This window comes from Sceloporus occidentalis, unplaced genomic scaffold (genome assembly GCF_023333645.1).
Source record: "Sceloporus occidentalis isolate IW3139 unplaced genomic scaffold, rSceOcc1.0.p SCAF_7, whole genome shotgun sequence".
Taxonomy (NCBI): domain Eukaryota; kingdom Metazoa; phylum Chordata; class Lepidosauria; order Squamata; family Phrynosomatidae; genus Sceloporus; species Sceloporus occidentalis.
Genome location: NW_028316987.1, coordinates 95,956,179 through 96,059,147, shown reverse-complemented (window position 1 = coordinate 96,059,147; position 102,969 = coordinate 95,956,179). Strand labels below are relative to the sequence as shown.

At 44.7% G+C, this 102,969-nt stretch overlaps 3 protein-coding genes across 8 annotated transcripts; 1 reads left to right on the top strand and 2 right to left on the bottom strand.

Annotated features, from left to right (window-relative positions):
• Positions 1 to 1,516: 1,516 nt before the first annotated feature.
• Positions 1,517 to 4,755, top strand: LOC149310168 (disintegrin and metalloproteinase domain-containing protein 20-like). The gene has a single exon (XM_089533839.1). The coding sequence runs from the start codon at positions 2,503 to 2,505 to the stop codon at positions 4,597 to 4,599; it is 2,097 nt and encodes a 698-aa protein (XP_089389965.1). The 5' UTR covers positions 1,517 to 2,502; the 3' UTR covers positions 4,600 to 4,755.
• A 6,006-nt stretch (positions 4,756 to 10,761) lies between these two features.
• Positions 10,762 to 79,071, bottom strand: SCAP (SREBF chaperone). 5 transcript variants are annotated; one of them, XM_089533834.1, is made up of 24 exons: positions 78,988 to 79,071; positions 74,945 to 75,056; positions 55,238 to 55,467; positions 47,171 to 47,300; positions 45,940 to 46,097; positions 44,270 to 44,490; positions 43,598 to 43,703; positions 42,020 to 42,192; positions 41,482 to 41,608; positions 40,063 to 40,175; positions 38,065 to 38,159; positions 33,591 to 33,689; positions 32,692 to 32,910; positions 30,506 to 30,933; positions 28,398 to 28,595; positions 26,504 to 26,705; positions 25,222 to 25,337; positions 22,436 to 23,003; positions 20,872 to 20,957; positions 17,641 to 17,723; positions 16,042 to 16,208; positions 14,990 to 15,070; positions 13,523 to 13,729; positions 10,762 to 12,595 (listed from the first exon to the last, which is right to left on the bottom strand). In XM_089533834.1, the coding sequence occupies exons 3-24, from the start codon at positions 55,357 to 55,359 to the stop codon at positions 12,350 to 12,352; spliced, it is 3,945 nt and encodes a 1,314-aa protein (XP_089389960.1). In that variant the 5' UTR covers positions 55,360 to 55,467; positions 74,945 to 75,056; positions 78,988 to 79,071; the 3' UTR covers positions 10,762 to 12,349. The 5 variants fall into 5 exon arrangements, with proteins under 5 accessions (XP_089389960.1, XP_089389964.1, XP_089389962.1 ...); XM_089533838.1 differs by having other exon boundaries at positions 45,940 to 46,064; XM_089533836.1 differs by lacking the exon at positions 74,945 to 75,056 and having other exon boundaries at positions 78,988 to 79,029.
• A 4,493-nt stretch (positions 79,072 to 83,564) lies between these two features.
• ELP6 (elongator acetyltransferase complex subunit 6) lies at positions 83,565 to 95,984 on the bottom strand. 2 transcript variants are annotated; one of them, XM_089533831.1, is made up of 7 exons: positions 95,834 to 95,982; positions 94,560 to 94,638; positions 92,992 to 93,062; positions 89,439 to 89,566; positions 88,365 to 88,569; positions 85,010 to 85,156; positions 83,565 to 83,976 (listed from the first exon to the last, which is right to left on the bottom strand). In XM_089533831.1, exons 1-7 carry the CDS (start codon positions 95,885 to 95,887, stop codon positions 83,848 to 83,850), a joined length of 813 nt encoding a protein of 270 aa, XP_089389957.1. In that variant the 5' UTR covers positions 95,888 to 95,982; the 3' UTR covers positions 83,565 to 83,847. The 2 variants fall into 2 exon arrangements, with proteins under 2 accessions (XP_089389957.1, XP_089389958.1); XM_089533832.1 differs by lacking the exon at positions 85,010 to 85,156 and having other exon boundaries at positions 95,834 to 95,984.
• Positions 95,985 to 102,969: the final 6,985 nt, after the last annotated feature.

Genomic DNA, 102,969 nt, shown 5'->3' with positions numbered 1-102,969 from the left:
TTTCAGTACATACTGTATCAGTAAGAGTTCTGAGCATGCGGGAAATGTTTTTAAGTCAGCTATTGTTGTATCGGGCCTCTGGCCAGAGGTTTTACAAGAGCAGCTGGGGGAACATGTAAGTCTTAAAAGAAGAATGGGATCCTGTTGGGACTGGGCCTATGAGTCTAGAAGGAAAGTCCTTCACAACATTCCAGTCAGAATGCTGCACTGTGCCAGCAAAAAGCATACTCAGAACAAATGATGCAGGTCACCACAAACTGGTTTCTTTCGGTACACCTGGCATCGCTGTTGGTAACACTCATACAGCACAAAAACGAATCTGCCCCTGGCGTAGCTGGCTGTGGGTTTTCTTCATAGAAGAGACCTCAAGGAACATCCAGTTCAACGTCATTCTGCTATGCAGGGACTCTCAATTGAAGCCTGGGACAGATGGCCACCCAGCCTCAGTTTAAAAACCTCCAAAGGCGGAAACTCTGCCACCCTCCACAGAGGCAGCAGCATCTTTTGCTGTGTAACAGCTCTTTCTGTCAGGAAGTTCCTCCTAATGTTGAGGTGGAATCTCTTTTCCTGGAGTGCGCATCCGTTGTTCCAGGTCCTGTTCTCTGGAGCAGCAGAAAAAAAGCTTGCTCTCTCAAGGACATCCATTCAAATACTTAAACAGGGCTATCATATCACCTCTTAACTATCTCTTCTCCAGGCTAAACATCCCCAGCTCCCTCAGTCGCTCTCCTCTGGACACAGTCCAGATTGCCCACATCAGGGGTAGGCAATCTTTTTGAGCCGGGGGCCAGGTTGCTGTCCCTCAGACAACTGGGGGGGGGGGGCCGAAGCCAAAAAATAAATTATATATATATATATATATATATATATATATATATATATATACCAGGACAAATGTAGGACAAAATTTTCAAATGGAAGACACTTTTTTAAAAAAAAAAATGGAGGACACGTGAAAAAATTTGCTGATTTTTTTTAAAAAAATGTTAATATAAATGCATGTTTCTGAGGCTTCTATAGACAATTGCCCCCCAAAGGCCCCAGAGGCAATCGGTGGCAGGAACAGTCTGGAGCCGGTCCCAAGGCCTCGCCGGGCCGCATCCGGCCCACGGGCCGCAGGTTGCCTACCCCTGGCCCACATCCTTATTTAATTGTGGAGCCCACAACTGGACTCTGTACCATTTTTTGGTTTCTTTGAACCAGAGCAAGTTGATGTGTTCTCCCCCATCCTCACCCCCAAAAGACACCCAAGAGCCGTTAAGTTAGTTCTGTTTAATGTGTCTGTACCTGTACACATTATTAAACACAATCTGGTATAAAAGCAGCTTCCGCTGTACAGTCCAAAAGGGCACAGCAGAGCTAAGGCCACCTGAGGCATGGTGTGGACACTGACGACAAGCCAAAGGGGATCAGCAGGAGCCGGGAGGGGAAGGGGAAAGTGGGGGAAGGGGCTCCCAGGCCCAGGTGGGCCTCCACTGGCCAGCATCCAACAGTAGTCCCCCCCCCCCCCCAAAAAAAAAAAAAACAACAGGCAGCTGCTCCCCAGCTGGGGAAATGGGGCAGACAAAATACAGCAGGCTACATCCCAAAGCATCAGTGCTCCCTACAGTAAAAGATCCTAAATTAAAACAAAACAACACAAACTAGTCAATTAACTGCTTATTTTAGATATAAAAAATAAAGCCTCTCCATTCTCTGAAGATGCCACAGATGCTGACAAAACATCAGGAATAAACTCTTCTAGAACATGGCCACAGAGCCTGAAAAGCCCAGAAAAAACTATGGATGCTGTCCATGAACGTCTTCGACTTCACAAAGCCTCTCCACTTGTCCATCTGTTCTTTCCTGGTTCTTCCTTTCCTTTCTTCCCCCCGAATGCCCTACAGCCAGGTAGCTCTAAGAAAGAAGCAACATCATCCACCGCACGCACTCCATAGCCATGCAAGCGTCTCTACAATATGACAGTGTATGGTTTTCTGTTTGCTGAAGGTGTGCAAAACAAAAATGTGTTGGGCAGACTCTGGCTCATCAACTGTCAGAACCAGTGAAGATCAAGTACAATATTAGACATATCCAGTTATTTAATATTCACTTCATGTATTCAGCTCATATATAATCATTGTTGTATGTTTAATATATATATTGATCTCGATAGTTCTGTGTGTTGAGACACTGCATAGTGTTGGGGGCTGGGAAAGTAAGGTGGAATATTAAGGGTGAGGTTTGGCTTGTGGATGGGGCCCTGCTCAGGGGTTTGGAATGTGGGATAGAAGGTAACGGTTCTTCAACTGTAAGGGGGCTGGTTGCCATGGTGATGGAGTCCTGGGTGGGGTTTTAAAGGGGGATCTGTCCCTGTGCCTTCAGATTCTGCAAAGACGTGCTTGCGGGTACGTCTGCTGTGCATCTTACAATAAACTTTCTTGTTTTACAATAAATTGGTTGTGGATCATTAGCCTGAGGTTCCCAAATCTCACAGTTTTGAGGAGGCCCCCAAGGGGAGCCATGGGCCTGGGGGGCCCCGGGGGCGCCCTCCTCGTCCTCCTGCTGCTGGCGGCCTCCGGGGCCTTGTGCCTGAAGGCCTGGGCCTCCCCTGAGGTGGTGATCCCGAGGTGGATGGCGCCCCGTGGAGGTGGAGGCGAGGAGCTGGCCTTGCTGCTGGAAGTGGCGGGACGAGGCCTGGTGCTGCGGCTGAGGCGGAAGGAGAGGGGCTTCCTCCACAGGCCCTTCCCAGTCCTCAGCCAGGGTGCCGATGGGGAGCCGCAGGTGGACTACCCGCCATCCCTCCGGGAGGAGTGCTTCTTCCAGGGCCGGGCCGACGGCCACCCCGCCTCCCTGGCCGCCCTCAGCACCTGCACCGAAGGCGGGGGCCTCCAGGGCCTGCTCCAGGTCGCCGCAGGGGAGGCCTACGAGATCCGGCCCCTCCAGGGCTCCCCCACCTTCCAGCACCTGCTCTTCCATCTAGAGGGCCAGGGCGGCAGAGAAGGGACCAGCAGCTGTGGGCTGGACTCTGGCCAGGAGCAGGAGGGCCACCCTGGAAGTGAGCCTGTGGACCAAACCACAAAGAACACAGCACATGAGGATGCTCCGTGGAGGGAGCCCACCAGGTACATCAAGGTGGCCATTGTGATGGAGCACCAGCTCTTCCTCCAGTTCGGGGGGAATGCCACGCTGGCGGCCAGGCAAGTGCTGGAGGCCATTCATATTGCAGACTCCTTCTACAGGCCCCTCGGGATCCGCCTGCACCTTGTTGGGCTGGAGATATGGTCCCAGAGGAACCTCATTGCCCTTCCAGAGAGCCTGAGCAAGCTACTCGATGCTTTCAACACATGGAGGAGGACGGTGCTCACTCAGCGGCTGAGGCACGACGTCGGCCACTTCTTCGTCTACAAGCGTTTCGGGGCAAAGCTCGGGACATCATTCGTAGGAGCGGCATGTGATCCCGACTGGGCATCCTCCGTCGAGGCGTTTGTTACTTCCAGTTTGTTCTCTTTCGCCATCACTTTTGCTCATCAGTTGGGACACAGCCTCGGCATGCGAGACGACGAGAAGGGCTGCGTTTGCAACCAGCATTCTTGCATCATGGCTCCCATACAAAGCTACACAAGTAGCTTCAGCAACTGCAGCTACGAGAGCTATTTCCACCTAATCAGCAGCAGAAGTAAACAATGTCTCTTGGTCCCTCCGGAACACGAGAAATTATACGAACGTGAAAACTGTGGGAATAAAGTGGTAGAAAGTGGAGAACAGTGTGACTGCGGTTCACAATTTCATTGCAAATCCGACACTTGTTGCCAAGCAAATTGTATGTTGCGGTCAGGGGCCACGTGTGCTTTTGGAAAGTGTTGTGCCAACTGCCAGTTTCTTCCGGCTGGAACAGTTTGTAGGGAAAGAACTAACATCTGTGATCTTCCTGAGTACTGCACTGGGGTTACAGAATGGTGTCCCGAAGATGTTTATGTACAAGATGGAGCCCCATGCCATGATGGTGCCTACTGCTATCATGGAAAATGCTCTACTCACAATGAACAATGCCAAATGATCTTTGGTAAACGAGCAGCAGTTGCCCCACTAATTTGCTTCAAAGAAATAAATACTCAAGGTGACCGTTTTGGGAATTGTGGCATTGCTGGTAACATTTATAAGAAATGTGACAAAAGTGGTGTGTTATGTGGGAAGATCCAGTGCATAAACATTGATGAAGTGCCTCATTTTGATGAGGGAAGCACCATAATTCAGACTTCTGTTGATAACAACTTGTGCTGGGGTGCAAATGACCCAAATGATACTGGAGAGGTAAAAGACGGCACCCAGTGTGGCCATGGCATGATATGCATTAATAGGGATTGTATCAAAGTGTCTCTCTTGAACTATGATTGTAATCAGACAAAGTGCCACAACAGAGGAGTATGCAATTCTCATAAAAATTGTCATTGTAATTATGGCTGGGCCCCACCAAATTGTCTCAAAGAAGGCTATGGTGGCAGCATTGATAGTGGACCCCCTCCACCCAACAGTGGCCATGTTGGGATGACTAGAAGCACTGTAATAGTTGTTTTTGCTGCTTCTGCTCTTCTTATTGCTGGAGTTGGCATTTTGTAAGAAATGTACTGATGGGATTATTGGAATTTCTATAGTTCACTCAGACGTCTTAGATGACAAACTCCAGTAAGTTCTCATTTGAGGACAACCCCCGAAGTGCCTAATCTGAAATTGCAAATACTTATAAAATAATGAGCATATGCAAATTGTACTGTACTATAGTGTAAATAATGCGTTTTGTAAATAAAAGTGGCTGCTTAATCATTTTTTTAAAAAAAAAGTTCCCAATTGACCTGGCTGAGTGGCTAAATGGCAAAGATGTGAGTGCTGACAAGTTGACCCAAGACAAGCCAAAGGGGGAGAAATAGAGCTTTAGGGGGGCAGACTGTCAGAACCAGTGAAGATCAAGTATAATATTAGACATATCCAATTATTTAATATTCACTTCATGTATTCAGCTCATATATAATCATTGTTGTATGTTTAATATGGACAGGTTGCTCACCTGTAACTGTGTTTCTTCGAGTAGTCATCTGCGAATTCACACAAATGGGTTATTTCTGTGCATGCACAGCAAACTCGGAAACTTCTAGAATCTCTGGGCAGAAAGTCATGTAACTTTCTGCAGTCTCTTTGCAACTTTTTGGCGGTAGCCCCGCCCATCCCGTATATAAGGCCCCTGGTGGTCCGCCCTTCTTCAGTTCCGAATGAGCCGCAAACAGCGCGGCAACAAGCGTTGTCAAATGAGCAGACACTGAGGGGATGGATGGGTGGGTTTGTGTGAATTCGCAGATGACCACTCGAAGAAACACAGTTACAGGTGAGCAACCTGTCCTTCTTCGTGGTCTCTGCGAATCACACAAATGGGTTTAGACTAGCAAGCTGTAGTCTATGGAGGAGGGAGTATCAATTACCATAAATCAAGTAACCAATAAAGTATGTAAACCAAACACCTGTGTTATTTATTGACATTGCCACAGGTTAATGCATGGCAGAAAGTAACACTGCCCTCCCAAAGGCTGCATCCTGTCTGGCCCTGGCGTCCAGCCTGTAATGTCTGATGAATGTCAATGGTTGGGACCAGACAGCAGCCTTACAAACATCCTCAAGGGGAATCCCCGTCAAAAAGGCTGAGGATGCTGCTACCGCCCTAGTTGTATGGGCTCTAACCCGACCTGGTAAGGGCTTGTCAGCCAGTTCGTAGCAGAGGCGGATGGTGTTGGCCACCCACTTGGAGAACCTCTGCAGTGAAACCGGCAGCCCTTTCTTGGCTTCAGAGTAACACACAAATAGTCTCTCCGAACGCCTGGAACCAGCTGTCCTGTCCAAATAAAACGCCAGTGCCCTCCTAACATCTAGAGCGTGGAGCTGGCGCTCAGAGTCTGTGGTCGAATTAGGAGCCAGAGTCGGTAAAACAATGTCCTGGTTGATGTGAAAAGCAGAAACTACCTTTGGCAAAAAGGTAATATCTGTACGGAGGACCACTTTGTCCTTGTGAAAACGGAGAAAGGGTTGATCCATCCTAAGGGCACACAGTTCACCAGCCCGGCGGGCTGACGTGATAGCTACCAGAAAGGCTGTCTTCCAAGTTAGGAGTCTCAAGTCCGTGGTAGCTAATGGTTCAAAGGGCTTAGAGACTAGATAAGCCAGAACAGTGTCCACACTCCACTGCGGTGGAGGGTCCACAACCGGTGGGTGCAAGTTGCTAAATCCCTTAAGGAACCTCTTTATGAGAGGGTCCCTAAACAAAGAAGGTTTGTCTTGAAAGAAATAGTGTGAAGACATGGCAGACAGGTAGCACTTGATAGAACTCAAGGAGAGACCTGCCTCTGTCAATGTCATAAGAAAGTCCAGGACTACGGGGATGGAAACACGGGATGGTGGAACTTCCCTGGTTCGTAGAAAGGCAAGGAATCTGTCCCATTTGTAGGTGTAGGATCTCTGGGTAGATGGTCTTTGAGCTGCCTTGATCATATTTTGTACACCGGATGGTAGCGATCTTAGGATCGAATCTTCCATGCCACCAATGGGAGAGATTGCATCTCGGGGTGGTGGACTTGCCTGTCGTGAAGCGAAAGCAAGTCAGGCCGGTGTTTCAAGCGAAGATGCTCTTGGGCTCATTGTAACAGAGGAGCAAACCACGGTTGCCTGGGCCACCACGGGGTGATCAAGATCGCATCCGTGGAGTCCGTCCACATCTTTGTCAATACTCTGGTGATTAACGGAAACGGGGGGAACGCATAAAGGAGACCGTTCGTCCATTGAAACTGGAAGGCATTTCCCACCGTGAACAGTACTTGTTTAGTTGGGCATTGCTGGGGGAGGCGAATAGATCCACCATAGGCGTGCCCCATCGTTGAAAAAGGTGGGAGACTACTTCTGGGTGTAGCTTCCATTCGTGACACGTTGTTTGGGATCTGCTGAGTTGATCCGCCAGTTCGTTTTCGTTCCCTGGGAGGTGGATGCACTGAAGCAGAATGCTGTGTTGTATGCACCAGTCCCAGATCGGGAGTGTGATGGCTAGGAGAGTCCTTGATCTTGTACCTCCCTGCTTGTTGAGGTAGTACATGGTAGTGGTGTTGTCTGTTAGGAGGAGTACCACCTTGTTGGAGAGTAAACCTTGAAAGGCCCTGAGCGCTTTCTCCACCGCCAACATCTCCAATGCGTTGATGTGGAGGCTCGACTCCGTTCGTGCCCATCTGTCCTTGACGGTAAGGCCTAATGTATGGGCCCCCCATCCCTGTAGGGATGCGTCCGTTGTCAGAGTTATCTCTGGCGAAGGTGGGGTAAATGGCATGCCGGAGCAGACGTTGTCTGGTTGGAGCCACCATCTCAGCGAGGTTTGGACCTTTCTTGGAATGGTGAGAATCTTGTCCGGATGGTCCCTCACCGGATCGAAGGCGGACAGGAACCAAGACTGTACGGGCCTGAGGTGCAGTCTTGCCCAGAGAGTAACGAAGGTTGTGGAGGCCAAATGTCCCATTGCAACCTGCACCACACGGGCTGGTAGATGTCTGCACCGTAGGCAGGCTCGTATGGCGAGCGTCAGGGTTTGGAATCTGGACCATGGAAGGTAGGCTTTGGCTGATTCTGAATCTATTAGTGTGCCTATAAAATTGATCTGTCTGGACGGAGTTAAATGGGACTTTTCGAGGTTGACACGAAGTCCCAATGATGCCAGTAGGTCTTGGGCAAAGTCCATCTGGTGCTGGAGGGCCTCTCTGGACGGTGCCATGAATAGCCAATTGTCCAGGTAGGGGAAGACTACGATTCCTTGTTGACGAAGGTAAGCTATGACAGGAGCCATACACTTCGTGAAGACCCTTGGTGCTGAAGACAGACCGAATGGAAGGACCTTGTATTGAAAGAAATCTGGTCCAACGGTGAAGGCAAGGAATCTGCGATGATCGTTCCGTATCGCAATGTGAAAATAGGCATCCTTCAGGTCCAGCGTGGCGAACCAAGCGTCCTTCTGCAAGAGTGGCAGAATAGAAGCAAGAGTTACCATCCTGAAGCGTCTGTAAGCTTTGAAGGAGTTTAGGGCACGCAGGTCCAAAATCGGCCTAAGGCCTTCAGGTTTTTTAGGGACAATAAAGTATTTAGAAAAGAAGCAGTATTGGGCCTGGGAAGGTTGTACAGGCTCGATAGCGCCCTTGTCCAAGAGGGAGCGCACTTCATTGAGAAGGGTGTCCAAAGGGACGGTGGTAATGATAGCTCCGGTGGTGGGGAGCTCAGAGAACTCCAGGGCATAACCCCTTCGAACTATGTTTAGGACCCAGGAGTCTGTTGTGATGGATGCCCAGGTGTTATAAAAGGGCTGTAAGCCATCTGTCTGGGAGATGACAAAGTGCGCTGGGGGGCTTCAAAATCTCTTTTTGCCCCTAGAATCCTTCTTCTTATAACCTGATTGGTAGCGGTTCTGAGGTGGTTGGCGATGGTCTTGTTGGGAGGGAGACCTGGAATGCCCGCCCTGGCGTGTAGAATCTTGGGGCTGGAACTGTCGTTCAGGATGGTGGAAGCGCTGCTGGCCGTGATGGAACCAGTTTCATTGGCCACTGTACCGTTGTTTGGTCAGTCTGGAGGAGGAAGCTGACATGCCGTGTTTCTTGGCAACTGTCTTCAATAGGTAACGAAAACTTAGTTTCTCGTCTGTCTCCTTATTAAACAGGCCGGAATTATCAAATGGCATGTCTTCTATGGCCGCCTTGGCCTGGGGGGTCAAATCTGAGGAACGGAGCCAGGCATAGCGGCGAAGAGCTACCGATCCAGAGAGGATTTTGGAAGAGCAGTCAGTTGAGTGTCTAGCTGATATTATCTGCTGACCTCCCACAGAATGGACCTCATTCCAGATGGCGGACATAATCCTCTTCTTATCATCAGGGAGCTCACTGATGATAGGGTCCATCTTTTCCATAAGGAGTTGGACACATGCCCCCATGCACGCTGCGTAGTTGGCAATCTTTATGTCCAATGCAGCGGAGGCATAAAACTTCTTCGCCAAGCCATCGATTTTCCTACTCTCCTTATCCATGGGGGATGAGGAGGGACAAGCCGCAAAAGAGGTTTGGGAGCCTTCCACAATGGCCGAATTGGGTTTAGGATGATTAAACAGCCAAGACGGCCCTGAAGGGGTGACCCTATAGAGGTTCTCTATTTTTCTCAAAGTAGAGGAGATGGATGCCGGTGTATCCCATGACCTCTTGGCGATCTTCTCTAGGGATGGAAGAAAGGCCAGGGATGGTGGAGCAGGAGCACAGCCGTGAATCCGACGTTCCACCGGATCGAGGGCATCGTCTTCAGGGTGGGCGACCTCGAGTTTGAGAGCATCTGCCATTCTGATCACCTTATCAGCAAAAGAGCGGACATCGTCCGTTGGCGACGGGGCATCCGGTTCCCCAAAAGCTAGGGACTGCTCTGCGTATAGCTGGACAGATGGGGAGCCTGAACGAGAACGTGAAGCAGAAGAGGATCTACTGTCCCTGCGGCTTAACGGTGACGGGTCTCTCGTAACGGAGCGACGTGTGACTGTCTCTACCGTGTCACGGTGTTGAGGAGAGTGAGGCCTCACTCTTGTAGGACACGGGACGTTGCAGCGGAGGTGGTCTGCGTCTACCGGTAACAGGTATTGGCCGGTGTGGTAGTCATAGATCAAGTCCGGATAGGTGTCAAATAATGCCCTATCCGGTTGGTATTCCTCCACAGGGGGCTGCCATGACGATCCCTCTCCAGGGCTTCGTCAGCTTCCGTTCCCAGAGTGGCTCTATCTCTCGGCAGAGGTGGAAATCTATCCTGTCTGGAACGGGATGGTGAGGCTCTGTCCCGTCTAGAGCGGGATGGTGAGGTTCTGTCCCGCCTGGAACGGGATGGTGACCGGGAGCGTTTCTGCCTCTGTGGTGATAATTGAACGTCCAAATCCGGGATTTCTCCTTCAGATTCAGACGACTCGCCGAGATTGACTATTTCCAAGTCCTTGTCCTGGACAGAGAGATGTGATGAGATCAGAATTCTGGGCTCAAGTGGTGGAGCTGAAGACGAAGCAAGCTCTGGGATTGGAGTTGGCACCGGTCGCGGATCCGGTGGGGGCACTGACACAGTACTCGGGTGGCCCCTGCGCCTAGTCTTAGGCGGCGGAGACACTGACCTAGCCTTCCTTGGCTCGAGGCCATCTTTAGACGCCTTGGAGGACTTTGTTTTTCTCCATGAGGCCTTTTTGAAGCTTTGTCCGGCTTCGATTTAGATGCATCCGAAGTCTCTGGCTGGGCCTCGGGTAGAGCGGGGCGAAAGGCCTTCTCATACACAGACGCTTTGAGCTTCTGGTCTCTATTCTTTAGGGCTTGGGCCGTCATGGCCTTACAATGCCTGCAGGCTCCGGGGATGTGGCCCTCTCCCAAGCATAGGACACATTTATCATGCCCATCCGACATGGGTATTTTGACCCCGCAATTAGCGCATTGCTTGAAAGAAGCCATAGCGCTGAGAAACGTTACCGGTCCGGGTCAATCCGTGAGATGTCAGACAAGGTTGAAATCGGCAAGCAAAGAGTGGTCAGTCCGTTCCGTGGTCAAATGTCCGTTTTAAGGGCTTTGGTCAGAGATTCAGTACTGAACAACAGCAAGTTCCTCGAGCTGCTAACACGGCGGAATGAAGGAACTGAAGAAGGGCGGACCACCAGGGGCCTTATATACGGGATGGGCGGGGCTACCGCCAAAAAGTTGCAAAGAGACTGCAGAAAGTTACATGACTTTCTGCCCAGAGATTCTAGAAATTTCTGAGTTTGCTGCGCATGCGCAGAAATAACCCATTTGTGTGATTCGCAGAGACCACGAAGAAGAAATATATTGATCTCGATAGTTCTCTGTGTTGAGACATTGCATAGTGTTGGGGGCTGGGAAAGTAAGGTGGAATATTAAGGGTGAGGTTTGGCTTGTGGATGGGGCCCTGCTCAGGGGTTTGGGATGTGGGATAGAAGGTAACGGTTCTTCAACGGTAAGGGGGCTGGTTGCCGTGGTGATGGAGTCCTGGGTGGGGTTTTAAAGGGGGGATTTGTCCCTGTGCCTTCAGATTCTGCAAAGACGTGCTTGCGGGTACGTCTGCTGTGCATCTTACAATAAACTTTCTTGTTTTACAATAAGTTGGTTGTGGATATTAGCCTGAGGTTCCCAAATCTCACATCAACAGAACTGGAAGGTAGAGCCAATGGCTCTGAACGAAGGGGCCGTGCTGCACTTCCATGTTCCATACGGCCAAGGCAACCATTTTGGACCTCCAGCATGCTTGCTCTTCCTCTCTGGTAGCAGCAGAAGCTGACGGGTCAGAGCAAGTGGCAAGCAAGTACTGAAAGGCAACTGCAGCCGTCTGTGGGGCCCAAGAAAGGCACCAGGCCGATGGGATTCAACACACTTTGCCCAGGGCTTTTGTTCTGTGGGAGGAAGGAAACAATGACTTGCGGAGCCCTGGATGAACCAACATTAGGTGAAGTTTTCAGAATGCCCTGCTGACCTGTCCCTCAGCCGACAGCTTCTCTCCCTCTCTCTCTCCAAGCTTATATGCCAGAATAAATAACTATGTACAGGACATAAATAAATACGGCAGGTAGCCAGATATGCCCACCTTGGAAGGCAGGCAAGAAGGAGGCAGCAGGAAAGCAGCTGGGGGAGGGTGGGTGTGACTGGTGTAGCTCACTCCTCTTCCTCACCCCAGCCATGTTCCAAGGGCACGGGGCATCCCACCCACAAGCCCAAGGTTTATCGCTTAGCACTGTGTGGGGCTGCGGCTGCTGTGACCAGTGGGGAGAGGAGGGCAGAGCAGGAAGCAGGGCTGGTGATAGAGAAGAAGAAAGTGTTGAACATGGCAGCAACTGAGCCAGCAAAAACAGCCCTTCCTCTCCCAGAGGTGGGCAAGGCGCTCTTGTGGGTGTCTACCAACAGCGCTTCCATTTAGGGGGCAAGTGTGGACTCACTCCCCTTTCCTCTTGCCCACACTTTTTGTGCCCTGGAGAAAAGGTGGGCCTTCTGACCAGCATGGACAGCAGCCTCCAGACAGAAGGAGGGTCTTGCTCCCAGCACTTTCTCCCTCCCACCACCACAAGCTGGACCTCCCCCTTAACCTTAATCCTTTGTCTGTGCCCCTAATCTTTCTGTGACCCTAATGGCTGAAAGACGGGGAGAGCTGCTGGGAAGGAGCCTGTGTGGCCCTGCCAGGCCAGGCTGCCTGCATCCCTGTATGGCCCACTTAGGGGGGGAAAGCAACTCAGCAAGGGGAAGGGGGAGTCCTTGGCCCACTTGCCGCTGTACTAGCCACCAGTCCTGCTTTAGTCCCGCTTCTCGAGCACAGAGGGCACGTAGACCAGGCTGAGTTCGCTGCCGAAATTGCAGACGATGGCTGCATTCTCCAAGACCAGGATCTGCCGGGCCGGCTGGGCTTCGTTGCTCTTGCCCAGGTAAACTGTTTGCAGCAGGTCCCCGTAGCCAATGTCCCAGAAGGAAACGCAGCCCTGGCCGCCCGTCACCAGCAGGTTGTCAGAGATCACCCCCAGGCTGGCCCCGCAGCCCATGTCCTAAGAAAGGGGAGAGCAAAAGAGAAGGCCTCGGTGAGGGAGGACAGAAGAGAGGGGGGCTGAGCTCTATCGCCTGGTGGCTCAGATTCACAGCACAGGCACACACCACTGATCATCTGTATTGTTTCCCGAGATGTGCAAACTCCCCAAATGCTGGATTGTTAACACTCAGTAACCACGCTCTCCTTATCCACTGTCAAATTAAGCATGACTGAAGATTGTCTGAAGTTGTTATTGTGTGCCTTCAAGTAGTTTCCAACTTATGGTGACCTTATCATGGGGTTATCTTGGCAAGATCTGTTCGGAGGTTTGCCCTTGCCATCCTCTGAGACAGGGAGTGCGACCAACACAAGGTCACCCAGTGAGATTGCATGGCTGAGCCAGGATTCAAACCCGTCTCCAGAGTTGTAGTCTAATGCTGAAACCACTACATCATGCTGGCCTGAAGATTACATCTGTCTAAAAGGAGAGAGGTGCTAGCAAGTCCTTCCTCCTTGTCAGAAGGCTAAAAAGTAAATCCTATAAAACAGAGGGCTGCTCCTGAAAAGAGCTCCATCAGCCCCTGCAGTCAGCCCAATGTCTGACTAGTCTCTCCCATGCCAAGTTCCTCAGCCTTTGAGGCACAAAGAGGTCCAAGTAGGAGAAGAGGAATGGACAAATATTCCAGATCCAGGCCTTACAGAACCTTAGACAGATGCCTGGAAATTTGCCTCAACCGGGCCAAAAGTGGCATGGTAAATTTTCCAAGCAGCACCAACCTTATACTGATGTCACCGAAGTTACTAAGCAATTTTCAAGGGCAACTCCAGATAAAACTGGGGTGATTACTAGCCTGGGAAACCAATTTGTCCAGCCCAAAAGCCCCACCGCCCTGTTTGGCTCCCGCCAGAAGGACCCAGAGTTTTCCCCAATCCTACAGCGGGGCACCTGCTGAATGGAATAGTGCTTGATGCCAGAACTCCGGTCCCAGATGCTGATGACGTCGTCCAAGCCGCTGCTGATCACGCAGGAGGTAGTGCAGGTCAGGGAGGTGACGTCACCACGGTGGGCATACATGTGGCTCACCCGGCTCCCCGTCAGCACGTCCCACAGGCAGATGGCACCGTCCTGGCCCCCGCTTGCTAGCACCATGGTCTGAAAGGCAAAAGGCACCATTCTTAGATCACCCCACACTCTCCTCTCACTAATACCACCACTGAGGGCAGATGACGGAGCTGGGAAATAAGGCTGCAAGCTATTACTCCCCATAATGCCAACAGAGTACCATATATACTCAACTATAACTTGGGGGCAGGTTTTGGGGCCAAAATTATGGATTTTGATATGACCCATGGAGAAGCCAATGGTAAAACTTAGGGGCATGCAACAAAGAATCTAAATGATGAAGCCAAGGAAAACAATGCCAAAGAATCTGCAAAATTCTGGCAGGCATAACTGCTTGGGCTTACCCTTAAGGATGAGAGAGTAGAAGAGGGGCCAGTGCTTCCAGGACAGATTATGCTCCTGCCTTTCACCAGGGAATTTTTTTTTGTAAGAATTAAAGTACAGTGTTCACATTGACCCATGGATGAGTTGATCCAGGTTTTTGGGGTCAATTTTTTGACTAAAATTTCTAGACGTATACGTGACTACAGTAGTTTGTTAAAGATGGATGAAGATGAACCAAGGGAGACATGATTAAGGCACAAGGAAGAGATGGTGGCTGGGGGGGAGATCCCACTGTGTGGAAGGAAATGGGCTCACTTCTACTTACACACACACACACACACACACACACACCAGCTCCAAGTGTTTTCTCTCTCTTCCAAGATGGGATTGCTGGAAATGGAAAGCCACCCTAGTGCAAGAAGATTGGTTTTGTGCCCTCAAGTTCTTTCTGAATCATGGAGACCCTAAGCAGAACCTATCACAGGGTTTCTTAGCAAGATTTGTTCAAAAAAGATTTGCCACCACCTTCCTCTGAGGCTGAGAGAAAGTGGTTCACCTAAGGTGGCCAAGTGGGGATTTGAACTCTGCTCTCCCAGAGTCCTAATCCAACAGGGTTGTCCAAACAACTGGAGGATGAAATACACTGCATTTCAGGATGGCATTATTTCAGTATATAATGCGGATACCTTACTAAGACATAAAAGCAACTGGAGTTGACAGGGCTGAGCTAGCATCCATGTCAAAAGTCAGAATTTTCCTCAGACCCATTTAACCTTAGAAGCTGCATCAGCTGCACTGGTCCAAAACGTCACCCAAACTAAAATGGCCAGAGTGAAGAATCTCCCCTTCCCTGTACTGACTAAAATTAGTTCCAGGTTGTGTAAGTCCCTTCCTCTTCCGTATCCAGAAAGAGGCTTTAACTCTCAGCTGGCCTGTCAGAGCAAACAGCCGGCCAGTGCCTCCTACCTGGTCAATGTAGACGGCTGTGATGGCCCCCGAGTGGCCCTGCAGAGTGAAGAGGCAGCAGGAATCTTCCAGGCGATACACCTGGAGGGAGACAAGAGGCACATTCAAACATACAAATCAATGAAAAGGGGATGGGCGAGAACCTGGACATTCAGGACTGGCTCAGCACAACAGAAAAATAGATTTACTGATTGGTGCAGAAAATTGAATTTTCTGGCTGGAAAGCAAGTTTCCTGCACAGAAAACATGAAACAAAAATTCTACAGAGAAAACACTGCTCATTAAGCAAAACAAAACTCTCCTTGGCCTCTGAGGTTCCCGAGAAGCTTCTGCCTTGTACCTCAAGGGTGGGAATCCACATGCTGCTAGACTGCAAGTACCAGCAGCCCTAGTAAGCACAGCTAACAGTATAAAATGTTGGGAGTTGCAGTCAAGAAACATCTGGAAGGCACTGGTTGTTGTGTGAAAGCACCGAGTCACTCCGGCAAAGGCCTTCCAAGTTGTATGACTGGTTTCTGTGACCCAGACCCACAGGCAAGGCACTTTCCTTCCTCTGTGGGTCCTCTTGAACTACCCACACAGGGCAGTCTGCAGGCTGCTAGACTACAACTCTTACAATCCTTGACTAGCAGCTCGTTTTTAGAGTATTTTGTATAGTTTTTAATTGGTATGGGTAGTTTGTTTACACTGTTTGGGGATATATGTTGTTATAATTGTATCATTTTATGTTGTAAACCGCTATGATCTATGTAGGAATAGCGGTATATAAATACATTTTTATTATTATATATATTATTATTATTGGAAGCTTTACTGGAAGGTGTAGTACATTGACATATGGGGACCGAAAATCAGAAACCAATGCCTCAGCAACCCATTGTGGCCCTCAGCCATCGAATTAGGGCCAGACCCCAAGCAAGAGAGGGTCAATGCCCTACTTGGGAATGGTACCACAGTGTTGGTGTGCACCGGCTTGCCTCATTTCATCAGTGAAAGCAATACCCGCATGCACAGCCTGCCTCGCCTCCTATCTAGCCTTGTTCCTTACTCACTCTGAGGGTATGATCCTGGCTCCCCGTGACAAGCCGCCCTGCCGCAGCCTTCAGGGCCGTGATGGGCTTCTGGTGGGCGCAGGTGACGGTGTGGGTCAGCTGGCACGTCACAACATCATTGCTGCTGTACATGGGGGACGGGGGAAGGCTGTTCCTCCCTGGCGTTCCTGGGGAAAGCAGGAGAGAGGAAGCAGGTGAGAATCTTTCCCAGGTAACACTCTGGCAACTCAGGAGGGGGGGGGGGGTGCTCAGGCTGAACATTCAAATTTTGTCTGGGTTTCCATCTCTGCTTCCAAGACCCATTTCTCATGGACCTAGATTATCATCACTATTAGCAATACCAGCATCATCACCACCACCAAGGGCTGTTGGAGGGCAGAAGAAGAAATGGAGGGAAGAAAATCTGTATTGTTTAAAGATAGAAAGGCACAAGACCAGGGTGAGCAACTGTGACAAAACCAGATGCCAATTTGCTGCCCTGACACCTTCTGTGGATAGCAGAGAAAACCACCACTGACAAAACCTGAAGCTAGATAAGGGCCAGCATTCAGGAAACAACATAAACATGCAGAGTGGATGCCGAGTATGTGGTGCAAAAAATCACAGAACCAGAGAGTTGGAAGAGACCTCAAGGGCCATCCAGTCCAAACCCCTTCTACCATGCAGGAAGACATCATCAAAGTACTCAAGACTCCACCGAGGGAGCATATTCCACTGCCAAACAGCTCTTACTGTCAATAAGTGCTTCCTAACTTTTTCTGTAGTTTGCATCCATTGCTCCATGGTCCACATTCCAGAGCAGCAGAAAACAAGCTCATGATCTTCTTTCAAATATTTAAACAGGGCTATCATGTCACTTCTTAACCTTCTCTTCTCCAGAACTCAGCACTGCACAATGGATGGATTAAGCAGGCAACAGCAGAAGGAAAGAACCATGGATCACCACATTGGTCAACTAGCACATTCAGGACTCAACAACGGAAGTGCCGCTATGCAACTCAAGACACTGAGCAACAACTGCTTGTTCTCCTATCCTGTGCAGTTTCCCCTTTGCCTCCATAGCCATGTGCATTGCATATGGTGGTTCATTGTGCAACTCTAGTGTTTGTCTGGGTGCATTCTACTTGTCACAAAGGCTGCATAGTGCTGCAATGGCATATGTCCACATGTGGTTGTTTTTGCTTTGCTAAAAGCTTATTGAACTGAGGCCATAGCCAAAACCTCTTCTGCTTCTGAGGAATGGATGCTTTTGATGTTAATCGGGAGGCCTGTTACTTATTGAAAAAGGGAAATCATTGCTCTTGGAAGCTCCTTGATGAGACAATTCCCTTTCAGAAAATGAGCAGTCAGGGGGAAGCTGGAAGAATACTGGGGGAAGGGTACAAAACAGTGCCCCTATTCAAGGTGTTATATGATGCTAACAGGGAAAAGAGAAACACAGGGCTGGAGTCTCTCAGGGTAGATGAATCCCCAGACTGACTTCCAGCTCTTCCTGCTTTAGTCATCTGCAAAACAAGGCAGCTGAGCAGAGGACAGTCTGAGCCTGGAAGGCAAAGGTACTCCAGAGCCTTTTTCCAGTGGCATGGGCAGCCCTCTTACCTCGGAATTGGGAATGATCCACAGAGGTGTGCGTCCTTAAGGAATAGAAATCCAGGGAGCCATTCAGACGTGCAGCAACAATCCTGTTGTGAAGCAAAGACCAACATACATGTGCACTTACATTATTTAAACTATTCTGGAACCTACTTCTAAGGATAAAAGCCCTCCCAAAGTAGCCTTGATGTTCAACTGAAAACATCAACAATACCAAATAAATAAATAAATAAAAAAGGGAAGCCAAAAGCCAGGAACGATAGTAAAATATGCAATCTGGTGAAAGCTTAACCCCCAATACCTAAAACATTTCATTTATTTAAAGGACAAAATAAATAATAAATAATAAAACTTTTATTTGTATCCCGCTTTTCTGTAACTAGACAATCAAAGCAGCTCACAACATATTAAAATCCACATTTACAACATTATGTCCCAAATCTCCCCCTTAAAACAGGATTAAACACATTACAATTAAAATTGGAGATTAAAATATCTATTAAAAACACAATAAAAATATAACTAGGACAGAGTGGTGGGCTAATACACGATGTGGGGGACAGTCATTCTGTGGCCGGAAATTTATTCAGGAAAGGCCTGCCAGAAGAGATCCATCTTAACAGCTGGCAATTTGACAGATCTCATCCGTCCGGCTGTTCCATAGTTTGGGAGCAATTGCAGAGAAGGCCCTCTGGGAGGGAGCAGTTAGTCTGGTTTTTAAAGGCTGCAATTGATTCCTCCCAGAGGACCTGAGGGTGAGGCGGATTATATGGGAGGAGGCGATCCCTCAAATAGGTTGGACCCAAGCCATGTAGGGCTTTAAAGGTGATAACCAACACCTTGTACTGTGCTCGGAAACTAATAGGCAGCCAGTGAAGAGATTTTAGAATGGGTGTTATTCGGTCACGCCTAGTTTTTCCAGCAAGCAGCCTGGCTGCCATATTTTGCACTAGTTGAAGTTTCCGGACTAGGCATAAGGGTAGCCCCATGTACAGTGCATTACAGAAATCAAGTCGTGAAGTTACCAGTGAATGTACAACAGTTTCTAGGTCCTTTACTTGCAGGAGCCGGAGCAGATAACAGGCACTCCTGATCGTCGCATTCACTTGGTTTGTCATGTGAAGCGACAGATCTAGGAGCACCCCCAGACTGTGAACACAGTCCTTTGTGGAGAGCGTGACCCCATCTAGGACTGGAGGTTGCAACCCAATTCCTGGTTTGGGGGCCCCTACTGTAAGTACCTCCGTTTTGTCTGGATTCAGCCTGAGTTTGTTTTTGCTCATCCAGCCCATTATCGCTTCAAGACACTGATTGAGGGGAGAAATGCCATCTGTTGTCATAGCTGCTGATCGGGACATGGAGAAATATATTTGGGTGTCATCAGTGTACTGATAACACCGTGCCCCATGTCTGCGAATGATTTCCCCCAGCGGCTTCATATAAATATTGAATAGCATTGGGGACAGTATGGCACCTTGAGGGATGCCACATTTAAGCTCCGTTTTCGAGGAGCGACTGTCCCCAAGCATCTCCCTCTGGAATCTACCCGACAGGAAGGACCAGAACCACTGGAGTGCAGTGCCACCGATTCCTAACTCTCCCAGGCATTCCAAGAGGATGTCATGATCTACTGTATCGAAGGCCGCTGAAAGATCTAGAAGCACCAACAGGGTCATGCTTCCTCTGTCAATGCCTAGACAAAGATCGTCAGCCAGAGCAACCATGGCAGTCTCCACCCCATATCCTGTCCTGAAGCTGGTTTGAAATGGGTCTAGATAATCGGTTTCCTCCAAGATGACTTGGAGTTGAAGGGCGACAGCCCTCTCGATCACCTTGCTCAAAAATGGAAGATTGGATACAGGCCTGTAGTTCTTCATATCCAGGGGGTCCATGGAAGGTTTTTTCAGGAGAGCTCTAACCACCGCCTCCTTCCCTAAGGGATCCATTGATGACCTCTCTAAGAAATGCCATCAAGGAATCATCCTCCTGGACGGCCAGCCATGATGGGCAGGGATCGAGGGGACTTGTCGTCTTCTTCACATTTCCAAGGATCTTGTCCACGTCATCGGTATTCACAAGCTCAAACCGATCCAGTTTAACCTCAACAGCAGGTTCACTGGATACCTCATCAGTCGATTCTGCAGCAATCCCAGCATCCAGATTGACTCTTATCTGAGAGATTTTAGCTGCGAAGTAGTTGTTAAAAGCATCACAGCAGGCAAATAAACCATAAAGTTGGAAGGGGCCTCATGGGCCACTTATTTATTTTCTTCATTTACTTCACTGTGTCCAATCTGCTGCTCAATGCAGGATATCCAGCTAGAGCATCCTCAGCAGGCAGCTGTCCAGCCTCCATCCAGAGGAGGAGACCCCACCACCTCTCTAGGCAATCGGTTCCATTGCCAAGCCACTCTTACCATCAAGAAGTTCCTTCTAATGTCCAATTCATATCTACCTTCCTGTAACTTCAAACCATTAGACCCAGTCCTACCCTCTGAGGCAGCAGAGAACAAACCTGCCCTCTCTGTGACAGCTATTGAGATATTTCAAGAGGGCAACCATGTCCCCCTCAGCCCTCTCTTCATCAGCTGAACATGCCCAGCTCACCTATTTTGTTCTCCATACCTCTTCTTGTCTTCCTTGCCCTTCTCTGAAACTGTTCCAGCTTGTTTATATCCTTGTTACAAGTGAGGTGCCCAGGCCTTCCAGAGAAGATCTGACTCTTTGTCTTGGAGACTATGGTTCCATCAATACAGGCTACAATATTATTTGCCTTCTTTGCTGCAGCAGCATCACGCTACTGAGTCCCCTTCAACTTATGTTCCGCATGCGGCCCAGCCAGCATCATGCCCCCTCAACAAAGCAAAGAATAGAATCCAGCCCCCCCCCCCCCGGCCCAGTCCCTCTCTGTTGTGGAGAACCCACCACGCTATTAGCAAGTGGTGAATAGAGGGGGGGTCTGTGGAAACAGGGCAGGCCAAACAGCAAACGTAGAAGGAACAGCTCCCAGAGAATACACAGGCACATTGAGGTGGCAAGGCTGAGGGGTCACCAAGCAGAGCTGTAGAAGCCCTGGAGGAAAAGTGAGTCTCTTGCTTGCCCTCCTCTGAGGTTAGCAGCCAGAAGGAGCCTTTGGGAGCAGCAGGCAAGTTGGTTAGTCAGACCAGGCAGAGCCTCTCCCTAAAACTGCCACTGGTCTAGGCACTGACTCACTGCAAGAGGAAGCAGACTCCTTACCTGCTGTTCAGAAAGACCAGAGAGGTGATGCCGGACTGGCCTTCCTCATTACTGCAACGCAGCGTGCCCTCAATGGCATCCCACACCTGTAAGGCAAGAGAGGGGAGGATGCCGTGACATCTGACCCTTCAAAAACAAGGAGCTCCTACATCTCTCTCCTCCTCATCCTGCCTCCAGCTGAGACACAAATGGCCCCATGACCTTTCAGAGAGGTTTCTTCACCCTGCAGACACACATACAGAGTGCCTAGCTTCAAAACAGATGGCAGCAGAACCATTCTAGCCCAGAGAGAAGCAGCTTCCTACTGTATGTACAGCCAAACTACTGGCTCTGGGCAGCCAGCATGGGGTCACTCCTAAGGCCTCAAGTGGAAGGAGCTGACCATTCCTCACCTCGTCCCTTCAACACCTTTTCAATCACATACAACAGTGGTGGGAAACTGCCATGGGGGCTACATTTTCCCGCATGAGCTTGCCTGGGTCTTGAGATTTGGGGCAAGGCTCTCTCCCTGTTTCGCCACCCTCATGGCCACATCGGGTGGGAACACGAGGACAGGGCCTTCTCTGTGGCTGCTCCCATGCTCTGGAGCTCCCTTCCTAGAGAAATTGGGCTGGCACTCTTCTTGCTATCCTATCATAGGCAGCTAGAAATATTTTTGTTTCAGTAGGCCATTGAAAACCTACTGCCCATATTACATGATCATTTTTCTTTTTTAGAAGACAGATTTTTAACTCGTTTATTAATTCCATGGATAGTTTTATGTATTTAATTTTCGTACAAAGTACATTTCCCCCCAGCAGCATCTGTTTTTAACTTTTATAAGCTGCCTTGCATCCTGAATTGGGGAAAGAGCAGGAGGTAAACAAAAATAATGGAAACAATACTACTAATAAAATCCATCCTCATATTTTCTTTTTTTAAAAAAACTTCCTTAAAGAGGCCTTCCTACCCTTCATAGGAAAGATAAGGGCAATCTTTCCATGTTTTGGGGCTTCCTTCAGGACTAGAGCATACCTTATTTTATTTTAATTATTTTTTTGCACCAGGAAGCAACCAGAAGTCAATTTTTAGGTTATTTTCTGGTTTAAAAAGGGCCTCTCCTGTACTTAAAACATTTCTGGGAAGGGGGACTTTTCCCCCCTTCATTGGGGGGGAAATCAAATAATTTTTTTTTAATTCCAGGAGTGCTTTGGAGGGGCCAAACGTGTCCCTAAGGTTGCCCTTTGCCCACCCTTGACATGCCAGGACGGGGCTTGGGGCTAGTGACTGACCACAGATTGGGTCTTTTGCTTGTGCTCTCCCCCAGGAGGCAGATATGGAGTGTTTTGCAGAGGAGCTTCTTTTCAGGAGGGACTTATACCTTGGACGGCTTCTGGTTGGTGGGGGACAGGCACCTCAAGAACCTGAGCAGCCCTAGTTGTGGGATCCAAATTGCAAAAGAGCTTTCCTCAAACCTCAAGCACTCACTCAGGAGCAAAGAGCAGGAGGAAATGCTTCCATACCCCAAAAGGCCTCTCCCTCAAATCCATCCCTGGCCACCCTCCAGAGAGGTCCTTATCCTTACCTCTAGCTTCCCGTTGCTCCGGCCAGCCACAATGAGGTTCCCCTGCAGCTCCAGGCTCCAGATGGAGCTTTCAAAGTCCCCTCCCCAAGAAGGGAGGGACGGGGCCTTATCCATCCCCATGCAGGACTCTTCACCCAGGCTGCTCCGGCGGGCCCCACAGTCTCCCTCCTCACCCCTGCAGCCTGGGGTCCTGCCTCCACTGGCCTGGCTGAAGGCCACCTGCCCATGTGGAGCAGAGAAGCCCAAAAAGTTCACAGAGTTTGAGGTGCTCTGCTCCTCGTAGACCTTCTCCACCAGGCTGCAAAAGTCGTAGCCCGCCTCCTTCTGCCGGCCGCAGATGGCACGGTGGCGGGGCTCTGGGCTGATTGCCTTAGCCTGCTCCAAGAAGTTTGTATCAATGAGGGAGGTGAGGTCTGGCTGATCGATGAACAGAGGGGGTTGTGGGGGGCTCCGAGCCCTCTTGAAAGGGCGGCTGCCTTCAAAAGGGTCGTCCAGGCAGCCTTTGCCTTCGGGGCTGTGATCCCAACAGTCCTGGTAATCAAAGATGCCACTGTGGTCTCGGCGCAACCTGAAATGCAATGGCAGTCCACTTATGATCAGTTTCACAGTCTGCCAAGGGTTACTGACAGGAATATGGGACCATCAGTGATTAAACTGTTGTTCAAGAATCTAGGAATGTGAGGAATCTGTGAAGCAGTGTTGCTTTATATAACTGCACTTTTGTGACACTATTGATGGCAATTTCATTCAGATGTTTTGCCAGTCTGTTCGGAGTTGCTTCCAGAGTACCTATAAATGCTGAACCACACTGAGTTTCTTTTACAAACATCTCTGTTTGTAGGTTTCAGTACATCAAAATCTTATCACTCTCTTTGTCTTCAATAAGAAGCACTTGTGGTACAGTGGTTAAATGGGTGTACTGCAGCCACAGAGTTGTGAGTTCGATCCCAGGCAGGGCTCCAGGATCCACTCAAGCCTTGCATCCTTCAGAAAGTCGCTAAAATGAGTACCCAGCTTGCTGGGGGCAATTAGCTTGCACATTGTAAACCATTTAGGAAATGCTTGAGTGCACTGATGAGCAGTATAGAATTGTACTTGCTATTGCTACTTGCTATTCTGCATTCTCCCAGGCTTGCCACATGTATCCAGCAAGCTTTCTTTTCATCAGCTACATTTATAACTGCCTTATTACATTCTAATTGTCAGCCAGTTTGAATCTTAAAGTCCCATAGGAATTATCATCATCATTGTTGTCATCACTTCTGCCACCATCACCATCATTTATAACCTGCCGCCCCCCCAAAAAAAAACTGGGACTCAAAGTGGCTTACAAATTAAAATAAGCACAATGTAGAAAAAACAGGCAAAACAACCATTCACCATTAAAATGAATTAAGCGATTAACAACAATAAAAGCAGTTTAACATTTACAATCAAAAATGTTAAAAGGATGTTTTTTTTAAAAAACAGTATAGAATGTTCTAAAAAGCCTTTAAAACCTTCACTCCTCAAAAGTCTGTTGGAATAAAAATGTCTCTGCCTGCCGATTATAGGATAGCAAGGAGTGAGACACTGAAGAAGGGAGTTCCAGAGTCCAGGGGCAGCCACTGAGTTTGAGAGCTTCAGGGATCTGTGCCTAACAGGGCAGTGAGATCTAGCTGATCATTCTGGGACTTCCAGTATCCAGGGACACTAGGACAACATGGGGAATGGGTGAAGGTGGACTTCACTGTCAGAGCAAAGCACTTTTGGAAGGCATCCAGAGGACAACAATTAAGATGGCGAAGGATCTGGAAACTAAACCTCATGGGGGAGGGAGCATGAAGTAATTGGCTATGGAGTAAAGATGACTAAGGGAGAGATATAGACAGCCCAAAAAATATCTGGAGGTCTCTCATCACTTGGATGAGGGAGTGAACTTGTATTCCGTTGCTCCAAAGGGTAGGACCATGAACCAAAAGGCCAGAAAAAAATATGCCACCTGGACGTTAGAAAAATATTTCTGATACTAAGACTAGTCGAGCAGCAGAATGTGTCCCTTCAGAAGTTGATGGACTCTCTTTTGTCAGAGCACCTTTAAACAGAGTATTGATTATAATTTCTCAGGGATGGATTACTACACTGGCAGGAGATTGGATCATATGTCTCTTAGTGTCCCTTCCAACTCTATACTTCCATGATTCTGTTGAGTGGGAAGGCAGGTGTGCATAGAATCACAGAATCATAGAGACCACAGGGCCATCCAGTCCAACCCCCCTGCCATGCAGGAACTCTCAATCAAAGCATACCCAACAGATGGCCATCCAGCCTCTGTTTAAAGACTTCCAAGGACGCATGTGAATATGTAGGGTGTCTCTTGAGAAAATTATTTAGTTCTTCTGCAAATATGTAATTGCACACAGAATACCAGAAGGGAACAAGAAAGAAATAAAACCACTCTTTGCAGGGGCATTTTCTCAAAGGGATGTCACATTTCTTCAGGGAATTATCAGGCAGGATTTTCTATACCATCATTTCTAGAACATATTCTAGAAAACAATCTGTTTGTCAGTGGATTATTAACACCAACCCAACTTTTATAGACAGCACATCTGAGGCTGGGAGCCCTTGTTGGCCCAGGAATGAGAACAAGGCCCCATATTGAGCAATGCAAAGTGTTGCCCCTGGAATTGTGTTCAGACATGCGAGCTGGAAACAACATGGCCTGGAAGTGGAGAATCTCCAAAGTCAACAGCAATCAGGAACAAGACTAGCACCTCTCTGAGGGGTTTCCTGAAGAGACCTACCCTTGCTTTGGAATGACTGTGAGGCAGTCACCAGTCTGAGCGTCCCACACACGGATCTGGCCCACCAAGCAGCAGCTGACAAGCAACATGCCATCACTAGCCAGGCATTCGATGTCCTGGGGAAAAAAAGACAAGAAAAGCAGGTCAAGTGCTTGAGCAACAGAGAAGGGGAGGGATTGGCCTTCCTTTCTCTACAGTGGAAACTCGCAGGAAAGTTTACAGAGAAAGAGCAAATCTGTCACCATCTTGGTTCTTTTTACTGTGACCTTCACTGTCATTTTATTAACCCCATTTTTCAAATTTTAACAGGGAGATCTGTTGTTTTACATTGATTACTTTCTGGCTAACCAGTTTCCTGAGATTATAGCAGAAATCAATACAAAAAAAAAGAGAAGACCAGACTGTCCAGGGAAATAAAGACAAGGGAGTTCCACCACTGAAAAGCTATCAGAGAAGCTGGATCTCCAAATCCAGCCAGTTTTGTGTGAAAAGTGAGCATTTGGTTTAAAATGCTGCTTTTGCCCCCCCACCCCACCCCCAGTAGCCCCATCAGAAAGACCAGAAAATAGCAGAAGGAAAGAGGCAGTGTTTAAAAAAAAAACAGTAGAGGAAGGTCAAGGAATAAATTGTTAAATAGAAAAGAAGTTCAAGTTAAAATAATCTCTTAAGTGAAGGTAACCTCATAATTGGGGGAGAGACAGTGGGTTGCCCAGGATCACCTAGACAGCTTCCAGGACAGATCAGGGGTTTAAATTCTTGTCACCTAGACTTTTATCCCATCACTGAAATCACTACACCATGTTAGTTCTCCTACACCTAAATTTCAGCTGATGGCAACCCCATCCTAGGGCTTTCTTGGCAAGATTTATTCAGAGGAAGTTTGCCACTCTCTTCCTCTGAGGCTGAGAGAGAGCAATCTGCCCAAGGTCACCAAGTGTGCTTCCATGGCCAAGAAGGGATTTAAACCCTGGTCTCTTAGAGTTCTCATCCAGCACACTACCCACTACACCACACTGGCTTGTCTATCCCAGGCTACAACTATCCTATTACTCCAATCCCAGTTCCAAACCAATGGTATGAAAAGGTAGGCCTTCAAAACAAACCATGACAAAGTGCAATAACCAGCTATGTCTGCTCCATGTTGGGTCTTCTGAACTAAATTTCTGAATGGGAAAGATGGGGCAGAGAATTCACACACCCAAGCCTAGAATAAGGATTCCTGAGCATCCATCCCCATGTAATGCTCCAGCCTGCCTGTTTGGCTCCCTCCCAAGCAGCTTACCATCAGGTGACCCCTAAGTACCAAGGGAATGATCTCCGTCTCTGGAGGAGAGTATCCATAGTCATCACAAGGCAGGTCTCCTCTCCTCCTCCGGCTGTGGGAGAGTCCGTTTTGCCCATAGTTTTTGGGGCACAGAACTTTGTACAGGCAGAAAAGCAGCAGGACTAAAAGGATGCCAGATGCCAGGCCCAAAGCAGCAACCCTGGAAGGGAAACAGGAGAAATGAGTCAAGGCTGAAACTCCCAGAAGCTCCAGCCTTCCAAGGGCAATGGGTCCAAAAAGAAACTGCTGAACTGGGCCTGAAACCAATTCTATAGAGAGTGGATGCCAAAGCCTAAGAGCTGTACATTAAATCTCCACTTTGGGAAACAATGTGACATGGAACATCATTCACCTCCACACAAGGACTCTTTCCACATGGGTTGTCACAGCCATGTAAAAAACCAGCTGCTAAAAAATATTACAGCAGAGATGTGAAGGTGCAACTCTCCAGATGTTGCTGGACTGCTATCACCTCTGACCACCATCTTTGTTGGGTAGGGCTGCAGAGAGGTATAGCCCAACACTATGTAGCTGCCAAAGAAGCCAATGCAATTTTAGGCTGCATCAAGAGGAGTATAAGGTCCAGATCAAGGTAAGTTGTAGTCACGTTCTGTCCTTCATCAGCAATACTGCAGCCAGCTCTGGGCACCTCAGTTCAAGGATATGAATGACCTGGATAATGATGATATTTATTTATATCCACCTTTTCCCCAAAACTGGGACTCAGGGAAGCTCACAACATTAAAAACAGTACAATTAAAAAAATTAAAATTGAAACAAACCCTATGAGGAATGGCCAAGGTAGGTGGATATGCACAGTTTGAAGGAGAGAAGACAGAAAGGTGATGGCCAACATTAAATATCTGAAGTGAGATGGAGCAAGCTTGATTTTTGATTCTCCAGAGATGAGAAAAACAAACCAAATTAAAAAATTAAAAAAAGAAGATTCAAACTAAACTTTAGGAAGAACTGATATAAGAGCTGTTCAACAATGCAATAGACTCTCTCAAAGGGTGAAAGACTCTTTTCACTGAATCATAGTTGGAAGAGATCTCAAGGGCCATCGAGTCCAAGCCTATTCTGTCATGCAGGAATTCACAATCAAAGCACCCAAGAGATGGCCATCCAAACTGAAATACATGCAAAGAAGGAGACTTCATCACACTCCAAGCATGTTCCACTGTTGAACAGCTTGTACTGTCAAGAAGGTCTTCCTAATGTTGAGATGGAATCTCTTTTCCTATAGCTTGCATCCATTGCTCCATGTCCTAATCTCTGGAGTAGCAGAAAACAAGCTTGCTCCATCCTCAATAGTCACTCTTCAAATATTTAAACAGGGCTATCATTATCACCTCTGAACCTTCTCTTTTCCAGGCTAAACACACCAAGCTCATAGGGTTTTCCAGACCCTTCACCATTTTGGCCACTCTCCTTTGGACACGCTCCAGTTTCTCAACATCCTTTTCGAATTGTGGTGTCCAGAACTGGACACAGGATTCCAGGTGAGGTCTGACCAAGCAGAATAGAATGGTACTATTACTCCCCTTGATCTAGATACTGTACTTCTATTGGAAATTTTTAAACGGAGGCTGGATGGCCATCATTTGGGAGTGCAGCAGTGCATTCCTACATGGCAGAGGACTGGATTACATACTTATGAGGTTCCTTCCAACTCCATGATTCTATAAACATCAAAGGGCCATATATGATCTAAATAGAGAGCTCCAAACATGCTAACAAAAGCCCAGAAACCACCATGGGTGTTCCAGGAGCCTGGCCAGCTTGGTGTTTCTCTCCCACCCTCGGGGCTTTTAATTCCCGGTGCCTCCCAGCCATCTCTCAGCTCTCTCACTTGTATAACGTGACATCCCGATGATGCCCTTGCACTTTGGGCATGCCTTCAGCAAGGGGGTCTCCCTTCTCAGATTTCCCGCTGCTTAGTGAGAAAAAAGTCTGGTAGCGATTTGCCTCGTGAGGATGGCGTGCCTCTAAGGCCTCTTGTGGATTCAGGTAGAGTGTTACTGGGATCACAGGTAGGATGCTGATGTAGCTGTATTAAAAACAAAGGAAAAATAGAAGTTGTAGTCTAAGGCTGAAAAAAGCAGGAACAAGAGGTAGAAATGCTTCACTGGACCATTTCAGAGGACCACAACTGAAGGAGGAAGGGATGGCAAGGGAGGCCAAGCTGAAGCCCATTAATATAATAATTAATAATAATTTGTTTTATTTATATACCGCTATTCCAAAGATCATAGCAGTGAACAGCAAGTAAGCTAATTAGCAAGTAAGCTAATTTGCCCCCAACAGTCTGGGTACTCATTTTAGCTCCCTCCTCGGAAGGATGCAAGCCTGAGTCGAGCTTGGGCCCTTTTGCTGGTCTTGAACTCGCAACCTTGTGGTTTTGAGTGAGTGGCTGCAGTACAGGCATTTAACCACTGCGCCACCAGAGTCTCTCCTTGCAGGGAGTTGGTCACGCTAGCAGTGGTGAGGAAGAAAGACCCAACAAGTTTTCCCATGTCTTTCAGCCTCTGGTATGCTTAAGGACACCCATCCCAGTTCAGCTTTTTCATGTTAAAGAGTAACTACCGAGCCAGGCAAAGCAGTGAAGATAACTGCTAGGTCCCATGAAGCTGCCTTTATAGCAGGTGAGATTACTGAGCCACCTAGGCCAGCATTAGCTATTCTCATTGGTGGCAGCAGAAACAAGGCTCTCATTGCCTGATAACTAGTCTTTAGAAGCAGAAAGGCCAGAGTTTGTCTGTATGCAAAGCAGGAGTTTGGGAGCCTCTTTCAGATAAAGCTAGCTGTGTTAAGATACACACACACACACCCCTCTGTGTTATCTGCAAATGGCACAATTGTGTTTAAATCTCAGATATACCGTATATACTCGACTATAAGTCGACCTCATGTATAAGTCGAGGGCAGGTTTTGAGACCAAAATTATGGATATTGATTTGATCCATGGATAGGTCGAGGGTAAAACTTAGGGGCATCTAACAAAGGATGTAAACAATGAAGTAAAGAAAAACAATGCCAAAGAACTTACAAAATTTCAGCAGGCATAACTGTGCTCATACTAAAGGCTGGATGGATGAGAAAATAGAGGGGTTTCAGTGATTCCAAGGTAGATAATACTCTTGCCTTTCCCCAGGGAATGGTTCCTTTTTTTAACGAGAGTTAAAGTACAGTACCTACATTGACTCGTGGATAAGTTGACCTAGCTTTTTTGGGTCAAATTTTTGACCTAAATTTCTAGCCTTATACATGAATATATATAGTATATGTTTGCAAGGGACAGACCAATTCTGTCTTGGCCACTTCTTCCAAGAGAAAAGTATAACTTCAAACATTTAAGGTTAATAGGACAAAGAAAATGCAAATGGTGTTTTAAATGGCCACATAAAATGGTCCAATTCATAGAGAGCATCACAACTGGCATCTTTCTGTGCCCTATTACACTGTATTCCACCCTCCCTATTGCTATGCACGTGGTGCTTCAATATTAACTTCATCAGTCCACCTGAGGAAGTGGACTGAACTCCAGAAAAGGTGATGCTAAATAAAGCAAATCGTTTTAAAGGTGCTACTAGACCCCTTTTCAGTCCACCTTTCCTTCTGCTGCTGCAAGGGATTAAGAGGCAGCACAGCTCCATCATGCCTAGGCCCAAAGGAAGTTGGAAGGTTCCATCTTAACTGCTACCATTCTGGCTTTCGAAAGAGAGGCAGTATCTCCTGTATTTGTTCCCCGTCTTCACTGCCATTCCCTTCTCCTTTTGTATCAGGTCTTTTTAGATTGCAAGCCTAAGAGCAGGAAACTGTCAAATTAACAATCATATGCTCTGAGAGCCTTTGTGGTTGAAGAGCAGGGTATAAATACTTTAAACAAACAAACAAAGCATAGCTCTTTCTTTGAAATCTTTTCTGTCTAGAGCCCCAAGCTTCCTCCACAGAACTAACCGTTTGGCCAGGGTGATGTTGTAGTAGCTGAAGAGGGAGGGCCAGTGCCGGAAGGAGAGCTTCCTCCACAGCTCCTCATCCTCTGATCCCCACGTCACTTCGGCCTTGGGGCCCATGCCCGGATGCCCACCACTGCTTCCCTGGCTTTTTTGTTCCTCCTCTGCCTCAGCCTGGAGACTTGCCTCTTGCTGGCTCAAGGAGTCCAATGTTTGATTCCCTGCCAGTTGCTGCTGCTGCACAGGATCCGGAGGGAAGATGGAGAGGGACAGTTTGGCATCGCCAGTGGGAAGGACCTCTCTGGGTACTGGCATGGCGGGCAACCCGGCCTCCCCCAAGGTGCTTTGCTCGGTGACTTGAGATGCCAGGTAAGGGCGAAGGCCTGCAGGATCTGTGTAAAAAAGGATGCCAATCCAGACCACTGTCCCAGTCTGCAGAAGAGACAGCGCAAAAAGACAAAATGTTATAACCGTGTGCTTGGCTGTCCTCCTCAACACACACAAGTTCTGCTAAGGCCAAAACTCCCACAAAGGTTCCAAAGAGGGACTTCTGTGACATCAAAAATACCCAGCCTGGTTGCATGGAGAAAGCCCTGCTCTCAGAAGAATTCGTCTACTGATGAGCAAATTTTCCTTTCCTGTGAATTCATGTTTTCCTTCTTGGGACAGACAAAGGTATAAGTACCAATACCAATACTGTGTTCTTTGCCCTACTCACAGGCATGGAGGAGCTGCGGGCTCATCTACATTGTAGAAATAATGCAGTTTGACTCCACATTAACTGCCCAGGCTCCATCCTACAGAATCCTGGGATTTGTCATTTTGTGAGGCACTAGCACTCTGGCAGAGACCTTGTAACACTACAAATCCCAAGATTCCATAGAATGGAGCTATCAAAATGCATTATTTTACAGTGCAATTGCACCCTGTCCTTAAGAGTAACTAATGATGCATCTGCACTGTAGAAATAATGCATTTTGACATCACTTTAGGTGCTGCAACTCCTATATAGCTTGGGTCTAGGACTATGCCTTCCTCTGTAGTAGTAGTAGTAATAATAATAATAATAATAATAATAATACCACTTTTCCAGCAGATCAAGGTAGTGTACAAATATGAGCCTATTCAAGCTCCAAGTTCCTCAGGTGAGGCTTTTCTCTCTGTCTGATTACTTTACCAGCCATGTGTGATGAGAATAAAGAAGACTCTCCTTGGTAGTTGCCCTCAGACTTTGGAAACCCCTTTCTAGGAAGGCTAGTATGGCTCTGTGATGACTAGGTCATCTGGTCATTTGGAAACTTCGCCTGACTACAAAGGGTTAACCTGGGGGGGAGTTACATGCTAATGAGCAGCTACATCATAGCTGACGTAAGGCTCACTTGGCCAATCAACAGTGGCAGCGGGGCCTTTTCAAGAAGATTCAAAGAGAGGGCTTTAAATACCCCTGTAGGACCATGCGTCCTTTGTTCTCCATCTTGGTTTTGTTTTGGGGAAACCAGCTGTGTGCTTGCACACAGGCAAAGCGATGCCAGTGGAGTTAGGCCATGAGGGCAGCTCCTGGTATCCGAAAAACTCAACACGGACTACAAATCCCATCACTGTGTGAGTAGCTCAGGAAAAGTGTGTTAGTTAGTGCGTCTAGGTTTTTATTATGTTTTATCCAATAGCTTGCCTGAAATGAATACTTTATAGCATGCTTCTATGCCTGCAAGGCAAGGAGGCTCTTGCACGAATGATACCTCTATATTCTATGCTATTCCTTTAAAATAAACTTCTTTCTTTTAAAAGCATCTACTGTCTCTCTACTCCTATACACGTGCCTGAACTCGGCTACTGATTGCTCTGGGTTAGCAAGAAAGGAAACTAGATCTCTCTCTCTATCCCTCACAAGTCCCAGTGTGTGTGTAGGGAGGTGTGGCTGTGGGGCTACGAATAAATATTCACTGGGTGGTGGCAGCGAAAGAAAAGTTGTTTTTAAGGGACTCCCTGGGAGTAAGAGCCACGCACAGGGCTTTGTCCTCAGGGATCCATCACATGGTGGCAGCGGTGGGATGGCTCCCTCCTCCTTCTGCAGTAAAATAAAAGCTTTCCCTCTTCCTGCAGCAGAGTCTTCAAAGCCTGGATCCTAAAGCCACCATCCCCAGAAGCCATTCTGCCACAGAGGGTTTCCCTCTTGCCACAGGACAATACCATGATGAGTCTCTGAGCCAGCCGGGTCCTGGCAAAGAAGTAGATCACCCGCAAGCGCTTGGGGAGGCGCAGATTCCGGAGGGAGGAGGGTTGAAGGGTGATGGTGTGCATGGTGGCGGGCCGCATGGCTGGCTGGCGCTCATATCGCTGGAAGCGGCTTGATGGCTTGGCAGGGGCCACACAGGCCTCAGCTGGAAGCCGCTTGTTCAGGTCTGCAAGCTGTCAAGAGAAGGGAATAATAATATAATAATAATAAAAATGGAAGCAAGTGGGATCAGAAGACAAATGTCATTTGCCAATAAAATGAATAACCAAAACACCAGTGCTAAGCATCTTCATGCACTGCCTTATAGAAGGACATTGTATCTGGCTAAAAGTGTTTCCTTCCTTTAAGTTAGTGCATGACCCATGTATGGGGCTGGAATACTGCTGGTGATATCAAATTACACCTGAGCCACTGTGATGTGTTAGTTTGAGTGTCACACTGGGACTCCAGGGGAACCGGACTGGAATCCCTTCTTCAGCCTAGAAATCCACTGACTAATCTTGAGCACATCTCACTCTCTCATCCTCAGAGAAAAGCAATCTAAAATAATACTACTAATAAAAATCTTCTCTCAACTGATCTTGCCAAAAAATAAGAAATAAAACTCTATAATATTCCAGCATTTTCTGCAGGGAGGTGGAGCCCAAAAAACATCTGTACAAGAGAGTCGGTGAAAGGCAAGTATCATTTTATCCAGTTGCTGTTGCTACTGCCAAGTTGGCTCTACCTGGGAGATTTCTCATGCTTGATTTCTGAATGGGAGTTTAATCCATAAAGTCACCTCTGTAGGATTTGGGTGCCCTGAAAAAGGCAGCTGAGAAACAATTTCCAAATAAAATGGCAAAAATCTTACCTCCATCCGTCGAATGTCAATGGACAGGACAGTGGTGAAAAAGAACATCTGGAGGAAGAAGTCAGACACCAAGCCAACCACAGCAAAGAGGCAAAACTCCTGAAAGGTATTTTGGGGGGGGGGGGGGGGGGAAGAGAGGAGGGACTGTAGCTAACAAAATCCACTTAGTCAGATCTGCCTCCTCCTGGCAGACTGAGCCATGCCAAAGCAGGAGACATCAAGAGGTACCACCCCACATACCAGTCACAACCCAGGTAGACATGACTTGTCAACAAGGGGCAGGTAGGAGGGAGCTGAGGGAATTTCAAGGAAGCATGGTGTGTGTATGTGCAGGTGGCATCCTGTTAGGGACACACACACATGCACATTTCCCTTACATGTACTATTCTGAAGGCTGTGGCAGTTGGTATTCCCTTTCTCACTGTGCAATACTCTAAGGCCCTCATGTCTGACTTACTGAACATTCTCTGAATCACCCTGCAAAGCCATTCCCTGATTCATGGGGAGCAGGCAGGATTGTGGAACCATCTTCTTGTAACCAGAGGCAAAATGATGCCATCAGCATCAAGATCTGACAGGGTCCTCCAGAAGTCTCAGCTGCTGGAATCATTTCACATCTACCTATGGGAATGCAGCAAGATGCTGCGGTCCTGCCCACTCCCCACAAAGGAAGAAATGGCTGGGTGGGAACAGGAGAGTTTTCAGGTGCTGTTCATTAAGTCAGGGTGGCAGTAGTAGTGACATATGGCTCAAACAAAAAACAGCAGCAATGTATTCAAAGACATACCTGTGTTAGTCTGAAAAAATCAGTATGCAAAGGGATCTTGTAGCGCCTTTGAGACTAACTGAAAGAAAAGAGTTTCTTAGACTTGAGCCTATTTCCAATCTAAGAAAGCTCATGTCACCAACTTCTTTCTTTCAGTTAGTCTCAAAAGTGCTACAAGATCCCATTCCAGCAGCAATGTATGTGAATACAAAATTATATTACAACATATATGGCAAACAATTTAACATATTGAGGTGACCACTATATATGTAAGTGCTATTACAGTATTGTTACACTAATGCATAACTTGCTCCCATACCATGGACAGCTAAAAAGAAAAATAAATAAATGGGTCCTAGAACAAATCAAGCCTGAACTCTCCCTGGAAGCCAAGATGATGAAATTGAGGCTGTCATACTTCAGTCACATCATGAGAAGGCACTACTCATTCGAAAAGACAATGACCCTGGGGAACGTAGAGGGAAAGAGGGGACTGCATGCCAGATAGCTAGACTCAATCAGGAAGACCATGGGCTTGAGCCTACAGGACTTGAGCAGATCAATGGAGGACAGGGGGGCTTGGAGATGTCTCATTCATGGGGTTGCCATGAGTCGAGATCAACTTGAAGGCAGCTAACACCAAATACATAGAAAACAAACATGCAATGTAGTATTGTCATATGGCTCAGCCTAGGGCAGGTCCCACTATACGTAAACATACAGGATTGCAGCCTGTATACATAAGCCTTCTTGCCTATCAGCACAGTTATGTGAGATCCCAGCCCACCTCCTGGTATAAAGACAACAGGAATGTGCAAGCTGGGCTGTTCAAAAAATCTGAGCAGTTAAGATAGGTGGAGCTGTTGGCACACTCAAGAGAAACTCCAATAAGGGAGGTGGTTAAGAAATACAACACTAGATATCAGGGGAATATGGCTTCGGACAAGGTCACTGCAGCCTTAGCCAAACTGGTGGCCTTCACAGGTGTTGGCCTACAACTCCCATAAGTTCATAGCCAGCATACAAAAACCCCAAATCTATGTAAACACCACTGCGCATTATGAAAGGCCAGCAGTGCTCAACGTCAGAATTCTGATCTTATCAGGGGAGAACTCTCACAAACTGAAAAACATACATGCTCTGGTTCCTAATCTATCTGTTATTCATTATCCTATTTTATCTTGGCATTCATACATGCTGATGTTCAAAGTACATTACAGGTTTGGTTTGATTAGTCACCACATTTTCATTATACATCTTTATATTTGATTTATTTAAAAAAATGTTTATCTGGTCCTTGGGAGTGTTCACACATCACTGACATAATGAAAATGAGGGTAGGTAAGAATGATTAAAACCAGACACTAAAAACATACAATAATCCCTGTTTTCAACATGGAGAACTGAAACAGGGATAAGGTTTGGGGAGAATTTAATGGCAGTTTGTATTTTAGATGAACTTTCCAAATTTTACATTTTTTTTCATATTTGGAATGAAAAGAACATGATCACTTAATAAACTGAGTGAGAGAAAACAAAAAGGACAGACTCACCTGTCTAGGACCAGGACACTCTTAACTATTAAAAGTCTACATTTACATCCCTCTGTAATCACTTACATTAGTGTTGAATCAGAGTGGCCACCCTTTGTTTGGAAAAATTCTTTATAAAATGGCTAATAGACCACTTTTGTAAATGGTGTAATTTGGGGGAATTTTTTGCACCAAAACCATGTAAAATGTCCCCTAACCATGGAAAAACATACAAAAACACCCACATTCCACTTCCACAAGCACCACAGAACCCCATACTACCCCCAAATGCCTGATTTCCTCTGCAGTGCCTCTCAAAATGGTGGCAAGTAACATAGCACCAGTTACTGTTGCTTGTTTTGGGGAAGGACTGCAGAGGAAAACACAGATTTTTGGGCTTGCTGTGGAGAGGTGCAGCATGCAGAAGGGCTGGAGGCAAAATTGGCTCCCAGCCTCCATTCAGTTGCTCCTTTCTGGTTTAACAGATATACAGTAGGCAGGGACAATGTAGTCCATTCCATATTGAGGAAAAAAGCTACACATACTGAATTTGGCTGATACCTACGTATGAAAGTTTAGTTTCATTTTGTGTGTCTGAAAAACTTTCACAGTTTCTAAATGACCTATCCAGTATGGCAAAAATTAAAGCTCTTAATATCTGATTGTTGGAGACAGGACAACTCCCACATTTTCCCATTCTCAAGAAGAGAGATGGACAAAGATCTAACCAGTCAAAAGCATGGACTCAAACCCAGTTTCCCTAAGGCCAACAGAGTCGAATACTGGTGGCTTCTACGCAAAGGTGGTCAGCTAGAGAACATGAAGGAAAATCTCCAGGGTACTAGCCACTCTGCAACCTGTATAAGTGAGATAACTTAAATTTGTCTGTATTTGACTGAAGTACCCAGTTTGGCATATTTTTCTTAGTCCTAGAGGTAGAAACAACTCAGCTCTTACTTTGACTTTTTCAGAGTACCATGACCCTTTCTCTGCTCTTTCTAAGCCAAGTGTGGATACAAAAGCAACAATGGGAAACAGAAGGCTCTCCTGCTGGTGGCTGCAGCATAATGGCTGATGAGGATCACAATCTGAGACTGCCTAACAGTAGAAGGCTATCTGTGGAGAATGCAGGACTTCCTCTTCTCAGCCAGTTAAGTGACAAGGTCCTGGGTTGACTGGGTGAAATTAGCTCCTTCCCTATCTCTAGGACTCCTTGGACTCTGACAATTATACCATTCATTATCTCTTTAGTGTCCTTCAGGCTGGGGGAAGCATGATAAGGGGCAGAGATGCAAACCCATCAGAGCAGCCACTGTGAATGTAGGCAGAGCATGCAGACATCTAGGCCCAAAGACATGGAATTTGGACTGCTCTTCTTAGTACCTCAAAATCTATTCCAACTCATAAACTCCATGTGTTTTAACAATATGTTAAATATAAACACACACTGAAAGAGAAGAAGAAAAAACAAAGTGTGATCATTACTTTCCCAAGTGCTTGTACTGAAAATGATCATGCTACAGTGGGCTTCCAGGGAGAAGGTTACAGGAGATCCCTGAAGCTGTGGGTCACAACAAGGCTGTTTCTGCCAACTACACACTTTTGTTAAAGCAGTGACTTGGCACGTTCTCTATGGTACACACATCTCAACTCACTGACAGATTTTCTCAATCAAATGCAGTGCTCTTCTGATTTTAAACAATCTGCAGAAGACAAAAAGATTCCACCACAAATAGCTTAGGCATTTCCAGCAGCCATCCCCTCAAAACATGCTCAGCAATAGCTTTATTAGGCTCCAGCTGTAGTCTCCAAGAGAAACCCGGATTGGTTTGCCATAGGGCGGTATACAAATATTATTATTATTATTATTATTATTATTATTATTATTATTATTATTATTATTCCCCAAGAAATGGCAAATCAGGAGTACAGAGACGCAACTGACTGTTTCCAGGTGTGAATCCAGGGCAACATACAATCACATGGTTATATGTCTTTTCCTTCCAGTTTTGGTATTTGTAATGACAGGGAGGGAGAATGAAAGGCTAGGGAATATGTAAGGTGAAAGTGAGAAAGTGGTTCTGAGCAGACAACCTAACGTTCACCAAGAGTGCCAACATGCCTGCCCAGTGATATTGGATAAAAAATCTTCCAGCATTCCCTGACCTCTCAATACCTGAATGGCTGGGACAAGGGTGAAGTAACCGATTAGGATGATCCCCAGCTCCGTGGCCATGTTCTTCATAATTGACCAGCTCTCATTGCTCAAGCCTGGAAAAAAGGAGGCAGATAAAGAAGTAAGATCAAGAGTGGTAGAATTCCAAGATATGGCCGTGTTAGTTTGCAGAGATTTTGTAGCACCTTTGAGACTCACTGAAAAAAAGAGGTTGGCAGCATGAGCTATACTTCAGTCTACTTGTTTATATGCATCTGAGGAACTAGACTGAAGTCTATGAAAGCTCATGCTGCCAACTTCTTTATTTCAGTTAGTCTCAAAGATGCTACAAGATCTCTCTACAAGTGAGATCAAGGTCAGGGATCAGGAATGGAAGGAGGCAGTGGGACTCTCATCTACTACACCTTTTGTCTTTTAATTAATTTAAAAAGTTTTTTAATTCTGTAGATAAATGTACTTTGAAAATCAATTTTATATGTGTTTACTGATTTTTAAAAATAAAATTCAGTATGTACAGACTGAGTATCCCTTATCAGGAAATTCAAAATGCTTCAAAATTCAAAGCCTTTTGAGTACTGACATGATTCTCTGAGGTGTCAATTTTGAAATATTTTGAATTTTAGAATATGCAAATAGTGTAGTACGCACTGTATTTGCAAGGCTGGTAAGAGACATGAGGTCAGCGAGAGACATGGCTAGAGAGAGATGCGAGAGACATGAGGCTGGCGAGAGATGCGAAGATCTGGGAAGTAGTGGGAGGCATGGATTCAGACCAGGCACTACACTTGGATTCTTGCCATTCCACAGATCCCTGCATCTCTCTCCAGACTCACATACATATTATACTATTTATTCTGCATATTATATGCATTGTGTATACGCAAATACAGGTAATCCAAAATCCCAACACATCCAAAATACAAAACTTTGGATAAGGGGTACTCAACCTGTAGCATGCCTATCAAATTGAAAGTATCTAAGACACGAGCATCTTGAAAGGTTGTGGCACTTAACCAATTAAATAAACTCCCTGAACAGCTCAAACCCAAAAGTCAACAAAGCCCAAGGTAGTCCAAAATGCTCTTCTGTTAAAGACAGGTGCCTTCACGCTGTGATTTCATGCCTCTGCTGCTGAAACCTAGGCTATATTGCATTCAAGAGGAAGCAGAAAACCTGTTTTTTCCTCACTATAACTGGTTTTGCCTCTATGAAGTTCACTCTGCAAGAGGGGTGTCTTTCTTTGACAGTATACCTGCATGGCAGAGGGCTAAATTAGATGGCACTTGTAATCCCTTCCAAACCTAACATTCTGTGAATCCCTAAACCTCAGAAAACAGATTGTGCCTGCATTCAACCCCAAACCCCAAACAAAGTGCAATGGAGGAAGATCTGGTGCACTTATTTTTGGGCTTGACTGCAGTCGCAAAAAAGCAAAATTGTCCAGTCTTTGCTCTGGGCCTGTGCCTTCCTCTAAGCCAACTAACAGCAAGAGCAGTTACTTTCACAAAAGAAGGATGGTTCAGGTTCTGAATGGAGGAAGGAATGTGGCAAACCACAGATAATCAAAGTAGGTGAGCTGGATTAAAGATGGCTAGAGTGTGGCCTTGCAGCCCTTCAAAACTAGGAGGGGGGGTTAAACTAAATGTTATTGGGGGCACCTGATCACATTTTTGGCTCTCTGGGTTATAGGTCCAGGAGAGGCTTTTTCCCCAACAGAAAGTAAGTCAGAAGTTGACTGACAGGACCCAAGGTCTCTCTTGGGTCTAAAACAAAGTGCAGGGCGGGGGAGGCAAATTTGTCTCCATACTCTTTAGGGTACACCAGGGTGGGGAGGGGGGGAATAATTTTCAAAACTTTTGGAGGAGGGAATGCAGCCCTCCAATATCACCTAGGCGGCTAATGCAATTCCTTAGCCCCCCAACGGTTGCCTACATTAGACTAGATGAACCAAGGGCCTGGCAAACTCACCATCTTTGCTCCACCCTGAACTGCACATACCTTGCGCAATCCGCAACTTCACTTCCAGGTCGACTGGTGTGGAAACGACAGATTTGGTGAGAACCAACACATTCTCTAGGCCAATTACAACCACTAGGTAAGGGAAAATTTCCCTAGAAAGAAAACAAAAATAAATGCAGAGACTAACCTTGGAACCTCTGGTCAGGAACAGGCTGTTATGGGAAGGAGCAAAGACAGAAACGATACTTCCCTGGCCATAGTGGGCAAAGCAACTCACATTTTGAAATGATTTTTTTCCATAAATCCAATAAAACAAGATTTCCCAGACCAAGACTGGTTCTTATTGTAAAATAAACACACTTAGGAAGGAAAGCAATATATTTCAAAGACATCTGGCAAAACATATTTCAGATGCCAAAGGTTTGCAAGCCAACAAAAGAGCAAATCAGATAGCTGGGCTCTCAGTCAACACGGCAGGGATCCAAGGTGTCCTCAGTGCCACCAGTCAATGACCATCCAGCTTGTCCCTCATACAGCTTGTGTTCTGTTGTTACAAAGTGAAGGCCATGTGGAGCAGCAACACTCTTCCATGCTTGCGTAATTGTTTACCTAAGATGACCAAGGTGCAAGGGTCTGACAGAAGGCAGACAGATTGCGGGAAGAGAAAGGACTGAGCATATCTCAAGGCCTTTTGGGAGATACTCTGCAATCCACCCAGCCCCCCCCCCCTCCTCAATTCTTGGAGAGGGGCTTCTCTTTCCTTCTCCCCTTAGCTTTATATGAGGCAGGCAGCAGAGGGGTTAAACCAGGTAAATTTTTTTAATATAGTTTTTTGTGGGGTTTTCGGGCTATGTGGTCATGTTCCAGAAAAGTTTCTTCCTGACGAAGATGCCAACCACAGATGCTGGCGAAACATCGGGAAGAAACTTTTCTGAAACATGGCCACATAGCCCGAAAAACCCACAAAAAACTATGGATGGCGGCCATGAAAGCCTTTGACTTTACATAAACCAGGTAAGTGTTCAGCTTCTCTTCCAGAATGTAGTTACTGCTTTAGCTCATTTCCCCAACCATGTGGGTTGAAAAGCACTCCTTTTTAAAGCACAGAAACATGGCACCCCTCAAGAAATTAGTAGGTGCAGTTTTTACAGGAATGGAATCCAAATTTAAAAAGTTTGCAGAGATAACTGCAAAAAAGAAGGTAGATCTAGATGGATACCTTAGCCAAACAGTCATGCTTTTATGATATGAAAAACACAGGATCTCCACACCTGGCTTTCCTTTGTCTAAACTAAGTTTATGAGTGGTAAAAGAAACAGCAAAAGCAGAAGGTACCTGATGAGGGTGTTGGGAATAATGTCAGATTCAATGGACTGCCTCCTTGAATCTTTGAACTGTCATTTCTTTGGGCCCACCTTAACATTCCTTGCACCAGTTAATCTGTGCTTAGACACTTACCCTCCATTGAGCGTAGGAGTTAGGCCAAAGAGAGTGCACAGACCAACAGACATGAGGAGAGAGCTAAGAACCGTCACAACTGCAGCCAAAGCCAGGCCCCATTTGGATTTCACCATGTCAATCTTGCCTGAGGGAGAAAACATTGGATGGTGTCAAAAGACACAGAGGCAAAACTCACATATCAGCTCTTCATATAAAGGGAAAAGACAACCAAGGGCTCTTCACAGCTTGAAGGCCAGAAAGGTGTGTGGGTCTGTCTGTATGCCTAGGCACACTGATCTTACCTAGGGTGGCACTCACTCAAAGCTGTTCTTGTACAATGTATCACCCCAAAGGATGCAAGGCAAATGAGCCCAAAGAGGCCAAACATTGGCTCAGCTATTAAATAAGGATGGTCTCTGAAATATAAGGATTTTTAACCCTATTAAATTTGTTTGCTCAGACAGGCCATGGGGATGAGTCTCCTCTTCCAGCCTGTTTCAAAGGAGAGAGAAAGAGGTCTGGGGCTAGAGGCCCTCCTCAAACCCCTCAAACTTACGCGTGGAGAAGTAGATGTAAGCAAAGAGGATGATGTATGTGGTGACGAGGGGGATCAGCTCAGCAATGCCAATCTCCTCCTTGAAATGGACGTGGATGATATGCTCCTCCCGCAGGGTGCAGTTGGGGCTGGGGTACAGCATCTTGAGGCGGGAGCGGAGGCTGGAGAGGAACCTGCCACAGAAGCAGAAAGGAGGCCAATGTTGGTGCCCGATTCCCTTCCCTAATACAGGCCTTTCCGTAGGAAGGTCTCAGGGACTTCAACAGGTCACTACTAAAGCCAGAGGGGCTTCTAAGGAGGCCTGTCCCAGGGGCTGAGGGTTATTACTATTATATAAATTTCTATCCTGCCTTTTTTCCAGATTGGCACTCAAAGCGGCTTACAATGATTAAAAAAATACTGTTATAAATCCACAAGATACAAAAGTTAAAACACAATTAATTGACCAGAAAAAAATTAAAACCAGGTAAAAACATACGTCATTAAAACACACACACACCCCAACACAATTAGCAATATCCTCAGACTGACGCAAAACACCATCTAGGGTTTGGGGACTGCATTGGCTTTCCAGGTAACCCTAGAGGGCTTCCCATTCCCCATTAAAAAGATTAATATATTTTCTACACCAAAATGCCCTCCAGTGCCCTCAGGGGGATTAGGACATAATTTAGCCTATCTGTTGCTATTGCTAATGTTATTGTTGTTGCTATTAATATTATCATCATCATTATTATAAACAGCCTGTTAGGGAGATGCCAAAATGGACCCACATGCCCCAGAGGATGCTGGGAGACATTCGGGGGCCATAAAAAAGCCAAAATCTGAGGCTGTGTGGGCAGGGGGCATAGTCCAGAGGCCACAAAAATCTCTGTGAGGGCGACATGCAAAACTAAGAACAGCACTTCTGCCAACTTAGAAAGAGTGAACTGTCACAGGGATTGTAAGAATAAAGTGGGTAAAGATAGAAGTTTCATTCCTCCTCCCCTACCAAGCTGTCACAACCAGAGTGCAGACATTCTGTAATATGTCAGAACCATTTTAAAAATTATTCGTACGTGTGGCATTAAATTGCGGGCCACTCATACCTCTGCACAGCAGGTACATGTGGCGCAGGCATAGCTGAAAGAAAAAATGAACTGTTCATGTTTAAATTTTAATTACTTTACCTTAATTACAGGGCATGGATGACACTCAGCAGCATGGGCAGTATTTTTCTAATTTGTGCAGCAGTCAAAAGAAGCTTGGCATTTCACTGGTTCTGAACTGTGCACCAGCACATGTTCTTCAAGGTATGACCTCAAAATGTAGGTGTTCACACAATCAGTAACTGGTTTTGTTGCTACTTAAGAGTGTAAAACCTGACTTTAAAATGGACATGCTTGACAAATTGAGAACTGATATGAACTTTAAGTTCCCACAGAAATATATAATAGCAGGCACTATTAGGGTCTTGAAACACAACAGTAAAGTCAAAGAAGGGAACCTAGAGTATAGAAACAAGGAACTTTTCTTCGTGGTAGTCATTTTGCCAAGAACCTAGGCAATGAATCCTGATGTCATCCTTCCAGGGCCTACCTGGAATCATAACGTTGGAGAACCAAGGTGATGGTGTAAGTGACCACTCGCTTCCGGTTGTACAGGTTCACCCCGCTGTACTTCCCTGGAACTCCAAAAAGCAGATCTGAGGAAACAGGAGGACTGTGGCTTGAAAGTGACAAGACCAGGAAGGCAGCTTATCTATTTGCTTTGGTGAATTCTGCTACTGATTTATTTACACCAGGAGTGGGGAATGCGTGGCCTGAAATCTTACTTTTTGAGCCCCTCGTACCCTCTGCCAGTCCCAACTCTATTTTTTAAAAAAAAATTGTCAGTTTTTGGTGGTTTTTGCCTGAAAACCATGCAGAAAGTCCCTAAACATGCTAAAGATGCAAAAACATGCACCTCCAATTCTATCCAACCCCCCCACCAAGAATCCTCCACTTCACCATATTTCTGCTTTTATCTGCAGCCCCTTTCAAAATGGTGACAGGAAGTGACATGACCACTTCTAGTTGCCATTTTGAGAGGGACTGAAGATGTCAATGAGTCTGGGCTTGCTGTGGCGGGGACGGTCTGGGAGAAGAATTTGTCCCTGATTTCCCTGCAGTTGCCTATCCTTGATTTATTCCAACAGATTGGAAATGAGAGGTGGAAACTAGCTGGAACCCAAACAAAACAACCTCAAGCCTGTCATTCAAGGGATCCTACCTTTCGGGGTAGCCGAGGTCTGTAGTGTCTTTGGTTCATACTGGTGGATGGTTTTAATGATATCGGGGTCAGCCCTAAAGTGCTCCTGGTCATTCTGCCAGAAGTTCCCTGGGGACAGCAGGAGGCAGCCATGCTCAGGAAGCAGGCCTTGAAGCTTCTTTAAATTGGGCAGGAGGTCTGTTACCTGGAGACAGATTTCTTCCAAACTTTTAATAGTGGAGCTGGAAAGAAACCAAGATTGGAAGCATGAGTACAAATGGACAAACACCAGCCAATCCCTTGGTTAATCTCTCCCAGCCACTGGTCAGGCGTCCATGTCTGGAATGCTTTTTTTTAAAAAAACCTCCTGGTCAGTTTTCTAAAAAGCAAGATTGTTCCTCTCTTCATTCATAAAATGAACTTCACATCCTGATGGTGTCCCTCCTCCGCCAGAATTTTGCATTGCCCAGAGACACATGGACTCACCACAGACGAGATAATGTGCAGCTAAGTATTTCTAAGTACCAGGACTAAGGGCAAGAAAGGAGATAAAACAGAGCCAATTCTATCAGAGCTCTGATTTAAAAACATATAGTATTTTTTTGTTCCCTGGTGCAGCATCCCATTACAGACTGATGTACATTAGCAATAAAACAGCCTGCTTTCCAGCTACCCAAAATGACAAATAGATCTGTTTTGGATCTCGTGAGATTCACTGCAAGACAGTGTCCACGAAGCCTCCAAAATCTTTATATTTCTGAAGTCTGCAGTGTGTCTCAAAGAACTAAAATGTGCCCTTAACCATGCTTATACCAAAATGCAAAGAACTAAAAAAAAACCTGTACATTTGAAAAATATGTACAAGTTGCTCTGGTCAATGCCAAAACTGTATGCATTAACATCTGCACAAAAAAGACTGACCTTTTCTACCAAAATGGGAAAAGGCAGCACAAAAATGTTCTTGTGTTAGGAGCACACAAAGCCTTGCAGCCTGACACAAAACAAAGATGGGATGAGAATGGAGGTGGCCAATGCCCTCTGACCAATGGAAGTTTTCCACAAAAATAAAAGTGAAATTAAAAGCATCCTCCTAAACCCTTGATTTTGGAGGATTCCCTGCTTTACTGCAATGAGTGACTTAAATCTAGTTGTTAGTCCCAAGTAGAGTAACCCTACTAATTAATGGGAAATGGGTTAGTCAACACTTATGTAAATTACATGATCCAATGTGTATACTCTACATTGGATTAACAGTAGGGTTTACGGTAGTCCAACAGTCCATTAATCCAATAGTTTCCTACAGAGAAGACCCACCGATTTGTAAATCAACATTCCTGTAAACCAAGTAGGTTAGACTAACAATAAAGGCTACTGTGTACTATCAATTCTATTTTGTGTACATGGTATTTATTATTTTATGGTTAACAGTTGCCATGAACACTCTCTCAGCGGAGGGGTAATTCAGAAAAACATTAGAACAATTAATTAACTGAACTCAGACATCAGAAAGTCTGAAGATGCTGAATTCTCTATCTGACACTCCATTTTCTACTAGCCTGAGGAAGCTCCTCACAGGTAAAGGTACAATTCTGTCTCTCAATAAAAGTGCAATTTTGCAATCATCTGGGGAGTACCAAATGTCAAGGTAAACACAAGCAAGCCGTCTTTGCCGCTCACTGAAGGCCACCTACCCGTCTCGCAGGGCGTGATTTCTGATTTCCTCCACTAGTTGGAAAACCCGGGAAAGCGGTGACCGAAACACATCTACAGCCAGGAATGTTGTTGGCCAGGGAGAGACTGTGGCTTTCACCAGGACCTGCTGGATGTAAGCCACAGGAGCACCAGTGTACTGGCGGGAGAAACAGAGTGAGAGACAGGGAAACATGCCAATATCAGGAAAGAAATCACAGTGCAGAGAGCAGTCAGGGCACATGTGCTCCAGAACCTTTACATACTATGCTAATTTATTTAAAAACTGTCTCCAAGCCTCACTGTGATTTAGTTCTTTTGCTCCAGGAGACAGAGATTAACTTGCTGGTAAAGCACACAATTTACACAGGTTCAACTCTGGCACCTCTTTTTAAAAAGTAGACAAGCAACTGTGATCATGCCCAGGGGTCAAACAAGACCCCTCACCCTTTCCTCATGGGCCACACATTCTGACACAACCCCACACAACTTCTTCAGCTATATGTCAGCAAAAATGGGGGCCAGACATGACATGTCACTTCCAGTCATCATTTTGGCTATCATGTCACCAAAAAAAGGAGGCACTGGGAGGGCTGGAAGGTACTGTGGTACATTTTCATGTGTTTGGAGGAGGTTGGTGCAATCTTCCCCAAAATCAGGCTTCCATAATTTTTTTAATGGGGGAGAGTTTGGGGGCTACACAAGTGAGGTTTGGTCACACTTTGCCCACCTCTGATTTAAAAAGAACTGAAGAAGCAGGGCCAAAAAGTCACCTGGAGAGTTTGAACGCATAATCCTGGGCTAGACAGACAATTTAGTCTGACCTAGCATAAGGCAGCTTCCTTTTTTGATATGATTCTTTTTGGAAGAGGATGCTCAACAGCACATCCTCGCTAAATCATTCAGAATATATAGTTTAGAATATACAGAGAGGAAAGGAGAGGGGAGGGCTAAAAGAGAGAGGAGGCAGTCACAATGGTCACATGTTGAGTTTTGAGAAGGGATTTAAAGGTGGGAGATGGATGGAAAACTGTTCCAGACATCAAAAGCCATTGTGGGTTTTCCTTAAAGCAGAAAAAGAAACAAAAAGGCTATTCTAAAATGGTTAATGCTAGGTAATACAGATAAACAGATAAAACTGGTTTCCACATCCTCTGCTACTACCAAATTGAGCTGAGCCAAGCAAGCTCCGAACTGTCCACTTGCTAATCCCAAGTATTGCAGAAACCATACCCAGTCAGGCCTTTCGTTTGGCTCTCCTTGCTGGTGTGCTGAGTAGGCTGGAGGCTGTAAGTAATCCTTTGCAAGGGTTGTATATTCCACAGGTCCAGTGCCAGGTAACGGGAGTTTCAGCAATGGATAGCTGCAAGGCAGAAAACAGGCCCTTTTTTAACAAAACAAAACAAAAAAGCAAGCCCAAGTATATGACCACAATGACACATGTCTTGATTACATCCCACTTGGGACTACTGTAACACACTGCACTAGAAGCTGTCCTGGGAAACTGTTCAGAAACTTCAGCAGGTTCAAAATCCTGCAGCCAAGCAATTGACTGGTGCTGGCTATTGGGATCATGTGACATCCCTGTTGAAACAGCTGCGCCGGCTATCGTCCATTTCCAGGCAGAAGTCAAGGTGCTGATTTTGACCTTGGTACAGGGCATCTGAAAGACCTTTCCTCCTTTATACAAGCCAGGCTGAGCTCAGGTTAGGTGGGCGGGGGGGGGGGTGTTGCCTTGGTCCATAAGAACACCTTGTCTCTCACCAGGAACCACATCCGACAAACTTCTCTTATCGAGTGTATTTACCTGACCCTGAAGGCTAGGGACAGTCTAGGGATTCTGTTGGTGTATCGGCCACCCCGTGCGCTAACGGACTCCCTTAACGAGCTGACACAGTTGGTTGCGGAGCTGATGTTGGGGACGCCCAGGCTGCTAGTCCTGGGCGACTTCAACATCCCCTTCGCGGCCAACTACGTTCCATCCGGTGAGGCTCGGGAATTCATGGATACCATGGCGGCCATGGGCCTCTCCCAGCTGATTATGGGTCCAACGCATTTTGCGGGTAATACACTGGATTTGGTTTTTTGCACAGATGCGGAAAATCCGTGAGCAGAAATAACTAATATTTCCCCCCTGCCATGGATGGATCATTTCCTCGTGGAGGCAAAAATCAAGGCTTCTACCCAGATCCCCCCCGGGGGTGGTGGACCTATTAGAATGGTCCACCCTCGAAGGCTGATGGAACCTGAGAGGTTCCAGGAAGCCTTAGAGGGGCTCACGGTTGGAAATGACAGCAACTCTGTTGATGCCCTGACTGGTATCTGGAATACCGGTCTCTCTAGGGCTATACACAGCATCGCTCCCAAGCGTCCTCTCAGGCCCGCTTCCAAACGTAAGCCCTGGTAGACGGAAGACCTCCGGGCAAGGAAGCGGGTCCTGCGACGGCTAGAGCACCGCTGGCGGAAACACCTTCAATTAGCCGACAAGGCTCTCCTAGACCGCCTTTTGGAGAACTACAGAGAGGCGATACGAGCAGCTAAGAACTCGTTCTATGGTGCTCGTGTCGCGTCCGCGGAGTCGCGTCCAGCAGAGTTGTTCAGGGTAGTCAGGGAGCTAACTCAGCTCCCTCCTGCCCTGAACCAGATCCTTGAACCTTCAAAGGCCTGCTGTGACCAATTTAACAACTTCTTCGCGGATAAAACCTCTCGGATAAGCGAAGGTCTTAACGCCGGCATTAGGGCAGAACCTAGGGTAGAGGCATCCAGAGCCTCCGTGGACTCTATTAAACTGGATCAGTTTGAGTTGGTCAGTACCGATGATGTGGACAAGATCCTTGGAAGCGTTCGGAAGACAACCTGCTCCCTCGATCCCTGTCCCTCATGGCTAGCGGCTCAGGGGGGACCGGTGGTAACCTCGTTGTTACACCGGATTATAAATACATCTTTGAGGGACGGGCAATTTCCATCCAGCTAGAAATTGGCCACTGTAAAACCGCTGTTAAAAAAGCCCTCCCTCGACCCCCTGATGCATAATAATTATCGGCCAGTATCGCTATTGCCATTTTTGGGGAAAGTGATCGAGAAGGTGGTTGCAATCCAGCTTCGATCAATCTTGGATGAAACGGATTATCTGGACCCATTTCAAACTGGCTTTCGGGCGGGTTACAGGGTTGAGACGGCCATGGTCGCCTTGGTCGATGATCTCCGTCTGGGCATCGACAGGGGAAGCGTGTCCCTGTTGGTGCTCTTGGACATCTCAGCGGCTTTTGATACCATAGACCATGGTATCCTTCTGGAGCGCCTGGCAGAGGTGGGAATCGGGCACTGCGCTCCAGTGGTTCTGGTCCTACCTCTCTGGGAGGTTCCAGATGGTGCAGCTGGGAGACGTGTGCTCCGATAAGAGGGCCCTCACAACTGGGGTCCCTCAAGGAGCCATTCTGTCTCCCATGCTTTTCAACATTTACATGAAACCGCTGGGAGAGATCATCCGGAGACATGGGGCGTGGGGTTATCAGTACGCTGATGACACCCAAATAGTCTTCTCTATGTCTCCGACTGATGCAGTGACTGAGGATGGCGTCTCTCCTCTCGTGGCCTGTCTGGAGTCGGTAATGGGCTGGATGAGGGAAAACCGACTCAGCCTGAATCCAGAGAAAACGGAGGTACTTGTGATAGGTTCCCCTGGTCCAGGAATGGCGGTGGTTCCACCTGTCCTGAACGGGATCACGCTTCCTGTGAAGGATTCCGTGCACAGTCTGGGGGTGCTCCTTGACTCGTCGCTTCACCTTACATCTCAGGCGGATGCGACAGTCAGGAGCACCTGTTATCAGCTTCGGCTTATTCGCCAGCTGCGCCCATATCTGGGCCAGAGGGACCTTGAAACAGTAGTACATGCTCTGGTAACCTCTCGATTGGATTTCTGCAATGCGCTCTACATGGGGCAACCCTTGTACCATACCCGGAAGCTACAGATGGTACAGAACATGGCAGCCAGACTGGTCACTGGTACATCCAGGGCCAGTCATATTACACCTGTACTTAAAGATCTGCACTGGCTGCCTATTCGCTTCCGGGCGCAATACAAGGTGTTGGTTATAACCTATAAAGCCCTACATGGCTTGGGCCCAGGATACCTTGAGGACCGCCTCTCCCCAAACAATCCGCCCCGCACACTCAGAACTTCTGGGCAGCAGCTACTGAGGGTACCTGGGGCAAGACTAGCCTCCACAGCAAGGAGGACATTCACCATCTCGGCCCCGACCCTCTGGAACACGCTGCCCATACAGCTTTGCTCGGCTACCTCCCTAGCCCAGTTCAGGAAGGACTTAAAAACCTTCCTGTTTAAGCGAGCATTCCCCGACACAAGTTCTAGTTAGTCCCCCCCCCCCCGATGACCAATGATGAGCTGATAGTATGTGATTTTAATGTATATTTTAATGTGTTTTTATTGCCTTGTATATTGTGTTTGTTATTATTTTTATGTTGTACACCGCCCTGATTGGAAGAAGGGCGGTATATAAATAAAGCATTTATTATTATTATTATTATTATTATTATTATTATTATTATTATTAAAATCTGCAGAGCAGCAGGCCCACCATCTTCACAGCTGCATTTGGCAAGGACTTGAAATAGATCTTTCTCTGTGGAAGGTTCAGTTATCCCCTCCCTGCTCTCTTTCCACTGGAAGGTGAAGACTTTTTATTCAAACGGACCTCTGAAGATTAATGATGGAGCTGCAGTGTGTGTGTAAAATCATGTGTATAAAATCTTATGTTTTAAGAGCTTTTAGCTATCTTTAATCATGTTTTCAATAATACTGATATTTACATTCTTGTTAACTCTTGCAAATTCGTGTTTTAACTAGACCTTTCTTAAATTATTATAAGTCACCTTGAATCTCAATTTGGGAGAAAAGTGAAATATTAATTCAATAAATAAATAAAATCATATGATTCCCCAAAGAATCCTTCTAAGAGTAGAAATCCTGAACCTAAAACACACCCTAATGGATGTCAGAAGAGAGGCTTCCCATAGGAGAAAAAAGAGAGTCTCCAAATACACTTTAAAAGACTGGGCTCTTTAAAAAGTGACAGAAACTTTTGTAAGAGCTCTGCTTAAATCTCCAAAGAAAGAGATTCAGTTTTAAGATCTGTCCACTGTTGAGCTACTCTCATAGTTCCAACATTTCACCTTGCCTTTCAGTTTCCAGCCCTTCTTAACCAACTCTGGGATAAACCTGAATAAATACAAGAAGTAAAAAATTTCCAGGACTTTACCAGAGCAGAATATAAAAAGGAAACAGCCTTAGGTGACTGGGGCCTGCATTTTATGAATCCAGACAGTACATAGAGTTCCATGTCACTCTCCCTTGCCTCATTCCTTGTGAATTCCTTCCACTAGAACAATCCTTTCAGAGCCCATGGCAGGGGAAGCCGCTTGGGAAAAGAGACTTTCCATTTAAAGAAAATTTATTTTGCCTGGACCTCTTTATTCTCCTCCATGCCTGTTACCCCGCAGTGGTTACTCATGTGAAAGGGAGCAGGGCACTTTCTCCTGCTGCCAAGGCTGACCAAAAGGTCACTGCTCCGTTTATTGCTGACTAATACTGTGTCACATTCACACCAAACACTGATGCTGTTGTTACTCACTCATGGCCACATGCACAACCAACTAGTCACAACTATTGAAGACAAGCAGGACAGGGAAAAGGTTTAAACAAAAGAATTTATTTTTTCCTCTTTGAAAATAAAGAATAAGGGGGGGGGAGAGAAACCTCCCAAAATTTAGGTGTTTTGTCACACATAGTGTGTCAGCAAACCTTTGTTCATATTGAGGTTCTCTCTCCAACTTGCAAAGCGTTTAAACTTGCAGGCAGTTGAAACTCTTCCTGTGATGCCTTTCACATTACCCTCCTCCAAAAACTGGCCACAGCCTGCGTATTGCATGGCATCTTTGAAGTTTTTGCAGGATTTTGCTATCTATGGTGCAATAAGATCCTATTGAGAAATCCTACTGCCATCTGGTAATTTGCCCTTCATTTCTGACTGAGACTCTGCCCTCTGAGTGCCTCTAGAATTAATGAGTAATTTAAGCAAGTGTAAGAAGAAGAGCAGATCATCTCCCCAAGCGCTTCTAGATGTCACCTCCTCAGCCACTGGTAAAGGCTTGAAATGCTTTCCAGATTGACCCTGATGGGAGGTGGCAGCTTCCTAGTAAACCACAAAAGAGGATTTTGTTACACATCATGAGGAAATGGATCAGAATGAAGGAGAGATTTGCAAGCAGCCAGCAGCAAAATTTTAAAGCACCAATATCCATTTCCATGTATAGCACCCTTGAAGACATGAGACACACAAGATTGATAAGGAGATAATCAAAAATCACCTAGCTAGCCTAAATGAGTTCAAATCTGTAGGGCCAGAAGAACTGCATCCCAGAATATTGAAGGAACTTGCTGGCATATTCAGAGAACTACCTGCCATTATTTTTGAGAAATCTTGGAGAACAGCTGAGATGCCAGAAGACTGGAGATCAGTAAACATTGTCCCTCTCTTCAAAAAGGACTCTACAGGCAAGTCAGCCAGATCTCAATAGCAAGGAAAATATTATAATGGATTATACAGGAGTCTGTCTGCAAGTATCTTGATGGCAATGCAATGATTGGAAGGAGCCAACTAGTGCTGCCAAACTAACCTGGTATCTTTTTTTGATCAGGCCACTAGTTTAGTAGATGGAACAGCTCTCTGCTGGGAAAGCTTGTCTAGCTAGAGATCCTGCACTGAGTGGGAGGTTGGACCCACGGGGCCCTCTCCAAGTCTATCATTCTATGAGTCACACACAATAACCAGGTTGTCCTGCGAGCTCTCTTATCTCAAAAGAACTCAGCAGAGAGGGAGGTTCTTGCTTTATCACAACCTGTGAAGACTCCACAGGCTGGGGAATGTCAATATTTTAATCCTTTAAAAACAACAGTGGACACAACAATGCACCCAGCATCCAAAAGGGATGGAAAGAATATCCAACAATATTTGACTCATAGACAAAGAAGGCATAGTGAGTTGGGCCGCTGCCATCAAGCAGATGGAATTTTAGAGCCCTTGTTATCATCAGAGCCAAATGTCAGCAGCTGCCCAGTGGCATGAAAAAGTAATCTTGGATCAGTTACTTTGCTGGATACTTTTTGTATTCACTTTGCAGTCTGAGGCTGGGAAAAGCTGCAAAGGCTGGGAACAGACTAGAAGCATGAATTTTTCTCTGTTGTTAATCTGCTTGTTCAGTTCTCATAGCTAATTGGAGGTGGGAAGATGAATCTTGCTTGAGGGTTTTGTTTTAATTTGTTTGCTTCTGTACCAAATAACCTTTGGGAACCCAAATTGCCATCAGCTTTAACTGAAGGATAAAGTCAAGGGCCCAATTCTACCATTGGCTGTGAAGGGATGGAGGAACCTATCAACAGAAGTGATGTAAGGCTTCTTTGCTGTGCATCACCTGCTTTATCACTTACCTCCAATAAAGCTCACACTATAGCGGTAATGTGTGTCAGTGTTAGGTACTGAAAGAACACTAGGAAGGGTCTGGAATGACAACCAGTTCTGGAACAAGATAGAAGGCATTTCCCAAATGTCTGAAAACCCTGACAAAGAGAATCTTATGTGACGGAGAAATCCTGGATGGCAAGCTTCCCACACAGAAAATATGGTTTTCTGGGCAGAAAATGCAATTTGAGAGTCAGCGTGATTTAATGGCTTAAGTGTTGGATTAAGACTCTGGAAAGTAGGGTTCAAATCCCTGCTCAGCCACAGAAACCCACTGGGTGACCTTGGGCAAGTCACATACTCTCAGCCTCAGGGGTAAGGCAAAGGCAAACCACCTCTGAACAAATATTCTTCTTCGTGGTCTCTGCGAATCACACAAATGGGTTATTTCTGCGCATGCGCAGCAAACTCGAAAACTTCCAGAATCTCTGGGCAGAAAGTCATGTAACTTTCTGCAGCCTCTTGCAACTTTTTGGCGGTAGCCCCGCCCATCCCGTATATAAGGCCCCTGGTGGCCCGCTCCTCTTCAGTTCCTTTATTCCGCTGCGCTGAGCAGCTCGAGGAACTTCGTTGTGCTTTATCTGAATCTCTGTTGGACTGAAAACATTGGCTATTTGACTGGACTTGACATTTGACCACTCTTCGGATCATGATTTGGACATCGTCTTACTATTCTGGCAATCGACTCGGACCGGTAACCACTACCCCTCCCGCTACGGCGTCCTTTAAACAGTGCACCAAATGCGGGGTCAAAATACCCATGTCCGACGGACACGATAAATGTGCCCTCTGCCTGGGAGGAGGAGCATATTCCCGGGGCTTGTAGGCACTGTAAGGCCATGACTGCCCAAGCGCTAAAAAATAGGGACCAAAAGCTCAAGGCTTCCCTCTATGAAAAAGCCTTTCAACCCGCTGGTACAACGGCACAACATGGGTCGGCTTCCCAACCAGCGGCTGGAGAAGCCCCGAAGGCCAAGCCGGACATGGCTTCAAAAAGGGCTCATGGAGACAAACAAAAAGCCTCCAAATCCTCTAAGGATGACCAAGACTCGAGGCGAGCTAGGTCAGCTTCTCCGCCTCCTAAAACGAGACGAAAGGGGCCTCCAAGCACCGTCTCGGTTCCCCTGCCCGAGCCAAGGCCTGTTCCGACTCCTATCCCGGAGCTTACTTCGATATCAGCTCTACCGCCTCTAGAGCCACGAGTCCTTATCTATCTCCTCTCATCTTTCGGTTCAGGACAAAGAATTGGAGATAGTTAATCTGGGAGTCTTCTGAATCCAAGGGTGAAATCCCTGACTTGGATGTTCCCCTCTCGCCACAGAGGCATAGACGCCTTTCACGATCACCATCTCGACCCAGACGGGACCGTAACTCCACACAAAGGAGAGGCAGAGCTGCCTTGGGAACGGAGGCAGACGAGGCCCTAGATGGTGACCGCAGAGATCGTTCTCCCGTGGAATTCACCCATTTGTGTGAATTCGCAGATGACCACTCAAAGAAACACAGTTACAGGTGAGCAACCTGTCCTTGCCAAAAGAAGAACCCATGACAGCGTTGCTGTAAATTCAGAAGTGAACTAGAAGGCACACAACAATTCCTGATCTGCGAACAGTGTTTGAAAACTGAACAATTTTTGAGAACTTTGTTGCAGCATGGAGCAAAATGGTTAAATCCTTTATCCTTGGCTATGAGAACAAAGTTTGCAAAGTCTTACATCCCCCCTAACAACAATACAACAGATATTCTGAAAGAGAGCCCTTACCAGCAGGCCAAGACAGAGACTCCCGTGAAAAGAATGATGAGGATGGGGTAGGAAGCACAGAGCAGGCCGTGGCTGTAGAACGCCCTTGATATCTTCTCACGCAGTCTGTCAGTCAAGGTCATCCTCAGCCATCCATCAACTAGCTGCCATCCCGGAATGCCTCAGTCCGGCTGCAGTGGAGTGTACCATGAGCGGTGCTTCCAAGAAGGTACAATGTGCAGGACAAAATTCTGGGGGTAAAATGAAAGGAGAAGATGAGTGCACAAGAAAGAGAAAGAAGCTATCTGCCACCATTTCTGACTTTCTAAGTTGTTGTGGGGTGATTCTGAGAACTACTAGGTCCCTCTGCAAGTCACATCAGGCTTGAAAACAAGTAAATTTTTTAAAAGTAAAAATGGGAGATAACCAGAAGTCTACCCCAGCTTTAACTTGGGACTTTTGCATACATACTTTCCCGACAACGTGTTTCAAAGCACTTTTGCTTAAAAGTAAAATCTCCTTCAGGGACTGAAAAAACTTGGGGGCCACAGGTAAACCAAACTTGGAGCACCCATTCCAAGAGATAGTGAACTGTTTACCTATTTCCTCAAAAAAAGTAAGCTATAGCTATACAGGAAAGCACACAAAGGAATGCAACCAAAGAATACCTCTACAAGGACATCTGACAGTCCCTGGTAAACCCCACAAAGAAGCATTTCATATATTCTTCCAAGACCCTTGAGCTACAAAAGCAACCAACAGCATAGCTTCAGTTACTTAAAACGGAAAGCGGCCTTCAGATACAAACAGATCTCTCAGGAAGACTCAAGCCAGACACAGTAACACTGCTAAGATGTGAAAATCAAGGTACAAAAGAGAGGTATAAAGAATCATGGGACAGTTTTTATATGCAGCACAAGCTGACTACTTCAATACAAATTATCTGGTGTTTCCCTCTTTTTCCCCTGTTCTGCTGCTTCACCTTTTCTTTGTCTTCTAAGCCAGTATTTCCCAAACTTTGATATTCTGTCCTTTTCTCCTTTTGTTTATAGAGGCATGACTGGTGCCTGAATTAAAAAAACAAGATGCAGGCCCTGAAATAGTTACAAAATTAATTCCACCTGTATTCTAATCCTATGGTAAAGTCCTAGGAATCCAACCAAACTCAGAGAGCCCACTTTAAAACCTCACAGGTTATGATGCCTAGCTGGTCTGAGCAGCAAGCAAGCTCTGCTCTGTTGCTCCCACTGACTGACTGACTTCCACATTCTGCCTTCCCCTTTTCCAACCCCAAGTTTCCAGTAGATACTCCTAGCCTGTGGGATGATCAAACACTCCTACTCTGAAAGTCTACAACTATGGGCTGAGGCAGAGCTATAAACTACTCAAGAAAAAGGAAGGCAGTACCAGAGACTGAGCAGCCCTAGCCTTGTCAGTTGGAGAAGACAAGAGATTTGAGGCAAAGAACAGGAAGAGTAAGATCATGTTGTCCAACTCTTATCACCAACCTTGAATGTTATGAAATGACCCCCAGCAGTAACAACAGCAACCTTGAGATGCCATCCAGAAGAGAGAGTGAAAAGAAAAAAGGAGGCAAGCTGAGGGTTCAGGCTCAGGCCCTCCCTGGCAGGCATCAGATGCACACTACTCAGGAATTCACTATCCATAAGCTAATTGCATTTGTTTACAGGGTGTCAGGTGGCAGAGATCGGGAAGCACATGTTGCTGGCACACTCTCTCCTCCCACAGATAGTGTGTATAATCACTGAACTGAAGAGCTTCAGAGCACTGTAGTCACTACATGGCAGAATTCAAAGACACAACCCTGTTAGTCTGGAAAATCAGTATGCAAAGGCATCTTGCAACACCTTCAAGACTGAAACTCTCTTGTAGACTCAAGTCCCTTTCCTCAGATGCAGGGCTTGGACACCCATGCACCTGAGGAAGTAGACTCTAGCGTACAAATGTTCATGCTGCCAGCTTTTATTTCTTTCTGCTGGGACTTGAGCAGATGTGCCAGGATAGCACAGGCTCAGCTCATGCTATCTGGGCCATAGTACTTACTAAAGTTGGTCCCTGGGTTGGCGCAAGGACAGGCTGGTGTTCACACACCCATCCCTACATCGACTCAGGACCAGGACAGGCGTGTGAAGAAGCACACACACTCCGTAACTACGTCTAATGTGGAAATGGGGTGCCTAGCTCCATCCACGTGGCCAGACCCCCCCCCCCATTTCCACATCAGACATGGTGGGGGGGGGGGGCTTCTTCTGTTGGCAAGGTAAGGAGCATGAACAGGGGCTGAGTACAAAGCCCAGTTGATACACTCACAGAAAACTGGAGCCATTTTACCCCAGGATAAAGGCTGCCCCAAGGATTTCAGCCTGTGTTGTGTGATCTAGATGGTGCGAAGCTGGTGAGAATCCAGGCCTTTTGGCCCATGCGGACAATCCCTTAGTTTCAAAGGTCCTACAAGATCCTTCTAGTTGCTACATGTGACTGTACAGAGGCCACAGCTTAGCAGAAAAAGAGGGAGATCTGCTCCCCAGATGCATTTCCAAGGCCAGCCACTGTGGTCCAAAATGATCCAGTTTAAGGCCATTTTAACTGCCCTAGCTCAATGCTAGGGAATTCTGGGATGTATAATTTTGTGAGATATTTAGCCTTCTCTGTCAGAAAGCTCTAGTGTCACAATAAACTACAATCCCTAGGAGTGTCTTGCTTTGAAAAGCTTCCTGTAAGAGAAAAGAGTAAAACAAAAGAAAATATGGATTTGGCTTTTGCACGGTTGCTATGGCATCGTAAAAGCAGCGGCGGGAAGGAAGGACTGCACAGTGAATCAACCTTTTGGCTCTTGTACATGGGTTGGAAAGGGGAGTGTTTCACACACACCCTGTTTTGGGTGGGAAAAACCATAGCTTCCACTTGCTACAACTTCTATTTTTAAACAGTAAGGTAAACTGCAGAGTATGCTAAGCAACCGCCTTTCATTTCTCCTGGCAACACTATGGGAGGGTGTTGAATGAATCAGAATCAGCCTCACACAACCATGTTAACATTTGAGTCACATACCAAAGTCATGAAATGCAAAAGGAAGAGAATTCAGAAATGAATTCTCCTTTATTTTCATCACTGCTCTAACTTGTACATTGTTTAAATTTTAAAGGTTCCAAATCAGCAAATTATGCATGTATCTTGACACGGATGAAACTATATCAAATAGCAAAAAGGATAGTAGCTGACAATATCAGAGAACTCCAGCTATTCCTTTGGTGGGGACAGGGTCTTCTCGGTGGCTACTTATTAATAAGATTTAAACGGTGCTTTTACTTTATCTGTGTTGTAATTATTTGGATTGGTTTTGGATTTCAGTTGTACTTTATTCATTTCTTACTATTAGCCACCTTGAGTTCCATTTGGAAGAGTAAGGCAGGACTTAAGCCCAGGAATCCAATAAATAAATAAAGGGATCAATACAGTGGCCCCACCCCATGGGGGAGGCATGAAGGGCCCCCGCAGGTAAAAAAAAATCCACCATACTTTTCACCTGAGAGAACACCTCTCTAGGAATCTCCAGGTCCTTCAGTGCAACTCTATGGTCAACGTCTGGCAGAGTTGCGCTGGAGGACCTAGAGATTCCTAGAGAACGTATTAATCGAAACCGCAAATAATCTAATCTGCAAAAGTCAAAGCAGCAAATGTGGAGGGCCAACTGTAATGTGTTGTTGCTTTTTACCTATCTCTCCCTATGGATCAAGATGTGGAATCAGTTAAAAGGGCATATAGTAATAAGAATAATAAGAATAAAAATATAGTTTATTTATAGCTCCCGCCTCTCCCACGGATCGAGGCGGGATTACAACCTTAAAAGACACTTAGTACAACTTACAATCAATACAACAATAAAAAATATAAAACCAATGCACATTAAAACCCATCAATAAATATTTTCAAATTTAATTTAATAATTTAATTTTAAAATAATCTGGCCAGAAGAGACAGATTTATACTCAGATAGCCCCTTGAGCTGACAAATCTTTCTTTCCCAGGAAGTCATTCCACGGTGTAAGGGCAGAGGAACAAAATGTCCTATGGGAGTGAATGGGATAGATTATATGGGAGAAAGCAATCCTGTAGGTAACCTGGACCCAAACCATGTAGGGTTTTAAAGATAATAACCAACACTTTGTGCCTTGCCCAGAAACGAATACAATCGCTCCTGTTTCCCCAGAGGAACCGTTCCAGCCCCCCTCGCAAAAACGGAAACTCCCGTACGCACCATATTAGCCAATGGGGCTTGCCTCTCCATGAATAATCAAGACCGTGGATTTCAAGTCCGTGAAAATGGAGGGGCGGCTGTAAAGTAATCACACCACTTTTCATATTGGTGTAATATGGTCACCCCTAGTAACCAATCTGGGTGCCATGTTTTGAACTTGGTGTGGCGGTATCCTTGCCTTCAGGGCATTCCAGAAATCAACCCTTGAGGTTACTGGACATGCACTATCACCTTTAGGTCCTCCAGTTCTAAAAATAATATATAGAGGCATCATGGGTAGACTTTTAAAAAAAATTCAGCAGGCTTTTGGCAACTTACTGGTTGCTTGGGAAGGGCATATTTACTGAATGGGTGCTGTACTTTTTAAATTTGCTTTATACTTAATTTCTGCCACCTTGAGCTCAGTGTAGGAGAAGCAGCAAAGATATTTTACTGCCTGAGATCAAGAAGATTGGCTTCCACTTGAGAGCAGACCATATACAGCGTCATCTATTCAGAGGATAAACTTGTGTAACACCTTGCAAGAGGGTTCACTTTAAAGTTTTGGGGAACTGGGTAAGGAAGGTATCGACTTTCCCACCAGTTGCCTGCTAGATCAGACTTAGGGAGAACAACTTTCAATGCCACTGTACCAGGAAGCAGCCTTATCTTGTAGCTTTTTACCCCAGAGGCTCAAGGTCTTAAAGGCTTATGAAAGCTTACAGTGTAAGAACTGGGACGAGAAAGCAGGCCCATCATGAGGAGAGCTGGTGCCACGCAGAGCTCAGGGTTAAAACCATCTTGAGTCTCATTTGCCCTCACTCATGACCATACCACAGCCGCTATTCTTAGGAGCCCAGAATTAACTGAGGGCAGAAACTATAGAGATTGCAAAGGAAGTGGTACCTTTTTGTATTGCTAATGGGATTTTATCTCCTGGACTTTGGAAGCCTTTGTTCCCACAGGGCCAGGAGGAGGAGGAGGAGGAGGTGGCTTGCCTGCATAGATATCTCTCCACACACTCTCCACACAGACACACCTACAACACCTTGACAAAATGCAGCCCTCTGGCTAACATTGTCATTTAAAAAAAAAAAATCTCCTGTAAGATTTTTAACATCTTTGCCTGTTGAAGGAGCCAGTGGTGCTTCAAAAGCTTGCATCATGTATTTTGGACATTTTGGTTGGTCAAATAAAGGTATCACTCTTTTGTGAATTTTGGATGCTATTATACTTTACTGTATGGCCAGCACGGCTACCTCTGAATATGGTATATATTCATGTGTTAGTCTAGAAATTCCAGTAAAAAAATTGACCCCAAAACCCTCAGTTGACTTATCCATGGGTCCCTGTAAGTACTGTATTTTAATCAAAATCAAAAAAGAAGCCGTCCTCTGGGGAAAGGCAGGAGTGGAATCTGTCCTGGAAGCACTGTGCTCTCTCATCCATCCAACCTTTAATATGAGTGCAAACAGTTATGCCTGCTGGAATTTTGTACATTCTTTGGCATTGTTTTCATTTGCTTCATCCTTTAGGGTCGGCTGTATGAGATGTGAATACAAAGTGTGTACTTAGTGCAGGTACTACACTGCTGTTGTCTGCTCTAAGAGTGATACCAGGCCAACCAATTATGGCATCTAGCACAGTCAGCAAATGGAGTTTGCTGTTTTTACAGGCTGACCGCTGTTACAGCTTTTCACAGCTCACTTTATTGGTTATCAGTACGCTTGCTGGACAAAACAATCCTTACAAGCAACACACTGAGTGTTTCACATGAACTAGGTTATCTTGTCACTCAGCTCTAGTAAACCAATAGGATCTACAAACGAGTATCATCAAAGCTAGCAAACAGAGACACCCAAGTTCAAGTATCACCTTCATTATAGTTTCATCACTCATCCTTGCTTGGCAAAACAACAACAACAACAGCAACACCATATTTTGCCAACATAATTTATATCAACAGCAGCAGATCATCACAATGAAATCATCAATTTTCAGTCATTAAAAGGTTCCTCTAGCAATTGTACATTGTATCGATGCATCATCAAGCATATTTTAAAAGCAAACATTAGAATCTAGGTAATGTCCCCATTTTGAAGTGGTGAGAAGAGCAATTACTCACAAACCTATTAGTATGGCTATCAATAAAATAGTTAATATGACTGTTAGTATAACAAAAGCTACTGTATTATTCTTTCAGAAGAATTTGCAGGATGGGATTCCAAACTTATTTAACCCAGCAACTTGTAGACACTGTTGTGAGCTTCAGAGCAAAGGAATGAGCTTCTTTTAATACTTTTCACAGATCATGTTTCATAATCAGGAGTTACAGCATCTCTCTTCCACATTCTAAGGGGAAGAAAGTTCACCAATTCCAGTTAGAGGCAGACAAAGAGCCTGACCCACGAGACTCAAATCTCTTGTTTGAATACAGCAGTTCTTTGAACAGGATGAAAAATGAAGTTTCAGAATGCTTGTAGTATATTTGTAGGAATGTAAAAAACTCTATTTTGAATTCACTGCATTTCTCAAAGCATTCCTACATTTTCTTCCTACTCTATATCCAGTTGTGAGACTCAAAGTCTTCCCCACATGTGGGAATATGTAACTTTTAAGTATTCTTCATACACATTCCTCCAATCACTAAAGGAGAGCTATGGCACTACCTTTCCATGCTGGTGCCATTGTGTGCTCCTATGAAGGAAGAGGCTATGATGGTGGTCTGCTAGTAGTGTCTCCCATGTCAGACAGGCTTCTGCTGAGGAGTCAGGTTCAATGTGCCAAACAGATATTGGGCAGCATCAGAAGTGGGGGGTGATGCTGGCAGAAGATCTCTCAGAGGCAATGGAAGTGGCTAGTACGGCATAGGAGGAGGAACAATAAACCTCCTTTGAATGTACACTCGTCCCTCCACATTTGTGGCTTTGACTTTTGCGAATTTGATTATTTGTGGATTTTATTAATATGTTCTCTCTAAGAATATCTAGGTCCGCCAGCGCAACTCAATGGTCAACTTTAACCAAATGTTGCACTGAAGGACCTAGAGATTCCTACAGAGAACACTCTGCTAGGCATTTGTAGCTCCTCCAGTGTAATTCTATGGTCAATGTCTGCCAGATGTTGACCACAGAGTTGCACTGGGGGAACCTGGAGATTCCTAGAGAGGTGTTCTCTCGGGTAAAAACAGTGTTTGTTTTTTGCAGTTTTTCCACATTCATGGAGGTCCTGTGCCCCTAACCCCAGCAAATGTGGAGGGACAAGTGTATTTTGCTATAAAAACCCTATGATGAGACAATCCAATATGAAACAAGAGATAATGCCAGAAAGATTACACTCCCAGGGTACAAGGCCCTCAGAGAGATAATGGGGTACAGCAGAGGACTAGTAGCGCTATGCTTAATGACACAACTGGACTCAAGCCCAAAGGGTGTTTGGTTTCTGACATGCTCAGAAGAGCAAGGAAAGTCCAAATTTGCACAACACATATTATAGCCACATGGAATGGGAGAAGCCTGAAGACCAAAGTTCAACTCTCCAATCAGCCCTAGAAACCCACTGGGTGACCTTGGGCAAGGCATACTCTCTCAGGCTAAGAAAACAACAATGGCAAACCTCCTCTGAATAAATCGGGTCAAGAAACACCTAGGATAGGGTTGCAAGCATGGTGTATGGTTTGAGTGTTGGACCAGGACTCAAGTAGACCAGGTTTTGAATCTTTGCTTGACTGAAGTGGAAACTCACTTGGTGACTTTGAACAAGTCACACCTTCTCAGCTTCAGAGGAAGGCTAATCTCTGAAGAAATGTTGCCAAGAAATCTTAGGACAGGATTGTCATAGGTCAGTCAACACTAGATTTTTGAGTTTAATTATTTGTTTGTTGTTAACTACCTTTGAGTCAACCTGGATGAGACATTGCCAAGACCCACTATTCTCTACCGCTCAGGTCCTGCAAGTTGAGTCCCTGATTGAGTCCAGTCATCTGGCGTGGGGTCTTCCTATCTTTCTACTGCTTTCCACCTTTCCCAGCATCATTGTCTTTTCCAAGGATTCATGGCTTCTCATCATGTGGCCAAAGTACGACAGCCTCTGTTTTGTCATCTTGGCTTCTGAGGGAGAGTTCAGGCTTGATCTGTTCTTTGATTAGGAACCCTTATTTGAGACACTGGTTACTTGCCTTAAAAGGTGTAGCTAAACATGTCCATAACTTTGACAGTGGTTTGGAGCAAATCAGACAGATTTGAGAGTATTTCCTAGGAACCCTGGATTGAGGCATCACTCAGTTCCAAGGGTATTGCAAAGTGACTGCAAAGCTTTGGCACAAGTTTAGATGATCCCATGGAGTAGTCTAGATTTCAGGGTTCACAGTTAACAACCATCTTTTGTGCACTCTCTTTGCTGAATTGCCTGGAAGCAATTCTTATATCCATCTAAGCAACTGACATGCCTGAACTGAGTGCGCCTTCATCCTCCAGCATAATTTCATGAGCTAATTTAATACTGTTTCCATTTAAACAATTTCCATTTACTGTACCAAGATTTTTTGGTTACAATTATTTTTAAAAAAATATTCTTTATTGATTTATTTTAAAAAAGACTCTTTAAAACAAAACAATAAAAGAAAAACAGATTATATACAAAAATACCAAACAATATGTATAATTCAATAAATAAACAAAAAGAAAGCTAATATTATATCCTTTCCTTCCTTCTTTCTTTCTCTTGAGTTTTTCCTGTTAATATACATTACATTTTGATCACCAGATAGTATAAACTATAAAAAGTGTTTTCAAATAAACTAAACAGAATCATACTTCAAATATCAAGAAATATATATAATCGTTACATGATTATAAAGTTCATCTATTTTATTGCAATTTTTATTTTATATCAATTTTTATCATTTTGCTTACTCCAGTCCAATCATAAAATCATTTCCCCATCTTGATTTCAGGAATATTATCAGGGGGTTTCATGGTTTATCAAATTTACTCATAAGCTTCTTTTTAATTAAATGTGTCAATTTATCTATTTCTATATCATATAATTTCATCAACCGATCGTTCACATTTAGTAATGTTTTCCCCTTCCATTTTTGAGCATAAATCCTTCTCCCAGCCGTAATCATATAGATCAACTTTTCCCCATATTTTTGTTCCACTTTTTTTGTCTGAAATTATATTTAACAAATACATTTTTTGATATTTTTCTATTTTTTTCTTGTAGTATAATTTGTATAAATTTATGTATATTATTCCGATATTTCCTTGGTTACAATTATTAAACTATCTCTTCCCTGAACCCTGCTGCTATTCCTACAAGCCCAATGTATTGTTGAAATTCACAAGCAATGAGAATATATTTTTACAAGTGCCATTTTATAAAACTAATATTATTCTGTTCCTTAGACAAACCTCTCTCTTTTCTCTCCAACTAAATTGATCCATGGCCACAAGTTTGGTTATCCTAAGGCTTCTTATTGAACTGACTAGTTTTATGAACCCAGACGCTTCCAGAACATTTCATTTCTGAAGCATGGTGCAAAACTGCTGGAGGATGCTGCCAATACAGGTTTTCTGGACTAAAATGTGGGAGGCTGAAGAACCTGAGACATCTGAGAGGCTTGTAACTCTCATTACACTCAAACCTGTGTATAATAATCTGCCTACGAAAGCAACACTTCATGCCGAGGTTCTGGGTTGCAGTCCATGAAAGCTTAATGCCACAATAAAATGTGTTAAAACCTTTAGCCTCCACAAGACTTTCCCTCCTGTTTTTGTTGCAAAACACTAACATGCCTACCCTCAAAATATTAAAACGTCTGCTTATTCTCATGTTCCAAGAGATAAAAGAAATGCTCCAGACTTTGACATCCACACAGGATGCGGTGTCTGAAAATGTGGAGGTAGCAAAAGTGATTTCACCCACGGAGAAACCATTTTGCTCCTTTACAAAGTGCAGCAAAGTGAAATAACAGACTGGTAAATGCTTAGCTTAAAGTGTTTAGAGGTGGCCTGATGTGTTTGTGTGTGTGTGTGTCCCTAGCAACACAAAGGAGAGAGGAACAGGAGTCTACACTACTCTCTCTGGCAACAAGATTTCACAGTCCAGTCATGCGTCGTATAATAGACAGGAAGAGGCACCCCTAACATTTGTCAATGCCATCAGATCTTTCACAGAAGAGAAAACACTTGCTTTTAACAACTGGTACCAGTCAAAGAACAAAGAACACTAGGATGTTACACAGACACACAATGATCAGCACAGCTCCCTCCCGCCATAAGAAAAACAATGCAGCAGAACCAGATAAGCCATCTTTTGTAGAAGTTAAATGAGGGTTTAACAAAATGAAACAGATAACAGTTGTCTTTCACTGATGCCACAGAGCATATTCCCAACTCTGATACACAAAATATTCTAGTGGTCCCTCCATATCCGCTGGAGTTAGGGGTGAAGGACCCCCGTGAATGTGGAAAAACCACAAATAAAAAAACACTATTCTTTTTACCTGAGAGAACACCTGTCTAGGAATCCCCAGGTCCTCCAGTCCAACTCTCTGGTCAACATCTGCCAGAAGATGATCACAGAATTGTACTGTGCAAACTACAAACGCCTAGAGAAGTGTTCTCTCTGTCCAGAAACTGCTAGGTTCTCCATCAGCACAACTCTATGGTCAACTTCCAGCAGAACTGCACAGGAGGACCGACAAATTCCTAGAGAGAACATATTAATCAAACCTGAAAATAATCAAAGCCGTAAAAGTCAAAGCCACAAATAAGGAGGGCCAACTGTATTACCAAACGAATAGTCCACAAAGACCACCAAAGCACAGGAAAGCAAGTTTTATACTTATTCAGCAGATTATCTATTCATTTATTTATTGTACTTACTCCACCGCTCTTTAGAAATTATCTCAGAGTGGCTTACAAATTGTCAACAAGACAATTCCCTAGACGTGATAAACAGATCATTTCATTCATTTCAAAACACCATGATCTAGTTTCTGTTTACAACCAAACAATCTAAATCCCATGGCCCTTGGCAAAACCTATTTTGTGGCAAGTGTTGCACATCCACTGGCAGAAGACAAAGACCTTTGGCTGCCATAACACAACTAGACTTCAACAATTCCCTACATATATGCAGCCCACAAATTTGAATTCTAGGTAGACTCTCAGATCCTCAGAACCAGACTCTCCAACAGAGGCAACCCTAACTCCTCATTCTGGCCATCATCACCACATGCTTTTACTCGACTCCAGTGATATACTTGCAATTGTTCATTCCCACTTTGGTACAAGAGTCATGTAGATTTCAAGGGATGTGGAAAAGAAAACAAACTCCCTGTTTGCCTCCATGGTTTACCCTGCTAGATCCATGCACCAACGACCAGCTCCTTTCCCACTGCAATAAAATAATAATAATAATAATGCTCAAATATTTTAAAGTTGAAACAAACAAACAAGACACAATTGTATTAATTCTTTGCGCTGTTGCATTTTCATGAGCTCTCCGCTTCATGTTCCAATGGGAAACTGCTAAGCAGGCCATTTTCCTAAAGAAAAAAAATCAGTTTTGGAAACCAAGACTGCATACTGAACAATAGCCTTTCTTCGTGAGTTTGATACAGAATGAACTTAGCAACATCAACAAGCCACTATTCTCCTTTCAGATTCCCATGGGAAGAACCATGCCCTTGCAATATGGAGATACACATGAAAGCCAAGTGAAAACAGAGACCTTTCTATGCATGAAGCTGGCGATCCAATGCAGTCTGCAAGTTCTTAGCCAACAGTCTAAGAGAAAGGCTATGAGAACTCCCAACAGCAAAGCCTGCTTTTTGTAGTATGGCCCTCTAACTACACAGATGAGAACACTGACAAGGACAGAGAACAGATCCAAGATTTAGAAGGAAATAAACGGCACATCTATAAACAAGATTGTACAAATCACTGGTAAAATGCCAAGTGTTTTGAGCTTTTGGCTTGCACAAATAATTACATTGTTTGAAAATGCCCAAGCAAATCAAAACCCTTTATTTTCATCCAAGATACTTGCCTACTGTAGAATACTGAACCAGATACCCCTTTCAATTACACATGCTTATTATTCTAATATAGCCTTACCAGTTGGTTTCACCACATCAGTCATCAGAAGGCCATGGCTGCTTCCCTAATACTACGTAATGCACACATATCAATTACAAAACCACTTTATGCAGTCATTGGGCTAAGAGAGCCAAGATGCAGCCATGATGTACTAAAAGCTCTTATCTTGACAGATCTCACTTCACAGAAATAACTCTTAGCAATGTCTACGGAACCTTTCTGAAGGTCAGCTCAAACACATCTGTACCTCACTGGATTCTATCAGCAGGGAAACCCCATTTCCTTAATCTCTTCAGCGTTTTCATTTAAACTGAAAAGAACCCTAAACACACTTGATCTCATCTGATTTTGAAAAATAAGCAGGTTCAGGCCTGATTGTGACATAGATGGAAGACAACCAAGTAATTCCAGGGACCTGGATGATCTAAGGAACGATTTAAGAAACTGGGTATGTTTACCCTTGAGAAAAGATGGTGATGGGATGAAATGATAGCCATGTTTAAATATTTCAAGGGATGTCCTGTTGCAGTTGGAACAAGCTTGTTTTCTGCTGCTCCAGAGAATAGGACATGAGACAACAGATTCAAAGTACAGTGGACCCTTGTTATACGCTGGGATTTGGTTCCAAGGTCCCCCGTGTATAACAAAATCCGTGTATGCTCAAGTCCCATTAAATATAATGACAGAGCAAAATGGTGTCCCTAATAAAAAATGGAACATCAAGGTAAATTTATACTTTTTTGGAACATTTTCCAACCATGTATGCTTGAATCCGTGTATAAAAAATCCGTGTATAAGAAGGACCGACTGTATAGGAAATGAGATTCAACCTAAACATTAGGAAGAACTTCCAGATGTTTGACACTGGAATGCAATCCCTTGGAGCATGGTGCTCTCCTTCTTTGAAGGTTTCTTAATAGAGACTGGATGGCCATCTGTCAGGAGGACTTGGATTGTGTCTTCCTACAAGGCAGAAGGAGGTTAGATTGGATGGCCCTTATTGTCTCTTCCAATTCTATGAGTCTGTCTACAGGGAGGAATACAAAAGAACCCTGCCTGAAATTTGAGACACCCACAACCCATCACAGCTGATAATACTACACTGGATTAGATAGTAGGACTCAGTACAAGGTAGCCTATGTTCCTCTGCTGTAAGTGCTTTTTAAAATAACGAGGTGTCTAACTGCTTATTAAAATAGTTTAATTTAATCAGGAACCCTGTTGGTGCAGTGCTTAAATGCCGGTCCTGCAGCCACAATGTTGTGAGTTTGATCCCAGGGCTCCAAAGTCGACTCAGCCTTCCATCCTTTTGTAGGTCGGTAAAATGGGTACCCAGATGGTTGGCAGCAAATGGCTTACAAACAGTAAATCTCTTAATTCACTATTAAGAGGTATAGAAATGTAAATGCCATTGCTAAATGCTATTGCTAGTTTATTCACTGCAAAATAAAAGCAACAGTGCTACAAAGAACAACATCTTATCATCGACAGTGTCAGGAAGCATTTGTGCTCAGCATTTACTGTATATGACTTCTAAACTTCAAATGAGCAGTTCATGCATATGTGACTGGCAGAGGGAGGGCAAAGAGTAATGGTCCCACGGCACCTGGACTGGCACTACTCAGGACGCTAATCCCTGGGCCAGTGCTGGTTCACAAGGCATCTGCTGGCAGCCTGTGTAGAGTTTCCAGGAAAGAAACAGCTGTAGCCCACAGGCCCGGGCTATTGGAAACAATTAACTCTTGATCCTCTATATCAGAGAACTTGAGAAGGGCTGCTCTGGACCATATTGCACCACACAATGATCATATTTCTAAGTTTTTATTCAAGTCACATTAAAATTGCTAAGTGTCAGCAGAGAAAGTCCCACTTCAAATATCAACCAGCCAATCACTTCTGTAAGTATGAAGAAAGCACACACAATTTACTGTTTTCACCCAGAGAGAAAGAAAGGTCCTATGATACAGGTTAGAAAAGAAAATGCATAACTCTCACCTTTTTTGTTAAAGAAGATGGCAGTATGCATTGGAAAGGAAATTCAACCCTATTATTTTTGCTTAAGAGAACAGGAACAGAGTACATGTATTCCTGTATGACAGGGAAGTGGACTGGATGCCCCTTGTGGTCTCTTTCAACACTATGGGCCCAAACAGACAGGCCAAAATAAAGCTGCTTCAGGTCTCTTTGGAGGTATGCTCTTTAAAAGAAACATGCATCCTAAGAGGTCGGAAGCCACGCCAAAGCTATGCTCCAGCCCTAAGGACTGGAGAGCAGCTTTGGCGCAACTTCTGGCCTCTTAAGATGCGTGCGTCATTTAAAGAGCATACCTCCAAAGTGACCCAAGCAGCTTTATTTTGGCCTGTCTGTTTGGGCCCTATGATTCTATACATTGGAAAATTTAGAGTCAGTACGCAATATAGTATTTTATCATTAACTGAAGTCCAAAACACACTGCAGAAATAAACAAGTTTGAGAGCGCTTTAACTGCCCTGACTCAGTGCTAGGGAATTCTGGGAACTGTAGTTTATTGTGGCGCCAGAGTTCTCTGATAGAGAAGGCTAAATGTCTCACAAAACTACAGAATTCTCTAGCATTGATTCAGGGCAATTAAAGCAGCCTCAAATTGGATTATTTCTGCAGTGTGTTTTGAACCCAAGTAAGATTTAATCCCCAACACCCGCTGTATAAAACAATAGTTTTGTGGGGCAGTCTGTGTTGGAATGAGCAGGAGCCACAAGTCACCATGAGGAATTCAAACAGAAACGAGGCCTTGTCTAAAAGAGTAAATGCAGTGGACAAAGGCAAATGTCAAGTACTCAACATGAGAACAACTGGAGCCTATTAAGTCAGAAATTTCTTCAGGACTAGCTAGGGAATTCCTCAGTTTTATACCATGGCTAAGATGATGCAACGGACACCTCAAATTACACCCTCAGTTCTAGATGTCAACAACAAACATACAGGCAGGCAATAAGAAACAGGTACAGCATGAAGTGTTTTGAGCACTGGACTACAACTCTGTAGTTCAGAGTACAATTCCCCATTCATATCCCGAGTCTTTCTTCACCTCATTCATATGCAAATACAGGTATTCCAAAATAAAAAATCAGAAATAACGAAGCCTTGTGGCTCCAAGCATTTCAAATAATGGATTGTTGTTTGTTGTTAACTGTCTTCAAGTTAACCCAGACTCATGGTGACCCTGTGGATGAGGCATTTCTAGGCCCCCCGTCCTCCACTGCTCTGCTTAGGTCCTCCAGACTCAGGCCCATGACCTCCCTAATTGAGTCTACCCATCTGGTGTGCATCTTCCTCTCTTTTTTTACTGCCTTTTACCTTCCCTAGCATTATTGTCTCTTTTAATGAGTCCGGCTTCACATGACATTTTGGCTTCCAGTTCAGGCTTAATCTGTTCAAGGACCCATTTGTCTGTCTTTCTGGACATCCACTGTATCCTCAGCATTCTTCTCCAGCACCAAATCTCAAATGAGTTGATCTTCTTCCGATCTGCTTTCTTCACTGTCCAGCTCACACATCCATACATGGTGATGGGGAATACAATGCCTTGGATAATTCTAATCTGAGTGCTCAATTGTATGTCTTTACACTTTAGGATCTCATCCAGTTCTTTCATAGCTGCCCTTCCCATTCCTGGTCTTCTTATTTCTTGACTGCAGTCTCCATTCTGATCAATGTTTGGTTTAAGGTATGGGAAAGTTCCTCATTATCAATTTCAATTTCCTCATTATCTAGGTCGAATTTATGTAGATCCTCTGTGGGTCATTTTTTGTTTTCTCTATGTTCAGCAGTAAGCCTGCCTTTGCACTTTCTCCCTTGACCATCTTTGGTAATTGTTCCAACTCTGTGATGTTTTTCACTAGAAGTTTGGTGTCATTCGCCTATCTTAAGTTGTTGATGTTTCTTCCTCCTTCTTCACTGTCTAAACTTGCTCTTCCTATATTTTCTGCATACAAATTGAACAAATAAGAGTGACAGAATGCAGTCTTGCTTTTCCCCTTTGCCATTTGGGAACCATTCTGTTTCTGCATATTCTGTTCTAACAATAGCCTCTTGTCCTAAGTACAGATTTCTCATCATAGAATCATCAAATGTAGTGGCACTCCCATGCCTGTAAGGATATTCAGCCTCTATTACAAAACCAGAGAATCCATACTCTTAAACAATGGCAGTTTCGTGTGCCACTCTACCCAGACTGAATCAGTCTGATTTTATCATATATTTTACATGTTAAGATTGGTGATGCAAATGAAAATACAATGAATATGTTTAGGAGTGACTAGTAATTATAAGGACAGCATGCAAAAACACGACTGTGAGCTAGGAACAGGGAGAACTCAAGAGTTTTGCTAAACAGTGACATGTTGAAACAGAAGACAGGATGTAAATTCACCAGATGAAACATGACATCAGTATTTATCTTCAGATGTTAAAAGGCAAAAATGCAAGAAAGCAGACCAAGGGAACTTACCAGAAACAGTAGCCGCATAAGCAACAGAGACAGGGAACATATTTTTCACAGCTTCAGCCTAACCAAACAGACCTTGGAATAGACGTACCATATTTTACTGACAATTCTATTTTCCAGTTACAACAGTTTAACTGAACTGCCAAGGGGAAAGACAAATTTATGCTGAGCTTCTCAGGTTTAACCTACAGTTTAGGCCTTAACGCCTATTTTGTGTGAGATGCCTGACCATGATTACCAAAACGCTCACTGCTAGTGAAGCAAGAAGGATCCAGCCCCAGCTCACCTGAGACAACCACTCCTTCCACTTACTGCCTCATCTGCCATACTTTGCCTCTACAATCACAAGAAAACAAACCACAAAGGTTATACTTCACAAAAGGCTTTCATGTATTTTTAATGTGGGAGTGAGAATAAAGAGTAGTCACATCAATCCCCCAACAGAGACACAATTGTACACCGAAGAATCAGCACCTTCATCTATAGCTATTTGACAGAGCTACTTGCTTTCCATACTAACCTTGACATATGCTATCTTGGGAGCTTTGTGCAGGATGGAACACTACACATCAAAATGCCTGGATTTAAAATAAGCAGGTATAGGTTCTGCCTCCCTTATCTGAAATGCTTGGGATCAGAAGTGTTTTGTTTTCAGATTTCTTTTTTAATACCCATTTATCCATAAGATATCCTGCAGATGGGGTTCAAGTATAAACACAAAATGCTTCATATACACTTTATACGCTTAGCCTGAAGGCAACTGTATACACTATTTTTACATAATTTTCTGCATGAAATAAAGCTTGTGTACCTTGAACCATCCGAAAGCAAAAAAGGTGTCACTATCTCAGCCACTCATCTGGACAATTTTTGGATTTTGGAGCAATTTTAGATTTTGGAATTCCAGATAAAGGAGACTCAATCTGCAGCCCTTTCCACTAACAAGGCATTAAGGTCAATGCTTGCAACAGAACTAAGGTAACTTCTGTAACCCTTAGAAATCTGAGATACCTTTGATAGGTTAACACAACATAAACAAGACGAATGCAGACAACTAAGGCTTCCGATGAAACCAAAGGTGGAGGGCTATGAATTCTGGAGGGCGCTGGTAACTTATGAAGCAGTATGGTATAGTGCTTGGAGTGCTGGACTATGACTCTGGAGAACAGGGTTCAAATTCCCACTCAGCCATGGAAACCCACAGTATGAACCTGGACAAGTCATACTGTCTCAGCTTCAGAGGAAGACAAAAACAAACCCCCTCTGAACAGATTTTGCCAGGAAAACCCTGTGATAGGATCGCCATAAGTAAGAAACAACTTGAAGGCACACAACAACTTGGTAACTAAACCAAGGGTTGTAGTTGCTAGGATCATGGCCCTTTCTTTCAACACAACTGCATACATGTTCACCTCAAAATACATTCAGGTCCAAAATACACAGAAATAATCCATTTCGAGACCTTTTTAACTGCCATGGCTGAATGCTAGGAAATTCTGAGAACTGCACTTTTGTAAAACATTTAGCCTTCTCTGCCAGAGATCTGGTGCCACAACAAACTATAATCCTTAGGACTCCCTAGCACTGAGCCAGGGCAGCTAAAGCGGTCTCAAACTGGATTATTTCTTCAGTGTGTTTTGGACTTCAGATTTGAACAGTGGGGTTTATTTCACACATGGAATTGCAATCTTAACCTCTAATGTTACACTATACTTTACCAGGCTTCTTGTGTCAATCTTCTGCTCCATTTTCCAACTCCATACTTTGGAAGATAAGATTTGTTTTGGGGCTGACCACCAGGGCTGTTTGTTTCAATTCTTCATTGCCAAAATGGGCAGCTCATATATTCCTCCCTAGCATGGAGCTGGAGAGAAGAGAGATCTTTCCCAACAGTGCACAGATCCCTCTAAGGCTTAGCTGTTCTTTTACAAAGCAGCCTCCTCCACACCTCTTATCCACAAGCCGTAGTGAACACAATACTTTGGAAACAGAGTATTAATTAACTGTTCAGGAACGGGCGTACATAGATACCTCAGAAGTGATGTAACTAATATTCACAATCATCTGGGAATATGATCTTAGAAAGAAGAGTTAAATAAAAAGTAAATGTGAGCTGTTTGAATTGGAATGTGACACACAGATAACGAGTTCAGGCTTCACAATACACATTAAAGGCCCCCATTATTATTCTTCCCTACTGTCATCAATCCATGGCCCAGGAAAAAGTGTGCAGTGTTTCACAGCAGAACTATATCTTTCAAGCCAAGGGACCTCAACCCTGTACTTACCTATTTCTGCTAAAACAAGGAGGGATGGGTTTGCAGAGCATAACCAATAGAGGGAATAAATTAACTCTTCCCCAATTATCAGTTTCCCTACTGTTTCACTGATAAAAATAGTACCAACTGAGCTCTGAAAATGAAATAAACTTCAGTTAAAGTTGGGAAATGGGAGGATCAGAATTAGAAGGCGTGAGGAGGGTGAAGCCTTCTCTCTACCCAGTCTCTACACTTCTGCCCAAACTCTATTGATTGACCCCTGCAAGAATCCATCTCCTGCCCCTACATTACCTCAGCAAATGCAGGCTTTTTAGAAGATGCATTTTCCAGTATCTGTGTTTTCACTCCTAATTGCAAGAAAGACTAAGATCATTAGAGGGACAGTACTGAGAGAACAAAACATATTAAGCTTGGATGATTTTACTAAAATTCCATTGGACAAAAGCCATGAGAAAAAGGAGAATATTTTCCACTGACATTCGTATCAGGTTCACAAAACCCTGGTCCCCTTCCTTCCCCGGTGTACTCTCTCTCTCTCTCTCTCTCTCTTCCCCTGCCCCTAGTAATGCTTTTCTTTGTTTAGCTTTCTCTTCCTACCTCCAACCTGGAGCTTCTTCAACTTTTCTCTCTTCTCACTCTTATCCAGCTCACCATTTTCCCAGCAGTAGCTTTGACACTCTCTTTCAACTGCTTGAAGAGTTTGGGATCCCTGGAAAGAAAAGCAGTACATACAGTAACCTCAAGACCCTGTGAAGAAATTACTCTGCCAAGCAAGCTTCCAATTGTGTCTCATCTCATTAAAGAATGTCTGGCATCTAATAGGTAAAGGTGATACTCCAAGCTACAGACAGATTTCAATTAGCTAAAATTGTGTTTAAAAATGACCTGAAAATACACACACATACCAGGGTCCCCTCGGACTACCAAGTTTTTGGTATCTAAGTATTTCAGTTTTAGAGCTAGGATGGGAAAAGACACACAAGAGAAATAGACTGTCTTATTACTATAGATCTTCATGAGACAATGGAAGAGATTATGACACTGATCATTGCACTAGAAAACAGACTCTTTGTGAAGTCCCAAGTTTATTTCCAGAATACATTTTTCCTATCTTTTCTCTATAATTTTACTGTATCTTCCCTACATCTTACCATTACATAATATGCAAACTAAAGAACCACAGATAAGGCCAGTAGCAGGTCTTATAAACAAAAAAGCCACAGCAACTGTTGGACCGTTGTTCTCTTTTCCAGAATTGCCCTGTTCATAAATAGTTTGTAATGCATACAAGATTACTTCTATCTAAAGCCTGCAACACAACTACAAATTGGACACAACACCCACTCCTACTGCACAATACTTCTCCACACCTTTTGTAATTCCACCCTATATCCAATCCAGTGTAGCCTGCCTTTCATCTTCAGAAAGACTAATGATACCCTGCTTCACCCTATTTTTTTCCCTGTTTGGATTTCATACCTTTCCTCTCATCCCCAGCACTGTAATTCTTCTTAGCTGGAGAAGACCTATTTATACAACAGCAAGTCTCTTACAAGTACCTCATATTTTTATATATGTTAGATAAACACATCACCCCATGGTACTAAATGACCAGAATATTTCAAGCTTTACATTTTAAAAATGATTCTAGAACTTGCTTGCCAACCATAACCCCCCTACACACACACACACACACACACATAGAAAGAGAGAGAGAGAGAGAGAGAGAGAGAGAGAGATGTCAATACATAGTTAATCTGAATTTGATCTGTATATGTGTAAAGATCCTATTAGACAACTAAATCTTACTTTCGACTTTGGTAGTCAACCCACTGATTAAGAAGTGGTAGTTGTTTTTAAGCATTCAACAGAAGGAAATGAGTGCTATATTGACAAAGTACTTTCCCCATTTTCAGACACACAACCTGTCATTGGTTAATGTTTCCTACAATTAATCCTTACTCATAACCTCAGTGTGTTGGCATGGTACTCACTAGTGATCCTCAAGGGAATTAAAGGCAACAAGCACACAAATTAAAGGCTAAGAAAGCAACCACATGTTTATTACTGACAGACATTCATATTTTAATAGCTTAACAAGATGCTACAACTCCTTTGTTATGTTCTATGTACCAGCAAATGCACAGTACTCTTTGTATCACCTTACTATCTTTGTTTCACCACTGCCAAGAACTTATCTTCATGTTCAGACTCAAATATTGATTTCATGTATCTACTAGATACAAGATGTGGGGCTGTTATCATTCTTCCCTCAAGGAAGAATGACACAAAATTGATTCCAAGGGCAAACATGTTGCATGCTGATAAAAAAAATTCTGACATCAGATAGATCAAGCAGATAGTCATCATCTCCTCTGCTTAGCTTCTGATCTTAAACATATATATATATATATATATAGAGAGAGAGAGAGAGAGAGAGAGAGACAGAGAGAGAGAGCTTTATTTATATAGCGCTGTAAATTTACACAGCACTGTACATACAATCTTTTGATTAGACGGTTCCCTGCCCTCAGGCTTACAATCTAAGAAGACAAAACATAAAAGGAGAAGGGAATGGTTGTGGGGAAGGGGATCAGATTCTGGAGTTCATCTTTCCCTCTGAGGCCTGGACCAAGGCAGATGGACTGGAGGGAAGGCTCTATATCTTAAGGATAGGCCCAATGGCGTTGGGCCTGCCATTTCACTCCCTCCAGGCGGGATGGCTTCACCTTCCCCATCTCTGGATGATGGTAGATATATATTTCAGATTTCTGTTTTGTCTTTCCTTGCAAAGAAAGGCCAATGTGGCTTACAAATAACAATTAAGAATACACAGAGACTATCCAATTAAAAATACATATAAATACCACATTGAAACTCATACTCATAATAAACGGATTATCATAAATCCTATCTATTTGCTGCCCAAGCCAAAAGTGATCCTGTCATGCTGCTCTGCACACATTAAAAAAAAATCCCATCCACGCTCCTGAAAGCCTAGTTGCCCCTGGCACTGATTCACACAACCACAGAGAATGAACTTAAACACACACACACACACACAGAGAAAAAATGCGGTGGTGAAATCTGCAATGACTCCAGAGTGCAGGTGAAGGGTACTGCCAAAGTGAATTTCCCCTGGGCTTCACAGAGCAACAGGTCTCTCTACAAAGTTAGCATAGATGCCAAGAGGGCAACCTATGACTCAGAAAGGCCCTGGGTTGAATCTTGCCTCTGTAATGAATCCCTGTGGGTCTCTGGCAAACCACTCTCTCAGATTAGCTCTCCAACAGAAACACGAGTGATAAGACCTTAGAGAGGAGGCAAGCTACTTATGCATACTTTTCTTTAAAAACCAGTGAACTTTTTATTGTTTTCGCGATTACAATTACTTACAAGTACTTTGAAGCATTAGAAGATTTCAATGATATCAATATCTAATTGGTATTAGAAGGACTTTCTTGACAGTGGGCCAAAACACACTGCAGAAATAATCCAGTTTGACATTGCTTTAACTGCCGTGGCCCAATCCTAGGAAATTCTGGTATAGTTGTGAGACATTTAACATTCTCTGCCAGAGAGCTCCAATGCTACAAGAAACTACAGAATTCCCTAGCACTGAGCCAGGGCAGTTAAACTGGTATTGAACTGGATTATTTCTGCTGTGTGTTTTGGCCCAGTGAAGGCAGTTTGCCAATGGAACCAATTGCCTAAAGAGATGGAGGAGTTTCCTTCTCTCCGCTCTGCTTCTTTAAAAAGAGGTTGGGCAGCAACCTGCTGGGGATACTCTGGCTCAGTGATTCCCAAACTCTGGTCCTCCTGGTGTTTTGGACTCAGCTTCTATCTAGAAGCCACAGCCATCAAGGATTCTGGGAGCCAAAGTCCAAAAGACGTTCTCATTCCAATGGACAATTTGTTCCCCGGCTGAAAGCAAACAGGGAGGCTCACATGAAAGAATCCTTCCTCAAGCAATAACCATACAAGGCAAAACTCTGCTTTATGGGAAGCAAACTATGCCAGTACTCTTTTCTTGACAAGCTAAATTTCTATCAGCAGGGGTTTCTTTTATGTATTTTCATCCATTTGTGCCTGCGCTTAGGGAGAGAGGGTTTCAACGCATGGTGTCACCTATCAGCTATGGAAACAAATAATCCAGGCTCCATCCAAACTCAGCCAGTAAGGTCAACCTACCTGACAAGCAAGTATTCATTGTGTAAATATTTGAAGAAGGGGTAACAAGAATGAGCTTCTTATCAGCCATGTGGACCTGAGTGAGAGACATCTGACAGATTCACAGTACCTTTGGATTTTCAAAGGGCATAAGTGAGAAAAGGCAATGTTGGGTTGCTAAGTCCATCACAACCACTTGGAGGAAGGGAGTGGAGAGAAAAGAAAGGCAGGAAATGATACCGACCGGTCCTTTCCCTCATAAAAGGCCCTCTCTTACTACAGGTTGAATCTCCCTTATCCAGAATTCCTAAATCCAAAATATTCCAAAAACCAAAATGTTTTTCATGGGGGCTGAGACAGCGGCACCTTTGCTTTCTGATGGTTCAGTGTACACAAACCTATTACAAAATAGCTGCATACAATTACCTTCAGGCTATGCGTATCAGGTGTATTCTGTTGCAAACACTGACCTTAATTCCTTGTTAGTGGAAAGGGAAACACAGGCCTCCACCTTTGGTTTCGTTGGGAGCCTCGGATATCTGCATTTGTCTTGTTTATGTTGTGTTACAAATCTCAGATAGCTCTGTTGCAAGCACTGCCCTGAATGCCTTGTCAGTGGAAAGGGCTGCAGGTCGCGTCTCCTTTCTCTGGAATCCCAAAACCTAAAACTGCTCCAAAATCCAAAAATGTCCAGATGAGCGGCTGAGAGAGGGGCTCCTTTGCTATCTGATGGCTCAGTTTACACGAACTTTGTTTCATGCACAAAATTATTAAACGTACTGTTTAATATTACTAATTACTATAGGATAACAGTACAATATTAGTATTATATGAATATTACTTATATTAATATAAAATTGCCTCCAAGCTGTGTGCAAGAAGGAGAAGGTGAGCGAACGAAGGGCAGCGAAATGGAATATGGTCGCGATTACTAGAGGTTATAAAAGATTAAATGGGGGGGGGCAGATCTGGGATGATTTGTGTTTGTCTTGTATTTTATGTAGTTGGGTTTTGGTCGTTGTGAAGGGTGAGGAGTAAGATCTCTACCCTAACAATCTGGGACTGACTGCTGACAATTGCCTAGTTGCCTCTGCTCTGCTTATTGCTAATACAGTTTATTGTTTAATTATTTAGTTATTAATGTTTGTTTTGATAGTTGATAATTTAATTGTGCAGTTGTCCCTCCCTATTGGCTAGGGTTAGGGGCACAAGACCCCCGTGACTATGGAAAAACCACAAAGAACAAAACACTGTTTTTACCTGAGAGGAAGGACACCTCTCTAGGAATCTCCAGGTCCTCCAGGGCAACTCTGTGGTCAATGTCCAACATACACTGGCCATAGAATGGCCCTGGAGTAGCTACAAATGGTCTTTCAGTGCAACCTTTAGTTAAAGTTGACCACAGAGTTGCACTGGAGGACCTCCTAGACAGTCCTAGAGAGAACCTATTAAGGAAATCCGTGAATCATCAAAGCCACAAATATGGAGGGATGGCTGCATTTTATTATTACTGACGGGAGGGTTAGGGAAGGGTTATAATGCTATAATATTTACTTAATATGTTTTATATATCTCTAATTATTATTATTATTATTATTATTATATATTAATATATTAAACATTTTATATATATATATATATATATATATATAGTTTTTCAGATAGTATGGATCCAAGTCATATGGGGCTTATAGATCATGACCAACACTGAATTGTATATATATATATATATGATACTTTATTGATATTGTATTTTTGGGCCTGTTTTAACGTAAGCCGCTTCGATCATTTGGAGGAGCGAGATATAAATAATTGTTTAATATTATTATTATTATTATTATTACTGAAAGATGGTTGTAAGAGATTTTTAAGGTGACTTAAAACACCTTTCATACAAAACATAGGAGGGGAAAAAGCCCCACATTATTGTGGAACATGGGACAATATACCATTGTTGTGTTGTGACTTTATACACATGGAATCGCAATAACGAAAAATCATGACAATAGCGAAGTGAATGGAATTAAACCGATAACCATCGCGGGGTTTCTTCGGTGGGGCTTTATTCTTGCCTTGGGAGAGGGGCTTCTTGCAAGGAGTCAGGTGTCAAAGAGCCCCAAATTAAATTAGGCCTCCATCGGTGAACCGGAGGACTACAACTCCCATCAGCCCCTGCCTCGGGGGAGAGCGCGGGACGATGGGAGCTGTCGTCCGCCTCCTCAGCTCCCCTTTCCCAATTTAGGGGGAGCCCCGTTTCCCGCTCTTTATCCCCGCAGGAGGAGGACGCGGGGCGCCCCTCCTTCTCCTCTCCGCTGAGGGGGAATCACAGCTAATAACAATCAATGAGCGACGAACAGTAAGCAACGCAAACAGGCGCCTCACCTGAAGGAAGGAAGGAAGGAAGGAAGGAAGGAAGGAAGGAAGGAAGGAAGGCGCTGCTGCTGCTGCTGCTGCTGCTGCTGCTGCTGCTGCTGCTGCTGCTGCTGCTGCTGCTGCTGCTGCTGCTTCCTCCTCCGCCTCACGCGTCTCCCTCGCCGCTTTGCGCCTCAAGTCCAAGCAACCGCGGAACGTCCCTTCGAGGCTTCCGTCGCTCCCGAGGCTCCGCCCCTTCTAACTTCCCTCTTAACCGCGCATACGCAGAGCTAAGCCGGCCGACACGCACGCGCAGTCAATTTCTGTTAAGCCACGCCCCTCTCCCCTCCTCCCGACTGCTGCTCTAGATGCTCCCCCTGGGCCCTAGCACCCGACTGAAGCATGTGCGCATGCTCCAAGGAGAATTCTGGTTTTAACTGTGGTCCAATACACACTGCAGAAGTAATCCAGTTTGACATCCCTTTAACTGCTCTGGCTCGATGCTAGAGCTGTCAGAACTCTGGTGCCACAATAAACTACAGTTCCCAGGATTCCCTAGCACTGAGCAAGGGCAGGTTAAAGCAGCTTCAAACTAGATTATTCCTGCAGTGTGTTTTGGAGCTATGCAATCTTGCAATCATCCTGGGAATGCTGTGCCTACTTATATATGGTCATATAGCGATACCTTTATGGGACCAACCAAAGCGCACAAAATATTGGGGCAACCAAAATGCACAAAATACGTGTTGCAACCTTCGAAGCTCCACCGGCTTCTTCTTCATCAGTCAAAGGTGTTTTTAAAAATTGAAGATGTTGGTCCTAGGGCTCCATTTTGGTGTCTTTGTTCTCATTTCAGATGCTATGGAAAGGTATTTCTCATCCCTCCTTCTGGCCATGGGACAACTGAGAAATTATCAAAGTCCAGGAACTTTAACATCCATTTGCAACACAAAAAGATACTTCCTTTGCAATCCCTCTCATCAATATCAGAATCAATATCAATATCAATCAGAGTGAGGACTGCAGTCAAGGGAACTAAGGTCCAAAACACACGGCAGAAATGATCCAGTTTGAGACCGCTTTAACTGCCCTGGCTCACTGCTAGGGAGTTCTGGGAACTGTAGTTTTGTGAAACATTGTCTTCTCTATCAGAGATCTTTGGTGCCACAATGAACTACAATTCCCAGGAAATGAGCCAGGGCAGTTAAAGCGCTCTCAAACTGGATTATTTCTGCAGTGTGTTTGGGACCTAAGAATGGGGAGGGCAGCTGTGAGAGCACTGGAAAATGTCCCAAAGTGTAAAGACATACAACTAAGCACACAAAGTCAGAATCATACAAGCAATTGTGTTCACCATTGTCATGCAATTGGTACAATGAATAGAACGGATAAAAAGAAACTCATCTGAGAAGGGGTGCTGGAGAAGAGGGTACTGTGGGCAGCCAAAAACACCTGTGGTGCTCCCCAACAATTTGGGGAGGTGTAGCCTAGATTCATAAAGTTGAAAGGGCGCATAAGAGCCATTGAGTCCAATCCCTTGCCATGCAGGAATATACAATAAAGTACTTCTGGAAGGTGACCATCCAATCTCTGTTTAAAGGCCTCCAAGAATGAGAGTCCATCGCTCTCCAAGGAGATGCCTCCCACTGTCAAAAAAGCTCTTGATCGTCAAGAAATTCTTCCTAAAGTTTAGGTGTAATCTCTTTTTTTACAGCTTGAATCCACTGATTTGTGTCCTGTTCACAGGAATAGCAGAAAAGAAGCTCTTTCCCTCTTCTGCTTGGAGATGAACTTTTCCCAAGCTCTCTCCCAAAGACAGCGCATGCAGGGCTGAAACTCTCTTAGTTTTCCAAAGCCAAGAAGGGAGAGCGAGAGGCTCCTCTCTCTTTCCTTTCTTATTGTGGAATTAAGCTGCAAACTGTCCCCTTTCGCTTGGGCCAAGTCCCTTTGAACTCAGCTTGAACTCTTTCCTGGGACACTTGCCTACGCTCAGGCTACAAGCCAGCTGTTCTAATATTCATAGATTCGGGTAACGTTTCTTTGCTGAGCGTGGCGCCAGGCTGCTTATGTCTTCTGAGTACAAGTCATTTTGCTTTTGTTGCCTCTATTAGCTTCCAAACCACTGGAAGCTAATACAGCTAATATACATTTTTCAGAGGCATTGTGCAGAACATACATGAAAACAAGTCTTCCCAATGGTTTGGAAACTAATGAACATCTAGCCTCTGTTTAAAAACCTCCACCATTTTCCAAGGCAGCATCTTCCACTGTCAAACAACTCTTATTGTCAGGAAGTTCTTCCTAATTTGGGGGTGAAATCCCTTTTCCTGTACCACTATAACTCCCATGACTGCATCCTATGCAATACTGGGAGGTGTACTCTGCTGTGATAATTAGGATTCTCTATTGTTCTATTATCTGCTCGCAAAGAATTTTAAGCAGAGATGTTTAAGCAATCTGCAACTCACATGCAGTCACTTAGAGCAGTAGCCCTACATTTTCCAGAAAGGATTTTAAAGTCCATCCCCAAACTACAAATCCTAGAACTCCACAGAATGAAGCCATGGCAGTTAAAATGGGATCAAACTGCCATAGTACTGTAGTGTGGATTTAGGCCCTTCCCCATTGCCAGAATGGCCTGCTTCCACCACATCATCAGCACCAGACCACAACACCACAGGAAGGTAGTCAAAGCTTTGAACACTAACTGCTTTTATTGAACTTTCCTAACCCTTGCAGAATCAGGGCCAATTTTCTCCTTCCTTACCTAGGTCATCCACGCAGGGGCTCAGACCACATCATTTCACAGGGCTTGATTCCAAACCAATGAGGAAACCAGGCCCAGGGCAGACATAACACCACTCTTCTTGTGCCATCCCTAGGAAAGCCCATTTCATCATAATGGCTGCCCTTCTGTCTCAGGATGCTGTGAGCATTTTCTAAGAAGAAGCATTCCTATTACATCACCCTCCCAAAAGTCACAGCACAGCTGCCGACATCCCTCTGGCAAAAAACAAGACGTTCTTGTCCTGGATCTTGTACTGGTAAACGCAAGAGAGATCACGCTCAGCTCTTGTCTCCCATGAACTCCGCTGGATGATTGTTAACTGCAGAAAGAACAGAAGTTGGGTGAGAATTATATTCAGTTACACCTATTGCAAATCTTTGCTTAAACAGAAGTATCTCTCTCTCTCTCTCTCTCTCTCTCTCTCTCTCTCTCGTATATCCAGCTTCTCCATTATATCGGGATGAGCAATTGGCAGAGAAACAATTTACTCCTGACTCTCTTATAGCCATACATGTCCATTAGCACTCCCAAACACCTCTATCTTGGGCTGTGTACAACCCAAAATGGCAACCTAAAGTGGGGTATGAGGGCATTGTTTGCTCCCAAATATTAATTTTGTTTCCCCAATGAACTCTTCAGTTCCCAAATTTCCAGAATGTCAGTATTTTAAAAGTTCAGTTGACCAATTTAGAAATACAGTTCAGGAATCTAAAGAAATATTGGGCCTCATATTAAGAGAAAGATGGGATATAAATCAAAGTCAGAAAGAGGACAAGTAAAGTTTTTTTTGTGTTTTTTTCAGGCTATGTGTCCATGTTCTAGAAGAGTTTATTCCTGATGTTTCGCCAGCATCTGTGGCTGGCATCTTCAGAGAATGCTGGCATGAAAGAGAGTTGGTGTGTATACACACACACACACACACACACACACAGAGAGAGAGAGAGAGAGAGAGAGAGAGAGAGAGTGAATACAGTGTATACACACCCAACAATCTTCCATGCCAGCATTCTCTGTAGATTCCAGCCACAGATATTAGCGAAACGTCAAGAATAAACTCTTCTAGAACATGGCCACATAGCTCGAAAAACCCACAAAAAACTATGGATGCTGGCCATGACTTCACACAGGACAGCCAAAGTTAACAAGGCAGTGTAAACACAGGAAATGTAAGAGTTCTGGGGGTGAAGGAAGGAAAAAAAATTATCAGGGGGATTTTTATTTGGGGAGGCAATGCCCCTCATTTCACCCCTGCAGAATCTCCAGACCGGATGGTCCCTCAGCCACTGCCGCATAGACCTGCAGAAGACGTCAGGTCTCAAAGGAGAATGATTGAGGGAGACAGAGGGACTCACCTCCCCATGAACGTCCTTACAGTAGCCAGTGGCCAGCCCCTGTGCCCACAGGATCCGGTTGCTCTGGTGGCGTAGGGACTTGGCAAGCAGTTCGTTCTCCTCATCTTCAGAGTCATCACTGCTGTGGACCAACACCACCAAGTTCCCCTGAGGCAGAAAAGATAACAGGGAGAAACCTGACGCCACTTCAAGACAGAGCAGGAGTTATTAGCAAGGTGCTTTCCTTCCCTAACAATGGCTGCATCCACACTGGAGAAATAACCCAGTCTGGAACCACTTTTCAGCATCCTGGCTCAAGGCTATGGAATTCTGGGAGTTGGTGTTTGTTGTGGGCCCAGAGCGGAGCAGATCTCCAAAGAAGGAGACTCCACTACACTCCGAGGGAGTGTTTTCCACTGTTGAACAGCCGTTACTGTCAGGAAGTTCCTCCTAATGTTGAGCTGGAATCTCTTTTCCTGGAGCTTGCATCCATTGCTCCGGGTCCGATTCTCTGGAGCAGCAGAAAACAAGCTTGCTCCCTCCTCACTATGACATCCCTTCAAGTATTTAAACAGGGCTATCATATCACCTCTTAGCCTTCTCTTCTCCAGGCTAAACATCCCCAGCTCCTTATACTTCTTTTAAATATTTTATTCATAATTCTGAAAGAAAACTCCTTGCGAACTATTTTTCAATTTTTCTAGGGAAAAAAATTGGCATCTAAAAAACAAATCTCCCCAAATTTTTCCTTTTTGTCCCATGAGTTTTCACATCTTTGCTCTGATCGGCTACAACTCCCATATGTTACAATGCCAGAGGCAGGCTATGAATATGATGTGAGAGTGAACCCTCCATATTCACTGAGTATTTGAAAGGAGGAAATACTAGATGCGTCAACAATTAAGTGGTTTCTGTCTCCCTGGGCAAAAGGGTTTTGGTTTATGGTTTCGGGCTTGCATGTAATGTTTTTATGATACGCTTTGAGAATATTTAGCATACTGTTGTGCTGTGCTTTCTTTTTACTATGTGATATATTATTTTATTGTGTTGCTGGAGTACTTTGTGCTGTGTTTTCTTTTTATTGGCACTATATTGCACTAGTGTTACTACTGGAAGCTGTACTACTGTTCTATGTCTGAACAATATACTATCTAGGTATTTGTATTTCTTCTTACATAAATCATTGCAACGTACAGACTTTATAGAATCATAAAATCACAGGATTGGAAGGGAACATAAGGACTATATAGTCCAAAACCTTGACATGCAGGAATCCACAATCAAAGCACTCCCAAAAGAATACCATCCAACCTCTGTTATGAAATCTCCAAAAAAGGAGGCTCTCCCACCCTAGTCCACTGCCAAACAGCTATTAATGTCAAGAACAAATTCTTGATGTTTAGGTGGAATCTTTTCTTGCAAATTGGATCCACTGGTTTCCCTCCTACTCTCTGGAGCAGCAGAAAACAAGCTGATTTCATCTCCTATGTGACATTTCTTCAGGTATTTGAACAAGACTGTCATATCACCTCTCAAAAACCCACTGATTTTTGAGAGAAGATATGATAGTCATGTTCAAATACCTGAAGACATGTCATGTAGGAGATGAAATCAACTTGTGTCATGGTCTGAGTGTTGGACCCATGGGAACAAACTAGGTAACCCTGGGCATATCACACCTCTCTCAGCCTCAGAGAAAGGCAAAGACAAACCTCCTCAGAATAAATATTTTGATGGACCAGCACAGTGTAGTGGTTTAAGTGTTGGACTAGGACTTGGGCCAGGAATTAAATCCCCACTCAGCCATGGAAACCCAATGAGTGACCTCAGGCAAGCTGCACTCTCTCAGACACAGAGGAAGGTGATGACAAACTGGCTCTAAAGAAATCTTGCCAAGAGAACTCTGAGCGGATCACCACAAACCAGAGGCAGCTTGAAAGTACACAAAAATAGCAACAAGTCCCAACTCTTGTCTAAGGGCCGAAGTTCACAGCCTGGCTGCCTTATTTGGCCCGTGCGTTTTGGGCCTAAGTCATTTCTAGTAGGGCTTGGTTTCAGAACTTTTATCATCTTGGTAATCTTGGCCGCCCTCCTACAGACACATTTCAACTTGTCAATATCCTTCTTGAACTGTGGTGTCCAGAACTGGATGCAAGATTCCAGGTGAGGTTATTTTACATTATACAGTAGGCCCTTGGTATCCACATAAGTTTGGTTTCAGGAGCCCCGCCTTGTGGATACCAAATTCTGTAGATGCTCAAGTCCCATTAAAAACAGTGGCATAGTAAAATGGTATCCCTTACATAAAAATGGCAAAATCAAGGTTTGTAAGTCAAAGGCTTTCATGGCCGGCATCCATAGTTTTTTGTGGGTTTTTCAGGCTATGTGGCCATGTTCTAGAAGAGTTTATTCCTGTGTCTTGGAACAGTTTCTCCCCACAGAGATGCCAGCCACAGATGCTGACGAAACATCAGGAATAAACTCTTCTAGAACATGGCCACATAGCCCTAAAAACCCACAAAAAACTATAAGTATCAAGGTTTGCTTTTTGGAATTTATATATTTTAAAAATATTTTCAAGCTGTGGATTCTTGAATCCATGGATAAAGAATCCACTGATAGAGAGAGCTGACTGTATTTTGTGCTGACTAGCATTTTGTTTTGGGCAAATACTGTTGCATGAATAGCTGCAAAGACATAGCTGTGTTAGTCTGGAAAATCAGTATGCAAAAGAATCTTGTAGCACTTTTGAGACTAACTGAAAGAAATCAGTTGGTAGCATAAGCTTCCATAGACTTGAGCCTACTTCCTCAGATGCATGGTTACAAGTTGTATAATGCTGCTATCCTAATCAGGACTGTGCAAGGAATGGTAAAAATTGTGTGACAGGTGACAACAAGGCGTTGCTTTCCACTGCACCAACGGTTGCACAATGGTGCAATCAAGTATAACTATGCTGGCATAAAAGCAAGTGATGAAACTGCTGAACAGGGCATCAGATCAACAATTTAAAACCAGCAAGAGGCAGGAAGCCTGAAGAAAAAACAGAACAAGGCAACTGGAAATGGACTGCCAGGGTTATACAGAGAAGGACCAAACAAAGGAAACTGAACTGCACATATGTCACCCATCATCCTGTCTTAGAGATATGACACCAGTGCAAGCAAATTGCCAACAGGAAGGATCATTCCTTTGGTCAGTGCCCAGCCAAGTTCGCATCCTTGAATAGCTAGGCTAAAGCATCAACCATTCAACGGAAGCTGCAAATTAACCCTTCTTATGTCATTTAACAGTCATTAACATTTGGCCACAATGCGGACAAGGATTCTAGAGCCCATGTGCCTGGTGGCAAGGGGCTGACAGCCACTGCAGATACCTTCAGCTGAGAGTTGACTCCGACTCTGCAATAATGGATGAAATCAAGGATGTCCGTCAGGCTCACCCCCAGGCTGAGCAAGACCCCAAGGTTGTCCACAATGAGCACAGGAGGCTTCCATGAGACTCCAGCCCCATCCTTAGCACCAGGGCTCAAGGCTTTCTGGACATATTCATATAAGTCTTTCAGGTTTGAGCCATCTCCACTGCAAGGGAAGAAATAACAATGATCACCATGTGAAGGTGAAAGTATTTGGAAAATACGTGACAGCAGCCATTTCTTCTGGTCATGGTTCCAACCATATGTGGCCTGTACTGGTTTGAGCAACTCAGCAATTGGATAATTCTAATTTTAGTGCTCAGTCCTATCTCTTTACTCTTTAGGATCTTATCTAGCTCTTTCGTAGACCCATTCCTAGTCTTATGATTTCCTAACTGCAGATTTACCTTAGGGTAGCCATAAGTCAGAAATGACTTGAAGGCACACAACAACAATAACAGTTCAATTATATTTAAGTAATAATTTTTCATATGTTTTACATGCCTTTCAATTAACTGTTTTTAGTTCTATTTTTTAAAGCCATATTGGTCTCCAGTATTGGGAAAACAAAACATGAGACTAATAATAATAATAATAATAATAATAATAATAATAATAATACCACCAACACCAACATTACATTACATTACCCCTTCAAAAATATGTAACATAATAACTATGAATGCAATTATCACTTGTCTTATGCCCCAGAAGTTTAGATGCTGGAGATGTTTAAATTCCAGGTGTATACATGGCATGTCAGATGCTGAACAAGATTAGATGTGAGCAAGTAGGATGGCAAAAGTAGATTCACGCATTTTTTCAACCAGTACCCTTACATTTCCTTATGGAATTCTGAGATTTGTAGTTTGGGGAGGGAATTAGAATTCTCTGCTGGAGACCTGTGAACTACAGCACTAGAGTTCTTTCACAGAGGATTCCAAGTCCACTTCCACAAAATTGTGGAACCATCCTATTAAAATGGTATCAAACGGCTATGACTAAACACTGCATATGTACTCTAAGACTGGTTACCTGATGAATTGGAATGGATCAACCTCATCCGAAGCCTGCCCTTCACCAAACAAGATGTTGTTTGAGGACTTCAGCCCTTCTAAGAACACAAGCTGGCCTCTTTCTTTGGCTGCAGTCAGACTTACTCCCTGGGAAAAGGAGAAAAGGTCAGATGGAATTCCTGCATTTTGCAAAGAATGCTGATCTCTACAGGGGTGCTTAGAAGTTGGGTTTACCACTGGCATCTTTAGCTTTTTCATTTGTATTTGCCACTGTCAGTAATAGGAGAGGGTGAACACAGATTTGACAAACTAGTTCTGGCATCCAATGGTTAATGTTTCAGGCCATCTTTCACCAACCTAGGACCCTCCAGATGTCTTGGACAACTGACATACCACACCACCAGTTTTCCAGATGATGTCAGGCGTGTGACCATGTCCCTGATATCATCAGATTTCTGGCCAAGTGGGTAGAAACTTGGGAAAAGGAATCCTGGTTATCTCTGATCACAGACTGGAGATAATAGTGAGGTTTAACTGCTTTGATGAGCAACCAGAGACAGCAGGGACCCCTGTGCCAGCTGGAGGGTGGATGGCTGGGAGCCTAGACTTCCAACAAGCCAAATGAAGCTTGCAGGCCAGATGTTCTCTTGCTCTACACAACCCTGGGTCAGATGGGCCTACAGTTTGTCCCTAAAGAAGGCAGTTTCTTATGTGGCCTTTGAAGTTTAAAGAGTACAATTCTGAAAGCAGGCAAAGAGGTTGGAAAATAGGAGGAGAGCTTGGAAAGGTTACTCTGTGAAAAGGACAACTCGCTGGCCATGTTGCTGGGTGGATTCTGGGAGTTGTTTCACCCAACTTTTCCAAGCTCTGAATCTGACAGAGCTTGGAAGTATACACCACCTCCGCACAGCCAACAAACCTTACCAAATAACTGCATTTGGTTTTAACTGGTATCATAAACTGCTTTGCGCAATGCTGGGAGAAAGACAGAATATTAATTAAATAAATACCACTTTTATTTAGCTTTCCAGCAACTACAGGACATCCCACACAAAAGGAAATCCGTATGAGAAGGATATGTAAGAATATCTAAGACCAGACTCTTCCCACACAAACATGTTCCCATGCTAAGGCTATAACTGGTGTCCAACCTGTTGCTGCAACTGCCTTCGGAGACAAGATGAGAGAAGTGGTTACCAAAGACCAAAAAGTGTGATGGAGAGGTTTTTGTTCATACAGCTTGAGTCTCCCTTCTCCGAAATACTTGGGACCAGAAGTGTTTTGGATTTTGTCAGATTTTGGAATATTTGCATAATGAGACCTTGGAGATGGGACCCAAGTCTAAACATGAAATTTGTTTATTTTTCATATACTTTATATACATAGCTGGAAAGTAATTTAATATGCAATATTTTAAATATTATTTTAATAAATGTGTGCACATTTAACCATCAAAAGCAGGGGTAGGCAACCTGCGGCCCCAGCCCGGTCCTGCCGCTGATTGCTGCCGGGGCCTTTGGCCTCTCGTGCGCAGGGGCAAGGGGAGCAATTGTCTATAGACGCCTCAGAAACATGCATTTATATGAACATTTTTTTAAAAATCAGCAAATTTTTTTGCGTGTCCTCCACTTTTTTTAAAAAAAGTGTCCACCATTTGAAAATGTTGTCCTACATTTGTCCCAGTTTATTTATTTATTTATTTATTTAAAAAATTATTTAATTATTTATTTTTTGGCTTTGGCCCCCCAGTTGTCTGAGGAACAGCAACCCGGCCCCCGGCTCAAAAAGATTGCCTACCCCTGATCAAAAGGCAAAGGTGTTAGTGTCTCAGCTACCCATGCAGATAGGGATGCCATAACCCGGCTGCAGGCAGGACAATCCCGCTTTTGGCGGTGCTGGCCTGGTCCCGGTCCGGTATCCCACCAAAAGCGGGACTGCCCCATCCACAGCCACCTCCGCCCCCGCGCGCGCCTTCTTTGTGGCCGCGGCTGCTCATGCAGCCAGCTGGCCACCCACCTCCGTGTCCGCCTCCTCCTCTGCCTCCTCCTTCTCCTCCGCAGGGGCCTGACGGGTCCCACTGGCGCCAGCAGTGCCTGCGTTGGCCCTTCCGCTTTGCGCGTGGTCGCTCCTGTGGCCTTTGCACTGCGCTGCGCTATACACTGCGTGTGCTGTGCACAGCGTGCTGCTGGTGAGGCCGCTGCCGCCGAGGCCTTTTGCTCAGGCCGGCAGCTTTCAGTTGCCCTCCGTGCACTTTCAGGACCGCGCGCATGGCTAAATATGAGGAGTTTCTCCTCCTGGGGCTGGCTGGCCAATGGCTGCTGGCAGGGGGCGGGCTGTTGGAGCTCCACTCTGCCCCCATTGGCCAATCAGCCTCAAGAGGAGGAGCTCCTCCTCTGGTCCCCACGTGGGCCGGCCTGGGCCCAGTGAGGAGGAGGAGAAAGGAGGAGGAGGAGGAGGAAGAGGGAGGAAGAAGAAGAAGAGTAGCAGGAGGAGGAGAAAGAGGTAGGAGGAGGAGGAGGAAGAGGAGGAAGAGGGAGGAAGAGCAGCAAGAGGAGGAAAAGGAGGAGGAGGAGAAAGAGGGAGGAAGAGGAGGAGGAAGAGGGAGGAAGAGCAGCAGGAGGAGGAAGAGGGAGGAAGAGCAGCAAGAGGAGGAAAAGGAGGAGGAGGAGAAAGAGGGAGGAAGAGGAGGAGGAAGAGGGAGGAAGAGCAGCAAGAGGAGGAAAAGGAGGAAGAAGAAGAGTAGCAGCAGGAGGAGGAGGATTTCCATTCCATTTGTACAGGTCTGCTTTGTTTTAACAATAATAGTGGGGGTGATGATGATGATGATGATATCAGTCAGTTTCTGAGGCATGCACTCACTCTTTCTGAAGGCGAGACAGCGTGACTTTCCAAAGTGTGCTTTCTGTATTTTGGTGCTTTGAATGCTAACAGGTCTTCCTTGTTTTAACAATGATACTGATGATGGTGGTGGTGATGATGATGATGATATCAGTCAGCTTCTGAGGCATGGCCAATGTAAGTTGCTCTGACGTTTACAAACTCATGTGCAGTGAAGAAAAACCAAAGTCCCTTGACCAAGTACACACTTCTGAGAAGTACAGTTGAATCCGAGGGCAAATCCACTTCTTGTTAAACCACCTTGACATATTCAATATGCATAGCCATGTGAACCCATGTTTGGTGTGAAACCCAGAGTTTGGTTATGCAATAAGCCTCTGAAATATGCAAGATGTTCAATGCCCAAATGTGTTGTTTGGAATGTGGGGAGGAGGGGTTGGCCAGAAAGGGAAGTACATTTCTGCCATCTGTCTAGGAATATTGCCAAAATGTCCTCCATTTTGATCATGCCTAAGAAACATGCATTTATATTAACATTTTTTAAAAACCATCAATTTTTTCCGTGTGTCCTCCATTTTAAAAATGTGTCCTACATTTGAAAATGTTGCCCTACCTTTGTCCTGGTTTGGAGGTCCTGACTTATGGCAACCCTACATGCAGACAATGTTGGATTTTGGAGTATTTTGGATAAGGAAAGACGCAACAGTATATAAAATAAAATCCATGTGGCTTACCAGTTTTTGGGCCACGAGGCTGTAGTGACTGAAGGACTGCACAATAGCCACGAAACAGACTTTACAACCAGCTAAGAAGGAGGAAAGACACCCATTTCAGTGTAATTGTGTACTGCATTCATCAAGACACATGTTACAAGGTGCAGAACCAGTCAGGAGCAAAATATTGAGTTGCAAAGACTTTCTAAGAAACTGGAGGCACTGGGCCTTTCAAACTGGAGAGTGCAGAATCTATTTCCCCACAATACCTGCCTTTAACAGCAATGTGGAAGTTGGTTTCCCATTGATATAGAAATAATTACGGTATGCAGGGGGAAGAAGGGTGATACTGGAGTTACAGGTTTATATCTCACCTGCTTGTGATGTTATAGAACAGGGATGGGTAAAGTGCAGACTGTAAGCCATGCAGGCTCCTCTAGGGTGAACATTTAAATTTTGTTTTGCCCCAAATGGCCTCTAAGGAACATGGAGGGGGGGGGGCATTTTTTGCCCTATTTCTATCTCCTCGGCCATTTTAGGCCCAGGCCAGAACAGACCTTCTTTTAAACTGAAAATGAACAAGAAGCAACTCCACACATCACCTCATGTTGTTTTAAAAAAGGCTTCTCCTGGGAATAAAATAGCCCAGAAAGATTTTTAAAACTGCACAAATGTATTTAGGGACTTTTGGGGCCAAACTTTGGATATTTTTTGCAGGGGTGTATTGCTCTCCAATATGTCTTGAGAGGCTAATGCAGCCCTATGCCCTCCACCGGTTGCCCATCCTGGCATAGAGAGTCTAAGGCTGTATTTGCTCTGCAGAAATAATCCATTTTGACACCAGTTTAACTGCCAGGGCTCAATGTTATGGAATCACAGGAACTATAGTCTTGTGAGACATTTGACTGTCTCCGTGGGAGAGCTTTGGTGCCATAACAAAATACAATTCCCAGAATTCCACAGCGTTGGGTCACAGCAGTTAAAGTGGTTTCCAACTGGATTATTTTTGCAGTGAGGATGCAGCCTAAGCAAATGGTTCGGACACCAACGCCTCACAGAGAAGCAGAGAATGACAGGAACAAAAGAGGTAGAATAAGGCAGCAACATTTCAAATAACTATTTTTTAAAGTAAAAATACTGTATATACTCATGTATAAGTCTAGAAATTTTAGTCAAACAATTGACCCAAAAAAACTGGGTTGACTGATCCACGAGTAAATATGTAAGTACTGTACTTTAACTTTCTCTCTCTCTCTCTCTCTCTCTCTCTATATATATATATATATATAGGAGCCATCCCCTTTCTCTGAATAAAAGGCAAGGGCTCAGTCCATCCTGGGAGCACCAAAAAGAAGCATGGATCCCCTCTACTTTCTCATCCATCAGCCTTTAGGATGAGCACAAACAGTTACGCCTTCCAAAATTTTCTAGGTTCCTTTGCATCATCTTTTACATCCTTCATTACATGTCTCTATCCAAATCCATAATTTTGAGCCCAAAACCTGCCCTCGACTTATACATGAGGTTGACTTATAGTCAAGTGTATACAGTACTGTAAATAAATCAAACAGAGCGGTTTCCCTGCAAACCTTTCAAATAAAAGGAGAGGAAGTGATGCACCAGGAAGCTGGCATCGGTCTTGGCAGCACAAAGCAAGGTCAGCTTGCCCTGGAAAAGAAAGACGGGGAGACATTAAAATGCCAGTCGATGGGCAATGGCAGCCCCATGATGCGCTGGATTCTTGCAAAGGCCTCCTTTTGTTCCTAACATCTAATGTAGGGCTTGCTATCAGGCCGATGGTCTGACTTTGCCTAAAAGGCAATGCAGGGCTTGGACATTTTCCTTTTTGGGGACTCCAGCTCCCAGCGACTTTAGCTAAAAAGGCCATTGGAGACTCTGGGAGTCATACTCCAAACATCATCATCATCATTATTATTATTATTATTAAGCTTTATTTGTATAGCATTGTAAATTTACACAGCGCTGTACATACAATCAATTAAAATAGGCAAAATAAACCTGCCAATGGCGTACATTCTACAAAATAATTACATATAACACATATTAGTACATGTCAGCATTCAATAAAATGAGGCAGACAACGAACTGAAGCATTCCGTCACGAAATGAAGCTCCGGATTAATGTTTTATATCTTTAGTATATCTGATCACCTGCGCAGCTGCCTTGTTTGTTCTGTCTTGCGTGTGTGTGTGTTGTGTGTTGTGTGTGGAATGTACTTCAACACTGTGTTTTAGTGTTTTATACAGTTAAATAATTACAATTATAATTATCCGTCTCCCAAATTGGGGACTCAAAGCTGCTCAGTCTAAACAAAGCACAGCACAATTTAGACACTTGCAAAAGTAACAGCAGTATATAAAGAGCATATAAGTAAATAATAAATATGCAAATAAATAAATAAATAAATAAAGTGGTATATAAATACTATATAAGTGCATTAAATAAATAAAGATATAAGAGAAAACATGAGGATTGCTGGTTCAAGAAGTGAAGAATGTATTGGGCTATTTTTATGTCAAAAGTATATGGAAATTATGTGTTAATTAATGGTTGAATAAACACTATAAAATAGACACTGTAGAAATACTACTGAAGGGCAGCTGATCCTAAGGCCCCATGGAAAGGGATGGCGCCAGAGAAAGAAACGAGGGTAATGATAATGATAACTGTGCATTGTGGCACCAGCCTACAACTCCCAGCATGCCTTGCTCCCCAAGCCGGGCGCGCGCTGCATCTTGGGAGTGGGCTTGCGGCCTACTCCTCCTGCCTCTCAACTTTTCCCCCTCGGAGCCGGAGGAGAAGGTGGGGACCGAGCCAGCCAGCCCCGGGGGTGCCCCTCACCTGCTCCGGCTTCTCCACCGTCACCCCAAGCAGTTCATTCAGCCCCACAAACATCCTCCGGGCCCTACGGTGTCCACCGAGGGATTAAAAGGCTCCGCTTTGGAGGCTGCGCGAGCGAGGAATTGGGGGCGGCGGCGTGCTACCGTAGTACGCATGCGCTCTTTCTGTCCCTGAGTCGGATCTCACGCCTCTGCTTTGCTTGAGTCGCTCGCCCTCTGCCGGCCGCTTGGAAGCGGTGCGGGTGGGCGGTCGGGCATTTGTGCAAAGCCAAGGAGAGACTTCCAGAGATGCTGAAAAGGGGATAGCTAAGGAGTCTCTCTCCTTAAGGACCATGAGGATTAGAGAAGGGTGGTTCCAAAGGAAAGGTGCAAAACAGAATAAAAGCAGCTTTATTTTTGCACCATTCTTTTTGAATCACCCTATCTATCTATCTACACAAATATGTGTGTGTGTGTGTGTGTATGATATATGTGTGTGTGTATATATATATAAACTTCTTTTGCACAAAGCATCCAGCGGTGTCTGTGTTGGCCATATAGCAAATCCAAACACATCCAAAATCCATGAAACAGTGATATCTTATATCTTTATGGGGCCGCCAACCAAAATGCACAAAATCCACGTTGCAAGCTTTTGAAGTTCCACTGGCTTCTTCTCCATCAGGCAAAGGGATTAAAAACCATACAGGAAGCGCATATATATATATATATATATATATATATATATATATATGAGACAATGTTAGTTTGACCTTTGCAGTGTGTTTAATGTGCACTTTGTCTGGCCCCTTAAAGGTATCCCTGTCTTGTGGGTTTGGGGTGATGCTGCTGCTGTGCGTTGATTCTGGGTGTTCTTCGCCTCGCATTCCAGCAGGGGGCAGCAGAAGCCAGCCATGTCTGCCAGGATCTGGAAACCTGGAGGAAACCAGCAGAGGATGATGATGGGTGAGGCTACTGAGGAGGACCAGGACTAGGGTCTGTGAGATGGAGCATGAGATACAAATGAAGGAGGTCTAAATACCAGATCCCCATCTGATCATGGGCACAAAGCAGGGTCAGCCCTGGTTAGCGCTTGGATGGGAGACCGCCAAGGAGCACCAAATAGAGCCTCTATTTAAATTATAATTGTACTTTTTATTGGAGTTTTTTGTGGCCATGTTCTAGAAGAGTTGATTCTGAATAATAATAATAATAATAATAATGATAAAGGTTGGGAATCAACTCTTCCAGAGCATGGCCACATAGCCCTAAAACCCACAAAAAACGAGGGATGCCGGCCACGAAAGCCTCCGACTCACAATTATAAACGCATCAAGCCTCAGCTAAAATATAAAATAAAAATTTAAAATAAAATGGTAAATTTCTGAAGGGACAAATTATATATATATATATATATATATATATGTAAAATTCTACATTGGTTCCCATTTTGGGAGAAATGCAGGATATCAGTGAAATAAATAGACAAACAAATACATAAATAGAGGAGCCAAGAGTGTTGTATGGAGCTGAGCAGAGGCTGCATTGAAGACCAGACAGCTTTTGAATTGTGCATTTTAAAATGTGGAATGTTTTAATATGTGTACGCATGACCTTTTAAAGTGACATGTCTTTTAATTGGTGTTATTCTCCGCCTCGATCCATGAGGAGCGAGGGTAAGAAATAAATTATTATTATTATTAATTTCAGAAGAAGGGCCTGGCAAAACCACCTCTGAGGCTTCCTTGCCTAAGAAAACCCTACAGAATTCATGGGGTCTCAATGATCCAAGATCTGACCCCATACATTTTGTAGGGTTTTCTTAGGCAAGGAAGACTCAGAGGTGGTTTTGCCAGGTCCTTCCTCTGAAATAATCAATGATAATTTATTTATTGGTCCTTTTCCCCCAAATGCTGCAGGCTGGAATATCCAGAGCATGAGGAAAAAGGGTGCCTTTTTGGACTGCCAGTTCTTTTAGTTGGGGGATTCTGGGATTGGCAGTCCAAAAAGAAGAACCTTTCCCAAGGACTGCCAAGGGATCCCAGGTTCTGTAGGCTCTATTTTGGAGGAAGGAATTGATGGAACCGCCTCTGAGGCTTCCTTACCTAAGAAAACCCTACAAAACCCATGGGGTCTCCATAAGTCTGAAGGCACATGTATACATATGATCTGACCTTCGTCCTTTTCCCCCAAATGCTACAAGCTGGAATTTCCAAAGCATGGGGATAGGGCTGCCTTTTTGGAGTGTCACTCCCAGAATGCCCTAACCAGCTCTGCTTCCACATCTGAGCTTGCGCCCTTTTCTCCAAATGCTGCAAGCTGGACCTTTCAGAGCATGAAGAAAAGGTGCCTTTTTGGATTGCCACTCCCAGAATCCCCCAGCCACCTCCGCTTCCATATCTGAGCATGGTAATTTTTCTCCAAATAATGCAGGCTGGAATTTCCAGAGCATGTGTAAAGGTGCCTTTTTGGAGTGTCACTCCCAGAATCCTCCAGGCTGGGGGATTCTGGGAAAGACAGTCCAAAAAGAGTAACCTTTCCCAAGCCTAGAAGGACTGCCAAGGAATAGCAGGCTCTATTTAAGAGGAAAGAACATACAAAACTGCCTCTTGACTACTCCTTGCCTAAGAAACCCCCTTGAAATTCATGTGGTTGCCATTAGTCCAGCAGGCGACGTAAGGGATATATGTACAGATGCGCACACACACGCATGCACAATTGTGGCACTAGATTCCTTGGCAACAGGCGCATCATGGCCTGGCTACCCTGATAGGCGCATGGAAGCGGCTGCGGCCTGATTGGCGTTCTCCGTTTCCAGCTAATTCAGATTTTTTTCCATCCATGCTTGGAGACTGAAAGACCAGAGTTGCTATGGGGAAAAGAGAAGGAAGGGGCCTGGTTTTGCAATGCCCACCCAAGCGGGCATTGCAAAACCAGGCCCAGCCCTCTTGGCGCATGAATGGGCATAGCAGAAAGAGACACAATGCAGCCACAAAGAAAGAACTGCCTTGAGCCCCTGTACTGGGAAGAAAGCAAGATAACAACAACAACAACAACAACAACAACAACAGGTTGTTTGGAGCTGGATGGTTTTGCCTGCTGCTTTCCCTCTGCCTGATCTTGAAAAGAAATGCAACCACTGGCAAAGGGCATCATCAATAAGACCCTGTCTGTAGACTGATGCCATTTTAAAGCTCATCTTCTCCATGTCTTATTTTGCTGCCAGGACAGGAGGACCAGAGGTCCTCCTTTTCCAGGACACGTCCTACGTTTCAACCTCCTGTCCAGGAGGAATTTGCAGAAAATGCCCTCCGGCTTGAGCATGACTTTAGAAGCATGAATTTGTATTTATAGTTCTAGAAGATGGCCACAGAGCCTGAAAAACCACAAAAAACTATGGATGCCAGCCATGAAAGCCTTCGAGTCTACAATTTGTATTTAGATTAGTGTGTTTAGCTTTTGTAAAGTCCTTCCCCCCCTCCCCTTGAATGTCCTGGGTTTTGCAGTGCCTTGTCCTCCTTTGTGGTTATGACATCTAGTCATCCTGTTGGCAATGACCTTGTAAAACTATGAATCCCAGGATCCCATAGGCTGGAGCTATATACAGTGGACCCTTGTTATCCGCTGGGGTTTGGTTCCCAGATCCCCCGTGTATAACAAAATCCGTGTATGCTCAAGTCCCATTAAGTATAATGACAGAGCAAAATGGTGTCCCTTATAAAAAATGGAACATCAAGGTAAATGTATACTTTTTTGGAACATTTTCAAACCGTGTATGCTTGAATCCGTGTATAAAAAATCCGTGTATAAGAAGGACCGACTGTAGTGCTTAAAGTGGCATCGAACTGCATCATTTCTCCAGTGTGGCGATGCATTCCTAATCCAACTCACTCAGCAATGCACATCATGGAATCATAAAATGAGAATCATTAGAGATTATGCATAACTATTTAGCAGTGCCTCCAGTGTATCCCTTGCATCCCTGAGATTGCAAAAACAGCCCCTGCGCATGACTCCTCATTGCACAAAGGGACAAAAATTGGACATATTGGCAGATATGCCATTGGCTACGCAGTGGCAATATTCAGTAGAAGGGATGTGTAGAGCCACTCCTGTGTGGGGTAGATTTACAATTTGTTGTTTACATTCTGTTCTTGTTGTGTGCCTTGGAGTCATTTCCAATTTATGTCAACCCTCAAGCAAACCTACCATAGGGTTTATTTCTTCAGCAGGGGTTTGCCATTGCCATCCTCTGAGGCTGAGAGAGTGTGACTCACCCAGGGTCACCCAACGGGTTTCATGGTTTGCCAGGGATTTTAACCCTGGTCTCCAGAGTTGTAATAATAATAATAATAATAATAATAATACATCACTCTATTGCCACATTAGAGTCGTAGTTATTGTATGCCTTGGAGTCATTTCTGACTTATGGCAGTCCTATAGCAAACATATCTTGGCCAGATTTTTTCAGAAGCAGTTTGCCATTGCCATTTTCTGAGGCTGAGAGTGTGTGGCTTGCTCAGCATTACCGAATAGGTTTCACAGCTCAGCGCAGATTCGAACCTTGGTCTAGTCCAACACTCACACCAGGACAATACACAGGCAATAATGCAGGGTCTTGAATTCCTCCTTTCTTGGAAGGCAGGGAGAGCAACTAACCCTTTGACCCCCTTTTGTTCCAATGCAATCTGCCCTCCTTTCCCTTTGTCTCTTGGACTGGGAACTCTTCCCTTCTTGTTTGGAGCCAGCCAGGGAAAAGAAAAGGCCCTTGTGTCCAGAGGCGGAGGGCTTTGATCCTGCAATGCTGTCTCTGAGAAAGAAGAAAGAAAGAAAGAAAGAAAGAAAGAAAGAAAGAAAGAAGAGTGCAGCAAAAGAGAGAGAGCTGGATCTTGCTTATGCGCCAACTCCTTCTGCTCTTCCACCCCTTTTCTCCATCCTCCAACCATTGGCATCTCATGAAATAACCCCAAAACAAGACCTAAGCCTTCCTTTTCCCGGCCAACTAATCAAGCATTGAAATTTAATAGCCCCGTCGATTCAGAGCGTTAATAAACCGGCTTGGGGCAATGCGGCCTGGCAATGCCAAGGGGCAAGGCAAGTCATCCAAGGCAGAGAGGGGAACCATTTGGGGGAATGTGCTTTGGATGCAGAGGGATTTTTGCCCTGAAACCAAGGTGGCCAGCTATGCATCATGCACCATCTTCCCATCGTCATGCTGTGGATATGGTGAGGAACTGGCTCACATCGCCACACTAATGTTGTTGTCCTTCCATCTACTGCCTTTTCCCAAGCCCTGGGATTCATAGTGCCACAGCTCCAGCTTTCTCTTCTCCGGCCAAACCATGTGTAATGAATAATAAGAAGCCTTCTTCTCATTTCTTGGCTGCAGCCACTGTTTCTGATCAATGCTTGATCCTAGGTACCCAAATTCTTTATTTCAATTTCCCCCTTGTTTTGCTCTAGTGCCACAACTAACTACAGTTCCCAGAATTCCATAGTATTGAGCCAGGGCAGTTAAATTGGTGTCAAACTAGATTATTTCTGAAGTGCAGATGAGGTGTCAGTTTGCATCAAATGAAGTAAGCTGAGGACAAAGGGGGGAATGGGAGGAAGATTCGATGGGTTGATTGATTTTGCAACTACTTGCAACCCGTGAGGCAAGTCATTGCAAAACCAGTGAATCAAATCTTCTATCAATTTTACTTTTTTAAAAAATTGATAGAAGAGTCTATTACTTGGTTTGGCAACTACTTACTTCACTGATTGCAAGGAGCTGCAAAACCAGTCAATCGAATCTTCTATCAATTTTATTTTTTTTAAAAACCATGCGCCCATCAGTCACACCACAAGCACAAAGTGAGGAGGGATGGTAAACAGCCCTCTGCCATTAGGCCCTTCCCTCCTGAATGATGCGATTCAGATCCATTGTTCCCAATTGTTGAACATGTGTCGAAATTGATTCTTTTCAAAACAACCGCTAGGGAACTAGTGCCTGGAAAAACTGGGTGCTCAGCAATGGCTCCTTTTCATCCTGGAGAGAAGTGACCAGTAGGGTGTCCAGTGGGGCTCTGTCCTGGGTCCAGGGCAATTCAACATCTTCATCAATGACTTGGATGAAAGAATAGGAGGTATACTTATCAAATTTGCAGATGACACCAAACTAGGAAGAATAGCTAATACTCCAGAGGACAGGATCAAAATTCAAAATGACCTGAATAGACTAGAAAGATGGGCCAAAGCTAACAAAATGAAATTCAACACAGAGAAATGTAAGGCACAGATATAGGATTATGGGGGACATCTGGCTGAATGAGAGACTTCTACGTGTGAAAGGGATCTAGGAGTTCAAGTAGACCACAAGTTGAACATGAGTCAACAGTGCGATGCGGCTGTTAACAAGGTCAATGCGATTTTAGGCTGCATCAATGGAAGTATTGTGTCTAGATCAAGGGAAGTAATAGTGCCACTCTATTCTGCTCTGGTCAGGCCCCACCTGGAATAATCCTGTGTCCAGTTCTGGGACAATTAAAAAAACATGTTGAGAAACTGGAGCATGCCAAAAGGAGGGTGACCAAAATGGATCTGGAAACCATAAAGTCCTATGAGGAGAGACTTAGGGAGCTGGGGGTGTTTAGCCTGGATAAGAGAAGCTTAAGAGGTGATATGATAGCCCTGTTTAAATACTTGAAGGGGTGTCATATTGAGGAGGGAACAAGCTTGTTTTCTGCTGCTCCAGAGAATAAAAAGGACACAGAACAATAGATGCAAGCTCCAAGAGAAGAGGTAAACGTTAGGAGGAACTTATTGACAGTAAGAACTGTTCGACTGTGGAAGATGCTGCTTTGGAGAGTGATGGGGTCTCCTTCTTTGGAGGTCTTTAAACAGAAGCTGGATAGCCATCTGTCAGGGATGCTTTGACTGTGAGTTAGAATCATAGAATCATGGAATCATAGAGTTGGAAGAGACCGCATGGGCCATCCAGTCCAACCCCATTCTGCCATGCAGGAAATCCAAATAAAAGCATCCCCATTGACAGATGGCCATCCAGCCTCTGCTTAAAGATCTCCAAGGAAGGAGACTCCACTACACTCCGAGGAAGGAGTGTGTTCCACTGTCAAACAGCCCTTACTCTCAGGAAGTTCTTCCTAATGTTGAGCT

Excerpts from the sequence above, each read along its gene's own strand:
- ELP6 (XM_089533831.1), bottom strand. The coding sequence starts at position 95,887 with ATGTTTGTGGGGCTGAATGAACTGCTTGGGGTGACGGTGGAGAAGCCG. Across the intron at positions 93,063-94,559 it reads CCTCTCCTTTTATTTGAAAG|CTGGTTGTAAAGTCTGTTTC; the intron begins GTTTGCAGGGAA and ends CCTCCTTCTTAG. Across the intron at positions 88,570-89,438 it reads GATCCATTCCAATTCATCAG|TGGAGATGGCTCAAACCTGA; the intron begins GTAACCAGTCTT and ends CTTCCCTTGCAG.
- SCAP (XM_089533834.1), bottom strand. The coding sequence starts at position 55,359 with ATGACCTTGACTGACAGACTGCGTGAGAAGATATCAAGGGCGTTCTAC. Across the intron at positions 43,704-44,269 it reads GACCTCGGCTACCCCGAAAG|ATCTGCTTTTTGGAGTTCCA; the intron begins GTAGGATCCCTT and ends CTGTTTCCTCAG. Across the intron at positions 41,609-42,019 it reads TTACATCTACTTCTCCACGC|GCAAGATTGACATGGTGAAA; the intron begins GTAAGTTTGAGG and ends TTTCTCCCTCAG.
- LOC149310168 (XM_089533839.1), top strand. The coding sequence starts at position 2,503 with ATGGGCCTGGGGGGCCCCGGGGGCGCCCTCCTCGTCCTCCTGCTGCTG.